Here is a 144,179-nt window from a genome sequence, read left to right as displayed (position 1 = left end):
AGACCATGTAAGTATCAAATGATCAGACTGTAGGTTAAGACATGCACAAAGTTGGTTTTGCATTGCTTGTAAGAGGGTGCTTAAAAACAAAATTACTGTAATTCAGAGTCTTGGTATCTTGTGCAAAGTTGTAGGAAGAATTGTAGCAATATAGTGAAAGAAATAATATCTTCATGTTACTTAGTGTATTGTAAATATTGTCACTGTTTTTAAAGCTGTTTGGCTAAACTTTGGTAGCTGATCATGATTCCATAGTAGAACGACAGAATAATACTGAAATTGAACCCTCTCTTCTGTTAGCATAGGCAAATAATTCAGTAATAAAAGAGGTTGTGCTTGTCCATGCTGCTTGAGAGAGGAGTAGACAAGAGCTGTAAATGTGCTGTGTGTGTATTTATTGTTCTTGTACTAAGGTGTGCATATTGTTGTGGTAGTGGGAAAATCTTTTTGTTTTCAAAAGAAATTTTGCTCTGCCACCTGTATGTATAGGAAAAGAGATACATTTGTACTTGGCTATTAGAAGGAAAATAGACTAGAAACTTCTTTGTTTAAAAACCGCTACATGATTTAGTGTGGAACTTAAAAGTTTATGTTGACAAGCATATTTTGTTGAGTTTTTTGTTTAGTTTTTTTAAAGGAAGCTCTTGTGAACTTATTTAGCATGAGTCAGTTCTTTTACCTCTTCATTAGCTGCATTCTTATTCACTAGAACAGCCAAAATGTATATTTCTAATACCAGATTTAAGAAATTATTTTTTGCATTTTTATGTTCAATTTTTGTAATTTTATTTTTTGAACCACAAGAGAAGAAAGGAATTCTTCAAAGGGCAAACATATGTCAAAATGTCAGTGAGTCCTTAGCTAAGTATTTAATCTGGTTGTAATATTGCCTATGTGGGAAACATCAAATCAGATCAAATAAGAAACTATTACATTTTAATCGGTTTAATTTTAGTAAAATGCTCTACTTTTGTACAGCTTCACTGTTGATAACTTGTAAAATGCCAGACCAAGTCTGCAAGGTTTTCTGAAATGAATTTCTGGAGAACTTCTTTCCTTTGTTTGTTTATGAATGGTTAAAGTGGCAGTCCTGCAGTTTTTCTTTACCCTGAAAGTTCTTGTGAATTTCAGAAACATAATTGTGTTTACTGTGAGAGTAAATTTAAAAACTGGAGTTAACTGAGCTTTTTATTTTGTTTCCATATTCTGGATATGGCATGCATATGAATTTTTCTACTTTCTTTTACTTCACAAATCTCATGTTTCTTTCGTTTATCACTAGTTTTGTCAGTGGGTTGGTTCATTTTTTCACGTGTCCATATTGATAACTAGCAGCTGCTTTTCAGGTAAAGTCCTCTGCCTGGTTTTAATATCAACAACTGATCTGTGGCTTAGTGACTGTGTAGTGTTATCACTCTTCTTTCTTGTAATCAACCCATATGACTTAGTGCTTTTTGGACATAAACTTCATAACCACTGATGCATGATGTCTTTAGTGATGGCTCTGTCCCTTTTTCTTTCTCTGCAGAATTACAGGACCATGTAGAGCAACACTTAAGTAAAATTAAGGAAGTTTTGATCAGAGGTTTCAAATCTTTTTCAGTTGATTCAAAGGCCCAGACAATAGAAGAAGAAGCCTTGACCTGTGAACTATTGAGCTGGGCCAGCCAAAATAGTAATGTGTTGGGCTAATTCCCACACAATACTGGGCTGGATGTTCCATTAGTTTCACTACTGCCTTTCTTATGGAGAAAATAGAATGAAAAATAGATAAAACATTAAAGTACCTTTCTTCTGTTGAAAGTGAAGGCATTCCCTTGGTTAGTCCTTTTTTGGACATTTTTTAAATTCCGCAGTTAGATCAGCTGGTCTTTTGTTCATTTATTTGTTAGGAGAGGGGAAATGATAACATGGTTATGTACATCTGCACTTCCAGTGTTGTTGCAAAAATCACTTGGTGTCTAGTGTGCATACGGGTGGTTAGAGATGTGAGGCAAGTTCCTGGTTTCAGAGAACTGTTACAAATTTGCTGATTATGTTCTGCATGAAACTAAGTATAAATGTGGTTTTTATGTTGCTTTCACTCAAACAATTTGTGTTTCTGATAGTTAAATTTAAGGGTGCAAGTCGAAAGGGTGTGGAGCTGAGTACAATCCAATAGTCATGAGTTTTACTGAAGTATGTCTTATTACAGAATTTTCTGCCAAAGGATGATTTTCCCAGGAGAAGTATCTGTAACTAATGGATAGGAATGATGAAAATTTGTTTATAATTATTTAAAGGGGATTTCTCATTGTATTTGATGCTAATGTAAGCTCAGTAGAATTGGTGATCTTTTCGTGCATTTTATGAAACATTTAGAAAACTATAGTGAATTCTTCCTCCTATCTTGGATTGTTTTGCTATTAGAAGTAACAAGGCACGTTTTACTGCTGATTCCCTGAGGGTTGAGAAGTGTCTTGCTGTTAAGATTTCTGAAGACAAAATGGAGAAATTGCTGTTGTTGAAAGTAATTTTTTTTTTCTGTGTTGATGATGCAAGTATTGAGGTATACTTGTAAAATGTGTTGAGTTTATAGGTGCTTGTCTGTCTGGAAATTTGTTGTTACTTCATCATTTATTCATTCCATTTTTTAAAAGAACATTTTATTTTCACTCCATAAGGATCTATAACTGAAGACAAAACCTTTAATATCTTAAAGGTTTTTTCTTAAATACAGTGAAGTATTGTGAGAGAGTTGTCAGAAAAGATACTGTTTTCATCAGTCAGCTAAACTTCTAGATGAAAATGTCTTAACTTAGCCTATACTTAACTTAACCTATACTTATGGGAGCTGTAAATATAAGTTGTACGTGTGCACTCAGAGGTAGTTTTTGTTAGGAAGATGTCTTGGTTTGAAACAGGCATCTGCTAAGGAAGGCAGGAGCCTCCCTTGGAATGAAAAATGTAAACCCCCTCCCTCTGATTATAATTTTTAAATTAAGGGGCTCTTAGGCAAGGATATGAGACTAGGAATAGCAGTTCTTTACTAATATGTGTAATAAAACAAGCAAACCAACAACAACTGCAGCATTAGCACAGCCAGAGCAGAACCCGGGCCCGGCTCCTCTGGGCCGCGGGCCCTTTCCCCTGGTGCAGTTCCGGGCACGGCCAGCAGGGGCGCTGCTGGCTCCCGGCGGGGCGGTGATTCCCCCGCGGCTGCAGGGGGCGCTTCGGGGCGGGATCGGGGAGCAGCGGGGATGGCGGCTGGGCCCGACGGGAAGGGATGGGAGAGAGGCTTTGGGTCTGAAACCCCTGGGGCAGCCGATCCCAGTGCCCAGAGGGGAAGGGATGGGAGAGAGGCTTTGGGTGTGAAACCCCTGGGCCAGCTGATCGCAGTGCCCCTGCAGGACTCTTGGAAGCAGCAAGCTGGAACAGCAGGCAGGGGTGCAGGGCTGCAGTGCAATGAAAGCTCGGAGCAGTGCTGAAGCAGCAGCAGGGATGGGCGGCAGCCCCAGCAGGGCAGGAGGGGCAAGCTGAGGATCCCGGGCACCCGAGCAGAGGGTGAGATAGGTGATAATAAGGTTCAGTGGCTGCTGTCACCCCACGGCGGAAACAGCAGATCTGGGCTGGGCTCCGGCAGCAGCAGCAGCAACAAATTATCCCAAGCAACAGCTCTGACCATCCTCCTCTGAAGCCAAGAGAGAGAGAGAGCTACAGGTGCCCCAGCCCCCTCTTTTATCAGCCCAGCCCAATTCTTGGGGTGTCTCTGCCTGAGAGAAACTCCCAGGTAAGAGAAGTGCAACCAGATGCCCTCCTCCCCTGAGCTTAGCTACTTCTGCTTTTCTTAAGTACCCAGTTGTTAGTGTTAGTGTTTCCTAGCAACTTAAGGGAAACACTTCTCGACCTAAAAAGGAACAAGAGGCAAGAAACCTAACCTCCAACAGAAGATGAATTTCTTGAGCTGTAGAAGGTGCTTATAGTGATTACTTGCCTCTCTAATTTGTCAAGATATCTCTCAGTCATCGAGAGAATCAACATCTCCTCCTAATTTAGTGTCGCTGTCAAACTTTAGTATCCATTTGAGTCATGCATCTAAGTCTTAAATGAAGATGTTGAAGAGAACTGAGCTGAGGATAGAACCTTGAATTCTATTTAGTTAGTTTAGAGGGGATTTGGTTAGGGTTTTTTTGCCATAGCAGGTTTTTTATGGTATAAGGTTATATGAATTTTCAAAATCACAGAATTTAAAGATTGTCTTGTTCCTACCCCGCTGGCATGGGCAGAGACACCTTCCACTAAACCAGGATGCTCAAAGCATCATACAGCCTGGCCTTGAACACTTTCAGAGATAGAGCATTCACAACTTTTCTGAACAGCTTGTTCCAGTGCCTCACCACCTGCACAGTAAAGAATTTCTTCCTGATACCTAATCTAAACCTGTTCTCTCTTACTTTGAAGCCACTCCCTCATGTCCTGTTGCTACATGCCTTGATAAAAAGTCTTTCTCCTGCCTTCTTGTAGGTCCTCTTTGTGTACTGAAAGGCTGCTGTAACATTGCCCTAGAGCCTTCTCTTTTCCAGACAGGACAGCCCCAACGCTGTCAGCCTGACTTTGCCGGCTTAGTGAGCCTTCTCTGGACTTACTCCAACAGGTCATGTCGGATTTGTCTCTGCTTGATCTCATCTTGATCTCTGTCAGAGATCTAGATGCAGTATTCGAGGTGTGTCTAGTGTGGACTAGTCACTCCACTAATGAGAGTGGACTAGAGAGGCAATGCCATCTTCCCGGGTATGCTGGTTACGCTACTTTTGATGCAGCCCAGGATGTGATTGATTTTTCTGGACTGCAAGCACATTACTGAGTCATGTTGATCTGCTTCTCATCCACCAATGCCCCCAAGTTTTTCTCTCTGTGGCTGTTCTTTAGGTGGTTGTCTGCCCAATGTGTGTATTTGTGCTAGCAATTGCCTCAGCTCAAGTACAGTGCCTTGCACTTTGCCCTCTTGAGCTTCATGTGTTTCCCACAGACCCACCTCTTAAGCCTGTCCAGGTCCCTCTGGATGGAAGCACTTCTCTCCAGCATGTAGACTGCACCACACAGCTTGTGTTGTCTTTAGCAAATTTAATGAGGGTGCACTTGATCCCACTGGCTGTGTTGCCGACAAAACAATTCAGGTCGCAGTACTGACGCCTGAGGATACCTTTTGTCACTGCTTTCCACTTGGATATTGAGCTGTTGACCACTACTCTTTTGGCTACAACCCTCCAGCCATTTTCTTACTTGTCGTCTAGTCTGCCTAATCATGTCTCTTGAGTTTAGAGACAAGGGTGTTGTGTATCTAATACTTTGCAGAAGTCCAGGTAGATTACATTAGTCACTCTTCTTCATCCACCAACACTGTAGAAGACCACCAGATGTGTCAATCATGATTTGCCCCTTGGTTATTGTCACTGTTGAAATGAAAATGATCTTCTACTGTTATCCAGAAAAGCCAATATAATGTTTTTCTTAAGTCATCAATGAAGATGTTGAAGAGAACTGGACATTATGAGGTGATAAATTCATTATGGTGTGCTAAATTCATCTTGTTTTGAGGCCCAGGATTATTTTCATGTATTAGTTCACTGGACTACGTGCACATTAGTAGAACTAAGTGTTAAGGCTTCTTTTCTGGTTAAACAGAGCTGGCAGCCAAGCCCTTGCAGCTACTTGCTCACTCCTAGACTGGCAGGATCAGGAGAGAATTGGAAAGGTAAAAGCCAGAAACTGATGGGTTGAGAGAAAGGCAGTTCTGTAGGGAAAGCAAAAACTATGCAAACAAGCAAAGCAAAACGAGGAATTAATTACTATTTCTTATGGGCAGGTAGGTATTCAGCCTTCTCCAGGATAGCAGGGCCCCATCACACATAATTGTTGCTTAGAAAGACAAATTACATTAGTTCAAATGTCTCCTAACCCTTTCTTCTTCCCCTGAACTTTACACCTTGAGCATGATGTCAGAGGGAACAGAATATCCTTTTGGTCAGTTGGGATCACCTGTCCTGTCTCTGTCCCGTCTCTGTCCCATCCCAACCTCCCGTGTACCCCTAGTGTCCTCAACAGCATGGCAGTACAAAAAGCATAAAAGGCCCTGTACTGCTTATTTTGTTCTGACAGTTGTGACTAGTAGTATAAGATCAAGTGTGTAATCTGTTGAGTTGTTTTTTTTTTGTTTGGTTGTGGTTTTTTTTAACTTTTTGCTATAATGAAAAATACTGTTTTCATATAAAGTACAGAAGCAGTAGAACAGCTTAAGTAATACTTCAAATAATATTTTAAAAATATTTTCTCTTTTTAGACTTTAGGAAATTGCAGTGTACAGGTCTATGTATGCAACAGTAGGTTGCTGTTGACTGGCTAAAACTTTTGAATGCATAACTGAAAATTGTGCATGTCATGGCTTGTCAGATACCAGTTTTCTGACAAGCCTGATTTAGTACTTCACTATGATTAGTGTTTGTGAGCTAGGAGGTACAAATATTTTTGAAAGCATATAGTCACAGGCTACCCAGGGGAGTGTGGAGGTAGCACTGTAAGAACTGCTACTGGAGGTAGCACTTAGTGCTGTGGTCTAGTTGACAAACAGGATGGTGTTCTGTCAAAGGACAGTTAATTTTGGAGGTCTTTTCTGACTTTAATAATTCTGTGGGATTTTTTTGTTATTAGCTGGTGAGCAGAATATTTGCTATAGCCCTTTTATTAATTTGAATGACCTAATGAATCATAAGTCAGACGACCTTGGGTGGAAGGCAGAAAGGGATCATTAGTTCTAAGACTGTAGTGAAACATCAGTCTAGTAATAAAAGGGTGAAAAGAGCAGTGTGTAGCTGATCAGAACATGGTGTAAATTGAAGGATTAAAATGGCTTCCTTTTATTTTTTTTGAGCTACTAAGATGAGTGCATTTGGGGAGTGCCTCTAAGGGCATTTTAAGAATTTTGTGCTATTGCTTATTTGCTGTTCCTTTTGACTGCTTGTGGTTGTCATTACTCTGTCTTACTCTGGATGTATGCTTCAAAATCTTTAAAGACAATTTATAATGAAACTTCAATCAAAATTTCTTAAGTTTATGATGATATAGTTAGGAAAAGCAGTGATTTCTTTTTTCTTTAGAAAGAAATTGTATTGTTCTTGATTAAATAAGTGAAACCTTGTATCAAAGGTGTGAAATTGATGAGAATAAAGAGTATATCTTAGTTAAGGACATAGGGGTTTTTTGAGTGGCGAAAAATTACTGAACTGCTACTGGATTACTTCAACTTCAATGAAATAAGCATTGAACAATTCTTGTTTATGCAAAGACCCACTGCATCTTCATAATTCAATGCAGAACTTCGTCATTCCCATGGTTTCTGTCCAGCATAGTGTGGGCTGGATAGGATTGCAACTGTGATTTGTAGCGTTACTTGTTGCACTGTTGAAGACAAGCACTGAGACTGTTTTGGTTTGTGTTCTACTATCTGCTCCATGCGTTTTGTAATGGTTCTGATGTTGACTGAAATACAGTTTTTCAGAGGTGATGGCTATAAGTTTTATTTGTGACAAGTAGCCCTCAGTGAGAAACCAGAAACCACAGAAAAGTGTGTACTGTTAGTTTTGATTGGTTGGTTGGTTGGTTGGTTTTGCAGCCAAAGACAGAAAAAATTGCTGCAGTGATCCCAAGATTGTTGGTATGAGGAGCTACGTAAAAAAGTTGAGCAACTGATTGAAGCGGCCATGATCAAATGACTGAAGGATTCTTTCTGTGAAGCAATAGTGCAATAATTTAAATGCAAGAAAGACCACAGGCTGAAGTCAGGGAGAGGAATAAAGCAGAAGGTGTAAGGCAGTGCTTCAGAAGTAAGGTATTTTAAAAGAAGTGAGAGATCTCTTGGCTTACTTTAGTTCAGTATTTCAGAGTGGCAGGTAGCTTTAGAACTAGAGAGTGACAAGTGGTTTTGAGAGGTAAAGAGACCCTGCCAGTCTGGAAGGGTAACCAGTGTATGGTAAATGTGGGTAGCCAAGCAAGCCTAGGTGCTGCTGGTGGCACAAACTTGTTAATCTGATGCCCTTGATAGAAGTATTTGAATATGCATATGTGATATCACTAGCCATTGCTGTTGTGTGCCTGTTAAGGCTCACCTCATCTCTTAAGTGGTCATTGTGCATACACTTAAAATGTTATGAAATATGTGAAGAGCAGAGCTCTAATGAACATGGAAATAATTGTGCTTTTATAAAGAAAAGCAATGCAATTAGAATGAAGCAAGTGTAAGGGTTGCTCAACTTTGCCTTTATTGCTTGTTGAACTCTTATTAAATAGGAGTGCATCATTGCAAGTTTAAACTACCCTACTAAGAAACATGTTAATACTGTTTTACATGATTTGGAGAAACAGAAAAATTTCCTTGAATTCTATAGAACAAGTGTTTAAAAATCTAAATGTAATTTAGAAGCCTTCTTTAACTTATCAAGCAGGGTCTGTAGGCAAAAGCTTGAGCTTTGCTGTTTATAAGAATCCAAAATCTCTGAATTGTATTTTCCTTCAATGTAATATTTAGATCAGGTTCAGGTATTCTAGATTGTTTCAAGATGCACTTAATTGTACACTGCTGCTTTGTTTTGTGTTTAGGTTTTCTATTCTTTGAGCAATTTTTTAAAAATTGTTCTGAAATAAGAAATCTAAAATCAAAACATTGCTATCTTGGAGTTTCAACAGCTTGGGCAACAGCAGTTCCTGTTTCAGATCGGATGTTTGATCGTGGGTTGTGTTTTATTTACAGTCTTCTCAGCACAGAGTGTGCTGAAATAAGATCAGGGGAAAACTGTCTCATAGTTTTAACATACATGTTGTGAAGCAAGGTTCTTTGTGTTGCTCGATCAAAAACACACTATTGGGTTTCTAATCCCATTTAAAAGCCTTTATTTTCTTAGATGACTCCGAAGCCACAATTTAAGGTAATTTTTAATGTACAAAGTGATCCTGTGCAACCCAAATGTAAGAACTAAAAGAGCACAGTTGCCTGTGCAGGCCTCAGAAGGAACTTGCCATAAGATAAGCTGGCACTGCAGCCACTTCAGATAGCAGAAAAGGGAGGATGTTGCTACTGGAAGATGCTAATTCTAGACCTGGAGAAGGCAAAATCTGGTTAGTACATCCTGGTTAATGCATCCAGATAAAGATTTCTGCTGTAGCAAAGTGTGTGAAAGGAATCAACTGCTCATACAGTTATCATTGGTCAAACACAGATCTCTCCAAGTTAAGGGGATGTGTTGCCATTCATACGTGCAATTTGGACTATATTGGTGGTACCCCTGGAAGAATTACTTAGGGATACCCACTACCAAGAAGTCCAGGATGAAGAAGGACCCATGGGACGCCACTGGATCCCTCTCCAGAGCAGCACTCTATCCCTTGGAGAAATAATATAGGCCCAATGGACTGATATGTTTGCATGAGAATCTTTTGTATGGGAGCTTTTTTTGTATTTTGCATGAGAACTTTTTATATTGAAGGTACATACCTGCAGTAACTGGATCAGGTATGTGTTCAGGGACCTTAACTTGCAAGTCCAAAAAAGTGTCAAAAAGGGCCTTAAATATGTTGTTGTTAAAGGAACAGGGAGAACGTAAAATGTATCTTAATAAAACTGAAAGTTGTATCACTGTTCACAGTGCAGTGGCATTGACTGAAGAAGCTCAAAGCAGAATTAAAGACATTGCTGCCAGTCACTCCAAGCCCAAGACAGTCTTCTAAGAGTTAGTCTCAATTCCTGGATGATGTCAGTACTTTGATGCCTGGGACTCAGAGGGTAGGGGATGTGGCTAATGAGACTTGGGTTGATGATTGCCATTGGATTTCCATTTTTAATGACTGGGATAGCTATTGTGCACTGTATGATTGCTCGTGTTATCTTCTCTTTTTTCTCCTGTTGCTGCTTCATATACATCACCCTTATGGCCAACCCATGAGTTGAGGAACAAAGTCCCTGGATGACAGTATTTGAGCCACGGGGTGGTGTAAAGGCTTAAAGAGCACAGTTTCCTGTCTCAAACTGTCAAGGCCACAGAAGGTACTTGGCTGCAAGATAAGGAATCACAGTGGAAATTTGAGGATGGGGACAGAAGGAAAGAAATTGCGACAGGAAGGGGCTAATTCTAGACTCGGCAGAGGCAAAATCTGGTTAATGCATCAGGACAAAAATTCCTGCAATAGCAAAGTGGGCACATGCAAACTAATGATCCTTTAATTCTTCATCCTTATTCTATGATCTTAATTTCACACTTATCCTAATTTTGGCTAGGGCAGAGTTAATTTCATCACAGTTGCCAGGAGAGAGATGGAGCCTAGAGCTGTGTGGGCAGGACCAGGTTATTTTATACCACCCACATCATCACTAGAGGACATGGCTTTAAATAGGAGAAAAAGGGAAAGTAATGCAGAACAGCCATTATTTTGTTCTGTTTTTCCAGGAGGGCAAAGCAGCCAACGGAGTAATGTGTGGACAGTCCAACTGGAGGATTTGTACATTGTTGTTTTTGTCTCAGGCTTGGGGAAGGAGCATAGGTGCAGACAGAACCACAGAATGAACTGGGTTGGAAAAGATCTTTTGAGATCAAGTCCGTCCTATGACTTAACACTTCCTCATCAATTAAACCATGGCACTGAGTGCCACATTCAGTCTTTTATTATGTCCAGGGATGGTGACTCCACCACCTCTCTGGGCAGATGATTTCAGTGTCCAATCACTCTTTCAGTAAAGAATTTATTTCTAATGTCTAACCTATACTTCCCTTCAGCAGCTTGAGAATCTGTACTCTTGGCAGTTACTGCCTGGGAGAATAGACCGACCCCAACTCGCTACAGCCACCTTTCATAAAGTTATAGAGAGTGACAAGGTCACCGCTGAGTCTCCTTTTCTCCAGGCTAAACAACCCCAGTTCCCTCAGCTATTCTTCATAGGACTTGTGTTCCAAGCCCTTTACCAGCCTTGTTGCCCTCCTCTGGATGCGTTCCAATGTCTCAGCGTCCTTCCTAAACGGGGGGCCCAAGACGATTTGTCTGCCATTGTTTTTCATTGTCTCAGGGAAGATGATGGTGGCTGTGGTAATGTCTGCAGTATCTTCTTTTGTCCCAGTGGACACAGTAATACTGAGTCAGTAGACTTCTATAGGCATTTTTTTACATGTGATCACCCTCTTTTGTACACTATTGTTATTAGTATTAGTTCCGAGTCGTATTAGTTCCTGCTACTGTTTGTGTTCCTTCGCTCATTGATGTTTATCTAGTGAATTGTTGTCTCGATCCATAATCTCCACCTTTTTGTCCCTTTATCACTGGAGCACTTGAGGGGAAGGAAGGAGTAGTTTGGAACTTAATTTCCAGCTGGGTTTGAGGTACAAGAGCCCTGAAAAAGAAATCTTTTTATGAGAGAAGTTTCTGTGCACTGAGTTCACAGTTCTGTGAACTTCTAGAGCAGAGTTTCCTTATAATAATTGCATACTAAAGTTTCCTACACAGTGATTAGTTCAAGTACGCAGACAGATAATGGCAAGTTGACAACAGAGTTTTTTGCAGGTTATGTTGAGAATCTTACCTGTGTGGAAGAAAGAAGAAACTCATAATTCCAGGTCTCTAATGTTCTCTTCAACCTCCGGTTTTGACTGCTAGTATTCTTTGGGCAATTTGTAGTAAGGGTTTGGTTTCTTTTCCTGTTATAAAACAAACAAAGAGAAAAAAGGCCCCAAAAACAACACACCCTAGGCTAGTACAGCCTGGGCCTTTGTATCCCTGAAACTAAAAAGTAGTTTTTTTGTGATCATACAGACTTACGGTTTTGAATTCTGTTCAACTACATTGAAAGTGTTGCCTTCCAAAACAAAAGGATTCACAAAGGAGACAAGCCAAATGTTCTTTTTAAGATGTACCTAAAAGGCAGGTGAAAGCAGTAGTATTCTTGAGGCCAGAATTCCACATTCATGTTGGATAGAGAATTTCTGCTATATCCTGTGGGGTGGCATAAAATATCAAGCCAGTCAGATGAGAATCAAGATAACTCAATCTTAATTTGTAGTTGCCCAGAAAGTCTGAAATAATCCTTTGTATGCAGTAGGATTTAGACACACTTTCTAAAGTGACCCACTGCTGTATTGTAGAAGAGTAGACATTGGATTCTAGATACCTAAACTTTCAGGAAAGTAATTCTTGCTGTCTGGAAAGATCTTGACTCCTAAAGCTGAATTTCAATAATCAATTTCGGAGATGTAGCGTTAGTGAGGTCTGTTGACTCTTATCTTGGACTGGAAAACATTTGGGAAGTCTCATATTTCACAGACACTTTTTCACCTATGTATTTTACTCATTTTAAACTACAATACATATATATGTATTATAGTTTAAATTATGTCAAGAATTTCTTGACAGACACCCTATCCTTCTTTACATAGTGCTTAGAATTCTGCAATTGATTTTTCTCCCAGGTATTCAGGGCTTTTCAAGAAACATCCACTCCTGCCATCAAATGTGATTTAATGTATTCTTCCTGTAATTTTAAGCAGTTGTCCTGCATGGTAGGGTCTAATGTGATTACTCTGTTTTGAATATTTGTTTGGTATTTCTCAGTAGACAGTGCAAGGTCCTATTTTCTTGGATTTTTTTATGCTATTGACAGATGAGTGCTCTAATGCAGAGAAGACACTTCTTTTTAGTACCTTGAATCTCCCACAATTATGGGGGATATTGCAAATATGTATGCATACCAACATACGTAAGCATAAGAGTAATGTAGACACTAAAAATTATTTATAAATTGGAGAAAGCAATATCTTTTTATCATTTAGCCTATAACACTTTTTTCCTTAAATCAGAACTAGCTGAACTAACATGGAGACTGAGAATTCAGTGCCCTCTTGACCTCTTCACTGTTTTTATTGCAGTTTAGAAGTGTAGTGAGGGAAAATCAGTCTTGCAAGGTGATACTCTGATCCTATAAAGGTATTAAGTCCCTGAAATTAGAAAAGATAAGTATTAGTTTAAAGTACTGTTTTATAGTACCAGCTCTAATGAAGTTTTTACTGTTGCCTTTACAAAGTAGCTCAAATATACACTGTCAGAGTTTATTTCAAATTATGCCCGTTCTAAATCTTAAATGCTGAATTGGATTAAGTGAGACAGGCTGCTTTAATGATATAATATAAAAGAAACATAATGGAAGTAAAGCAGAAACTATGCTGGGTTCTCTAACAGCTATATTATGTTGATTCATAAAGTAAAAAACAGGCCTGGATAGGAGACAATGGAAATGACACTTTCAGGATTTCTCTCTGTCTGATCCTTCCATTCATCTTTATTTTTCATGTGTATAAGAACTTTTGAATGCAGTATTCACAGGTTGCCATCTACGTGTGATTTTGTAAGACTATACTAATATTTCAAGTTAGTGAAATTATACTAAAACAAAATAAATTCACCTTTTACCTTGATCACAGTTTCTAACTTTAAGAGAGCTGTGGTAAGGACATGTGCTAAAAGACAATAGGTTTAATGAAGCTTACTCAAACTATTGCCTGAGATACCAGCCTTCTGAAAGAATAGTGTCCATTTTAAAGCAGCCATCTAATTCTGGACCTTTGGGATAATTCTTCAGTGTAATTACTGTCAATAGTTATTGCTCTACTATAGTGTTACCAAATATTTTTTGGAATTCCTAAGGTATGTCAACTTTCCTGGTTTCAGTCTTGTCTTCATAACTGTGGTAGTTTGACACCAGCTGGAAATCATGTCCCAAATAAGCCACACGTCTCTTCTCCCTGCCCTTCTAGTAAAGAGAGGAGGGACAAAGGCAGGCACTATGGGTTGAGATAACAATTATTGAAAGCAAGCAGGGATAGAATAAGAAACACAGAGTAATATCAGTGATGTTGATAACAGAAGTACAGAAGGGCTTTACACACAAAAACAGGTGGCCACCTGGGTAAAGACAAGATGATGGCTGTTCCTGTACTCAGTACCATGTGGTTTCCCCTGACAGAGACAAGGTGACAGGTGCACCTGGGAGTTGGTTTTCTCCATCCCCAAGCCCAAGACAACAGGAAACAATGGCAGACAAGCCCCTGAAATCATGACCATCCATGTCACACTGCAGCACTGCATCATTCCTGATGGCTGCTTCTTGAACCAGTGGCACTACTTTTGACATCTCCATTCAGCTCCTCTGGACTCTGCTGTACTTGGCACTCAGAGCCACAGTCTCCCAAGAGCATGTTTTTGCCATTCGTTTCATTTCAGCTTTCACTAGAGTCAGCTGTTAGGATCCTCTATCACTCAAGAAATAGAAATTGATTCTACCCTATGCATCTTGATGTCATCAGGGTACATGGTATGTTGGTGCCAACTAAAGTCTTATATTCTTATGGGTCTAATGTGCCAGGCCATCAGATCCACATTCCAGTAGACCAGATTGTAAGAGCCGTAGCTAGGGAAGGATCTTCATGGTGAGATAACACTCACACATCAATATGATACAAGTCTAATCCGTTTATTAGTTGTACAGTGCTTCTTTTATACTTAAACATTGTCACAACACACAAGGCCAGAAAACATATCATTGGTTAGTGAGCATTGTCCATATATTTCTTGTTATTTATTGATTGGTTTCACACATTTTTACGGCATTTTGTCCACCCCTTGGCTCAAGCAATCTAGCACCCCAAGTAAGTCATATCTCTTCTACCTATTTGCTACTTTACTATATTTTCCCTACACATCTACCTTCTTACTTGCTACTTTAATATGTCTTCTCAGCCACCTATTGTTGCTACTCTGATTCTTTCCCATCCCTCATTGTTATTACTTTTTATTTCCTTTATGAATAGCTCAATGTTGGTATTGTCTCTGAAAAGTACAGAATTATGCAGTTGTCTTAAAGTCAGAGTCTCTCACATTCATGTAACACAGCCAGAGCCCCAACACCTGATTATTCCTTTGCACCTCCTGGTTAGAGGCAGGGCATCCCTCGGTATGGTCATGGTACTTGTTACTTCTTGTGAATATAACCTGGAGGTCCCTTGAGGAGGATCAAAAATATAAAATCAGCCTTTTTTAATCTCTCTGAGGAGACTTGCCCAGGGAAAACTGGGCAAGTTTTTTTGATTTATTATCAAAAAGTTTCATGTGGTGGTTATCCTTCATCTCAGCACCAGTGCTACTAGAGCAGAGGTGGATTTTCCATCCTACTTTCTCACATATTCTTGGTGGAATGTAGAAAGTAGAATGACAGATTACCTTGTATTGTGTACCCTTGCTCTCCAGCTCGGGAGCACCTGCTGCCTAATAGCAGAAACTCTGATCTGTGCTGGCAGGGCATGGGACATTTTCTCCTCAAACTTTTGGTACTCTTTTTTAAATTGTCATTGGTCATTTTTAATTTCCCTGTTAAATTGTTGCAAGTCCTTGGACAGTAATTGCACTGATGAGATGCAGTCCTATATTGGGATGTAGTTTCTTCTTCTTCTTCTTCTTTGGAGTTGGATAGCCAAATTGTTCACTTTTTTCCTCTGTCCTTCTATGACTTTTCTGACAGTAAGTTGGCACTGGAATGCTCTATAGGAACTTCACCACGTGTTTTGCATACATTGGATATAATCTATATTTATGGGGGACTGCTCATTATTTGAATCCTTACATATTACCTCCAGCACAGCTAATTCTCTCAAATACTGGATGTCTTGCCTCCATGGTGATCCACTTGTGTTGGTAATTCGTGCAAAGATACCTCTCCATCAGACTTGACAGGACTTACTTCCACAGGCTGAGAGTTTCTGGTCTTTTCTAAATCCCTTGGTCAATGCCTGCATTCCTAGACAGGGATCCTGATTGCTTGGTTTCATTGTCATCTAGTGTTGCTGTGATATCCCAGCATCAAGCTTCCTGGGAAATAGGGCTCACCAGGCCAGTAGTATCTCAGAGCTCACCCATGGTTAGGGATCAGGTGATTATGTCTGGCCCTGTCTCTTCCTCTGGTTTTGTGGGTTTCTCCTTCATCCCTCACCATGTGAATTGATTTGTTTTTGAATTTTTTTTTCTGAACAGGGATAGCTGCTACTGGCATGGGTTGTTCCTCTGGTTCAGCTGCAGTTTGAGTGGCCTTGCTGCCTGTTGCTCTGCTTTCCTCTGCTCCACCTGAGGGTGCTGTATAGTAACAAGCATGTCTGCTGAGTGGTAGCCATAGCTCAGCATGTAGTAGGACTATGTGTCTCTCTGAAGCTATCCAAAACCACAGCATTTTTATTTCAAATATTTTGTCACTTTATCCAGGTCCTATATTTTTCAGGGCTGAACTTCCAAACCACTGGAGCAGCATACTCCTTTAAAAGCTGACTCATTTTCTTTGCCCATCCCATGCTGCTCATGTCCAGCTCCAGGGCAGTTTTCTGAAAAACTTCCCTAGATGTCTCTATCCTGACTCAAAACATTTTGTAGACTTTAGATTTCGCTTATTCTAGACTGCACTGAAGATATTTGGCAGGCATTGCAATTAAAATATGCTTTCTTTAACATCCTAATGGAATTCAAGATTCTCAAAAACTGTTTGTAGCAGGCCCAGAGGAAAAAAGGGTGAAGGCCTGAGAAAAATCATCATCCCCTATCCCACCATCCCTCTAGGCTGGCACAATTGTTAATGAATCCTCAGAGGCAGCAGCCAGGGCCAGGACAGGTGAACAACACTGGACGTACATCCTAAATGACCTACATTGCTGTTCATGTTATCACGTCATAAACTTATACCACACAGTACAGCAACAAAGCAATCCTGATCCTTCTCCCTGCTCTGAAGAAACAGCATAATAGGGAGCATGTATGGGAATATATACAGGGTTAAATACCACACCTCCATGAATTGATATGGCAGCTGTAACTGGGGAGTTCTGTACCTAATACATGGATTCTTCAATCAAAGTTATCTCTTTTGTGGCTCTACAATGAGCACCAATGAATGTAATGGTTTCACAGATTAAACTCCAAATAAGCCTGTCCCTTTCTTCCTGACAAAGGCAGAGGCTGTGGGTTGAGGCGACAATTTAGTGAAAGTGAGCAGCAGTGAAATAGGAAATGCGCAGTAACAGCAGCAATATTAATAGCAAAAGTATACAAAAAGAAAAGGTGCCTTATGCACAAAAACAGGTGTTCACCACCTCCTTCTAGTTCTCTGTGGCACCTGGGACAAACACAAGATGGCAGGCACTCCCCATAGTTGACTCTCCCTGTCCTGTGGGCCTTAGACAATGGAAAGCAATGACAGACCACTGAAAGCAAGATCATTCACATCGTGCCATGCCACTGCTTTGTTGCCCGTGGCTGTTTCCCACCCCAGCACTTCTGCTTTTGCCCTTTTCACCCTGCTAGGGCTTGGTTCCCAGCAGCTCTATGACTTTTAACTGCTCTGCCAGGCTCAGCTGTATTCGCCACCCAGAGCCGCACTTTCCTGAGAGAAGGAATGGATGAGTGTCACTGCCTGAGGGGTCTCCTGAGTCTGAGATCCCCTCAAGAGGACATAAAGGTGGTTTGAAATTCAGATTTTCCCCGATGGCTGCCAAAGAGACTGGAGGAGGCTGTTCTCTGAGGTTTTCAAGGTTGTTTATTGTCCCTTACCTGAGAGAGTCTTTCTCTGGCTGACAGCAGTCTGTCCAGCAAGGAATCCAAGGCAGAATGCCCCAGCCCTGGGCAGGGCTTATCTTATATACTTTAAATTACGTACCTAATATTTACAATTACTTTCCAATACACAACAGTTTTATTAAACTGTCCAGTTCTGTCCCAGTCCAATCCAAGGATGCCAACTTGGCATTCAACATGGAAGAAAGCAAAAAGGAGGAAAAGACATACCACGCCCAAAATCCTCCATGTTAGTCACAGACTCCCTAATATAAACATTCCTAGAAATTCACTTTTTCTATCTTCTAACAGTCTAATTTATATTCTACTTATTTTTGTGGCTTGTATTTCTTCCCATACTGTTGGCAGATTTCTCCAGGGACTTAAGTCTGGCCCCCAAGACCCCTGGGTACCATGCCAGGTCCTCTGAGTCCCCTGCCAGGGGTGTCTAGAAGTATTCAGGGAAGCCAGGGGAACACCCTGGGCTCCCACAGATGAGAGCAGCAGGAGAGGGCAGCGCTCACTCAGCTGATTCCAGCAACCTCTCTGAGAAAGAGGTAAACAGAGTAGTGTCAGTTCTGTACTCACCTTCTCTTTCCCCCAGGGCTGTGCTGTGCAGTGCTGATGTAGGTGTTATAGAATAGCAATATAAGCCATGCCCATGCAGTTCTGAGATCCAGCCCCTCCCTAGAACAGCAAGAACTTAGTACAACTGTTTTTCATTATGGCAAATAACTTGCCTGTTTGTTTATGCTAAAATGTTTTAGTAATTGCTATCTCTTGAATTTTAAAGACACCTTGTCGACAAAAGGCAGTGTGCACAAATTTCAGATTCTTCTAGTCTTCTGCTGAATAATGTGAAGTTTTATCACTATGGCATTGCAATGTGGAGTTAACTTTGAATGTTGTGAGTTTATATCTGTCATGACAGTGTTGGAAGGGGCCTTTAAAGAACATCTAGTCTAACTGCCTCACTGTTGGCAGGGACTTCTTTCCCCAGACAAGGTCAAAACCTCATGCAGCCAGTACCTGTGCGGTGGGATGTGTGTGTTTGTATATATGCACACAAGCTGCACACTGGTGCTGCTTGTTTCTGTATGATTGTAGACAGCACCTCTCTGGGTAGAGATAAAACTGCAAAAGCCATCATAGTAGAGAGGTAGTTGCACTTGATTTGGGGTCTTTCAGTCCATACACATGTTTCTGAAAAGCATTATTTCTGTTGTTGTCAACTGCAAATCACTTTTATCTTCAGGTTCATGTACTATAACTGTACTTTCTTCTCAGACATCAGATTTTATTACCTACAAAAAATCCTAGTGTAGAATAAAATAAGTTCCTAATAACTAATGTGGTGGTTAAGGCAGTAGGATATTTTAAAAATTTGGAATTTGAGTTGCTGAATTCTTGTACCACAAGAAAGTGTTTGGGATTTTTTTTTATTAGGGAACAAAAAGAAAAAGCCCAATAAATGAAAGCAACAAACTAAAATTGGCATGTGTTATTTCCCCCATTATTTAGGAGATATCTTAACACTGAGATTGCCTTTGGGAAGGTAGGTACAGAAGACTTGCATATAATGATCCTTTCTGCTCATATAAGGATTAGGGAGTCTGAATTACAGGCTAAAGTGCTGAATATAACATGCTTAATCCATTTTATTAATGCTGGAATAAACTATGCTACTATTTCATCTGCAACATGTACCAGTAGCTCTGAGCTGAATTTTGGAAATCACAACTACTTACCAGAATTTAATTGATGCATTTCAGTTTAGAATGACTTCATAACTCCTTCCCAAGAATATATTCTTGTAGTTCTGATCCTCCTCTGAGCAGCTAGCAGTGGAAATTCTCAGCGAGTTGCATAAAGTAGTGCATTAGATAGTGAAGTAAAAATGTTGAAGCCCACTAGGTGGTGCCAGAAGGCCTGATCACTGGTGGCTCTGAGAGCCAGAACTGACCTGATGAGGTGTGAACCTGCCACTTTTGTCAGAAACTGTATCATCTGAATACAAGCTATGCATGCTATTACCCTTCCTTTCCTTCAAAACTTCTCTACCCCTAAAGCAGTTCTGCAGTAAAGAGTTCCTTCTTTGTTCATGATGGTAAAATTTTAATATGCTGATTAGGAGTGAGGCACTTAAAATTGTGGGCTCGGTGTTAGCATTAGTTATCGCTGGGTTTGTGCTGCTAACATCCCTCTTCACTGGATAATAGACCCATGAAGCTTTCACAAAATGTTATAACCAGCTTTATGCCATGTGTTGCAGTGAAATGCATGCAATTTTATGGAAATACAGAATGAATGTTAACTGAAATGTAAGCTATATATATATATATATATATATATATATATAAAATATAATATATATAATAATAATATATATATTATTATAATATAAAATAATAATATAATATAATATAATATAAATCATTATATATTATTATATATTATTATTTTATATTATATATTATATAATATAATAATATATAAAATATATATAAATATATATTTATATATATAAATATATATATATAAATATAATAATATATATATAAAATATATGTATTTTAAGTGGTCACACCTAAACACAGTAAGTCTTACTTACTTGATTAATACAGCAGACGCTGTAAATTTTTAAGAATAGGTACTAACACTACACTAACCAAGGGAGTTCTACCAAAGTGAAGGTAGTCTCAACCTCCCATAACCAAGGTGCAGGGTATTACAGAAGGGAAGATAATCTGTCAGACCCACTTGAAGAAACCTCTAATGTACATGCCCAGGAAGGAAATAATAACCAAGGCTAGAGGGGCCCTGCCTCTAGCCAGGGAGAGGCATGGGATGACAGAGAGTATTGTAAGGTAAGGATCTGATGGCCTGGCACATCAGAGCCACAGAAATACAGAGTGCTAGTTGATACTGGTTCACAATGCACCCTAATACCATAAGAATATGTGGGAGAAGATACTGTCTCCATTGTTGTGGTAGTGGGGGGAATCACAGGAATTCACTTTGCTGGAAGCTGAGATTAGCCTGACAGGGAAGGGGTGGCAGAAACATCCAATTGTAACTGGCCCAGGGGCACCGTGCATTCTAGGCATAGACTTCCTCAGGAACGGCTACTACAAAGACCCAAAGGGGTTCAGGTGGGCTTTTGGAATAGCTGCTGTAGAGACAGAGAGCATTAAGCAGTTGAACACCTTGCCTGGACTGTCAGAAAACCCCTCTGCAGTAGGACTCCTGAAAGTGACTGAACAACAGGTGCCAATTGCCACCATGACCGTGCACCGCCAGCAGTACCGGACAAATTGAGATGCTGTGATCCCCATCCACAAGATGATCCCTGAGCTGGATAGCCAAGGGGTGGTCAGCAAAATCCACTCACCTTTTAACAGCCCCATCTGGCCTGTGCAGAAATCTGATGGAGAATGGAGACTGACTGTGGACTATCAGGCATTGAATGAAGTGACTCCACCGCTGAGCGCTGCCGTGCCGGACGTGCTGGAACTCCAGTACGAGCTGGAGTCCAAAGCAGCAAGGTGGTATGCCACCATTGACATTGCAAATGCATTCTTTTCCATTTCTTTGGCAGCAGAGTGCAGGCCTCAGTTTGCTTTCACCTGGAGGGGCGTGCAGTACACCTGGAACTGACTGCCCCAGGGGTGGAAACACAGCCCCACCATCTGCCACGGACTGATCCAGGCTGCACTGGAGAAGGGTGAGGCTCCAGAACATTTGCAGTACATCAATGACATCATTGTGTGGGGGAACACAGCAATGGAGGTATTTGAGAAAGGAGAGAAGATCATCCAGATTTTGCTGGGAGCCGGTTTCGCCATTAAAAAGAGCAAAGTCAAAGGACCTGCCCGAGAGATCCAGTTCCTGGGAGTGAAGTGGCAGGATGGACGGCGCCAGATCCCCACTGAAGTCATCAATAAGATCACTGCAATGTCCCCACCAACAAGCAAGAAGGAGACACAAGCTTTTCTAGGTGCTATCGGCTTTTGGAGAATGCACGTCCCTGAGTACAGCCAGATTGTGAGCCCTCTCTACCAGGTCACTCGCAAGAAGAACGATTTCCATTGGGGCCCCGAACAACAGCAAGCCTTTGCCCAGATCAAACAGGAAATCGCTCATGCAGTGGCCCTTGGCCCAGTCAGGACAGGACCAGAGGTAAAGAATGTGCTCTACTCTGCAGCTGGGAACCATGGTCTGTCCTGGAGCCTGTGGCAGAAGGTGCCTGGTGAGACCCGAGGCCGACCCCTGGGATTCTGGAGCAGAAGCTACAAAGGGTCTGAAGCCAACTACACTCCCACAGAGAAGGAAATCTTGGCTGCCTATGAGGGAGTTCAAGCTGCCTCAGAGGTGATTGGCACCGAAGCACAACTTCTCCTGGCACCCCGACTGCCAGTGCTGGGGTGGATGTTCAAAGGAAAGGTTCCCTCTACTCACCACGCCACTGACGCCACATGGAGCAAGTGGATTGCCCTCATCACCCAGCGCGCCCATATTGGCAACCTGAATCACCCTGGGATTTTGGAGATAATCACGAACTGGCCAGAAGGTGAAGATTTTGGTCTCGCTGATGAGGAGGAGCAGAAGCAAGTGACCCGGGCTGAAGAAGCTCCACTGTACAACCAGCTGCCAGCAGATGAAACACGCTACGCCCTTTTCACCGACGGTTCCTGCCGCATTGTGGGGATGAACCGGAAGTGGAAAGCTGCCGTATAGAGCCCCACATGACAGGTTGCACAAGCTACCGAAGGAGAAGGTGGATCAAGTCAACTTACTGAACTCAAAGCTGTTCAGCTGGCCTTGGACATTGCTGAGAGAGAGAAATGGCCAAAGCTCTACCTTTACACTGATTCGTGGATGGTAGCCAATGCTCTGTGGGGTTGGCTGGAAAAAGGCTGGCTGGCAACGTAGAGGAAAACCAATCTGGGCTGCTGATGAGTGGAAAGACATTGCCACTCGGGTAGAGAGGCTACCAGTGAAAGTCCGTCATGTGGATGCCCATGTTCCCAAGAGTCGGGCTAATGAAGAACATAGGCACAACAAGCAGGTAGATCAGGCTGCACAGATAGAGGTCTCAGAGATAGACTTAGATTGGGAACACAAGGGAGAACTGTTCCTGGCTCGATGGGCCCACGATGCCTCAGGCCATCAGGGCAGAGACGCCACCTATAAGCGGGCACGAGACCGAGGGGTGGATCTAACCATGGACAGCATCTCTCAGGTTATTCATGACTGTAACACGTGTGCTGCCATCAAACAGGCCAAGCGGGTGAAGCCCCTCTGGTATGGGGGACGATGGTCCAAATATAAGTACGGAGAGGCCTGGCAGATTGACTATATCACACTGCCTCAGACCCGCCAAGGCAAGCGCCACGTGCTGACCATGGTGGAAGCCACCACTTGGTGGGGGAACCTTCAAGAATTGGGAAACAAATTTAGGAAAAGTCACCTGGATGGTCAACACCCGAGGGTCCATTGATCGAGCTGGTCCTGCCCAATCTGAAACCTTGCACACAGTGGATGGAGATAAAGTCCCTGTAGTACATATGAAAGGTATTTTAGGGTAGACTGTTTGGATTAGTCCACTTCAGGCAAGGATAAACCCGTGGGATTGTCTTTGCTCAAGGACCTGGTTACACTTGGTGGGTAATGCAGAAAGATGGGGAAACCCATTGAGTGCCGCAGGGAAACCTAATCTTAAGTGAGAACTGTGTGAAAGGTTTTCATTATGCAGATGGTAATAGAATAAGGGGTGGATAATGTGTTGGGTTGATGTGGCCAGAAGTGTGTATTCTATGCCCATCTGTAACAACTGGGTGGGGTAGTGATTCCGTATGTCTGTGGCACACACCATCTGCTAATGGGCCATCTTTGGGACAGGGTGAGGCAATCATCTTTATCTTTTCCACAACCCATCCACTCCAGGAAGATATCATCTGTTGCTGGGCCTTGAGTCCCACTGGATGACTGATGAAATTACATCATCCCATTGGGAGATGCTCCAGCCAGGGAGAGGAGCCAAGCCTTTCCTGCCTAGATAAAAACAGATTTTGGACCGTGAGTTAACCATTTTTCCACTGGATTCCAGAGGAAAGCTGGACCTTTCCACATCATCTCTGGATCTTCAGAGGAAGGCTGAACCCTTCTACAGGACCACTGAATCAACTGAACCACATCTGCCACTGTAGGAAGATGCAGCCACCATTTAATGGGACTGCCACCAACACCCTGACTGACAGGGTGTCAGGCTGTATTCTGACACTGTCAGGGTTGGGATTGTTCTTTGTAATACTGTATTTCTATTTTAATTTTCCTAGTAAAGAATTGTTATTCCTAATTCCCCTATCTTTGCCTGAGAGCCCCTTAATTTCAAAATTATACAAATTTTGAGGGAGGGGGTTTACATTCTCCCTTTCAAAGATAAGTTCCCACCTTTGTTGGCAGACACCTGTCCTTCAAACCAGGACAAAGTGTATCAGTTTTCAAGAAATCAGTTTTTATGCCTCCTTGTTAGTATCTTCAGAACTGTCACTATGCAACTGAAATGTAAATTGAATTTGGAATGCTAGTGTTAGGAAAACACAAGTTTCATCTTCAGTAAACCTTTGAACTGGTAACACATTTCTAGAAAATCAGTTTAAATAGCTGGATCTGATTTTAACTTCAGTAGCCTTGTGTCCATATAAAGAGTACAGTGAAGCACTTTATTAAGTGCTAGCAAATGAAACATACTTTAAAAGGATTAGGAATACGTTTCCTGTCTCTGAAGCTTGGTTTCAAATTTGGGACATAGTAATTACTGGGATATTGTGTTTTCAAAAATGGTAGAAAATCATATTTTTTGTGGTTTTTTATTTATTTTTCTACACATGACTACATAAGCAGTGAAATCAAAATATCAAGTACTTTATATTTTTACTATTAATTGAAATTTTGTGAGGAGGAAATGTATAATACAGGTATTACAAAATAGCTGCCTTGAATGACAGTTCAACAGCTTACTGTGAAGGGGTTTACTTTCTAAAACTACTTTCTAAAAATTTACTTTCTAAATCTGAAGAATTTTCACATTTTGTGAATTTTTGGAGGTGGTGATGGTGACTTGGTTTATGTTTCAGAGGGATTGTTTTTTATTTTTGTGGGTTTTTTAGATCAGAAAATATAATACAAGATTACAGTTATTTCTCAGCTAATAGCTTTTCTGGTGATTGATCTCTTGTATGTTTGAGACTGAGCATGGCAGTATGTTACAGCAGTGCTACGAATTTAGAGTTGGTTTTTCATAATCTCTGAAGCTTCTATATTAATATATTTTAATACATCTGAGTTCAGTAGAAAAAATAATAGTTAAGAAAGCTAATTGCTTCTTATTAGAATATTGTTAAATATTCTTGCCATGGTGTCATAGTTCGGTATACACTGGTAGATTTCAGGATGAGATGAAATATGGAAAAACTAGTAAGTTTATGTAAATAATTTTTTAATTTCACAAGTTCTTATGAATTCCTGACTGTGAATGTCTTAAGTTAGCTCTTTCTAAAAAAACCTGCAAATTTCTCCCTACTGATTTTTCCTAGGTCTATTGCTCTTTGTTGTTGTATTGTTCCAAGAAGGTAATAGATACAATCCATGAAGGAATTGTCAAGTGTTAAATGTAAATGCATTTTTCTGTATAATGGTTTTACCATACCCCAAGGTATGTCACCTTTATGTTCCCTGATTTAGTAAGGCACAAGCTTAAGCTACACTTTTTGCCTCGTTGGATCACTAATTAGGGGCATTCTTTTTGTTTTATCCCCGTGTGAAAGTTGACAATAGTTTCCAAAACTGAAGTACAAGAGGGAAAACAGTACTGACTCACAGATTAGACAGGCCCTGTCTCTCACAGATTAGCCGTCGCCTTTCTTAAGGAAATTACCTGATCTCACCTTATTTGTGGACAGCACTGAAGTAGTGAATTCTACCTACCCATAAATGCTTCTGGCCCAAAATGTTACTCTGAAATAAGTTAACCTGTAATGCTTTGGGTTTTTTCACATGATCAAAAATTTCTGTAATTAAATCCTGAAAAGGGTATTAAAAAGCTGCCCTCACCTCCTTTATCTAGAGGAATGTGATGACTAAATACTCTAGGAATTTGATGATCTTAGGTGGAAAGAATTGCCAGAAACTTAAACAGATCTATGAATCATCAGATCTATGAACTCTCAACCTGCTCAACAAATTGCCAGCATGAACAGTTGCTGCAGTGAAATCAGTGTTTTTAAAACCTTTTGTGTTGCATTTTTTTCAACATACTTTTTTTAACTTCTGTGAAGTAAAGTTATTCTGCTATGTGACTAGAAGCATGTTATTTCTAACCAATGGAAAGAGTTGCTTGATGCTTTAACCTGGTAAAGGTAGTACAGTGTCTTCTAAGTTAGTAGTCATACTTCCCTGTATTAAGCTTAGTGGTTTTTAAGATCTTTTCTTTCTCTTTGTAGTTGACACAGTGACATAGTACTTCACTGTGACTAGGAGATAAAGTAGCAGCACTTGTATTTGTTTGGCCGTATATGTCTTGTGTTGCTGAATGTTTTTAGAATGACAGAATGTGAAGGAATACCCTATTGCTTATGAAAACAAGCATTAAAATGAGACTTGGTTAGAACAGAAACTTTTGTTTCAAAATCAACCTACTTACACTTTACGTGTTTTGTTTTTCAGAGTACTGTAATTGAAAGTGCATCTTCTACATTTGAGGAAGGACAAGTTCTTCATTGAATGGTGGATTAATAAGTGGTTGTCTTATCCGAAGACTGAAAAGAAGATATCCTGGAAGTTGGAAAGAACTGGATTTTCACCCTAGTCCAGCAGCTTTGCTGCTCACTTAAACACAGATGAATGAAGACCCCATTTGGAAAATCACCAGGTCAGCGGTCCAGAGCTGATGCAGGTAAGGTGTTATTTCTGGATGGTTTTCTTTGCTTTTAATGGATAAAAACTGTTCTTACTTTATTGACTCTTAGAATATGTTAATGATTTTCTGCAGATGCTAATGATTTTAGGTATCATCATTCGTGCTTTAAAGAAAATTTACTTTTATTCTAGAACATCATGGCTTGAAAAGAGAAACATAAATTTAGCAGTACAGATCTGACCTTCCTATTTTGTATTGTGTTGAAAGGTATTAAAACAACATAATTTTTATCACCAACCATTGTGAATTGTAGCTTCTATTAAATTCTCAAGAAACCAGCTGAACAAGTGTAATTGGGAAAGCTCAGTTAACTTTTAAATACCTAAGTGATAGATTTGGGTGCTTCCAAATACACGTTTGATTCATTGAAAACTCAAAGTGATACTGGAGGATTTCTGAGTAACCCTTTGGAAACTTTCAAATTTGTATTTTACCTGAGACTATGTCAAAATTTGCTGTCATTTACTTGGAACATGTACTGATTCCAATAATAATGCAGTTGCCTTTCAAGTGATAGCTACAGGTTTCAAAGGAGAGATCCAGTGCAAAGTCATAAATAGTTGGTTCAGTACCAAATAGAGACAGTGATGAGCAGAACTCCTCAGGTGTCAGTATTAGGAGGAGCATTGTTTAACATCTTACTCAGTGGTAGGGATGGTGGGATTGGGTGCACTCCCAGCAGGTTTGCTGATGACACCAAGCTGCGTGTTGCAGTCAGCATGCTGGAGGGAAGGGATGCTACCCAGAGGAACCTGAACAGGCTTGAGAGGTGGACCTTTGCATGCCTTGTGACATTCAACAAAGCCAAGGGCCAGGCACTGCATCTGCACTGGGGCAATTCCAAGAACAAATACATGCTGGACAGAGAATGGGCTGAGGGCAGCCTTAACAAGGACTCAGGGATGTTGGCAAATGAGAAGCTCAGCATGACCCATCAGGGTTATACTCACATCCCCAGCGGCCTCGCACATCTTGGGCTGCATGAAAAGCAGCATGAGGCCGGTTGAGGGAGGTGTTACTGCCTCCCTAGTCCACTCCAGTGAGACACCACCTGGAGCACTGTATCCAGCCCTGGGGCCTCTAACATAAGAATGGTATGGACCAGTTGCAGTGAGTCCAGAGGAGGACCATGAAGATAATCTGAGACCTGGAACACCACTCTCACGAGGACAGATTTCAGCAACTGTGGTTGTTCAGCTGGAGAGAGAAGGCTTCAAGGTGACCTAATTATGGCCTGCCTTAAGTACCTGAAGGAGACTTAAAAGAAAGTTGAATAGGAGTTAGCTCATGTAATAACAGGCCAAGGGAAAATGGCTTCAAACTGAGAGAGAGTAGGTCCAGAGGATGGCCATGAGTGACCACAGGGCTGGAGCTCATCTCATGAGTAAAGGCTAAGGGATGCCATTGTTCAGCCTGGAGAAGAGAAGGCTCCAGGGAGTGCAACCTCTTTGTTTTCTTGTAAGTGGGACTTACAAGAAAGACAGGAAAATGCTTTTTGCCAGTCTTCAGTGATGGCACCGGGGGTAATTGTTTTAAACAGAGAGTACAGTTAGGTTTGAGTATATAGAAGAAATGTTTTGCAATGAGTATGGTGAGAAACAGGAACAGGTAGCCCAAATGTGAGTGACTCCTCATTGGAAATGAGGAGTCACAGGGATATTAAGCAACTTGATCTAGTGAAAAGTCACTTCCCCCATCATAGGGCTGAACCACGTAACCTTAAGAGGGTCTGTGAAAGAATAAAAAAGTACTTAAAGAAGTAACTTTCAAGTCACATTTGCTGAGCTTTACAGTATTATGGATACAAATATCTTATTTACTACCTTCCATTTTTAAAGGTGGTTGCCACTTGCCTAGAAACTTTACAAACAGCACATAGTGTTCCAGAATAGCTACATCTTAAGTAGAAACTAGGATCTTAAGTCTTGTCTATAAAATTGCTGTCATCTGGAATTGAATAATGAAGCAGTAATACAGCCTTAATCAGGAGGAAACATTAATAAAAAAGACACAGTGAAAGAGTGGAAATAGTTATGCATTTTATATTCGATACGTTAATGATGTAAATTAATAAAATTGCTGGATTCTGGAGGCTTTTGAATCATGTACAGGTTGCAAAAAAAAGTCTGGAGGTAGAGATAAACCAGTGATAGTGTCATGTAGGCAAAATTTAATGCATTAACAAAACCTTTTCTGATTTTGTCCTGTTGTAGTTACACTACAGGTTGGTAGCATCTTTGGCAAAGCCAGTTTTCAGCTGTCCTATCTGTCTGCTTAGGAAGGAAATGCTTTTATATGTTGTAAAGTAGGTGTAAAGGAAGGGGTACATGTGATTTATAATATCTAGGCTTTTGAAATATCTCTCTCTGGGAAATGTACTTTGTACATAGTTCCTTTTTGGGAAACAAAGGGTCGGATTGAAGACAGAGAAAAGAAGGAAAAAGAAGGAAATTTTTACACAACAGTAGAGTACATGGCTATAGAGTCTAGGAGTTTGTCGAAGTATAGAGTTGCTTTCCATGATTTCTGTGAATCATACAGGTGCTCTTGGCAGTGTGCCTGCCTGTGTCTCTAGTGTATTACTGTCCCAAATACAGGAGAAATACAGCCTTTTAAGAAAAATAATATGCACTATAATTGTAGTATAAGATGTGATTACCCTGTATTGATAAAATTGACCCTTTTGAATCTAATGATCACCTGTTTAATTCTGTGTAAGTGAACGGCGTGGTCCTCTGGAGTCCTTTTTAGTGGTGTTCTCCCAGAGATACAGAATCCTACTAGACTGCGTGATGCACAGGAGCAATTATAAAGCCTTTACTGGATGGTTTAAAAACATTAAATTGTACTCTCTTAGTAAAAAAAGACTTTTAGCACATATATGAGCATATGACGATTGAGTCATATATGAGCATTCGTAGTTTTTTCACCTGTAAAAGCAAGTGTAAATTGCTTTAGTATTGTCTTTATGAACTAAGAAAAGAGATCATGGATGTGAATTGCTTAGAATTGCAGTGAAATCTTTTCTGCAGAATTAGAGTTTGGTTTATGTCTGTACTTCTGACCTGCTTCAGTTAAAAGACCTCCCTCCTCTTTTAAGTTGGAGTTGATCAATACTATCTCAACTAGGTGTGAATCAGCACCATTAAGTGTTTCTTAGGTCCCTGAAAGTGATTCTGAAATAGTCTCCAGATACAGAGTGGAATTACTGCTGTTCTCACAGATAATTCTGGAGCACAAGTTAAAAACATCTAAGTTTTGCTGCTTGTTGTATGCAGTATTCAGGGAAGTAAAATATGGTTGCTGCTTTCTGAAGAGCCTGTCTGATTTTCATGGATTGCATGGAGGGTACCAATTCATGTCACAAGCAAAACATTGCCAGTAGTTTTCTCCCATCCGTCTTCATATTCTCCTATAGCCCCAGCTGAAATGACATATATATTGCCCTTGAAGCCAACATCTTGAATTATTCTTTTTTTTTAAGTCTTGTAGTCTTGTCATACCCTTTATCTTTGTCTGGAGTAAAGCAGAAATATTCAGAAACATGATTTCTAGTTTTGCTGTCGAATTTTAAGGGTTTCCTGTAAGGAGCAGAATTAATGATCCTCAGAAAACATAAGGAAAAATACCATATAACTATTAAGTACCTAATTCTGTTGCTCTTGTCTAGAAACTGGAGGTTGTGGTCACTTTCCATTACAAAAAATTATGCTTCTGTGCTCTTGATCATAATAAAATAGTTTGATATGAAAGGGACCTTTTAAAGGTCATCTTGTCCAATGCCTGCAATTAGCGAGGACATCTTCAGCTAGATCAGGTTACTTCGTGCCCCATACAGCCTGGACTTGGACACTTCCAGGGATGGGGCAGCCACCACCTCTGGGAAACCTGTGCTAGTATTTCACCACACTCAGTGTAGAAAAACTTCTTTCTTATATCAAATCATCTCCATTTTAAAATCATTATCCTGTGTCCTATCACAACAGATCTTGCTAAAAAGTCAGTCGCCATCTTTCTTATAGGCCCTCTTCACATACTGGAAGGCTGCAATAAGGTCTCCTCAGAGCCTTCTCTTTTCAGGCCTAACAATCCAAACTCTTCCTCATGCAGGAGTTGCTCCAGCCCTCCACTCATCTCCGTGGAATTCCTGTGACCTCATTCCAGCAAGTCTGTTCAGTGCTGGTACCCCAGGACTGGGTGCAGGGTTCCAGTTGGGGTCTCACAGAGCAAAGCAGAGCAGAGGGGCAGAATCCCCTCCCTCCCCTGCTGCCCACGCTGCTCTGGATGCAGCCCAGGACACGTTTCACTTTCCAGGCTGTGAGTGCACATGGCTGGGTTATGTCCAGCTTCTCAATTCTTAAGGACTGAGAAAAAGTCAGGAGGCAGATATTTCTGATTTTGAACTTCTTACCAGAATACGACAAATAAACATAAGGATTCTGTGATGTTCTGTCCCCATGTCCAGAGCTGCTGTAGAGGACAGAAACTTGTTGCAGAGTTACAGTTGTGCAGCCAAGCAATTGAATAGTGTAACCTGATTCATCCTTAAAAGGAGTTTGCATCTCCTTGAGACCTATCTGAATTCAGACAGTGCAAAATAGGAGGGCAAACTGTGGCAAATCAGGATCTGGTTGGTACAAGGGTGTGTTTAATGTAGGATCTTCAAATTCTTGCTATTGATATTTTTATTAAGCATCTAAATGCCGTTATTTCATGTACTAAGCTTGGAGCACTCTTAAAATACTGGCTGACCTAAGATGATGAGTAGCACTCAGTTGTCTGTGTTGTCTTTGGTATAGAGCTCATTACATCAGTGCACAGGTTGAATCTTATCAAAAAACTTAAAGATCCCAAAGTGAGACGTTAGAAAACAGCAAAATCCCATTCCCAGAGATCAGCATAACTTCTTTACTTATTGCAAATGCTGTAGTAAATCTTACTTCTGTGTCAGTCTAGTGTTTTTATTCTTGACTTTGGAAGATGAATGCTTCATACCTCCCTTCTTACTCACAGGTTCCAGAGTCCTTGAGTGGTGAACAGGAAGCAAATTCTTGTGCTGCATCATTCTGTTGTTGTATTGTGTTTTTCTTTGAATTACTTAAGCCGAAATCTTACTTTTCTCTCATTATCTACAAATGCAAAATGTAAAGTACATATGTTCATCTTCTGGTAATGAAGTTTCTCGTTTTTGTAAGAACATTTCTTGGATTTTAATAAATTACTTTTTTTTTTTTTTTTTTTTAAATAAGCATTCAAGCTTTCTTAGTTAAAATTCTAGGCATGTTTGTACATAAACGCGAGGCATTAGAGTTACATATGGTTCAATCCTGCACTGTGACCAGATTGTTTTAGACATGGCAAACAAGAAGCAAAAAATCCAAAACAGACCAAAACAATCTACTGTGAAGAAATTCTAACTCCATACCATTCAAAAGCAGTAAAGTGAGGGAGAAAGGGAGAATCAGGATCAAGTTAGATACCTTCTGGCCAGGTTGTCACCATCAGCCATTACTTTAATAGGGGCTATTTCAATCAGCCCTAGTAAATTATCCCCATGAAGGTGGCCATTGGCTGTGATATGAGGCTACAGTTATAATTTTAATTACTAATTTAGATTTTTCTACCTGTGCACATCACCTTTTATATACCATGTTCCTTTGAAAGTGTTTTTCTGTCATTTTGTTCTTGCATATTTCCTCTGCTGAGGTCTTCATGGCTGCTCATAAGCAGCTTTCTAAAAACCAGCAGAAGCCTGATTTTCCCTTTTCCTCAATTCATCTTATTAAAAGCTTTCTATTTTTCATATTCATCCTAAATTATCACTGGGTTGAGTGCAGAATTTTTCTCTCTGTAAAAATTTGTTTATTTTTAGTTTTTTATGTGCTTTATTAGGCACAGGTAATGTTGGTCTGGCTAACTCAGGTTGATGTGTATTGACATCTCCTTTTAGTAAGTCAAGGATGAAAGCTTAGAACAGCCTGTTAATTCCCTACTGCTGCTGATTGACCATTGCAACTGTTATCCCTATTGTGTTTAGTTCAACTTCCATTTTAGTAGTTGCTGTCAGTCACTCCTTGTGTTCTTCACTGAGCTTCTGTGTTGGTTTTGCATGGCAAAGTATCAGGAAGGTGCAAGGGTGACTCCTGTGAGAAGCAGGTAGAAGCTTCTCTTTCTGCTGTCCAAGAGAACCCGTGCCAGCTGGCTCCGAGATGGACCTGCCGCTGGCCAAAGCTGAGCCCATCAGTGCTAGTGGTAGTGTCACTCTGGGTTATTGTGTGTAAGAATGGGGGAAGATTCTGCACTGCAGCAGTTGCAGGAGAGGAATGAAACTATGTGAGCATAGCAGCCCTGCAGACATCAAGGTCAGTGCAGAGAGGGAGGAGGTGCTCCAGGCACGGGATCTGAGGGTCCCATGCAGCCCATGGTGAAGATCACGGTGAAGCAGCTGTGCCCCTGCAGCACACAGAGGACCCTACACTGGGACAGGTGGATGTGACTGAAGCAGTCTGTGATCCTGCAGGAAGTCTGCACTTCATCAGGTTTTCTGGCAGGACTTGGGGCCCCATGCGATAGGAGCCCATGCTGGAGCAGGTCTGCTGGCAGGACTTGTGACCCAGTGGTAGGGCCCACTGCAGAGCAGTCTGTTCCAGAAGGATGGCACAGTGTGTAAGAGATACAGAGTTGAGTTGCTTGTGAAGAGCTGTAGCCCCTGAGACAGATTAATGTTGGAGAAGTTGGGAGGACTGTCTCTTGTAGGAGGGACCCCACACTGCAGTGGGGAGTGAGAGGAGTTCTTCCCCTGTGGAAGAACTGAGGAGAAAGAAAGAAGGAGCAGAAACAATATGTGATGAACTGATTGCTCATTCATTCATTTCCTGTCCCCTTGTGCTACCTGGGAGAGAGAAGGTAGAAAAAAATTGGGAGTGGTTAGGCCCAGGAAGAAGGGAGAGCTAGGAGGAAGGTATTTTTAAGATTTGGTTTTATTTCTCATTGTCTTACTCTGACTTGCTTGGTAATAAATTAATACTCCCTGAATCGAGCCTGGCTTGCCTGTGATGGTAATTGGTGAAAGATGCCTCTCTGTCCCTCTCTTCACCCGGGAGCCTTTGGTTATATTTTCCCTCCCACGTCCAGCTGAGAGAAGAGATAGAGCAGCTTTAGTGGGTGCCTGGCACTAAGCCAAGGTCAGCCCACCCAGCTTCATGTGCACATAGCCAATGTCTCCCTCTCTAGAGCCTTTTCCCATTTTAGCAGGTCACTGATCAATCATGGCATGAAATGTTCGGATTGTTTATATTTTGGCATTCAATATTAAGGCTTTTATATAAGTTTTTAAATAATTTTTTCAGTAATTTCAACATCTTTTATATTGTAGGTCATGCAGGAGTGTCTGCCAGCATGATGAAGAAAAGAACATCCCACAAGTAAGTTGTTAATATATTTAATAAAGAATAGCTCTCAGTAATGGGAAGTACTGTTCTAGAAATATATCTGTATTGTTCCACTCTGTTCTTGAAAACTGTGGAATAATACTCAGTGTGTATATGTGTATAGAGTCAGGCTTCTAATTCTTTCAGGAGGGTAGTATGAGCGAAAACCCCACAGATAAAGTTTCAAATATTGTTTTGACTGTTAATATTATATTTTTCTTGAATACAATTTTGAATTTCTTTCTGGAATCTGTAGGGAAGGATATTCAAGCCTGAACATAGCCATGTCTCTTGTAGGATGTCTGTTCTCTGACACAGAGTTCATGCAGTCACCAGGTCAAAAAAACCCTGCAAATCATGCTTATTAAGAACTCAGCTGGGAAGGAATCTGAGATATATCTAATCATATATGCACTATAACTGTAGTGTTGGAAAAGAATTTTCATTTTTTAAAAATAAAGAATGTACTCAGGAAGCTACTATTAGTATGTGAAGGAAGGATACCTGCTGTTGCTATGCTTTCATGGCATGTATTTTTCCATTTTCAACATTTTAAATAGTAGCAGGTGAACACTGGTGAGTGAGTAGCTGTGTGAAAGCAGAGGTAACTTTCTGAAAACAATTGGTCTTAGTGTCTTGCAGCAAGATACCATATCGGGTGAGAGAAATATAAGGTGGGTAACTGGGAATCTTAAATTGTTACTAGCTGTTTGTAAGTGTAAAGTCATGTAGTGTGTATCAACCACAAGCAAATTTGTTTGGCCAGGTGTATTTTCCAGAATTAATCTAGTTGATCACTGTTAACAGTGTTAACTATTTCCCAGAGACAGCACTTGATGTTAAACTACTCTGATACCTTCCACCAGCTCATCATTATCCATTCTTGTCTATCTTCATAGAAGGCAAAGAGAAACATTTATTTGTCTAGGGGCAGGTAGAGTTGGTTAAAATTTAATTTCTCTTGTTCTCTTTCAACCGCTCAGAGAAAGGAGTGTATGATGGGAAGACTATCAGAGGTGGGTTGCCTTTTGTACTTGAGGGTGGCTAGATTTGTCTTTATTGTTGTGTTAATATACACTTTTAAAAATAACTAAATAGGCTGTAAATTTGTTAGCATAAAGGCTTTGTGGGACATAAGAAGTTTTGATCCTTAAGTGACATGATTCTGAGGTATTTAACTTAAGCATCCAGCTTAGTTTTATGTTAATTTAGCTTAGTTCAGTTATTTATTATTTAGTTAAGGTTTTTTTTGTACCAAGCCAAGATGATTTCTTGTGTGCTGCTTACTGACTTGTCTGAGATGGAGGTAGAGTAGTAGAATGTTGTTTGTATTTATAGTTTACCATAAATGAGTAGATATGAATACAATGTAATACTGTATGCTGATACTACCCTGAGCCAATATGATATACCATGAGTTAGTAATGTATTCCTTTTGTCACTCATTTAGCTATTTGTTTAGTTAACTCCACATTTAAGAAAAAAGAAAAAGAAGTCTACTGGCCCACAAAGGCCATTGAGATTTTAAAGATTTGCTTCAGAAGGTTTGTGGCAGAGGAAGAAACAAGGCATGACTCAGTAATTGAGGTTGTGATAGAATGAGAAGTATGGATAAGCCTTCTGAACTCTTTGAATGGTAGTGAACTGTTGAGCCTTTTGGAGATGGTTCCCATGGTTATTGAACAGTTCTTCCAAGTGCTCTGTCAGTGGGTAGTGGTGATCTCTGCCAATATGAAGCTGACCTCACTGGGATCAGATCAGTCAGTAAACTTACAGATGTCATTCTTTCCACCTTAGTGTATAAGGGTAGCACAAGATCTAGCACATGTATGAAACAGTCCTTTCTTCATCGGCTCTCCAGATTTCTTGTAGTTGGCAGTTCAGTCTTCCAAGTGTAGGTTATAATTGCAATTTAACTACAAGTGAACTTAGACACTTTGAAATTTTGGTACCACTTTAAGGTAACATACTCTTGGCTTCTGCAGCATCTAGAGCTGAAATTCACAACTGAATTATTTTTTTTTTACTTTTGAAGGAGTCCAGAATGCACTTTAAAACTTCTGTCTTAATTAATGTGCCTCATAGTTTCAATGTTGTGAAAAGTAGTTAATAACGATTTTCTGATCACCATTCTATTATTAATCATAGATACTAATAAGATCACAGTTGCATTAAGTTTTGTATACTATTTTCAATAACTTTTCTGTTTTGTACCATGAAAGATTTGAAAGCATTTGACTACTGCTGCTGTACTGCTTCTATGTTTTATGGTTTTCATTCCAGTTTTTCACAGTTGTGTGTGTTTTGCATATCTGAGATATGTGGTTTTCTTTCCTCCTTCTGTTTTGTTTTTTCCCCCTTGTGTGTTTTTCTGAGATGACATAATCAGGATAAAAAACAATCACCAACCAAACCTAAATGGGTAATTTTATAGGATACTGGGCATTGCTATTCCTGTTTTTCTGTATGCTAATTTGTGTTTTAAGCACAAATCTCTGGCAATGGCTGATTTTTCTGCTATCAGTCCTTTGCAGTTCTGCAATACCTGCAAAACCTGTTGTTTCTCAGGTAGCATTTGCCAAATTGAAGTTTGTGCAAGGACCATATAAACACAGGTTTAACTTCTGGGCAGATTTCCTTCTGGCTGTGTAGTCTTTAGAACATTTCCAAAGTATCTGGCTCTGATAATGAAACTTCTTCACATCAGGTTTTACTTAACAGCTTACAGCCTCCAAGATAAAGAAGAGGATCAGAAACTTTTGGGAATTGAAGGGCTGCTTATAATGAGGATGTGTCTGATGTGTCAAGAACTATTTCCAGGACTTGCTACTTTCTGTTTTTCCTGGCTTCATGTCTTACATGTCTAATTGTTTTCAAATATTCAAGAGCAAATGTCTGTGGAACTTTTAAAGATCATTTTAATGAAAAAGAAGGAAAAATTTGACTTTCTGCGTAGAGCATCACAGGAGGTTATTTGTGTAACTTGATTCATTACAAAAATGCCACACTGTTGCAGAAAGCAGCAATGGTTACCTGGTTGTCTTACGTGGAAGTACATTCACAACTTACTAATTAATAGTTGGAAACTTTTGCTTGCTTTCTTACCATGTTCAGATTCAACTAAGTTTTCCCTGGTAATATATTAGTTTAAATATCTAATTTCTTAGAGTATGAACCACTTCAAATGAGAAGTGAGCAGCTGTTCAGTAATGCCTTCAGACAAAAATTTTAACTGCAAGTATACCTAGGGGGTACTTGACTTGTAATTAAATTCCTATTGCTCTTTGCTCATTTTAAACGTAATTACCTGATGAACTCAGTAATGTTGTCTTCTTCCATCTTTTTTCAGAATGAGTAAAGCTTTTTGCCTTATTGCTCCAAATTAAATATTAAAGTGGATTATGCTTTGTAGGCAGAAAGTAAAGTTGACTTTACTTAAGGTTGAATATCAATAGCATTATAATATTTTTCAAAAATGAAATGATGAGCAACATAAACTGCTTAAATTAGACAAAGCAGTGTCAGTTGAAACTTCTTTTTTTTCTGGTTGTTTTTATTCTCTTCAGAATGAGGCAGTGTTCCATTAGCACTAATTAAATTAATCTAATACAAAACAAACTCAGTGTTATTGTGCTGAGAACCAAATTTCTAGCCTTGTTTTGTAATAGTAAGCTATTACTGACACTACAATTAGAAACACATATATATATACTTGAGCAGAACTAGAATTTGAAAATGTATTCTAGTTTTTGCATAAAATTAGAACCTGCTTTGTGGGAGAGTCTCTACTCACAGGAATTCCAACCTGTTCCAGTTACCTGTGCTATCAAAGATAGGAATGCAAAATTGCAGTCTGATCTTTGAAAACCTGAAATGATACCAAAAGTGAAATTTGAAAACACCCTTGCCAAGATCTTCATGGTGAATTAAAGTCTGGAGGTGGGACAAATAATGAAGTTAATTATGTATCTTGTTTTAAATAGTTAGGATTACAGTTATGATACAGCATTAAATATTCCAATATCATGTTGTGCGTGTATTGTTCTGAAATATTGCTTCCAAGATTCCAGTGGTATGATTATTATCTGTATTTTTTTGGATCATATAGGGACTTCTATGAAAGCATTCATCATGCCTGGAGACTTTTTGTTTGATCGCTATCTCTAATCTAAGGAAGAATATTGCCTTCTGCAACTGATTGTCTATTAGATGTTACTTTTAAGCTAGTTGCGTGCATATATTACTGCCACTGAAATGGTGTATGCTACAAGTAGTAGCCAAAAATTATTTTACAACTAGTTGACATCCAAGAGAATTTTGTATATTTTCATAATGCCCCTTAGTTTTAAACCCAAATAGAAGAAACTGTTAATTTATGTTTTTAATAGTTGGATAAAACAAAATTTGTATAACACTTTCAGTCATTTGGAGTTGTCAAATACCTTACATTAACGTTCATGAGAATAGCAACTGTTACTTACCAGAGGGAATTTCCATGCCAATTCCATGAAAATATAAGAAGGACAAAAAATTTACCTCATCTGTTTTCCACATAAAGGAGCATCCCTTCTATGGCCATTTACATTACATGGAATATTCCATACTAAATATGGAAGTGTTGTTGTTGTTGTCATCTGTCTTTAAAAATACTTGGAGTAAAAGTTACCTGTAAATGAAGGAGCCTAAATTTTCTTTAGGTGTAAACAGGTCTGGTTTAGGGAAAACAAACATTTTGAAAGAATTTCAGTCAGCCACATAATGTTAGTACTGACTCCTTCGTCCTGGGAAGGAGTTGTTTACTGTTCTGCAGAGAGCAGCAATATAGTAAAGTTGTAATATTGCCAGCTAACCTTATGCTTTGAGATTTGATCAGGTGAGTTTCACTTGACATTTAGTGTAGCAAGGAATAGAACAGGTATTTTGGCTTAAGTAAACTAGATTTAGAATTTACTGCTAGAAAACTGGCCTTAAATAGCACATTAGAAATGTCTCACTACTTTTAAGTACGTTTTTCTTTTATTCCAGTAAAGTGTGGTAAGCTTACGTCCTAATTTGAATAAGGTGTACTAAGCTATAAAATCTATTGTCGTGTAAAAGCGTACAGCTATTTTCTGAAGTAGAATTTTGAGCATGTATGTACTTGTTTAATATTAATGTTTGTATCTGTGTACAGAAAACATAGAAACAATGTGGGACCAAGCAAACCTATTTCTCAGCCACGAAGAAATATTGTAGGCTGCAGGATACAGCACGGATGGAAAGAAGGGAGTGGACCTGTAACACAATGGAAAGGCACAGTTCTTGATCAAGTTCCTGTAAATCCCTCACTCTATCTCATAAAGTATGATGGATTTGATTGTGTTTATGGACTGGAACTTCACAAAGATGAAAGAGTTTCAGCACTTGAAGTTCTTCCAGACAGAGTTGGTAAGTTTGGAGTTTTTCTCCTAAATAAAGGTACATATTTGTGGACATTTATCACTAAATGTTTTCCACTAATCCCTCCAGACTTCCCCAAAGATAACCTGTGACCACTTAAATGTTATTGGTCAATTTCATTTTTGTCTCATGGCAGGTAATCTAAATGCTTTAATTTTTTTTCTATTCTACAAGTTATCATGATGCTAGTGAGTACAGTTGCTGTCTTCTGTCTTTAAAGTAGTATACAGTGCATTCTGTGGTTTTTTTGATTAACATTGATATTTCTGTTAAAATTTCAACTCTAAGCTATCTAGACTATGTTCTCTATTTTGTGTGTCTAACACTTTTTGTTCTACTTACCGCCATGTACTTAAAATAATGGCAGGAAGACATTTTCTAAGTGAATTAACCTGATTAGTAATAATGCTTTTTGTTTTTCAGAATTAGCACTGGATTGTTAAACTGAGGTTTTTTCAATCCACTATGTTTGATATCTGCTGAAGTAAACACTAGTTTATAAATAGAAAAAGCTGCTGCTTCTTCTAGCTGCAAAGGAATTGGTAGCAGTCTGTAGGGGGGGCGTTAGGAGGAGCCTAATCCCAAAGCTGAATTAATAGCATCATAGAACTGTTCTAAGATAGGCCTTTTCTTTCTATTTCTCTCTTTCCAGTGTCTAGTTACAAGTCTGGAGTCTTTGCTGCTCGATTGATCTCTTGTTAGCTTGTATTATGATTGTTTAATCACAGGGAGTACAAGAATTCATTGTTGTTTTAGCTACATTCTGAAGTTCTTAGTTCTACAGCACTAAACACTGTGGAATTAGCACTATTTGCTTTGTATGAATTTACTAACTGTCAATCAGATTTCTAAATTAATCAGCATAAAGATTATTTTTTACAAAGATACATATCCATGCTTTTGAATGAATTTCTGAAATACTGTCATTTCAGCTTCGTCTCGAATAAGTGATGCCCACCTGGCAGACACAATGATTGGTAAAGCTGTGGAACATATGTTTGAGACAGAGGATGGCTCAAAAGATGAATGGAGGGGGATGGTTTTGGCTCGAGCTCCTATTATGAACACATGGTTTTATATTACCTATGAGAAAGATCCTGTCTTGTACATGTACCAGCTCTTAGATGATTATAAAGAAGGTGACCTTCGCATTATGCCTGATTCAAGTAAGTAGGCCAGTTACTGTTTTCTTTTGGTGGCTTTTTGTATTAAAGTTTAGCTACGTTTCATTTATGGACAGGAGAGCTGACAAACAAGCATATTTGTTATTCCATTTGATTTTTTTTAAGTATCACAACTAACATATGTGATAGTACAACAAAGAACATTTGTTAACTGCTGAAATATTTAACTTTTCTTAGCAGTGACATATGCATGGTAATATTTTCTCATAATTATTCTTAATTCTGCTGAAAATATGGGTATACTACTTCACATAAAGTGAAGATTATATGTTTTGATTTTTTTAGTGGAAATTAACAAACTGGAAGTCTTTCAGTGCTGTTTCCTTATAGAAGTATTGTGTCTTGTGGGGTTGGCTCTTGAATTGTGTCTGAAGTGGGAGTTCTTGTGGGAGTGAATCTTTTGGGTCTAACTAATATAGTAAGAACAATTTCACTGAGCTGTGTCTTCACTATGAAAAACGTCTTGAGTAGTTGCTTGTGGGAAATAAGTACTTATTTTTCTAAAATTCTTTTTCTCTCACATTTTATAGCATACTAGTAAGAAAAATATTTCCTCTTAGTATTTTTCCTCTCATTTTGAATGGGAATTCTTCAGGATTTCTATTAATTTAGAAGGATTTTTACAGAATCAGTATTGTTTTATGGATTTAGATAGTCAATACAAAGAAAGCGATTATAAAGAATACTTCATGTTTACTTCCCCTGTATAACAAAACTGTTTTTGACAGAAGCTATCTGAGATTTAAAGGAAATTAGTTGTAACTAATGCATATGCAAAGCACTACGTAGTCAACCACTACAGTTAATCAATTAGTTATTTGTTGAGTTTATCTTCTTTCAGATGCATCACTGGTAATTATCTACTGGCAGCATAAAAAAGTGGTACTTATTTCCATAACCTCTGTGTTAATGATCTATGTTTAGATTACCCTCACCTATGCCCCTAGCTAAAAACAAAATCTATGATGCTTTTAAAGAATGAAGGGCGGATATTAATTGAAAAAATAGTCACCTTCCTCTTCTTAAAGAAAAAAAGCAAGGTCTTTCAGACTTGAATGTTAAAATAGCTTGTTGTTTGTATCAAGCACCAACATGGACTAGGAATGTATTTTAAGTCTGCTTTGCTTTCTTCCACCTTGAGAGTAGGAAAAGCTTATATGCTTTCTTTCCATTTAAATTCTAATTGTTTTTAGTGCTCTTTACTCTCTGCTCACCAAAAGATTATTGCTTACTGATTTTCTAAACACTTATAAATATTTGCTTCCTTCCCTGAATGTGGATGCTTTCCAGATATTTTGAATCATGTCCTTGAGCCAACAGTTGGATATTAGTATTTTGGAGTAGTATTTTTTAAATCAGATTTTACAATATCTGAAAATGCTTCTGTAAACTTGGTGGAACTTGCCATAATGTTATAAATAAAATTTCTAGGATACTGTCCATTTTCAAATATAGGTTCTGCATATGTGGGGAGACCAAATAATATAAAGTTGTTTTAACCTTTTTTCTTTTTGTAAGGGAAAAATGTATTGCTGGAGCTGATACTAAAACTTTGTCCACACTTTTAAGTGAAAATTTAGGACTTGAACTTGTATGTTTGCCAAGAAAGAGTCTTTGTATAAAACTAAGAGGATAATAACTATGTGGACAATGCATTTGTAGAGGAACTGAAACAAAAAAAGAAGCTTCTGTTTGCAGAAGAATGTTTAAGTGTAAATTCTCTTCATTCATTTATTCATGAAGTGTAATCTATTAATTCCCTGTTGTTTTGGGGTTTTTTTCCCTTCTTTGAGAGTTCTTTCACAGCTCTCAAAACTGAAAATAAAATGGGATTCTTAATGCAAACTTGTAACAAAGTTGTTAATTTAAAAGCTTATGATTTCCAGAATGAGAATATTACATTACATATTACAACTGCTTTAGAAAGTTTTTCAGTGGCATACAAAATACAAGTTTATCTGAACTAGGAATAAAAGAAGAGAAGCTGAGAAAGAAGATGTGATTTCCCATTCTTCATACAGTACTTTTTACCCTTTATCATGTTTATTCTGTGATTGGCTTGTAGACAATCACTTGGCATGTTACAAATCATACCTTTCATTATCAAGATTATCACAGGGATTGTCTGGTTAGGTTTTGCCAAAGAGGAAAATAATACAATCAGAATTCACCAAAATTGTTCAAGTAGCCCCTTTTAATAAGGAGTTTACACCTACTACTATTTCAGTAATAGTACTACCACTGCAGTAGTACTACCCATTGATGAGTGCTACTGTTTTCATTGCAGTCAAATACATGCATTGAACCTTTGAATAAATGTGTATGGAAAGAGGGAAGTTAAGTTAGGCTGCCTTTCTGCAAAGGAGGTCCAATGCCTTTTTCTGCTTATTGTTTAAATTCAGTTATCTACAGCCATTTCTGACAAGTTGTGCATGCACCTTCCTGTCAAAAATTTACTTCTCTTACCAAAATGCTGGTTTTTTCTTAGTAAAATTGAAGATAGTATTGCTTGAAATTTTCTCTGCAAGTATCTCCTAAAAGCATGGCAATTGTTAGGTGCTTGTCTGAATGAAATTGATTAATTGTTTACAACTCTAAATTGTTTTGTATGAGTTTTACAAAAGACTCTGCAGTTGTCTTCCATAGTGCAAAATTTTATTTATGTGTACTAAAGCAAATTGGGTTTATGTTACAGATGATTCACCTCCTGCAGAACGGGAACCAGGTGAAGTTGTGGACAGCCTGGTAGGCAAACAAGTGGAATATGCCAAAGAAGATGGCTCGAAAAGGACTGGCATGGTCATTCATCAAGTTGAAGCCAAACCATCTGTCTATTTCATCAAGTTTGATGATGATTTCCATATTTATGTCTACGATTTGGTGAAGACATCCTAGACATCATCATGAACTTTTGCCAAATTTGTGGAACTATTAAATGTAAAATTTGTAGACACAAAGACTTGACTGCTTTCCAGTTTAACGAAAGCTTAAATGTCCCTGCGAACCCACAATCTCTGCCAGCAAAACTGTTTTGTTCTGAGTAATACAAACATGACACATTTTGTGTAAGAGAACTCCTTTTCTTGAAGGAAGTCAGTATGTTTGGGCAGGAGGGAGTTAAAAGCAAAGAACAGCTGCAAATTCAAGCTGTGTAAAGTTGATCTAGTATTGTAATCATTAATCTAAATTTTTTCATAGATTTTGACTTTTTCTTCAATCTTGCACTCACTTGTTCAACTGCCACATGCAAGTGTAGTTTGATATTTTGATACACCTTCTTTTGTAACATTAAATTTAATTTCTTGGATACTGGCAGTCCTTGTTTTCAGGGTTGGGACAGAAGTGACTTTTCTGAAAGGTTCATGCAGTTTGTGCAGTATCAAGGAGTGCCTAACCTAAGTAACATCAATCTGCTGTGTTTCTACACTTTATTTCAAATTTAGCTTTTTAAGAACTTGCAGTGCGTGGAAATGCTTGTCTATTTTTTACTAGTCACAGGGCAGTAGGATAACAAGTGTTTGGATTACGCACCTTTCAGTGAAAAGGCTTTAAACTATAAAATTACATTTAATCTGTATAACAACTTCATTAAAATATGCAGGTTAATGGCCCATATCTACAAGTTGTAGGAACGTAAAATACATGCAACGAGGCTGCCTTCAATCCTAAATGTTGTACTTCTTTCTTTGTTTGTTATACACACTTCTCAGCAAAACCCAAGTGCTTGGTGCCACAACTTTAACAGTATATATGCTACTTCAGAAGACTTTAGGCTACACATTGGCATCAGTAGTCTCTCATTTAATATCAAATCTAGCAACCTGAATGTTTTTGTGTGGACTTAGAAGCCTAACAGTAGTTAATATTTTACATGGTAAATACAATCTCATGCCAGGGAAGTGGGAGGGGGTGTCCCTTTACAGTGAAAATGTAACTTTAGAGAAGGAGAAGCATTTGTTGCCTTCTGCTCAGTCTGTTGCATTCCTTTGTGTTGGTTTGCTTTTAATCATTTTGGTTCAAGAAAGCATCTTCCCAGTTTATTATTTTCTGGCTTTTCCACATAAGGAGTGTCTGGACAAATCTACAGTTTAAACCTGTTGTTGCCTTTTGTGGTGTACATTGTACTTGCTTTGAGGTATGCTGTTAACATTAATTTCATTCTATGAACACTAGAGTTCTGCATGCCAGTTGTGTACTATCTAATGGAAGCTATAGGCAGTCTCAGTGGTTCAGTCATCTGCATTAGATTGTGGATGTAAATAGCAGCCCACAACTGCAAAATCTTTTCATGGTTATAATCTTGCAAGATAGTTGTACATGAAAATTAGGGTTTCTTAAGTGTGGCAGCTTTTAAAAGCAATGGAATTGGAACAACAATGCAGCGCACCAACAAGGTTGTCATGTTACAGTAAGGCAGAGCTCTGCAAGTTTCAAAGAACTGCTTCACAGAAGTACAGAATGTGAAGACAGTTAATACTGTTGATGGAAGGAACAAGTACTCTGATATCCAACTGTGTGCCATTAGTGGAAGAATGCAGGAGAGGTGCTGTTAATTAGAGGACAGAGGTGCAGATGACCTCTGTTGTGGGTGTTCTTGATATAGAGGACTCAGTGGTTTAAGCCCCTTTCTGTCGATTTTTTTGCCTGATTTCATATTTTAGCCTTAAGGCTTGTGCCTCATTATGCTGTTGAATGGTAATAAATACTCTCCGTATAAATATGATACCTTAATTCTTTGTCCATTGCTACTATATTGCATTATGTCTAGTATTTCATCATGGGCAACCAAAGGCAGGCTATTGTATTTCAGTGAATAGCTTCTCGATGCAGTTCTTATGCAGTAAGTACCTGAGTCGTAAATGTTTCTTGTGTTTGAACAAAGTGAGCAGATTTGCAACACAAGTATTTTCATCCTGCAGATCTGTTGTGTTTTCTATTGACTCTTAAGAGTCCTGCATGTAAATCTCAAAGCTGAGCCTGGCTCCATGAGCCCAAGTCAATATTTGTGGCACAGGAATGAGTGAGTGTATTAATTACACACGAGACACACAAATAACCTAGTACACTGAACTTGGGGCTATATATCTGGGGAATAAGAGGTTCGTTTTGAAATATCTGAGGTTTAGGTCTACTGGAACACTTTCAGCATTAGGCTTGCATTTGTGGGGTTTCTGTAAGCCAGTTGAATACACTATGTATTCTGACAATTAGAGTACAATCTACAAACTGTAAATTTCACGGTTGTTTTTTGATGTCCCCGTTGTCTGTTGCGTGGGTATTTTCTTTTATTTTATTTTTATTACTATTTTTTTTAATTTTTTTTTTTTTGATAGCTTAAACCACAGTTTTGAGGCTTGAGACTAATTCCACTCCCTGCCCATCTGCTTTGGGCTTTGTTTTAGGCTCATGTTTCAGATCTGCATGCAGTGCTTGCGTTACCCTGGTAACTAAATGTTGGTTCCTTGTTATAGGGGTTCAACATTACTTTCCAAAATCACATAGGGCTTGTGATGGCACAAGCCATGGATCTTTGTATAAAAGTTACTCACCTTTCACATTTACCTGCTGTAGTGTTGTTGTATATTGTGTGTGTGCGTGTGTGATGTCAGGCTGCCATGTAAAACTTAAAAGGGAAAAAAAAAAAACCCCAACTTAAATGCAGACCATCCTTTTTTGCATGCTTAGAGGGTTAGAACATTCAATGTAACAAACTAAAGTTGCATGTTAAAATGTTTAGGTTTTTGTTTTGTTCTGTTTTTATTTTGTGTTCAGTTTTTTGTGAATTTGCTTATTGTGCTGTTTTAATGGTTGTTAGTAGGATTAAATGCACCGGTGAGACGAGCATAGTGCCAACGGAAGGTAATTTTCCAGTTGTATGTGTCATACAGCATTTGAAGGGACCATGTATTCTGTTAAAGAAAAAATAAAATTTCAGTTGAATAGCAGAACACTACATTCTTCTTCTTTCTTTTGAGTGCCAAACCCTAAGCTATGTTGGAGTAGAGATGGGGAAAACTCTTTTTATTGGAATAGGTAGAAGCGTTCTTTAAATAAATTGTTTAAATGTAGGGGTTTTATCTTCAAAGATAATTTACTAGTTGCGTCAGGGAAAAGAATTAGGGTAAAAACAGTTTCTGGTTCCTTGAAAATGCTGTGCTTTTTGTATTTTACATCATTAGTGCAATTTGGATGGTTCTTGGTATGTGTATAGTTCAGAGGTCTTCGTGTTCACATTTTTAAATTAGGTAATTAATTCATCGTTAGAGCTTGGTTTCTTTATTTTTATTTTATTTTGAACAATGTAGACAGTTCCCTGTTCTCTGCATTTAGAAGTATAAACACTTTAAATTGTTACTTAATTCTGTAAGTAATTTTTATAATTATGATGTAACTCTATCCTTAAAACATTTAAAATAAACCCTTTATGTGCAACTTATGCCTGTAAACTTTGTTCTCACAAGCTAAACATAGTGATGTGATTTCAGATTATGAAGAAGCAGTTTCTTCATTTTTCTGACTGAAAGGATTTATTGTTTTAATGTTGAGCCATGTATGCTGTTACAATACTTGCCCTATGAAATATGTTTGCTTGCAAAACCAAATTTTTATTTTTTCCAAAAAACTTGTAAGTGCTGGTGAAATGGAACTTGCCTAAGGAAAAGCATACTGTTAAATTGTATTTAACTAAACACACCCACCGCCCCGCCTAGAGCTGTGCAGGTCTGTGAAGCAGTCTATTCCAGAGCACACAAAATATCTCGGCAGTGGGGAGCTGCAGAAGCATTTGGCAGTGTTTTGGGGATACATTCATTTGTCTTGAATTAAAAAAAAAAAAAAAAATTAATGAAGTGTATTTTATTGGTGATAAAAAATAAAGATGCTTGGAGGCAATGAGCAGAGGAAATAATATCACCATGTTGTGGAATTTTTTAAAGTCTTGTAAGCTGTTGTGAAGACTTAATGTGGTTAAATTACTAAAGTAGTCTTTCCATATTGAATAGATTTTCTTTCTTACTACCTCTTTGCTGATAATAAAGGGTGCATGACACTTAAAGGATGTGATATAGTGGTGGACTTTGTAGTATTAGGTTAACAGTCAAACTCAATCATCTGAAGGATCTCTTCCAACCTAAATGATTGTGTGATTCTAAAACATGTTTTTGGTGCTAAACTCATTTAGTTGTATACTGAAGAACATGGAGTATGCTAGCATGCATACCCAAGCATCCTCCATTAGTTCAGCATCCAGTTTATTGTATCCTGTTGCCCCTGACACTGGTCCCCATGAAGATTTATGTTGTGTAAATCTGTGATTAGGGAGAGTCTAAGACTTTGCTGGAGCAGGAGTATCACCTACAAAAAGCAGGTGTTTATTTCTGTGATCAACCTGTTTAATTGTAGTTAAAAACAGTGTAGTCAAGAACTAACATGTCGAGACTAATTCCTGAACCTTTTCTGCTTTACCACCAATAAATCAACCTCAGGTTGGTGGCATTTTCCTCTGTAAACAAGAGAAGCCTTATAAAAGCAAAGAATTTTTGTTGTCTATCACTGCAGTAATGAATTTGCCCCTGAGACCTGACTACTTGCAAGCTCACTTACAAGCAGCTTAAATGTCTGTGTTTGTAGACAGTAATGTCCCTCAAACTTGAAGGGTGGCAGGGGTCCTATTCACAGCTATTGCTTTAATGCTGCTGAATTGTATTTTCACATCTGTCAGGCTCCTCCTTGCCCATATGAACAAGTTATATTTTTAGGGGAAAAAAAAAAATGTTGCTCTTTGCTCAGTGAGTTATTTATTTTGACATTTTTTTTAATATTCATGTTGTAAGCAGTGGAGCCATTGATGACTTCATTGTTTTCTGGAAAAGATAAAGTTCAGTAAGGATATTTTGGAGGAGGTTGGGCTGCAGGAATTTAAGATTGTAGCGTTCTAAAAGGAGAAGTAAGAATAGGTCAAGGAATTATTCATCCTCAAACACTGGATAATAAAAGATTTTCACTATTTTACGCACTTTAAAGCCTTTTTTTTTTTTTTCCCAATCTTAACTCCTTTATCTTTTAGTAAGTTCCTGCCTTAACATAAGTATCACTTAACCTCTTTGCCAGTATCTGTATCTTATCATTTTAATTAATTTCAGGATTTGTGACCTGTAGAATTTATCAAGCTGCTAAGCATTTTTTTCAAGCTCTGCTCTCAACGCTGCCTTGTGAGTTTTCTGATTTCCAAACAGGGCGCAGAGCTGCCTATGTGCAATGTACACCTGTGTGTATACAAAGTGGCTGAGGTCTCAGCAGTGTGAGATGGTATCAACACTTACCTGTTTTACAGATGTGCTTTACAGATGTGCATTTCAGATCTCTGCACGTTTTTCTTCTTAAATCAGTTATGATTTGTTAAACTTCACTTATATACAACTTGTATGAATGGGTTTGCAACTTCACTTTTTCAAAACCTCTATATTTTGACACTGTTTCAACTCACCCCCCATGCAGTTAATCCTTAGATTTGTTTGTATTCAATGGAGTCTTGACTTTTACAGGCCCTTTTTGAATATCCTGATGCCATTGTTCCTCAGGCCTATAGACTGATCTGTTCAAAGCTGACTTTAGTGATGAACATGGATATCTTCACATTTACTTTGATTTGCATAATCTTGTTACTTCCTAAGGATGTTCCACCCAGATCTGACAGATGAGAGGCATTTTTATTTTAATTTTAAAAAATCAACACAACCTTATACTACTTTAAACACTCATTCATTTTGATCAAAGTGCATCTCTGTAAACACCACTGGGGACACAATGGTCCTTTTTTTTTCTCTTTCTTTTATTGCTCAGTGTCAGAGCAGCATTCACCTGAGTTTTGGGCTGATGTATTTTACTCCTGTGGCACTAACTAGGTGCACATGGTACATTCAGCGTTGAAATGGACTGGGGGATGACTGATTAAATTATCTTCATTAAAAACTTTACCACTGCATAAAAGCTTCATTAATTTATTTGGTTTTGCAACACTGTTCACTAACTCCTAGCTATTTTTAGCTTACAGAGGCAGATGTCTAACTTAAACCTTCATTAATTTAATAAATTACAAAATATTAACCTTTTAAACTGTAAGAAAAAAATAAAACAGCAGTAACAACAGAAGAACTAGAGAAGATAAAGCAATTCAAAGGTTATGTTTAAAGTGTTGGCAGAGTGGCAACAGCAATTTTTACAAGCAACTTTTTGATGTGATGCCACAGATTTCATTATGGAAATTTGAACCTCTGTCTTGCTGGGAATCCTCAATATTCTCCAGCATTTTTCATTTCATTCAGGTTTATGCCTTGAAAGGAAGTCATTCTGCCTGACACGAAATTCTCTTTTATTATTAGTGCAGCTCGGTGTCTACTCAGTTGCTGGTAGACAAAAAATTAAAAAAAAGGGAGTTGCAGTGCAGTTTTCTGAAAAAGTGAGGCAGAAAAGATAAATACTCTGATTCAAAACTTCTGATGGTAGGGAGGAAAAAGCGAAGGAACATAAGGACCCTTTATCTACTGGTTGAGAACTGAAAATACGATTTCATTCCAAAAAAACTAAAAGGAAGATTAAATAGGAGGATTATCATAATACACAAGAAATGCAATGTATTAAGTTTTACTAAGGAGAAAAGTAAATGAAGATTAATTACAGTAGGTAGTGCTTTCTATTGCTGCAAATCCAAACATTTGGCCTTTAATTTGATATTACAAGACTAGTAATTTGATATTACAAGACTACAAGATTCTTAGCATTTTGGCTTCCAAAGATTTAGTTTACACGTGATAATTTTCATATTTAAAATATAATCAAATTATGCAGGTAAATGGCCCAAAGTAACACCAAATGTTCTCCAAATTCTGATTTTTTAGTTCAACAAGTACCACTCTAGCAGATTACAAAGCTACAGCTACCAAAAATTACTACTAATTGTTACTATCGAATCATACTCCTCCAGATAATACAAAAGCATGAAATGGAGATCTGAAATGCTTCAAATTTTTAAAGAATACACTTTTGTGTGGAAGGAAAAAATATCTGAAGAGTACTAAAACCTTAATGTGGAAACCCTGTGATCCACTGCATACTTTATTTTGAGATGCTCCTCTGTGGAGTACAAACATTTTTTTGCATTCAATGTAGGTTCAAGATTGCAAAGATAAGTGATGCTGACACTGTATCTTTTTCAGTCAATTAATAAAAAAATAAAGTATGCATTGTGCCACCAGAGGCAGAAATTTGAATTCTTTAGACATCTCCTTTTCTATAAACTACCAGATTATATCACTAAAAACATTTGAAACAAGAAATGCATTTTCAATGTTTGTTTTGGTTTTTTTTTACTGGGATTAGTCAGTACTCTTGAATGGCAGAGTAAAGGTGCAGAGTAAGCACCAGAGAAATCGTGCTATGGAGTAAAAGTGACCTGGCCAAGTGACTGACATCCTGAACTGGCTTTGGGATGGCACTGAGGTGGGAGGCTCCTGGAAGGTATGGCAGCAACTGAACCTGCTTTTTACTGGTTTTTGGGCTAGAGCTGTAAGGTATAAATAAATAATTAATTCCAAAGCAGTAATCCATTACTGGCTGGACCAAATTAAGGTTGGTCCTGATCCATACTCTAGTGCTCTCTTTGCAATGGGATTAACATAAGGAAGGCTCCATCCTGATGCTCTGGTATGGAAAGAGTCTTGTCTGACCCCAAGTCTGTTACTTCTGTTCAAAATCCAGGGACATCTCACAGGAAGAATCTTATCTCACATCACTTGGAGATGCAGAATGAAATGTGATTTTACTGTGAACATGAAAGACTTACACTTTGAGGCTTTAATACTTTACTCTGTTTATGGAGACAAACAGATTTAGCCTTCCAGTGGCAGGTGACAGGTGACATTGAGATCCTTGCATTCTGGACTTGACTTTCTGCACCTTCACCATATCTTGGTCACAGTGGTCTGCTCCTGTCTTTTAGCCCCAGAAGTATCATGGCTAGAGCAGCCATTTTTTCAGAGTAAGCAGCCTTACAATTTGAGTATGAAGGTGATTGTGTTCTTCTGAACACAATTCTTCTAAATTGTTTCAACCAGAGAAAAAGTTTTGGCATGAAGTTACTGGAATGCAAGAATTTAAAATTGGGATACTGGGTGTACATGTCAAATGTTGGCACTAGAGAGGCTGTAGGGGTGGCCTCTGTGAGAAAGCATTTGGTGCTGCCCTTGTGTAGGACACAGCCAGCCTGAACAGTCCTACTACAGGACACAACTGATCACATTAGCTAAGCTAATAGTTTTGCCTCTGGAAAGCATGTTAGAGAAAGGGTACAAAATGCTGCAAGACAGCTGTGAGAGAAAAGTGAGATTATGTGAGAGCAACAGCCCTGCAGACACCAAGGTCAGGGCAAAAGAGGGGCAAGAAGGTGCTCCAGTCGTTGGAGCAGAGGGTCTTCTGGAGCCCTGTTACAACCTGGTTTAAACCCAGAAGAGCAAAGAAAATTAAGTTTCTGTGTATAAAATTAAAATAACTTTGAAGGTTGGAAATATACCCAAAGAATGTTATCAAAACCAAATGAGGCTAGATGTTGATGAAAAAAAAAAAAAAAAAAAAGATAAAGCAGAGGGGGGAAGGGAAGGGAAGGGAAGGGAAGGGAAGGGAAGGGAAGGGAAGGGAAGGGAAGGGAAGGGAAGGGAAGGGAAGGGAAGGGAAGGGAAGGGAAGGGAAGGGAGGGGAAGGGAAGGGAAGGGAAGGGAAGGGAAGGGAAGGGAAGGGAAGGGAAGGGAAGGGAAGGGAAGGGAAGGGAAGGGAAGGGGATGGAGAGAGTGAGGGATTAGGTGGAAGCATATTATCCTTCCAGGTGAGATGTCTTGTTGTTCCCTTCCACCAGGACTTCTTGGTGGTGAGGGCCCCCTGCTGCTGCCGTACCATGTGGAAGTTACAGAATGCAGGGATGAATACAGGTTTTGGGCAGGGGGAATGCTCAGGTGTCTCCCTTGCGGGCCCCAGCTGGACACTGTCCCTTGCAGCGCTGCGGGTCTGTTCCATCACGCTGCTGTGCTCTGTGCAGGGTCTGGGAGCCTTGGGGCCTTTGGCAGCCCATGGCATCCCTGTGTCCCTGGGGTGGGAGCAGCTTCTCCAGGACAAAGGGGCCCCAGGGCTGAGCTCCATTCACAGAGCAGGACGGGCAGCCATGGCCTCTCAGCAGGGTCTGTTCCCCTCACACAGGGCTGAGCTCCATTCACAGAGCAGGATGGGCGGCCATGGCCTCTCAGCTGTGCCTGTTTCCCCCAGAGCCTCTCCCTCCCTTTGGTGTGGGTGCTGGGTGAGCCTGGCAGCTCAGAGCCCCAGGGGCTGCGCTCTCCACTCCCGAGGAGTTCAACTCCTGCTCTGGGCATTTATTCTTCTCCCCCTGCCCTGCAGTTCTGACTTCATCTTATCTACATCAGCAAGCAGGGTAGGGCCATTCAGGGTGTGGTGGTCTTCTCTGCAGTTTTTGTAATATAGTTCTGCTGTAACAGTCAAAAGTTCTTTATGAAGATGTTTAAATCATAAACTATAATATTTCAGTTACTGACAAGCCTGTGGAGCAGTCCATGGTGAGACAGCTGTGTCCCCACAGCCCGAGGAGCGGCAAGATCCCACTGTAGTCACTGGAGGACCTCCTGCTTCTGCAGATGGAGATGCCCTGAAGGAACTGTGGTCTGTGGAAAGTATGTCGACAAACAGATTCCAGGCAGTACCCATGGCACTGCGGAAAGAAGCCCACAATGGAGCAATTTTTCTGGCAGAAACTGCAGCCCAGTAGGGACCCAATACTGATGCAATCTGTTCCTGAAGGACTGCAGCCCGTGGAACAAACCCACACTGGAGCAAAGGGGAAAAGCGAGAAAGCATGAGGAGAAATGAGGAGCAATGGCCATCAACTAAACCTCAAGAAGTTCCAGTTCAACATGAGGAAGAACTTTATGTTGAGGATGGCAGAGCACTGGCACAGGCTGGCCAGGAACATCATGGAGTCTCTCTCCCTGGAGACAGTCTGAACCCACATGGATGCATTCCTGTCTCACCTGCTCTAGTTGACTGGCCTTGGCAGAGCCTCTAGACTGGATAATCTCCAGAGGTCCAGTTCTAACAGTTTAGTGATTACATGAAAGAGCAGCAGAGCTGGAGAGTTATGAACAGATCATAACCCCTATTTTCCATTTTCCTGCACCAGTTGGGCAGGGAGACAAGGTAGAAAACTCAGGAACGAAGTTGAGCCTCGGAAAAAGAGGGGTGAGAGGAAGCTATTATTTGTCTTTCTTTGTTACCATCCTACTCCTATATTTAATTTGGAAAAAATTAATTTTCTCTTGGTTAAGTGGTACTTAGTAAACAACATTTGTGTCTTCATCTCAACTGATGAACTTTCTTAACATTTTTCTCCTGCTGTTCTGTTGAGGAGGGGGACTGAGAGAGCAACTGAGTAGGCTTCTGACAGTCATGCAAAGTTAACCCACCACAAAAGCACAAGGATTTATTCTACTCAACAACCTTATGTATGATTTATCTTTTCCTTGCCCAGGATGATTTTCTATGTAACTGAAAATGATAGAATCATAAAATGTCTTGGATTGGAAGAAACTGTAAGTTCATCTAGTTCCAAACTCCCACTTTGGGCAGGGATGCCCATGAAAATTATTTGAAAGTCAATGTCCATGAGGCAGAGAAGCTAGCATGTGAAAGCTGAGTCTTTGGCATATGTCATTCTCTGAAGTGAATTGTCATTTCAGAGCTCTAAAGTCACTGCTTTTTTTTAACTCATGGTGAACCAAAGGAACAGGTCTCACCTTCTTAGGCTACTTTTTGGGGGATTTTGTAGTGGAGTTTTCAACCTATATGCTTTCTCAAATTATTTCTGTGCTTCTAATGATTTTAAAATCAGAGTACATGATACTACAGGCAAGAGAAAGTTATATATTCTGGGTATGTCTGTGCAAAGGGAAGGTCTTTGGGATTTTACAGTTTCTAGATAAAACATGTACAATATAAATGACAGTGAACTCCAGCCTTGAAAGGATATTCCCTTAATTCAAACAGCAAAAAAACCCCAAAAAACCAGAGATTTCTTATGAAAAGCAGCATGCTAGACAGAAAACTCTAAGGAGGCTATCTACAAACCTGTGAGACAAGCAACTGCAGTGAGGTCAATGTGCTCTGCCAAAACTCTTATCAGAGGCTCCTGCCAGCAGCTGCAGCACAGCTGCATTGGCAGCTTGCTTATTGGCAGAAAAGTATTCTAGCTCCAGCACTGTAAACTTACATTGGTTTCCCTAGGACCTAGTCAATTTTTTCGCTAATAAATGATTACCTCAAATACATGGTTTAATGAAATAATTCAGTCAATCTAGCTAGAAGAGAGGCTGCTAACAAGGTGGGCAGGAGTAGAGGCAGGCTCATATTTCCACATATGAAGACTCTCTTCTTTTGCCAGAAGAGGTTGTGCAGATGCCAATCACTTTTGTATGCGGCTCGCAAATTACTTAAAGCAACTGAAACTGCTATTAAAATTCTGGAGTCCCTTCTTGTAGCAGAGTGCTTGTGACAATCTGACCTTTTTCTTCAACCAAAAGCTCTGGCAAAAAAAAGTAGAACTAGATGTTGTTGGCTAACAACTGTAGAGGACTGAGCTAGATTCTTCAGCGAGACTCAAAAGACTTCTCATAAGGCATAAAAATGCAGGATCTAGTGCTGGATGACTCTGACTCTGAAAGGGATGCATCTAGTCAGAGGTCCCTTCAGGCAAAAAAAACCCCAACCCAAAATCTGAAATGTCTGCTTCATTACACTAAACTGCCAAAAGGCTAGAGGAAAGTGAAAAGTCTGAACTCAAATAAACTAGAGTAGAATTTTCCCACAGTATTTTTCCATTTCTGCAGGTGCAAATGTTCCTTGTTGCCATTCAGCTGCTGCTGTATTAGATGACACTGCATTATTTCCCCGGCACACCTGTTTGGAAGTCAGATATGTTACAGCACTGAAATTTAGACTATCTACCACTTGGTAATTTGAGGTACACTACTCATAAACTCACTACTGATAAAGTTAGATGCAAAGGGTCAGGCTTTTTGTACTACACCTTTGTTAATTTCCAAATCTGTAAACTGGAAAGAATGTACCAATAGCTGCTGCACTTCCTATAACAGACTTTTTGCAAAGGAGGAATCTGTTAATAGGTAGCAGTATTTCCTGATTAAAAGAAAAAAAATCCGTGCAAAATCTAGCTGATTTTTAAATATTTCTAAGAGCATTTTTTCACCCTTTCCATATGTATTATTTATTTACACCAATAATGCTTATTGAACTGTGACCCAGAGTTAATGTTGCAAATGTTTACTAAAAAATTGTTATTGTAGAACCACAGAATATCCTGATTTGGAAGGGACCCACAAGCATCATTGAGTCTATTTCCTGGCCCTGCACAGGTCACCCTGTCCTGTGCCTGAGAGCATTGTCCAAATGCTTCTAGAACTCTGTCATGCTGGTGCTGTGACTGCTTCCATGGGGAGGCTGTTCCAGTGCCCAACCACCCTCCAGGTGTGGAACCTTTTTCTGATATCCAACTTAAACTTCCCTTGACACAATTTCAATTCCTGTAATGAGGTCTCCCCTCAGTCTCCTCCAGGCTGAGTAAACCTAGTGACTCCAGCTGCTCCTCATATGGCTTCCCCTCAAGGCCTTTCCTCACCCTTGTTTCCCTCCTTTGGATGCTCTCTAATAGCCTAATATCTTTTTTATATTGTGACACCTAAAACTGCACACACGACCCGAAGTGAAGCCTCACCAGCACAGTGTTCTCTGATAATTATTGCCTCTTAGTGGCAACAATCTGTTGCATCAAAAAAGGAAAAAAAAAAAGGAAAATGAGATACACCTTGCAGTATCTTCTGTACTAAAATGTTTTAGTTACTTGGTAGCTTCTACAGCTCTAATTCAGTCCTGATGATGGTAAATGTCTTTGTGGTAAGAATGCTAAGCTACATCCCAGTATCTCTTCTGGAGGAAATGTAAGATTCCCTAACAGGTAACCCTTGATATCTGCTGCAACAGGCACTAAAGAGTTTAAATAAAATTAACAAAATAGTAATTAAAAAAAAGAAAAGAAAGGCATGCTACTTATTTTGTTAATTTTCCTACTTAAGAAAATATTGTGTTATTTCTTTTGTGTTTGGAGGTTATGTAGGGAAAGCAGCTCCAAGAACAATCATGAAGGGACATTCACTGAATATCTGTATCAGTGCTGACTATGTCATAATCACCCTGAGGACAGCTGAGGAAAAGGTGTTTCAAATGTGTCAGCTCTAAGGGATGCAGTGAATATGCAATAACTACTTTAGTTGGCAGGTTGTGTATAGTAAAATTTATTTTTTTTTTTTGGCTCAAGAATTCTATGTGCACTGGCTTCTTTCCCCAATTCATTGGTTAATGCGTTGTGTTGAGACCAAGAAATTTGCTATTTCTTTTTTTCGCTATACACTGTGGTAAGTAATTTTGCCTGCTTTCTCACCAATAACTCAGAATATATCTCTCTCCTGTAAAGCACATTTTTCTGTATTATGAAAGTGAATTTTAAAACACTCCAGCTATTAAAAATTTTTTTAGCAATGCTTGCTATAATTTTAACCCTTCAATCCACTGATGTATTTCTTTTATTCTGTGTGTTCTGGTCTCCATTGGGGTCTGGTTTTCTGTCTGGTTAGTATTCATACATAATGGGATTCACCAAGGCCAGTTGCTAATATGACCTCTTCAGAGCTTGCACTGCATACAGTATTGCCTAACCAGAGTTTTGTCACTAACATGTTTTCATCATGGTATAATTAAGAAGATGATGTGCTAATGATTAATTGAAAAAAGACCGAACAAGTCCTCACCCAGGTCACACTCTCCTTGGAGTGAATTTAGTCAGCTTTTCCCTCATCCAGGTCACACTGTCCTTGGAGTGAATTTAGATAGCTTTTCCCTTATGGCTTCTCACTGGATGGATATACAGCCTGCCAACACCAACAGTGTTATGACAGGATGCATTTCCTACAGAATACTTAAGAATTATAAGCAGATTGAAACTTGGTGTTTTGCACCTTTTCACTTAAAAATACAGCATCATGCATATAGCACAAGTTTTAAGAGACTCTTTTACTACAAATGTTTGTTGGATCAAGTTCTTTCTACTCAGACCAGTGCTGGCTATGAAGAAGGTACTTGAAGGAGAGAGCACTGGGTATGTTCCTTAAAGATCTAGACAAGGTTTCAGAACCTTCTGACACTTTATCTTGTGTCCAGCTTATACACAATATACATTAACTCTAGCACCATAGGTGTATAATATAAATGTATATACATTATATATATATAAAATTAGCAAAATTATAAATGCAATTTTTTGTGGTAGGAAGTTTTTATTTAAATTTATCCTGGAATTCCTCAAAGTCTTCCACTGATGAGCATTGTGTGCAGATTTTCTGACAGCGTCATGTCAGAGCTAACACACTACCTTGAGACAGGACCACAGGTTCTGTGTAAAGACGCTCCATTATTTTCAGTCCAGGTAGAGATTAGGGGATGGAATAAATCACCACAGTCTTAACACCTTCAACAAGAACAGTCCTAGAAGACACTTCTAACTGAAACAGTCTCTTGGGCATGAATCATAAAGTGAGGCATTTCTTATTGGTCCATTCTCCAGTGTCATGGAGAAATGTCTCTGTAGTCAAAACAAAGGCAGGTGCAAGACAAGATTTTCCATGGTACTCAGCATTCTCAGTGAATCTTTGATTTCTTTAAAGAGTTGATCCCCTTAGGCTTCCTGAGCGAACGTATCAGTTCCTCATTCCTAGTAGCTGTTCCTCAAATAGCTTCAAGAAGTTTAATATCACTGTCATGTGCATCCAGCTCTTCTCTCTGTGGAGATGTGTGTAGTTATGAACTGTTTCTCTCCATGCCTAGAGGTCTCAAAGACATTCTCAGTGTGTTCTTTTCTCATGGCACAGCCTGTTTCTGGCTGACCAGCTTTCTAACCTGTACAGAGGGAACTGTTGGAAGTTTCATGGGTCATTGCTTCCACTCATAATACGTGAGAAAATACACTTTCACCACTCATGGAGGGAGAAAATGGTACAGTATCAAGAATGTACCCCTGGTAGCCTGAACTTGCATGCAAACTTTTTTACCATTTTTTGGTGATTCTGCAGGCTCCAAATGCTGTTTCTCCATCCTGGTTCACAATGGTCTCCCAAAGGCAGACAGTATAGCAAATCAAAGACTCGGGTGAGCCTAATCTCTCACCTGTGCTATTCTAAGAATAGGCGACCTTCATAGATACTTTTGTCTTCTACTTTTGACATCAGGAGGAATTCTGAACTGCTGAACAGCACAAAAAAACACTCAAAAGTTGGAGAAAGTATTGATAGGATATGTGACAGCTGAGAGGACTACATTGTTTTAAATGTCACTTCTGTGTTGGAAGCAGATGTGTATCTGAGTTTGAAAACAACATAGCTCAACTTTCCATGAAAAATGGAGAAATTGAATAAAAGCCACTTTTTAAAGTACTAAGCATTTCTTTTTGGTTTTCCAGTAGAATATTGGAATTGCAGTAACATATTAGTCTAGATACACTTGGATATAAGTAAAAGAGTCTCTAAAGATCAGTGTAAAAGAATCTCTTAGAAAATAATGATGACTGAACTATTTTCTTTTAAATGTGTGAACTTTTGCATAAGAAATAAACGATCTTTTACTTAGCAGTATATCTTCATAAGAAAAGGCAAAAGGAGTAAGAAAAATGGCAGGAATGCATCTCCCAATCCAAAGTAACCCTACAATCAGTTTTGATGAGCCTACTAAAAAAACCTCCAAATTGCTGTGTTATTTCTGAGGTTCACCCTCGGTCTTTCTCTCACATATTTAAATATTTAAAATGATACCTTGTTCTTTTTCACTCAGGACAGAAAGCAGATAAACAATAATTTTTTGTTGAGTCAATGGAAGAAAAGCACATTTCAAAAGACGTCAAAAGGAAATATATGTGGGGGAGAACACTTGTGCTCAGTTTATTCCTGTACAAATTCAAACTGGAATTCTTGAAGTATTGCTGTTCTCACTCTTCATACTATATGGTCAGAAATGATCAGATGTAGAAATTGGACTTCAATTTCTGTAGAAACTTGGTTGCAATTTTTTTTTTTTTTTTTTTAAGTGCTGGACGTCTGATAATAAAAAGTTTATTGCCAAAACAGACCAAGCTTTGTGATGAGACTTTCAGGGGAGAGGCTGAGCTCCGTGGCAAGCTGAGGGTACCCGGCGCATGCGATTACGGTTTAAATGTATGTATTTTAGTTGGACACCTGGAGCTGTTCTTCCAGCCCCGAAAGCCGGCTCGGAGCTCCGAGGAGCAGCGGGAGGCGGCCGCGTCTCCCCGGCCGCGCTGGGCGCTGGGCGGGCCCGGGCGGTGGCGGGCGCTATAAAGGGCGGCGCCGGTGCCATGGGAGGGTGGCGGTGTGGCGCTGGGGGAAAGAAGAAGGGAAGGAGAGGAGGAGGGAGGGAGGGAGAGAGAGAGAGAGAGAAGGAGGGAGGGAGGGTGGGTGGGAGGGTGTGTGCGTGCCGGCGAGCGGCGGTGCGCGGCCCCGCTCCGGGACCGCTCGGGCTCGCAGCCGCCCGCCCGTGGCGGTGCCCGTGGCCGGGCCGGCCGTGCCAGCATGGTGGATGTGTTCAGCGGGCGGCTCCTGGTCAGCAGGGATGGCCGCAGCGTGGACCCCGAGGAGGCCCTGCAGAATAAGGTCGTGGGCTTGTACTTCTCCGCCGGCTGGTGCTCGCCGTGCCGCGACTTCACCCCCGTCCTCTGCGACTTCTACACGGAGCTTCTGGAGGAGACCGAGCCCCCTGCCCCCTTCGAGGTCGTCTTCATCTCCTCGGACCACAGCGCCGAGGAGATGGTGGGCTACATGCGCGCCATGCACGGGGACTGGCTGGCCCTGCCCTTCCACGACCCCTATAAGCAGTGAGTACCGCGGCATCCGTGCCCCAGGGCCGGGAGAGGGCGGGCCGGGGGCGCTCAGCAGTAACCGGGAACCCGGCACAGGGACTCCCCGGAACCTCCGCCGCTGCCCCGTTACCCGCGCCTGCCTTCCCGCTGAACTCCCCGGAGCGCAGCTTGTAGCGGCTCCGGCCAGAGCCGCGGCTGCCGCACACCCAGACAGCTCGCACGCTTGGTTTAGCCCATCCCAGATGTAAAGAACGCGGTTTGCGCACTTCGTCTGGAAAGGAAAAGATTTTTGAACATGAGTTAATGAAGACCCCATGTGTTAGAGAGATGAGTGAGGTAAAAAGAAATGCATGGCAAGTGAGGATCAAGTGATTGCTTTTCAGCGCGGCAGTAGTTGATGCTAAGGTTGGTCTGCATTGTCTAGGTTAGGTCTCTGGGGAAAAGACAAATGAAGAAGCAGAAAAACTTGTAACTGAACTACTTGAAGCAGAGCAGAGCAAACTGTGAAGAATTTCAGACAGAAACAGTATCAGCTGGAGTTTAGCAGCGGCATACTGCCTCTAGTAACTGGGGTGTAAAATTCTGTGCTGTTCAGTTCCAAAGTAACATTCCTGTAGGCAACTTGCTCATGAAAACAGCAAAAAGAAAGGACATGGCTGTGTGTAAGTTAACGGGGTGAAGGATGATACGGTGTTTTGATGACCTAAGTCAAGGGTGGAGACGCATTTGGATGACTTTCAGAAATCTGATTTAGCTCCTATAAGTATAGACTGGGATTATAGGAGCACAAATAAGATGTTCAGGGTTACTGAAATGCCTGTATAACTGTAGACTTGAAATACCTGCAAGTAGTGGCAAAGGAATTTTTTCCTCCCACTCTTTAAATTAGTAGACTGTGGAATATTTTTCCACATGGAACAAAGTTAAGAAGGTAATACAATTTTTTAGTGTAGATTGGGCGGATTAGTTTTTATAATAAAGAACTCTTTTCTGTTGCATCTAGTAACTTCTAGATTTGCTTTAAATTCTAGATCCATCCCAGTGTGCTACCTGGTGTGTAACACCCCAATTTGCCAATCTTGTTTTCTCAGTGCAGTTTGGCAAATTCAAGAGCAAATGACTTAAAGCCAGGAGCAATTTCATTCTTTCTTGGCTCATTCCTGGATGCTAACTGCCAATTGATGTTAGGCCTTTTTGATGACAATTCCTTCTGGCTTAAATATTGTTTTCCATAGTTCTCCACAATCTTCCCAGGCAGTAATTGCATTTGATATCTAGTAATCATAGTAGAATGCATGTGAGTTTCCTGATGGAAATGTAGCACTTGAAGCCCCTGCACCCTGCAAGCTGCCCAGCGTGGCCCATGGGAATGTGTTTACAGCTTCATCCTCTGTGGATTAGGTGTCTATTTCTGACTGCTCTTGCTCAAGTCACGCGGAGTGGAGGCAAAGGATAGTTTAATTGGCTTTCCTGGGGCGCCCTGCAATGTCCTTCACAGGCCTGTAGAGAAGCATGGCTTGTCCTGCCAGATGACTGTGAGATCACAGTGGCTTAGTGAAGAAAAAAAAAAAGTGCTGAGGGATATGAACAAGCAATGTTTTTGAAGTTGTGTTTCTCTCATGTAACAATAAAGGACTCTGTGGAGCTGTTCAAGGAGCTTAGCTTGGACAAACTGGTAGTTTGGTGTCAGGGATACTGGTGAATCATTGTAGACTTACAGAGGATTCACTAAACAAAACTATAATTCTGCCTAGATACTAGTCCTAACTATGAATATAATTTTTAAAAATTGATAAAATAATAATTGTATTATTAATATTTTTAATTAACTAATATTTTTAAAGTTCCATTGCAATTCATTGAATCAATTATTGGTTATTTGTTTTTTGACTGTGTAAAGAAAGCATTTAGTATCTTCAGTGAGGTTAAAATATCCTTGCTGGTTGTTTCAGTGTTTAAGATACATAATTGCAGCATAGTCTGATGTCTCTTCTAGATACAACAGAGCCAATTTTAAGTATGCCACCTAAAATATATTTCAACAGCAGAAGCATGGAGTTTCTTGGTGATGAATTTTGTCTTAAGAAATAGCCAGCATTCCTACTTGTTGTGTGTGAAGCCTAACACTTCAGTGCCAAGCCTACCTTTAGGGACCCAAAATACTGAATTCAAAGCAGGATCGCCAGACTCTTCCATGCTTTCAGTCCTGATTGTTTCCCAGGGGTGGGACTGCATATTTACTACTTCATGTGGTGTGTGGCATGACTAATAGGAAATATTGCTCCTGATATTTTTTACTGTCTGCAGGTTAATATAAATTTTTTTGTTGCCTGAGGCACAGGATTTTGAAAGATCATTTTTTGTGAGGGTACCTGGTGTACAAAGTAGTTCTCTCAGGCTGCCAGGTAAGAAGGTATTTATTGAGTTGGCCAGTACAGCTCAGTAAAAATGAGAATCGTAGAGAATGCCCATAAAAGGAAAACAAAAAGGTTGTGTGTGTCTCTTTTATATTAGGAAGCTTTATATATGAGGGTGAATTGGCACCTGCAGGAATGTTGGGGAGGATGGGATGTTAATAAACAAAGGTAGAATAGTGTTGAGAGCAATTGCTTAGGTCTTAGACTTTTTAGACTCCTATTGCAATATCTCAGCAGACGCTTTAAAACTGAATCCCAAGCATGTGATGTGCATGCTTATGACTAAGATTTAACAATGCTGAAATTTCACAGCCAAAAGAAAATACTTACAGCTGTGTATTACAGCACAGGCTGCTAGAAGAAGATGAGCAAGATGCCCATCACTTTAATGTGACAGCACTTCCAAGTGAAATCTATTATAATTAAAGTGTTGTCAGATATCACATTACACCTGTGTATAAAATTTACCCTTTGTGTTCCCAAGATTATATTATAGCTTCCCTGTGTTGTCTACTTCTCAAGAACCCCCTTGCATATAGATCTGAAAGTCTTATATGAACATATTTGCTTGTGTTGTGACAGCCTGGGTAGGCAGTCAGACTCTGGACAGCTGGATGGGGAGAGAATGTGACGGGTCAAACTGAGAATACTTAGGGGTTGAAATAAAGACGGTTTAATAGATAAAGCAAAAATGGAGATACACAGGCAAAGCAAGATACAGAATTCATTCAGTACTTCCCATTCACTGATGGATATTTAACAGTTTCCAGCACAAAGGGGCCTCATCCTGTAATGATTGCATAGGAAGATAAATCTCCTAGCACTGAGTGTTGATCCCTTCCCCCTTCTTTCTTTAGCTTTTACAGCTGATCATAGTGTTAGATGGTGTGGAACATCCTTTGGTCATTTGAGATCAGCTTTCCCAGCTGTGCTTCCCACAGATTCTTATGCACCATCAGCCTACTCATGGTAGGATGAGAAAAGGCCCTGGTGCTGCATAAGCACTGCTCAGCAGTAGCTGAAACGCTGGTGTGTTATCAGTGCTGTTCTGGTGTGCACCATGCGAGCTGCTGTGAAGAAAATTAGCTCTCAGCCAATGTCAGTGTTATCTAGAAATACACAATTTGTGCTCTCAGAAACTTTCACCCAGCCTTCTCATAAGAACCAAAAGATCTAACAATGGCTATGACCTCCAGTTTGCGTCAGTCTTAATATAATGGGTTTTTATTTCTATTTATGGTTTAGTGATACCATGAGTTGCCATTGGAGTTAGTCCCATGTGCCGTATGTGGTTTGTGCAGGTGAGTCATGGGATTTTAGGTCCCTCTTGGAGATAATGATCTTAATAAGTTTGAAGTCATTTTTGTAACCACATGTACCTATGTACACAGTGATTAAGAAGCATTGTCTGTAGAACTATTTCTGAGCCTTCTTCAGATCCACCCATCTTGCAGGCTGCACACAAATGTAAGCAGAATTTGTCCACACTTCAGTCTGGTTTGATTCAAGCAACCTTCTGCCCTAAGGCTGTCTGAGCAGGATGCTGTGTTGGGCTGAATATATGCATTCCCTCAGGAAAGTAAAGTGTACAATTCCAGTCTCCACACCAAATTGCCTTCAGTCTCCTAGTGCTCTGTCTCTGATTGCTACAGTGGTGTTTATCATCCACTGAACCAGTGAAAAGCATCTTTCACCCATCTTGTTTGTCATTCAGGTAGTGTGAAGTGACAATAATTTTACATGGGTTCTATGCACATTTGTTTGGAATGTGTTTTTTTCACCTGTTTTAGCAGATTTCAGAAAGGTCTGTGGGGTTTGTTGGTTGATTGCTCTATGTCACAATTCACTGAGAAAGTAAACCATACCTATTATTGCTGCTTCCGTAGTATTTCCTTCAATATTGCTCAGACAACATAACAGCAGAGAAGTGCTCTTCAGCTGTTGATTTTTCTTCTCTTAAAGAAAAATACAGAAGGGAAGGCATTTTTCAGGAATGCCTGATCTGGGTCAGTATTTCACTTAAGTCTTATTTTTCAGCATTTTTTTTCCTCCCAGGAAATCATTGAAAATGTCATAAATTAGTGTCAAGTACTTTTTAACAATGTCTGCATTTTCTTTTTACCCAAATTCATTTGGCATTTGAACCTCATGCAGCAAATGTTCTTGCCTGTGGTGATGGGGCTCAGGCAGCATATTTCCATTTAAGTGTTTTAATTATATTTTAAGAGAGATGATGTTAGTGTTTCAGGATTTTGCTGTTCTGTTACTGCTCGTTTTGTGTCTATCCTCTGGCTCTTCTAAAGGTGCAGAGGAGGAGTTGCAATTTTTTTCTTTGGCTACACAGATGGATAGCTCTTATTCCAAATATTTTGCTTGCTCACTTTTCTGTATGTAGAAGGCCTATTCCACTGAGGGAGTTTAAGGAATTTCTTCAGTCTCTTCCATTTCCACAAAAAGATTGTGCATCATGTTTTAATGGTGATTGCAGGAACTAACACTATGGGACACTTCAGCATATTTGTAAGGGAATGAGTGTCAAATCTAATCTAAGTGAGATCCTTCTCCTGTACTGTAAAAAGGGCCCTGAATGACATCTGATTTGGAATGATGGGGTGGAAGAGTATGTCAAACTTTGCTTCTGTGGACATCTTTTACATCTCCAAGAGCCTCTGCTCCTGTGGAAACAGGAAGGATGCTGCAGCCCTCTGAACTCTGAGATACATTTCACTGTGTTGGCTTCCAGCTGCAGCCTTGCTCACCTCCTTACACTACCCAGTGCTCTACCTCTGCCCAAACTCTGAGGAAGCCCAGGCACTCATCACTCCTGCTCTCCCCTTGTGTCCTGTCCAGAGTAACCTGCATAAGAGACTGGGAGTTTTATTTACATGCTCCTAATGGTGTGTTTTATTTTTAATTTTTTTCTCTCAGCGATCTGAAGAAGAAATACAACATCACAGCAATTCCTAAGCTGGTGATTGTGAAACAAACTGGAGAAGTCATTACTGACAAGGGAAGAAAACAGATCAGAGACAAAGGGCTATCCTGTTTCCGGAACTGGCTTGAGGGTGCAGATATTTTTCAGAATTTTTCTATCTAAAATGTTGAAAAATACAAGCAAGAAAAGGCATTGTGGAAAACTTGGTAGAGCTCTGAAAAGCCTCTTGCTTTGTTTGGAATGAGAAGGGTAAGGCTTATTTATTTATCTTATAAACAAATTTTGGGTTTGACCTGAAGGCTGGTTATTCTAGTGTCATAAAATGCAAGTATTGTTGTAGTTGTATTGTTCTATCTATGGTATTTAGTATGAACCACAGCATTCCAAATAAGACTGAAGAACTTCAGAAGAATAGGCTGTTTAGACAGTAATAATAAAATCCTGTAATATCTATGCAAACAGTTACTTTGTGAAGTCAACACGGTAAAAATAAATTAAAAGTAAAAAAACCCTATTGATTATATTTTTTCCAGATGATTAGCACATTTTGTTAAGAAATTTAAACTGTTTGCTTTAATAAATTAATTACTCTTTATGAAATATGTCTCATGTATTTCCTTATCTACCTTAACAAGAATAATCAGAAAATGTAATTATTTTTAAATAGAACACATTTGCTTTCTGGTACTGAACAAATATTCTTCTACTTTATTTTAGTTTTATGGAATTTATTTTTATTTATTTATAGTTTTGCTCAGTTTTCCTTACACCTGGATTTTAAAACTTGGCCTTACAAGCAAAGTGTAGGATTGGAACAAGATGATCTTTAAGGTCCTTTCCAACAAAAGCCATTCTATGGTTCTATGATGTTAGCTCCCAAGATAGCATCAGTCAGGTTAAGAAGAAACTGTTTTCTATCTTTTTTTGCCAAAATATATAGACGCAAACATAAAAAATTATACCAGGTCTCTCTGATTAATCCTCATGTTGTATCTAAACACAGCTTGATTTGCTGTCTTTTCATGGTTGGTGTCCCAACCCAGACATCCATGCAATTAATGAGCCAAAAAACCCTCACTTCCCATGCAAGCCAAGTGTTTGGTGATTAGAATTTACAGACTTAACAGAGTTATTGTTGCTTCAATTACAAGTGCTTACGCTTGACATCTGGTTGACTCAATTTGGAGCAAGAGAGCCTGCATCCATCAGTTGTAGTGCTCCAGTTCTGTGTAGTGTCCCAGAAAATCTTTGTGACCCCGAGGGGCCACAGTCTTCTAACTGCACCCAGAATTCTGATATTCTGTCTGTGCCCTGGACTATGTGCATTAGTAGAGGGTCCAAATTTAATGTGTGTGAATAACTGCATCATTTAAAAACAAACCTGTGTCATTGCCTTGTAATGGAGGGAGAAAAATTCTCTGAAGAGTGGGAATGTAAAAAGTCATAAGTTCTTCACAGTAGGTAAGAAGCAAGTATTCCAGAGAAACTGATTTTGAAATGAAAAATAGTAACTCTAGAAAGTGTACAGCCAAGTTGTGAGTTCTGAGCACCTTTTAGCTGTTTTTAAAATTACATCTGGGTATACCACAGACAATTTCTAATTTTTGCCATCTCACCATATAAATAGTATTCACAGCCTTTCCTGATGAATGCTAAGCTCCTTAGTGAATTTTTTGTGCGATATGTAAGCACTGCTTCTGAGACCACCTAATGGCAGATATTTTTCAAATGTAAGACGAGAAAAAAATTAACAAGTTTTAAGAGAGGTTACCTGAATGTGGAATAATTTATATAGCAAAAGTGCCCCCTGCACCCTATTATCAGGTATCAGACATTAATTCAGCCAAGATATCTTGGTTCATTGTTTGTCTGTATGCACATATATGAAAGAACTCAATATTTTATAACAGAGATGGACTTAGGTCTTTTGGATAATTGACACCAGTTGACTAACACAGGTTCAAAGTAAAATTCAACTAGGAATTCATCATGATGAAATAAAGATATATACTGTACAAAAAGATTGGTGTGACTTCAATCAAGGAGTATTGGTTTTGCACATCAGTGTTTGGAATATCAGAAAATTGCTTTCCTTGTCAGTGCTAAAATAATCCATGTATGACCTAGATGAAATGCAGAGTAGTAGAAAATATTTTCTTATTAGCAATTCCTTTTGAAATTACAGAAGCAAGTCTTAGTGGGTCAACTGTAAGGCTTATTATTACTTGGAATGTGTGTTCTTTAGAAATGGAACATTACGGTGTTCTCAGAATGAACAGAATTGTCGCTTTAACTTTCTTAAATTATTGTTCAGTTCACTGATGACTTTCTACCCTCTATATTTAGTCACAGTCACCTTGAATATTAGTGAATGCTAATACTCTTTCAGTGGAGCAGGGAAAAAACCTAATTTTTAAAATACAATAGACATATTGTTATGCAAAGTGATACTGGTTAATGCTGCACCTTCTTAAAGGAGTCAACTGAAACACAAGTAAAGTTGAAAGGTGGAGCATTCTTCCTAATTCCACTGGACAAGATATCATCCATTATTAGTGAGTTATTTATGGATCAATACATGCTAAGATTGCATAAGAACCAATGGTGTTTAATTTGTTGTAGACTTTGTGGACAATTACTGTTAAAAATGGGAGGGATTGTAAGTTGATACTTTGTGAATTGATAAATAGCCTGAATTTTGTAGAGGCTTGCTGCAGGTGAGTGCTGCAGGCTCTCCTATTTTAGGAAGAGGCAAAGCAGACTGGTGACAGATTCAGACATTAAGTAAACATCAGAAAGGCAATGAACATCTCTCTGTTAATCTTTTATTCCTTTTATTCCTTCACCCTGCTCCCAAAAAAAAGTTCATTCTTCCTCCTCCAGAGCTGTCGTTGTCAAACTTTAATAATATTATGATATATTTAAATATATGTGCATAAAAATGGGGGGGTGGGGTGGGTTATGGTGTTTGATCTCTGTTTATTCACCTAAACTCTTCAATTATGAGGTTTTGGGCTGAAGAAAAAACCCAAAAAAACTTACTTGGAAATTCCTTGAAATACTGTAATGATATCTTGATATGCATTTTTAATAATAACCTAATCTTTAATTTTTCTTCTCAGCTGAGGGTACATACAAAATAGCAGTATGATAGTAAAGTATGAGTTAAATATAGACTTCAAACATGTGTTCTGCAGAACACAAATGGTAGTTGGTACATACATGACAAGCTTTTTTGCTTTTCATTTTGTTTCCACCCTGTGCATAGCCTAGCTTTGCCTTTTGTACAGCTGAGTTTTTTAAGACCAGACACCTATAACAGTTTAACTGTTATGTGTTTTCTCTGCAGACAATATTCATAAAAGGGCAACCCTAAATTTCTTTCTGTCAGTTTCTGTGAAGATGGACATATAAATGACCAAAACCAAACACAAACACTTTTAACCCTTCTGCCTCCCCAATGTCATTGAAATTTCTTTAGTAGATGAAGTTCAATAATCAATCTCATATTGATAATCCAATATTAATTAATGCTGTCAGTGTCATGTGAAGAAGTTGCTATGGAAGGTGCTGTTTTCTATCAAAAAATCCCTGCATTTAAGCCTAGTCACACAGTCCCAAAGAAATACTTCAAAGAGAAGTTGAAGCAACTTGGCACGGGGGTGTTCTTGTGTAGACTTTTCTCTGGGCAGGAACTGAGATGGGAGCCCTAACAATTCAAACAGATAAACAAAACCTGTAGACAGGTTGTAAATAGATATGAGACCTGTCATGGAAGTGTTTGTACTAGCTGTTCCAGTAACTCTGCCTTCTTGGATTTGTAGGACATTGACAAATCAATAGTTTCTTAGAAGAATAAACAACCATTTTGCAAAGACAGTAGCCAAACCTCCCCAGCCCTTCTTGCACAAAAACCTTCAGTGCATGCACAATGCATCAAAGGACATATTTTTCAAAGATTACTGTTTTCCCAGGTGTAACATGAGGGCACATTTCCCATGCAAACATAAAACTTCCCAATATTGTTATGCTTGGATCAAAACTATTTTCAAAGGAAGTTATTTTACGTGGGGCTTTGTCCCAGAACAGGTCATTTACTGAGATTCTTGTCTTTGGAGGTAGTTTCAGTTTGGTTTTGGAAGGCACTCAGGTTTCTAGCAGGACTGTCAAAGTCCTAAGTTCTCTTCAACATATGGCTTACCTGCTTAAGCATAGCAGAGAATGTTTTTAGTAATTTCTCATTAATGCAGCCATCTACTGGTTATGCTTATTTCTTACTTGGAAATTAATAAGAATATTGCCAGCCTCAAATGGTACATTGAAACTTATGATCTCTATTTTGTTGTGCAAGTGGCTCTGTCTCTCCACCCCTAGTTTCTCCCAGTATAATATATAATACCCCATTGAATGCCATCTCTGAAGACTGAGATGTTTGAAGGGTGCTTTGAAGCTCCAGATATGCTGATGCAGTGCCAAGGTATAGACATTTTGTGACTCAGTGCAATCTACAAATACTGGAATGCAATTGTGTCTTGTTGGCATCACCAAAGAAAAATTCCATGATCTACATCTAGATACCTGCTCTCTACTACTTCATAAAACTTTTATCACATATAGTCCTATCTGGTGAAGAGAGCAGACAATGAAGGGCAGGCAAGGGGAATGAGTTGACTGAATCCTGGAGTCCCAGTCCTGGCTTTGCTTATCACTGCTGAAAAACACGTACTCTGTCCCCTGAATCCGTGTTAAGTGCTGCATCTGGTTGTGCTTATGAAGAGTGCTGCTTTTACTGACACCTTAATTAATACTTATCACTAGAAGAGTGTTCACATTATCTCCATTTATATTTGAAGTTGACACATTATCACATCCTCCAAGACAAATTGCAACAATTGCACATTTAAGGCCACGCAAGAATTTTGAGTGTATGGAGGATTTTACTGTGCATGGTGCAGAGAGAGAGAGATCAGCTGCAGAGACCAAGGTAGAGGTGTGAAGTGTTTCCCTCATGTGAAAAGAAGAAGGACAGAACTAACTGCTTGAGGATGAAGTAATTCTAATGCCATGAAAGAAGTTTGAAGTTTGCTGGGACTTGGCTGGAAGAAGTGTGGGGTTGTGACAGTAAAATTCTGTTGTATTTGTTTCAGTTATCCTGCATTCAAGATAGCTTTCTTTAAAAATTAGCAATATTGACCAAAACAACCTTTCTCCAAACCCTTCAATTAGATGGTAATACATTACAAAAGTTCAGACCTTTGACTTTCTGCTCAAGTTGAGAGAGTAAGTGCCAACTTTGTCCAAGTCTTCTAGCAATGTCCAGAACTAAACTACTTTCTGGATGGTATGTGGAAGCAGCCTTGGTGTGGTCAAAATTGGATCAAGGACACAGCAGCATCACAAATGAGAGATGGAGAAGCTGGACAGAGATCTGTGAGTTCACATGGATTAATGTGAGTTTCTGGGTTATCAGGAAGAAATGGGTACATCTGCTGAAACACCTTTCCCTGCTATACAGATACTGCTGCCCTGACATATCGATCCCCTGCACAGAGCAGTTTGTGTCTGCTGTAAATGTACATAAACTCTAGTAGTGTTATGTCATGGTACTCTCTCGTGGTACTGAGAGAGAACTGAAGCTCTTTCTCTTTTATGTCCTGTAGCTGTTGAAACAACCTCCGGCCTGACAGCATTTGTGGACTGTGTTTGCAGTATGACAGGTATTTTGTGTAAGAATGCACAGAAGTGCAATAGCCTAGGCCACCTCTTAGTGGTTTATCTTCTGTTGTACTTTAAGCATGAGAATTTCTGACCACCTGAACTCAAGTCTGTGAGCCCATGCAGAATGTTTCTTGCTCACAAATTGAGATGTGGTTCGTAATCTGCTTGCCAGATGTGTTTCAAAAAGTTGTGATGCACTTTGAAGCAAGGCATTCGTTTGAAGTATTTATTTTAAACCTCAACCTAGAACATCCTTGTCTGGTGGTCAGATGTCAAAACACAATATGCAGTATAAAACAGGGGGCTCTAGAAGCTATGTTAGAAACTCTTTGTGTCATCTGTGAGAATTTAAAGAAGAGAACTTGATGCAACCATCAAGTGCAGTCTGGTTATGCCAGTTTATTTTCAGCTGTGCTTGTTGACAAACTGTACTTATTGACAAATTATTTGTTGCTACAATCCAGCCGCACGTCATGAAGGTAATCCAATATTGCAGGACTTCAGAAGCATTCTTCTGTCTTTCAGAAGAGTGGTGTAAATATGCTGGAGAGAGCTCAGGTGATTATTGAAGCAGAACATGGGTGGGTCTCTGTTACTTAAAATAGTAAGGGAGTGGGTGTTTGAGTGTTATACAAGCTAGCAAGAGGCACAGCCATCTGCAGCTGCTCCTGATTAGGAGGGAGAGGGAAAGGGGGTGTGTATTAACCTGGAGTTGCTATTAGCCTGTCCTTCAGGCTGGCTGCTGTAGACTGAGGGCCAAGAGTAGCTCAAGCTACAAGCAGGAGTGCATTATGGAGGGAACAGACATTCCCCCCTGCCTCAGCTGTGCTTTCTGTATGGAACAGAAAAGCCAGATCCTGCAACAGAATCCAAACTTGAATCCTTGTCAGATGGAACAAAGGGAGAGGCTTAGTCCTCTTTTAGGGAAGGTGAAGGAACAAAAGGATTGTAAACTGTATTTATTACACTCTCCATCTTCTACTCTGTGCTGAAGCCATGTTAGGAAACGCTACCTGTTCAGCTGCTGAAATGTTCCTCTCTGAACACTTAAACGTTTTATCTAGAGAAGAGATTGTCAGTTCCTGAGGACTCATGAAAAAGGCTATTTTAATCTCATTAGCTCACTAAACACAGGATCAGTTAATGTAGATCTTAGCCCAGTGGTCACCTGCAGGTTTTCAGCATAAAAACTTTATTATTCCACTTGTTTCTCCAGTTTTTGTCATCATATTTATCTCTCTTCTACTTACCATTTTATACTAAAGTACACTATCTCCTAAAGTTTCATGCATTAGTAAGAGAAAATCTAGCAGACTTTTGTTTTGTAACCACTGTGAGTTACAATGAATGTTAAATGAAAAATTGATTCCCCTTTTAGAAATGAACATGTAAAGCTAGACCAGTGGGTTACAATCTGGAAGTTCAGATGGAAAATTAAGTTAAAAGTTCAAGATCTGTGTAAGTATCTGATTTAAATGGACAGAACTGTGATTTATATCACTTGATACCAGGTGACCTCCCCAGAAGGAGATCATCTTGAAGCAGACAAAAACTAAGTTAACCAACAGTGTACTACTTTTAGACTTAAATTGCTGTTATAGGACCTCAAAAAAAAACATGAAACAATTGATGATTGACCATAAATAATTGAGAACTAGGAAAGCAAAAAGGCATGTTGACCAGACAGGTAAGCATTTTTAGTTCATATCACTTACCAAGGATGGGATAGCAGCTAACAAATACAAGACTTAAAAAAAAAATTTAAAAATTAAAAATTTGTCATATTTCTCCCATGCTGATTTCATGACTCATTTCTGACTTTATGTTATCAGGTTTTTTCAACAAAGTTCCACTCTTAATGGCTTTATTCCTGTCACACACCACATTAAGAATCCCTCTATCTCTGAGCTTTTCTTCAAAAATTATATTCTTTCTTAATAATCTGTTTTACTGAGAGGAGAATTTGGACTCTCACAGCTTGCACCTTATTATGGCTTTCTGTAATTTGAAAAAGGGACAAAAACCATGTTCCTAGATTTTTAACAGCCTTGAAATACAAGGAGTTTTTTTCCCAACAGTTATTGTCCAGGATAAAATATATATGATAAAATATTGTACTGTATAGCATGAGGTTGCATGAAGCTCCACATTTTTTTGATTTACCTAAAAATGGTTAAAAATCTCAAGAATTTCTTGTTGGTCTTTAATTTATGTCTCTGGATGAAAAATATTTAAGCAATATTTCACTGACCTGATGCCCTACAAGGTAGCTTCCCAATCCCAGCATAAATACTTCAGGTTTCTCATCCTTCTAGTTTATCACAGCAGGAAATATGTTTCTGTGTGTAAAACCAAGGCAATGATAAAACAGCTTCTATTTATTTATTTTAAAATTAATTTAACATTTAATATTTTTTATTCATCCCCCCTCTTTTCTTTCTTTTTCAGAGGGTGAGTTAACACATTAGTTACAGGTATGTCTGAAACTGCAGAGACTATTCCAGAAGTTAGTTCATGACCACTGCCTCAGGAAGAGGAAAAATAAGAGGAAAACTTCCAGAGAAAAAGTAAATCAGAATTGTACACATCCCTGCAATGCACAAATGTCCAATTGAGACCAGATGGATTCTTGAAGAGAAATTCTCCCTTATGCTAGAACAAGGTCCATTGCCCATTTACATTAAGTTTAGTTCTAAAAATAATATTTAATTGAGATTTTAATGACTGAAGAAAGATTTTCAGCACAGCACAGGAGTTTATATTTCTCCCTGGCGCTGATCTCACTACAGTCATTTACATTGATCTCCAGAGACACAATTTCCTCAGCTTACACCGTTTCTCTTTGAGAACATTTCTACAATTTACATAAACAATAACCACAGTTTTAGAAGAAAATACATTTTAAAATAGATCCTATAATGTGGTATAGTAACTATTTTTTCCCAGGTAAAATGTGCTATTATCAGCATTTTGATCCACACTCTCAGAAATTATGATTCTTTTAATTTAATATTGTTAGTGTGGAACAGCAATATTCTTGCATTATTTTGCACCAAGTGTAAATCCTGAGCCATGTTGTTATAGACTAAAATAACAGAAAAGGCAAATTGATAGAAGTAGCAATGATAAGAAGCAGAGTGCTTTTTCTCTTAGGACTCATATCTGCAAAAATATATGGAAGGGAATTGTTTTTAGTGTGAAACCAGCAAATAGATTCACAAATAGAAAGTGATAAGCACAAGAAAAATACCAGACTCCAGGTCAGATTTTTCAGATTCATTTCTCAATTAAACAATAGGATTTGCCCACTAGGAAAAATTATATGTTATGAGAAACAATGAAGCAATAGGTGTTTTAATTCAGTCATGTAAAACAAGACTGTTATTTGGTTATTATTTTAAAATTTCCTATTCTTCTTTTCTTAAACTCTGCTGAAATCTTACTCTGGAAGGGTTTATTTGGTGGCAAATCTAATATTGGGCCTCTTTTCTTCTCTGGTCACATCTACCCAGATTTGACCATTTCACCATTGTCAAAACACCAGTCATCCCAACAGACCTGGGAAGCAGATGATATGATCTATGTTAATATTACTGGGAGAGAAAACAAGACATAATGAAAGTGTCTGGAAAAGTTTCCTGTGAATTTTGTAGCAATGCCAGGACCTGAACACAACTTGTGGTGTGATTTGATTCCTAAGCCAGTGGTTACCAAACTACAGCTAGGGATTTGTTGCACAATTGTGGTAAAGAATATACAGATAATTCACAAAACCATACTGCCTTTGCAGTGTTCTCAGTTAGAGAGGCTGGTTGGAAGAGACTGAGGAGTTATGCTGTCTTGGTCTGAAATATTTTGAAAGAGCCACATTTTTCTGTGAGTATGTAAAAATATAGCCAAAAGGCCACTTGCTTTAATTGCTGCATAAGCTTGAACCTTCATACTTCTGTATTTTTCTCTTCAGAGAAGAAAGAATGAAAAATGCCATCATAACAGGTTGTGTTGCTTGCTTACACCAACAAAGGTATGTATGTCCTAAAAAAGAAAAAGGAGAGAAAATATTTTCTCCAAGAAAAAATTTGTAGTTGCAGTATAGGAAAAGAATATTTACTCCTAGAAATATGGTGAAGTTCCATAGCACACATGACACCAGGCAAAATGTAGGACCCAGGAATGTTGCAGGCACCTTCTAAGCCCATTTAAAGACATGGGAATACTGGCTGGTTGCCTTAAAAGTATACTTAAATCCTCTAGTCCTATGGCTACTGCATCCACTTTCCAAGGACATATTCACCTCTCCTGCTCTCAGTGTCTTGCCCAGGCAGATTTTTGGTGAAAGCAGTTAATGCCTGTGGTTTTTAAGCCCTGTGAAAGAAGGAGACAGAGTAGTTGTGTGGGAGGGAGAGCAGTAGTACCTGTGCCAGCAGAACAGGAGAAGCTGAGCAGGCAGAAACTGGCTTCTGGACAGAGAGACCTTTGGCTGGGGTGAGAGGACAAGGGAAGATGCCCAGCTTAGGATGAGGAATTCAGGGAGACATGTAAAAGGAGTGGGATCATCCAGAGTGGGAGAAATAGAATTTTTTTTCTTGCAGCCATATAATTCTGAGTTGGGACACTCTGGGAGGACAAGCTGGAACTAGAGCAGAAGGGGCTGGGGCTGCATTTTACATGAGGGTTCAGGAGGGAGAGGGTCACACTGGAGCAGCTCCACTCTGTTCACTCAGATAACTTTCAATCTAAAGTTTGTGGGCCAGAGACTTGACAAAAAAAAAGTCAGGAGGCTGAGTACCACCTTCATTTCTTTTTTGATACTGGAACCTTGTTCTGTCACCAGGAGACGTATCAGGAGCCTCGAGGTGATTGCTGCACCAGTAACTGAGCACACAGAGGGTATTTTTCTGTCTGTTTGCCATGTTGTGAACAGACCCTGAGGACTCAGAAGACACGCTGAGGGCCACTGGAGAGCTTGTGGGCAGCCCTGTTTTGGCAGCTCTGGTCACTGCACTGTGGGGTGAGTGGCAGCAGGGCGAGGGTGGCAGGGGTCTGGGCTCTGCACTGTGAGTTTGGGCTGGGCTTAGCAGCACACCAAACCCTGGCACTGCCCTGCCTGCTGCAGCACCACGTCTGGCCTACACTGAGCTCTGGCAATTATACAATAGAAATGGACCTGAAACATTTCCTCTTGCTCCTAACTTCAACCCTGCTGGCTTTACCTAGAGATACATTATTGCTATCATTTTTCTCTCTTAAGACACTTTATTGGTGAAATACCCAGCACAGTAAAGTTAGCTTTAAAAAAAAAAAAAAGTGCTTGCCTTCTTCTCTGTTGTTATCCTGAAAGACAAACTATCTGAATAGTTTCTGCGTGCACTGGTCAGTTGGAGTCCTCTTATTGCCCATCTCACATTTACAACAGCCAGTTGAATCTTCAAAGCACTATTTGGTGTATGAATAAGGTATGACTTATTCTGTCATCCTGTGTCCTCCAGCCCAAATAACTTGAAATTGAGACGCTTTTAACAAAGACTTTGAGAAAGATTTTACTTAGTCACGGCAATTACTATCTACATTTATACATACATGTATGCATGTGTATATATATATATCTATGTGTGTGTGTATATACATATATATACATATACATATATGTATATGGAGGATAGAAGAAAAACAAGCCATTCTAAAACCAGAACATATCTAGTTTAATTTATCCCTGAGTAGTTTTGTTGTGGTTCTTAGCAGCTGCTCACCACAGTGCATGACAAGTGCTGGGAATATTTTTCTTGTGTTAAGAAGAGAATGTTTGCTAATGGTTAATATTCTGGCACCCAAGCTTACTTCAATAATCCTGTATATGCTGTTAAGAGTGACCCACCTGGGTGCCTCCTTCATGGAGATATCCTGAGACTGTCCTGCATTTTTGTCATTGCAACCATGTGGACTTCAGAAAGATATCTGGCACCAGTAGTACGTTGCTTTCCTTAAGGCACAATCAAGCTAGGTTATCCTCAGCCTTCCTGTCCTCAACCTGTCCCCTCCCTCTTGCTTTCATCCCGAATTTAACAGTTGAATAGTTCATTTTTTACAAAGTTCCCTGAAGAGATCTGAGCAAAAATCAAAATCAGTCTTTGTAAAATGTAACTCCTCAGGCCAGCCCATTTGTAATGTCCACAACTATCATGGCTGGACAGCAACACACTCTATAACATATTTTTCAATACAGTCCAGAATAATTTAGAAGTCCTGTGAAATTAACCCTAAATCACCTCCATCCCACCACTCTGTACAGTATGAATTATACTTTTAGCAGATAAGAACTGAACTGCTTGGTGGCAGAACAGAGAGGATATTTTTAAAGCTAAAGAGTCTTAGTAGGATTTGACACTCAGTGGCACAGCTTTGTGTCATAGCTCTTACTAAAACACTAAAACACTAAGAAATGATGCTTTTCACTCTTTCTGGTTTTTTTTCAATAAAGAGAATCCTGACATCAAATATCTGACTTTTAAAGGGGTGCTTCTGAGCCATAGCCTCACAGTTGTATCCCTGGCCAACACCCTGAATTTTTCGTGCAGATGTAATCCTGGTCGTGTAGCATGTCACACATTCTCAACTCTGAATGACCTGAGCATATGGAACGAAAATGTCAGGAGCTTTAAGCGCTGCTGCAACGAGACTCGCAGGATTAACAAACCCTGCCGGCATCAGCTTTGCCGCTTTCCTCTTCAGCGGTTTCCCACGAGAGGGCAATGTCATCCCTGTTTTCCATTTCCCTATTTCCAGCCGCAGAGCACTGCAGGCTGTGTCAGCCTGCACGCTGCCCCCTCTGCTGACCGATCCACGCTCAGTTTGCCGCCGTTCTTACACAGATGGATCTATTAAACGTTGCGGTTATTAATCTTCTATAACTAGTCTACCATTTTTGGCAAAGGAAATACTGGTAACTGGGGGACTGTTTGTTGTCAGAGGTACTGGAAGCTCCAAAGTTATTTGTCATTATGTGAACCCTGAACTTGTGTGCTCCTTTGACATATTCTAACTTACTTTCTATATAGATTTATAAGAGGAAAGCAGCTTCTGACATTAATGCTGGCTGGCTGTCTTTAAACAATACAATTATCAAGCAGATGAACAGGAGTTGTGTTTTTGTGTAATTGTTACTGAAGAGGAGCTTTGAGGGGAAAAGGTTGTGAGGAAAAAGAGAATTACTGTTCAGCAAGCAGTTGTTCAGGTTTGGCAAATCATCAGTGCCAAAGTTGTCCTGTAAACCAACCTCAGGTTTCAGTAGTCTGCTATAAGAGCTTTTCATATACACCAGGAGCAAACTATGTGCTTCTTGTCTTGAACCCAAGGTGAGTTGGTCATGCCTTACCCCTTCCCCCTGTACCTGTCTGTTTAAAAGGTGTGCTTTTATAGCTGGTTTTTGTTCTTTTTGCCTTCACAGGCAGGCAGGACAAACCAGCAACACCGTCCATCCCAGTGATACTGGTTGTTTTGCCATCTGGCCTGCCAGCAGTGCAAGCATGATATTGCAACATCCAACTCTTCCACATCGTTCTCTCTTCACCACAGCAGCAGGAAAGATAAATGGTATTCCAGAAGAAACATCTCAGCAGAAATTCATGCCAGTGCTGCATCTCTGCTTCTCACAGGAAGCCTTTAATGTCTTTCTAGATTGAGTCTACATGAATTAACCAAGAGAATGTGTGTTATGTCCAGGGCTAGGTATCAGAGCTTCCTGGGTCAGGGCCTTCTGTTTTGACACAGCCCTTCAAAAGGTAACTGTAGAGACAGGTAAGTTTTCAGAATTGCAACTGGTGAAGCTTACACAAATAATTTCCTTTATCCAAAACATGCATGCTGCAAGTTTTAAACCACTAATATCAAGGAGGGAGAATCCATTCCAGTTTGAGCTGCAGCATTTTCTAATTGAGTTGCACCTTTTTGTAGTAGCCAAAACCACCTGTCTAAAGCAGAGAAACTACTCAAATTGGACTATTTTATTTTTTTCTGAGATACGTTTTCAATTTGGTATTGCAGGGATTGGAAAGTTCAAACTGTTGATGTTCTGAAAATGTTCCCATGGATGCCTTTTCTGCATTCCTCCCACCACTGTGGATTGTGTTCATTCAGTGCACCCTTGGCTGGTGTGATTATTCATGTGCTGCAGTGGTGGTGCTCTCTGGAGCATTCACTTGTTGCTGGAGGTGTGTGATAGAAAAGGAACACTGCTGCCTACTATGAGAAATAAATGCACTGTGGACTCTTTGGCAGCTTTGTGGTTTCCATTGTCTGAACATCCTTCTAGACTCGTCCAGAGCCTCTCCTGCTACCTGAATGGTGTAAAAGGATTAGAAGGGTCATAAACTTCCACACATCTCATGTTACAATTGCCTTTCATCTCCTCTCTTGCTTTATCTAGAGATTATTTGTTAGTTTACTTCTCCTGTATGGTAAAAGAGACTGAACACATTTACAGAGCCATTTTTTTTCTCCTTCCCTCCCCTATCCCCCCTCCTTTGTTTAGTGGGGGTTTTTTTTGTTTGTTTGGGTTTTTTTGGTGATGGTTTCTTCTTTGTTGGGATTTCGACTTTTTTGTTTTGTTTTTTTGTGTTTGTTTTGGTTTGGTTTTTGTTTTTTGTTTTTTGTGTTACACATTGAAAAATGCAAAGGTTATTTTTTGCCACTTAAGTACCGCTCCTCAGCTGCTTGTTAGTTTCATCCTTTGTCTAGCTACAGCCTTAAAAACGTAGCAGTCAGATGCAATTCTGACTGAGCAAGCTAAACAGTCTCCCAGCAGTTACACCTACTGAATGCAGCCAAGTTGAGGCAGGCAGTGACCTGGCAGCTGGGCTGAGCTTGACTGTGCTGCACAAAGCTGTGCAGCAGCAGCAGGGCACCTTTGGCACAAATGCCATCCTGTGTTCGCTGGCCCTCACATCTTGCATCTGGAATGAGCTTGATGGGAAGGAATAAGAAGTACATTTCACAGCTTTCTCTGTCCACATGAAACAAACCATGTCTCTAACACAACTTAACTGACTTACTGTCCCTTGCAGTCCTGAAACTTTAACTGTGAAGAGTGTCTGAGGATTAAAGTGTGTTATTTTTGTTATGTACTCTAGTTTTCAGGGCCCTGGTTCAGAGATTTGGGATGTGTGATATACTTGGAATAGATTTTGCTTTGTACATGGGGGATTCTGTTTTAATAAATCTAAATTGTGTTGCCTGTGTCATAAAAATATAGACCATGACATATGTGATTATGAGAGTCTCTCAGCTAGATTTGGCAAGTCATACTACTGTAAAAATATTTAAACAAGGCAACTCAACAGTCCAAATAGTGACACTATGATTTTGTGGAATGATTTTTAAACCACTGCCATTTTTCTAGACTACATGTGTGTGCTTTGAAAGAGAACCTTCTGAAATTAACTCTGAATGCACGTTAGAAAATAAGGCAGTTGGAATCAACAGACATTTTTTTTAAAATTAGATCCTGTGATTATTAACCTCTAGGTTGCTGGAAAAGAAATTTAGATAAAAGTGTCAGTCACACCTATTTGCATTTTGCTGGTAGAAACTGACATGCTTTCATTTTATCTTTCATGGATTTCAGCAGAGGAATTCAAATGTGCACTTAATTCTTTTCTTTAAGCAGACAACCTGGCAAATAGTTTGAAAATTATGATTTAAAAAGAAGTGTATATATATATATATATATATCAAAAAGATAAATGCATTTGATAGCTCTGCAAAGGTTGTACATTTTTATAGTTCTATGTTTCTGAAGTCTCTGAATTTTATTTTTGTTCCTTTTAATTATATCAGTATTTCTCTGAGGACTTAGAAGACAAAACCCATACACAAAATGAGAGAACATGATAGAAGTTTTGTTTCTTCAGCACATTTGCAGTAAAAAAAACCCTAAAGATCTGTACAGCAGATCATTCAGCCTGCAGTGATAAACTGCTGATTGTTACTCATGCAATGATCCCTACAAATTGTGCCATTATCCTTCAAAAGCAACATACCAAAAGATTAAAGCCCTGTGATGGTTTCATAACTCACAGTTTTCCTATTGTGACAAGGGAGACAAGTCTTTTTCCCACCAAACCCCAGCCCTGCCTGTCTCTGTTTATAATGTCAGCTCCTAAAGCATCACTGATGGCTCCTTCCCATTTTTTTTTGGCCCACTACCTGCTTCCTCTCCTTACAGCAGTTGGTTTGGCTGTGCTGCAGGATATGATTGTGATGCTCTTTGCCATTTATAACTGGCAAATGATTACCTCTGGAGTGATGCAGAGGACATGTAAATGTCTGAGAGCTGGAATTGTGCAAGTTAGCATGTTCCCTTTCTACTGAAGGGTCAGATGAAAAAGGTGGCAGCTGTAATCCTCAAAATGGTAAGCCACAGTGCACCACTGGGCAAGAGTGGGTTGAGCACAAGAGACAGTGCCTACTAGTTCAAATTTGAAAGCAATTTTCAGTGACTTGTTGTATTGACAGTAAAAAAGGAGATGTTTGGTCATCAGAGGAATTCTCCTCTGCCATATGCTGTCACATGTTTCCTTTTGGTGGCTTGGCCCCTGTGAGTTTCTACCATTTGCTGGAGCATTACTAGAACCATGAGTGTGGGCTGCTTCTGTTGTCTACCTGGTGAATGCTTCTTCTGGTGAAGTGCAACAGAGCAATTCCCCTACAGAGAAATCAGAGCCTGACAAATGAAGAGTGGAAGCAGGCATCGGGTTCCTGGGGGAAAAGAAACCCAGCAACATTAACCATGGTAAAGGAGCTCTGTGCTTTAGGGCTTTTTTGATGATGACATCCATGCAGTAGGTTTAGCACCCAGCAGTGGACTCAAGAGCCCCTCATCATACAAAGTGTAGGACAATTGTTTAAAAAAAATCAAAGTTTGAGAGAGGACAATTCTTTGTTGTGTTTTGTGCACCAAGAATCACTTCTCTGCTTAGAGCTTGCGGCTGCAAATGCAATATGATGTGCCATCCAAATTTCAATCCCAGCCTGTGGAATATGGATTAGATGGATTACACCCAACAGTTAAAATCAACAGTTGTTTGTAATTAGTGTGACTAATTAGAGTACCTTAACAAGATAAATGGCCTGCAAGATGAAGCCACATTTTCATGGAGAATGTTATTTTTGTGAACTGTGCTTACAACATCTTAAAAAAGACAGTGTGAATACAAGAAAGCTGTGTCATGACCCATACTTATAGCAATAAAGTGTTGTTTTTCTTTCTTGGGGAATTTTTACAGAAAGCAGTGAGCTCATCATTCTGTATGTTCTGCAGTGTGTGTGGCACTCTCAGGTTAAACAGAAAGGCTGTGGCTGAAGTGGGATGAAAACAGAAAACTGTTTCCATTATGTATTACACACACACACACATACATATATATTTATATATACACACAGAGATAGATATAAATATGATATATATACGTTTGTAAATATCCATATAATAAATATGTATAAAATTCCTTTATGTGTAAAGTCTATCCTATGACTGAAGAGACAGTGAGAGTCATTATTCCTAAGGGAAAGCTGCATGAACCAAGCATGAGGGAAAGATACTCAAAGCCATACGAGTTTATGTTCTTTCCAGTTTCCAAAATTAATTTGCTCTGTGACCTTGAACAAGTCTTACAGCTGCTGTTTACCATGAATTAAACACAGACAATGTTCTTTTTTAATTGCAAAGTGCTTTGAAATGAGAGGATACCAAAATCCATGGAAACCATCCTAGAAATCAAAGGTGACCTGTTGTGCTCAGAAAGGGTACTGTAGATGTAGGGCTTATCATTCCCCATAGTTTAACACAACTAAGGCTACAACAGTGTTGTGAGGAGTTTCCTTCCTTTTGTTTCCCAGATTTTAACCACTTGTATCCTTCTCACTCCCCCAGACCTATTTTGAAGCTTCTGGCATAGATGTGGCATAGATGCAGCATAGTACCACAGTCTAAAATTCAGTCAAGAAAGCTACCAAAAACCACCCCAATTTCAAAATGCACACAATAATATCTGGACCCCACTGCCTTCTCTGTAACTGAAAACTAATGAGGATGAGTCTGGGCAGTAAATGTTGTCTTAGGGATGGACTCTACCTAGTCAGCCATAGCCATGCTCTGTGATCCCAACACTCACAAATATTATTTTCTTGCTGCAAAGCAGAGAGAGGGCTCTGTGCCCTCGCTCTGTGCGCCTGTCTTGCTCCTTGGTTCCTGTGTTAAGGGTATGCTCCTGAGGGGTGCTCGTGGCAGGAGTGACACTGACTCCACCCTCCCCTTCTGCTTCATTGATTCAGATGGTCAGTGCTGGTGTAAGCCCCCTGGACTGCCAGCCACAGCAAGAACACACCTGTCCAGTCAACAATTTATCTGCTCCATGGAGAGGTGACAAGGGATCAGCCCTCTCCTGCAGCTGATTTGAACTTGGACAGCTGCCCGTAAAGATCTGTGTTGTGTTCCAAGTTCTCAGAGGATCTCAGGCTGCCTCAGGGTCTGTCAGATCCTACATACACAGGATGAATAGAGATTAACTCCCCCCTTACTGGGCAAGCAGGTGTAAGTATACTCTGGGTAGCTGTAAAGATGCTTGCACCATCCTCACAGGACCAACCTTTTCACTTCCTTACTTCTAAGCCATTTCATTATTTTCTTTTCTGAATTCCAGCAAAGTGAATACACTGAAAGAGAAATCTGTGGCCCAATAAAGTACAGAGTCTGAAGCAACACACTCCTGGTTTTTCTTTCTACGTGACTAGAGGTTGCAGAGCTTTCTTCCTTTGCTGGGAAGTCTATTGGAGCAGCTGTTTTGCTTCACAGTCAACTTCCCTCTTTCCTTATCCAGGCTACAGTTTTCTACAGCCAGTCCCTCCCTGGTAAGCTCAGTCTGTATTATGGGAGTTAGTGTGGAGCTGCACATACAGACAATCTTCCCCTAGAAAACCTCTGTGAACTGAAAAGCCAACATCTTTAATGGAAAGTATGATTTCAGAACATCTCCATATCTCCACAGGAGACCAACTGCTACTGACATGAAGAAATCAAAGGAATTTTTCTTCCTTGCTCCGGGCTAGGCACCATATGGTACTGTTCTAGGAGAAAATGTGGGTAAAATGTTATTTCTTGCTGTTTTCTAAGGGAGAATGGAAGAATTATTTCAATTGTGATGCTTGATATTGTAGCCATTCTTTTCTTGTAAATGCATTATTAACATATGTTGATAATAGGCATGGTGTGTGTTCTTTTGCATCCCAATGGTAAGATGTGGACTGAACTTTCAAGGAATGTAGTTTGACTAAAGGAAACAGTGGCATATATATTGAACAACTGCCTAAGAGAATGCTCTGGGTTTGTGGCACAATCAGAATCAAGAGATTAGGTGGCAGTCTTTTCATTTGCAGTGTGTTTTACCTAAATAACAATTCAAGCATAAGAATGAGCTATTGCAATGAACACTAGAGTAGTAAATTTTTCCCTCATGTTCTCGGTGTGAAACAGCATATGGCAGCTGCTGTTTGAAAGAGTTTGAAGAACTCATGAATCCTTTGTATCTCCATGATACTGCCTCTACCAAACAGAGTATGATTCAATCATTTTCTTCAAACTGTGATTCTTGAGACAGACAAGTGTCAGAAAGGCAAGTGGTACCGGGCTCAACATGCCTTTGTTAAATAGCCAGATGGTTAAATGGTGCTCTCAAAATGTCACAAGCCTCTAAATCTTTATGGTTCAGCTGTTAGGAAGAGATGTTAAATTGAGATTAACTTGCTGAAAGTCTTAGTCCTTGAAAATTCAGGTAATTCTGAGAAAAATAAAAGTCATGACAAAACCTGTGCAAAGACTAGTCTCTGTAGTGACTTTCAAGAATTGTTGGTAACCCTAAATGAAAGATTTGTGTACTAGCATAATAACCCACTTCATGTTTTACAAGGCTCACAGCTGGCAAATAACTCATGTCCAATATTTCTGTGTTGTTTTTAGCATTGTACAAAATGTTCCATGCTTAGACAAGTCATCTGAAAACAGACATAAATTTAACAAGAAAATCACATTGCAAGTGGTATATTTGGTTTCAGAGTACTTTTGCTTAAAAAAAATTCTGTAAGGCAATAGAGACTCAGGGCTTTGCACAGGTCACACAGTGAATCAATGATTCAGCTGAGATAAAATGATTGACTTTCCCTTCTTTTACCCCATCTATCAGATCCCCCCGCCAGTATAAACAGTCTGCATAACTTGGTAAGGAGGTTAAAATGTCAGGTCGAGTTCATTTTAAATTGCTTGAGCCATTTGTGGAATGTAAACTCTATGATCAAGTTTGCATTTAACCACAAATCTTAAAACAGTTCAGTACTGAGACAAAAACTGATTGCACAGCAAGCAATGGCTGCCTGATAGATGCAGGCCAACAGTGTAGGTGGGTCTTATCTTGTGCTGGAACTTCTAAAGTGATTTACTATCTCCATATAACAGATGTGTTTCATTCTCATTAAAAAGTTAAACCCAAGTGGCTACATCAGGATTAGTTAACACCCAGCCCTGCTAAACAGGACTTGCAGAGTACGTAAAAATAAAACTACTTAATCAGCTTTTAAGAATGATGAAGAAACAGTCATGATGTTTCTGCAATTTAGCATAACAATGAAGCAATAAGATAAAGGGACACAGGGCATGCCCTGCACTGAGTGGAAAGAATAACTGCACCTTATGCAAGAATTACAAATCAGGACAGCTTGACTTCAGAGTAGCTAAGGCAGGGTGGCACTGACTCCGGTGCACATTATCTCCACCAGGCTTAATCTATCTCCAGGTGAGTTTGTGGCAAAAGTGAGAGCTGAATGCCTTAATTTCTGTCCCTATTATTTTCATTGTACTTTCTTTCAGCCAGAAAACATGGAAATCTATTTTGAGACCTAGTCTCTGCCATCAAGCTCCCAGTCTGACAGGCAACAGAGACAGGTAAACAGCTTGAAAAGGAAGTCTGCTTGATTCTGTGAGAACTCATCAGTTAAGAATCAATCCTACATTAATCCTCCAAGCCCCTTCTATCCTCACTAACTAGTTCCCTTCGACAAAGCCCAAAGCAGGAGAACTACAACAAAAGGCAAACCTGGTTTAAAGCAGGCTCTCTGCTCCTACAAACTATGTGGATGCAGAAAACTCAAGCCCTTTGACCACAGGCACAGAAAGCTGCCTAGCCAGTCAAAGGCTGTTAAGCCAGCAAAGGCAGCCAGGGTTTCTTGGCCAAATGCAGTACCTGGAGCAGGATTGCCACTGTGTGCTACCTGGTCACTCCAAGAGATGCCTGCAGTCCTACAGCAGCCACATATCAGAAAAGGACATCCCAAAGACACTTGTGCGCCTCTGCAGGCACACCAGGACCTGCCCACACCTGCAGGGAGCTGAGCAGACAGGAGCCATCTCCTCCTGCTGAATGCCTGGGACCATTCTTCACTCCTCTGCAGGGATCAGAATGGATGATCGTCCCTGCTGCATCCCTGTGTAACATGTGTGACACAATACCTGGGTATTCTTTTTATTCAAAACTCCTGTTGTTTGTTTGTTTGGTTGGTTTTTGTAGAGCATTAGCTGTAAGGATAGAAACCTGCATTCTCCTGCTCAATAAGAGACCTAGAGGCAAAGGTAGCTCTCTGTCTTGGATACTTTTTCGCCTCCCCTGACATCAGAAATTGTAAACAGCTTATTATTTGTTCTTCACAAGAGCTTTAGCAGGGAACTTTAAAACCCTTCTACCTGACTGCTCTTTGTTTCCTCAACTAACTCAGCCTCACCTGAGTCTCCTCTTTATCTTGACCACATTTCATACATGCAGTGAGCAATCCTATAGCTCCACTCCTATCTCAGCTTGGCTGGCATTTGAAATTTGGAAAGGAGAATGGTAAAAACTCCTAGCAGCACTCAAAATGAAAGTGAAAGAAGAGGATCCCATAAAATTTCAATGTAAGCAAAAGGAAGCCAATCTGATATATAAAGCAGAATATCAGTTTGCACTCCCACCCCTCTCCTTTTCCCTCTCAGGGCACCCTGGGAGAGTGGAAGCTATTCTTTTCCTTTTCTGTGCTTTCCCTTCCTCTGCATAGTCAGATTGTTTTCAATTGCACAGCTGGAATGGTAATCCTCTTCCGTCTGTCATTTTTTCTGTTCCCTTTGGGCCTGGTTCAAAACAGCTTAAAATTAAGACAGTCTTTTGTGTTAGACATAGTCAGTGTCAGCAAAATTCAGTCTCCGGCAAGAATTGCAAGAGATGTTGTGACATCAGGAGTAAATCACTCCTTGAAACACTTCTGAGAAACAGACTGTAGATTTATGACTGGTTTACAGTTAAGGCTTTCATTTGGGTATTTCACAGTACTTTTTATTTCTGGAAAATATTTGATAATTTCCAAGCAGCAAGAGTTTTTCTTACTAGTATAATTAAAAATAACCACAGCATTTAAACCTGCAATTAGACCCCAGTGAAACAAAGTAAGTAAACTAACAAGGAATTGGAATTTTCCACCAATGCAAATATCAAGGCACTTTTCTGTCAGACAGCTTGTTTCACATCCACAACCTAGCCCAAACATTGCCAAAAAAGGACAGTGAGGAAGCAGGTTGTTATTAGATGTGAGAGAGCACTTCTACTTCTGTGAGCATTATTCCTTTATTTTTTCTATATTGATGGGAAATAGCAGAAATTTAGGGCAATACACAACAAGTAAGGAAGAAAGACTGAATTTACTAGTATTTCAGGAAAATAATAACCTGCTGAAACTGCAATGAGTCATTTGTATAAGATGTTAAGAGATTGTTATGGCATAAAGAATATGTAAACTTGCCTCAGTGTATTGCTGTAGCGCACACACTACTTGAAATTATTTATTCTGACCTTAATTTAATTAAGAACTAGTCAAGAAGAAACCATGTTAGAGTTATATCAGACCAACAGTGTCTCCACAGAAAGGGAAAAAAGAAGTTGCTATTGCATTTGGATTTTCAAAAGACACCCTAGCTTTTCATAAAGTCCGAAGTAAAACAAAAAGGATAAAATGGATGTCAGTGTACAAAATACACAACCAGATGAGTAACTAAGGCCTAATCAAGGGAAGAAAAGGCAGACGGGGTAATTCTGTGGGTAGAGCAGATCTATCCAGCAGTACCTGGGAGCAGAACCTGGCCCTCAGCCACAAACTAGAAAATGATGCTTGTGAGGATAGGACAAGACTGCGCAGGAAGAAATGTGGCTGGACGTGCTGGGACTTATTGGTGCTAAATTAACCCAGGAGCACTTGTTTAATGTAAATTAACCACGAAGTAACTGCTTTCAGCAGCTATTAGCACAGATCATAGCTTTATTCAGTGGCCAGAAACATCAAGGGACAGGGAATGTGGGATAAAATGGGCTGGTAATTTTCATGCCTGATTCGGAGTTAGTCATGACAGGGTATCTTGGGCAAACCACATCTGTCTGTGTCTCATAGAATAATATGTTCTTACCTTACCCCGGCAAAACACCAAAGGTTTACTCCCAGACAATGCTCTAATACCTGAGAAAAAGTGTCTAGATAGAGTTTAATACTATGAATGGTTTTATACCACATGGAAAGTCCCAAGGCTGGTATGTATGCTTTGCTGTGCCAGAAGACTCTTTTGGCAAGAAAAAAATAGCCCTTGTCTGTCATCAGCCTAAAGTGCTTGCAGGTGCTCTGCACGGGACATGAATGCAAACACAATCAAAACCAGCCCCACTTTCCCTCCCCTTGCTCAAACAAGCTTGCTCTGGTTCCTGCTAGTGTTTCTGACTGCCCCTGCTGTGCATCCCTGGCATTTTTATCCCTTCCCAAATCAGGAGCACTGTCCCTTCCTACGGTCGCTGTGCTCTTTGCCTGCCTCTCTGTCTCCCTACCTTTGCAGTGTGTTTGAACCCTGCTCTTTCAGTGGTGGGAGACCTGTGCTGGTGTGTAACTTCATTTTCTGTCTGAGGGCAAGCACCTAATGGCATGATGACTGCATCCTCATCTGTACAGCTCTCACCCTCAGAGCAATGTGCAAAGGATTGTCTTAAACCTCTATCAGGGCATTTCCTAATGACATGTGTTTCACTTGCTACATTAGGTCTCCTGCCAGTGAAGTGATGAAGATATAAGACGTAGCAGTCTCTATTTCATTTCCTTAAGTGCAAAATTACCTTGTAGCTGAAAACAAGAAACTTCATTTAGCAAGCTGGGCCATTGCAGTGGAAGATTATGCAAATACGTTCTGGAAGGAGTTAGGGGAAGAACAATATAAACAATAATATAGGAGTATGTTCAGTTTTCAATGCTGTCACTGCCTTGGAGTCCATGGTACAGAGTGAGGAAGGAGGAAGTCAGCCAAGGGCAGGTCAGACAGCCCCTGGGAAGGGCCTGGAGGTCTTCTCAGGGAGCTCACCGTGAGCTGTGCATGTTGGTGGTTGAGAGGCGGACAGCACTGCAAAAATATTCCTTGCTTTGCTGTTTGTTTTCATTCCTTCCTGATCAAGATCTTGGAGAAATTTCTACCCTTCCAAGGGAGTTATTAGTTCTACTAGCCCATTTCCTCCTCCACATCCTGCAAAGCCCGAGGTCTCCAGGGATGACTAAGCCAATGTTTTTAAGACACAAAGAAGTGAAATGGGTATAAACTCAGAGTAACCTCAGTCAAAGCATGGGAGAGTACAAGTGTGACCATGAGCTGGATTCTGCTGAGACCAGACATGGCTCCAGGCCAGCTCTGTTCTTTTAAGATGTCATAGACTTTTAGGAAATAGCAAGAACTTGAAAATGAGCATATCCCTGTCAAAGCTGGAAGGTCGGGTTGATCATTTGCCAAGGTGCTTCCTCAATGGCAGCTGGCAGGAAAACTGTAAACTCACTAAGCCCCAGAGCACTGAGGATGTGGGACACACAAGGGGGGAAGTACTGAGAGAAGCACGAGCCAACACACTGTGAATTGATACAGCTTAATGAATGTCAGGTTTATAGAAATGGCATTTTAAACACTGGGTTTTTGTATCACAGTAAAAACACATTTAATGACAGCACAGAGACACTCAGTGTTCTGGACAGTTCCTGACTTGACCTTTAAGAAGATACTAATAGGCCTGATTAATCTTTCAGTCACATGCTTGCAGGTGAGGACACTGAATTTGGGCCATTAGCTATCTATAGATGGAAGCTGCATGCAGTACACTCATAAAATGTAATATTAACCTGGACACTGAATTTTCTTTCTTTTTTATCAACTGCAAATTGTTACGCAAATACTTTGAGTTAAATGCCAACTAGCTTAGTTCACTAAGTAGGATTTTTTTTTCTGTCTCAGATTTCTTCTATGGCATGTGCCTGATCATTGCTGGCTCAAGGAAACACTAAGGAGACCAATGAATGAAATTCTTATAAAAAGCTTTTAACATTGCAAGAGTACTTTTCAAACAATTTTTAAACCCCTTTTCAGAGGGAGAAGAAAGATGTTAATCTTGTCCATCATAGTGCTGAGAAACGCAGGGAAGAAAAACAAGCAGTGGTGTACAAGAATACAAACCAGCTTGAAATAGCACTTTCTCCTGGTATTGCCACTGGCAGTTGCTCACATGTAATATAATCACCCAACTGCTGAACCTACAGTGTTGTCTTGGGAGGTGTGATAAAGGACACTCAGAAGCCTCTTTCACTGCAACTGGAATGACAACTCCGATGGATGGATGGATGGCATAATTTCATATTGGGGTGGAAGGCAGGGCAGGCATATTGTTAAAAGCATAGACACGTCCTCATTTTGTGTCAGGAGGAGATTGCTTTTACCAAATTGTTGCTACCTGGAATCAAACCCAAATATTTAATTGGAGTCTGGATTGAATATCTTGTTACATTTGTTTTCGTGATTATAGTTTTCATTGTTGGTATCATTTTAGATTATGAATTGTATTTTGCCACTGGGTTTCCCAGAGCACACAAGTTTCATTTTTGATGAAATTAGTGATCCAGATTTAGCAGTAATGATCCGTTATCAATATTAATGCAAATTGATAATTTATTTTCATTAGTATTTTGCAAAAGCATACTAACCAAATGAAATACTAAGAGAGGAGGATGAAAGGGGGGGGCGGGGGAAGTGAATATTATAATTTTAGCCCAGTACACTGAAAGATAAGCCAGCAGTAGATAAATATACAACTTTGTGTTTTGACAGGAATGTGTGTCTGTTTCCCATTAACTTTGCTTGAAACAAGCAAGGAGCCAAGGCTTCCCGTGATTTAATTTGAAGAGCAATTTGGATTTCCTGTGGCTCAGCTGGAGGTATTATTGGTATGAGACCAGAAATGCCCTAACTGTCCTAGGAGTTTCATGTTCCACAAAGAATAATACCTACAGAAATTTAAACAGGATGTCAAGAAGTGTTATATGTGGGCTCTCAGTGCTCTCCAGTGTTTCTAATACAAATTCACATGAGTTTCATTCTTTCTTTTTGCCACACAAACTGACCGACTTGGAAAAGAAAATAAGCTAACAAATGCTGTTCAGCATAACCCACAGTGTAATTCTATCCAGCAGAGAAGCTAAAATTCCACATCAGGTTCCCTGAAAAGGACATGGCTGACCCGAATAGCCAAGATTGTTGTTCACAGGGAGGGAACAGAGCCCTGACAGAGCTGCCAAGCTCTGGTCATGCCTGATGTTCAGAAAGGCCTGAACACATTTCCTGTGACTGCAAGGTCCTGTGTTGTTTCTCAGGCTCTGTGCACAGAACTAGAAACACTCCAAAATCTTACTTGATTATTTAAATCATGGCCTTGGTTCCTGTGACCAGCATACAATACTGATGGTATGTTTGCATGAATAATTGAACATTATTACAAAGATAATGACCATCTGTTTGATCCTTTTAATGGATTTATTTACAAACTACACTTCACTGCCTTTTGAGCAAGAGAACGAGTTATTTTGAGCCATTTGGATTGTCAAGAGGTTAATATATGAGCACTTCCATGGATTTCCTCTTCAAGTGAAATCTTAGTCGCCTCTGGAGTCAGCACTGGGTTTTGCCATTTGGTTTAGCTGATATTTTCACTTCTTGGGCTCCCTGATGACTGAGAGAGCTCTGGAGAGCCAAGGGTAGGAACTGTGATCCTGTGCTCAGGTAAACATTCTTGCATACAGACAGATTTTTGTCTGAGATGCTCATCACTTATATTTCCTCCTAACCAGAATAATCCACAAGACAGAGAATTTTAACTCAGCTACATGAAAGGAGTAATGCTGATTATTAATTGCAGCTTAATTACTTCCTTTCACTTTTTCAGTACTGTCTTAGGAACTTGTAAAACTATTTTAAAATTCGGTCACTGTCAGTTTGGAGGAAAAATTTGCTTTGTTTCTTTGACAGTGTAAACCATACTGCTTTTTTTTCTGGTTATGGTTAAACTGTACAGGACTTGTTATGGTTAAACTGTACATTACTGGATATTTAGGAAGCTTCAAATATTTATCTTGTCTAATGATCTAGGAATAGAAATTAATCTGTAAAACTGTTTGCTTGATTGTGTCTGCAATACATAAATCTTCATATTGAATAGAAAACACAAAAAGACAATTTAGGCCATGAAGATACAAATATTAGTATTTTTTAAGGTTCACACATTTTTTTGTGGGTTTTTATTGTTGTTATTGGGGGTTTTAATGTTCACTTTGCATACAGATATTTGGACTTTAGGTGATTTCAGCAGAGCAGTTCACCTCATGTCTCATGTTTTGGAGGCCCTGTTGATCTCAAAAAGCAAGAAAACAAGAACAGCAGGCTATTCTGCTCCTCTATTGAACCTGTTTTATGCTACTCCTGGAAAGTACACATCTTCTGCTGCATTTTTCCTACATCTTCCTGCTACATTCTTTAGTGTATGAGATTTTATTTTTTCACATTGACATTCTCCATTCTTACTGATCTCACAGCTAAGACACCTTATGATTTATTAGTCTATATTTGGAGCTGATATGTGACATTTGTCATATCATTCTCTCAACACTGCAGCAACATTATCTAATAAAAACATGAGGAACAGAACTTCTATGCAGTCTCCATCATTTTTGACTAAAATCAAAACCAAATGCTTACAAATTCTAGTCAGGCAGCTGAAAATTTGACCTATGACGTTCACTAATATGTGATAATTATTCATATAGAGACACTATTCTATTCTGATACATATGGGGGGTAGTGATTTTGAAACAAAATCAATGAAAGCTATGTGAAAAATTGCACAGAGACATTTATTTGCAGTTAATAGCTACTCTATAATGTATGATCTTCTGTTAACAAAATAAAACAGGTTTTGTTTTTTTTTTTTTCCTATCAGCCATTGTATCTTAATTAAAAGGCTCTAGAGATCTCTTACAACCAGCATTAGTGGACTGTCATCCCTGATTGGAGCTCAAAACAGCTCTGTAACTAACATGAACAGAACCTCTCTACTGATATGACCTCCAGGTCTCAGATACAGCCATAGCAAGATGAAACACCACTTCAGTTCTGTATGAGCAACCTTGTCTCACCTTTCCAAATCCAGATCAAGATGTTTGGGTAATTAAATGCTGAAACAGCAGCTAGAAGTGTAGCTTAGCCTGCTTGACTATAGTAATCCCTCAAGAGTCTTCAGGTCTGTAATATTTCTTGCAGTTGGTGGTTTCAACTACCTACAGCTGAAATATGTAGAAGTTCTTAGCAATTTGCTTTGTGTAAATAGCACTTGACCATACAAAACACAGGCTAGTTTGGAAAAAAAAGGAATTTTTTGGCTGGTATTAGCATGTGTTTTCCTGATCTCTTCACAGAGCCCTGGCCATGCCAGGTTCTGAGAACTTTCTTGGTGACACAGAACATCTGTTTTTGTCTGTGGAAGCCTTGGCCTTCTGTGCTCTGTGTGACCCAAGAGCCATATGTATAATGTTTACACAGAATCATTGGTGACACTGCTGATAACACAAGTGAGTGTTGCTTTTTCACATGCATTGGTACATTTATTTTGAGCAGTCAGAGCCACACATCCCTACCCAAGCCATACTTTGGAAGTGTAGTCTATATGTGCCTGTCTTCACTCAAACCTTTTACTTTCCTGGAACATTTCCAAGACTTCCATATGTTAAAACAGTGTTTTCCCTTACTAAATAAATAAAGGAAAATTGATTTAGTTGGTTTTCTCTTACTAAATCAAAGATTGAAATGAAAATGGCAAATACCCAAATATACATCCAATGAGTAATGTGAGAAAATGCTTTCTTACATCCCTGATGTATTTCCATAGCTGTGCCAGAATTCTGAGAAAACTCTGGCAGCTGAGCTCAAGGAATCCAACACTTATACTTTATTTCATTGTATCTTTCATTAAGAAAGGAATGATCTCTGACCCAGAAAATTGAAAAAACAGTCTTGCATGGACTTTGGTGGACTGTGGATCAATCCCGTGGGATTTATCTGTTAAGGCAGTTGTTAGGTTTTGTCCCACCTAATTATAAACCTTTTTGTATAAACATCCACAGAGTCACACCAGTCAGGGGAAAGTACTATCACTGTGACTATCAGTACTACTTTATTGCCTGCTTGAAGATGAGAGGAATCGTATCCAGTGGGTTCTTTTATTTCTCTGTACAGAGGGGAACTCTTGAGACATTTTCATTTAGTTTAGTCAAATGAATACCATCAGAAAATTTAGCTCTCAGTGCTTCCCCTGTGAGTTCCCCATCAGTTCCTAAAATAACTGTCAAAGCTGAAGCATTTATCAAATAATGTGTGCTACAAAACTCAACACTGTTAGCAGGGTGATTATTATAATGCATGCTTGATTTGTAAAAGCAGCTAAGAGTATGTGCTCCTTCACATTTTGTGCTGAGATTGTTTAAGGGGCAATTGTTACGACCATTTTAAAAGCAAAAATTGATTAAATATTTCAATTAGTGCAAGTTGTGCATCTGAAAGAGGTGAAGTTGTTATGGTGTTGTATTCACTTGGAAACAATCAGCATGTTAGGTCTTTTCCTCCTCTATGATCCTTCCCTTTAGAGTCTGGCCTGAAGAACAAGATAAAGCAGCATAACCAAGATACAAAACCACTCTGCCTTATGTAAATCATGTGATATTATTTATGACAAAGTTAAATGATATCAGCACCACAGCTTCATGATTTACAGTCTCTGAAGAGTATAGTGAAGTGTTTACAGAGAAAAGAAGATCAAAATTCACAAGCAGATAATAATTTTAAAAACCTATGTCACCTGTGCACACACAGAGACCATGACAAATATGAGTATTTTCCAACAGAAAAAAAGACGCTAAAAAAATAGACACAGTATTCATCATTATCAATAAATTATTACAACTTTGTCAGAAGTATGGGAGAAATGCAAAGGTACTTGGAGGGACTTTAAAAGGACTTTAAAATCTTTCTTTTTATTCACTCCTGTAGTGGCAGGAGCAATCACTCAGCATCAGGATAGCTGGCTGCATGCTCATCTCAGCCTCAGGAATTTTCATTAATCCTTTTCCTTTCCTAAGAAAATGAGTGCTGTAATTAGCAGATTGTACAGCAACTGAGCCCATGGTTGTAGATGGAACATTTTGCAGCCAAGAGCACGATGCCTAGAACTGAAAAAGAAGCAAGAATCTGTTACACAATGTTATTACACTTAGCTAGAATTGTATACAAATCTGTGAACCATCAGATGTTGAGTATGTTAAATCTGTTAAGGGTTGTAATATGTGTGAGTTATTTCATTCCTTGCTCCCCTTTTCTGAAGGTACATAAAATCTCTTCATTTCTGAAAATACATAAAATCCCTGAAATTAATTAAAACTGAAATTAATTAAAACACCATATTGTTTACAAATATTTATATGCTTTAACAAAATCTAGTCTTCTGTTCCAGGAAGAGAGAAAGCTGAGAGCAAAGATTCTGGGAATCCAAGAGAATTCCAGCAATTCAAATGAATATTCCTAGCACCCAAATGGCAGGTTCAGAGGAGGGACAGAAAAACCCAAAAAGGTTTGTATAATGTATGGTTTTGGCAACACTTCCTAAGATAAAAGAAAACATCCTCAAACACAACTATGACAGTAAAAAATGTAAAGTCACATTGCAGATAGAGTTTGTTTCATTATACCCACATGGTAGATAGAGGAAATATAAAAGAATGTATAGAAACAATTATGTTCTTTTCCACAAAAGAAAAATATGGCAGGTGTTTCAGAAAGATGACAGAGACTGTTAATATGAGCAAGCATAAAACTGTTTTTAATTGCTCTCAGACTACTTCCTAAGCCAATATGGACTCCCTTAAATAAGCTGTACATTTTGAGTGACATTTGTTGCATGGCCATCAGTGGTGTAAAAGTTAGGTGTCAAACTTTTCCTCTATCATGATGGAAAGCTCTTATTCTCCATTGACCACAGAAGAAGCTAAACTGTCAAACAAGTACTGAAGCTTAAGTGAGAAAATCTGTTCTTGTCCTAGTACAGTGTTTTGAATTATGACTGCTGAGTATTTTTATTTTAGTGACAGTTTGTAGAATTTTTCCAAGCAGATGACTGTAGGGATGTTGAGGAAACAGATTTGTTGCTTTAGGGTAAAACCAAAAAGCAGCAGAGGGAATTTTGAAAAGAGAGAAATAAATTCTATATATTCAGAAAATATAATCAGGTCTTTTAAAAGTGATTGAGGCAGCTGTGTTGTCACTGAGCTATAAAACTATCTGAAAGTGGGACCACAGGTGATTTTTCTTCTACTCAATTTTGATATAATTTTAATGAACAATTTATGCCATTTTTCTAACTTGTAGTATGATTCATCCACTTGAAATCAGTATAAATCCTACAGTTTTTATTAGACACTTGTTTTCATTGACAAGCAAAAGAAAAGTTTCTGTCTATGGAAAAAGTTTCCCAACTTTTCCTTTCTCAGTGTCTGATTAACTGTCCTTTGGAGATGATGCTGGTCAATACAGCTCTAATTTATATGAAGTAAGTGTGAGAAATGAAAAAAAAAAAGTAAGAAAAAATATGATAACAGTTCATTGGGCAACACTAGGAGTATTATTTTCTGGCAGACTTTCAAAAAGCTAAGACAACTTTGACTCAGCAAACTAGGAGGGTATGCCATTTTCACAGAAGAAATATCAAATACCTCTGTGTCTGGTTTAGGTTGATATCACTACATTTAAGAAGACACCAATTGGAGCCCTTTACATGCTTGGATCTGCTCAAGAAAGCCAACAGTGCTTCCTGGCACAGGAAATCAAACCCCACTGATTTAAAATTACACCATCAGACACTTGGCCCTATCCAGCTCTTTCAAAGCAGTTATCACACACATTAGCAGTAGGGTGACTAATTTAATATATAATACAGGATTATCTGGTAATCACTTCCTGATCTTCACCTGAAGCAATACAAGAAGAATTTCCATATTTAGAACAGATTTTTATGAAAAGTGCAGAAGTGTCATATATTAAATTAAGTTTACAGAGATAATGTAAAATACATGGAGCCTGTTATTTAGGAGAACCTGGTTAAATTATTTTTGTCTTCAGTTTCTTCCAGGCTGGTTTGTCTCTGCCTACAGATAGAATTCCCCTTTGGAAGTGAGGAAGTGCAAATGGCTGGTGTTTGGCACTCCAGTTGATTCTTTCCACACAAAGACACATGAAAATATGAATTAATATGTGCAACTCCAATATAGATTTTGGGAATAATGGCATCTTTATCTTCCACATATGGTGCATGGTAGCATGGTAAGTTTCCCACCAGACAGTGATGGCTGTTCTCTGGCATACCACACCTCCAACAAACTCTAAGTGACCTTTTCCTACAGTGTCAGTGAGGAGACTTTGTCAAGACACTCATGATTTGTGGTTAAGATCCACTGTAATAGATTGTTCTTGCAGGTTTTAGATATGTTATTTTCCAGTGAAGTTCATCCCAACCAATGACTTCAGAACAGTAAATGAAAATAGTGTACTGTGAAACAGCAAGTGGTGTGAACTGTTCCTTTTCACTGATATAAACCCAGTGAAATAACCCACAGTGATATGTCCACTATAGAATCTATGACTCACAGCAAAACACAAAAAATACCAATGCTCTGCAGTCAGTGAAATTATATTTAAGGTTATTACGCTTATTTAGTGGTGATGATTAAGCACCATGTTAGCATTAATGTGATTTGTTTTGTCTTTTTTTTTTTTTTTAAGTAGAGAATGTTTGTGATAAGTTGCTCTTAAAATTAGGGTGGGGACCAGGTTGTGTTCATCTGCTTTCTGTCTCAGGTATTGTGTGGTGATTAGCCCATTTTGTTTTCCCTCATGACATTTTTAAATCAGATCAATACTTTCTTCTCTACAAAGCTAGTCGTACTTGTCTAAGAATATATTGAACAAGTCCTGGCTGTTTGTTTTAGCTGCACAACAGGTAAAATAATTTAATTGGCATTAATATTGCAGTTCACAGCATCTGACTTGTCAAACATCACACCAGGCAGTGGGAAAAACAAGCTTCATTAATAAGTTCACAGTATTGGTTCACAGATCATTGGGTAAATTTTGGCAGTCTGTGTTAATAAAAAGAGCAGAAAAAATGTTTGGGATATTGCCCTCTGAGTTTAAAACCTGAATCCTACTGGGCTGCTCATGGATGACATTGCATGTATAAATAAAATTACTGAGAAAAACTATACAAAAATGACAAAAGTGTCAAAATGACAAAAGTGTCTACTTTTACCTTGCTTTGACAGTCAAATTGTAGTGAAGGACTTAACATTCCCATAATTTGGAAACAGAAAGCTGGTGTCTTGTTGTGCATCATACTGAGACCTCCCTCTGTCAGCCCAGAAAGCAGGACAAAATGATCCCTCTCTTCTCTAATTCACTGTTCTCAGATATCTGTCACTCTCCCAAACTTTTAATCTTGTCACTCTCTCCCAAGTATTTCATCTTTCTGTAACATGAGAAGCATTTCTGAATAGCATAACTGAAACATTTTCCTATGTATTTTCAGCACAAACATGTGAGGCAGTAGATCAATTAAAGCAGCTCTCTATGGATCCAAGTGTGCATATCTGGGAGTCAGTCTGCACACGTGATGAAAGCTACATCAGCAAATACATATGCATGTATTATTTGGTTATTTGAAAACTGAACTAAAAGACAGCTGTCAAAGGATGTTATATTGCCTCTTTTCTGATGCTAATTATTCCCAGAAGTGCACTTAAACTCAAGGGTTATCTTTATTTTCTTACCTAGCACACTGACCTATACCTTTCTCTATCTGCAGACCCCAATCTTTTTCTGTAACTCAATATGAAAGAGACAAATGCAATTTCACAGATCCATGAAATGTGCTGAGATGGAAAGCACCATTAGCATAATTGAATTCAACCCTTGGCCCTGTGCAGAGCACCCCAAGGATCACACCATGTGCCTGAGAGCACTGTCCAGCACTTCTTGAACTCTGTCAGGCTTGCTGCTGTGACCACTTCCCCAGAGACCCTGTTCCAGTGGACAACCACTCTCTGAGGGAAGAACCTTTGTCTAATATTCAACCTAAACCCCCCTTGACAGAGCTTCAGGCCATTCCTTTGGGTCCTTTCAATGGCCACCAGAAAGAAGAGATCAGTGCCTACCCCTCCTTTTCCCCTCAAGAGGAAGCTGTACCTGCAGTTAGGTCTGCAGTTGTCCTCAGTGTCCTCCAGGCTGAACAGACCAAGTGACTCCAGCTGCTCTTCCAGACCCTTCCTCATCCTTGTTGCCCTCCTTTGGACATTCTGTAAGGGCTTAATGCCTCTTTATTATTATGGCACACAGAACTGCCCCAGCCCTGGAGGTGAGGCTGCCCCAGCTCAGAGCAGAGCAGGACAGTGATGGCTGTGATGCTGTGCCTGATGTTCCTCAGGACATGGATGGCCCTTCACACTGGAAAACTTGGGATGCTTAAAGAGAGAGGGAGAATTTATTAGGCAGTGAGAATAGCTCTTTCAGATTTTCCTGTCTGTTTGTGCATGAGAGATTTTCTTAGGACTGGTACTAGCAAAAGCAAAACTTGTATTATATTTTCTACATATATTAGCCCAGTTTGGTTGGAGCCTGGTGCTAGTAGCACCAAGGTTGTGGGTTCCATCCTTGTATGGGCCATTCACTTCACTGCTGGACTTGATGATTCTTGTGGTTCCCTTCAAACTCAGAATTTTCTGTGATGCTGTGAACCTAGAAAGGCTTAGAAAGATCTAGAAAGTCAAATAGTGTAACTGTCACTATAAAGCCCATCACTAAGGGTAAAATACAAGTAAAGATTAGAACACATAATCAGTATTTCTAACGAGATTGTGTCAAAATATAAGAAGCAATTAAAAGCCTCACTAGCCAAATTATTTCAAATGTTAAGAGAAGTCAGATTGCAGTCGAAAAACATCTGAGTCAAATGTGAGAAATGAGGGAACTAATTTAATAGTATCTTCTTGCTGGTACAAAACCAGACCCATCAATACAACGCAGAATTAAAGGTTTGGAGAATGTACAGGGGTCTGTGTACAGGGGTCTAAATTAAGTGCTTTGAATTAGGCTTCAAAGGCATGCATACCTTCATTGACTCCAAAGACACTTAAGGACCTTCACCTCTGAACCTTTTTGCCTGCTAAAATGAAAGTGAGAATACATATATCCCGCCAACTTCAACATATTCACAAATTCTACTTTCTTAGGCTGTTACTTCTGTAATGAAGAATTTCCTATTTTTTTCCAATATTCTTAAAGAATAAAATATATAAAGATGCAATGGATATTGTTTATTTATTTACAGGAATTAACAAGTGATGATTCAGGTATACTTATTCATTCTGCTATCATTTGTAAAACAGCAATAGTACTGAAGTTTACAATAAGAACTTCAATGCTTATCATTCAACCAGTGGCAGTACACATACAGCCCAGATGAAAGGAGAGCTGCTGTATGCATCTGTTAACTAAGAAATTAGGAAATTTTTTCACCTCAGTCAGATTTCTTCACATCACTGAATAGCTAAACACGGGGGACTGGACCTAACATTGTTTGGTATTTCAGATACTCAGTCCCTAGAAGGAGAGCTCCAACATTTTCATGAACTTACTGGAAAATTCAAGTGATGGAGTAAGTGTGAATGCACTAGAGTTTTTACTCTAGTATGAAAAATGCATACTCTTAACTTACCAAATTAGTAAAACCTTAAGAACTAGAGAACTTCTATTTTCAACTATTCTGAAAAAACATTCAATTTATTTCAACAAGGACTTACAAAAGGTCCATTTCAGTTTAGAGAAGCTGTACTTTTAGGAAAGTTAAACAAAATTGTGTTAGGCAAGCTACATATTGATAGATAGTAGTATATATATATATGTATATATACATACATATATTCAAATGACAGTTTAAAAATGTGCATATTCAACAAGCAACCTAGATACATCCAACAGCAAACCGAAGGAATGAATTTGGACAATGGTTAGAGAAAAAAAGAAATGGGGGCCAGTTGTTCATTTATTTTCTCCTGAACAGAAGACATAAGTGATTGACATTTGTATACAGTCTAAAATCACATTAAAAAACAGTCCTAAAAAGGTGTCAGGACTTCCTGGGTCTGGCCAGTCTGAAAAGAAGATGTACACTGCCTTTATTGTTGTCTCTTGGTACCTTAGGTCCTAGATTAAACAAGTTAAAGAGAAGAGACAAGAAGAACTGTTTCACAATTTTCTTTCTGGATATACAAAGGACAAGTTCCCTATAGCTCAGACATCTGCCACGGAGGAGATTTCTGGGTGAGAAATTGCTCTGTTTACTCAGCCTGAAAATGACCTCTCTCCTGTCTACCTCTAGCCCATTGTTAATCAACTGTCTCAAACAAGTAAACAAATGGGAAGATCACTTTCCCTCTTCATCCAACATACATTTTGTACCCACTTGAAACCTGTTTGAGATGCTCGTGTGATACAACCTACTGGCAACAGAAACATGGCATAGTCTTTCACACTCTGGTTATCTGTCAGTTAATAAACTTAGATTATAGTCTTTGTTGAAGTGAAGAAAAAAATTCAGTGTTTATCACTGTTTGTTAATTCACAAATCCCATTAGGTAATTAAATGACCATTTTTATTTCTAGGTAAGAAGTAGGAAAGCAATCAGAATTACTGTGACTGAGCTGCTTAGAAGCTGTAAATTAACTGCATGAAGACTTTGATATGAAGTTTTATAGCTGTACTGACTAGACAGTTTTGGAGGGTTTACAATCCTTCAGAGTTCTGCAGTCTTAACCAAAGAGTTTTCACTACCAGCTTTCCTCCATTGGTATGAGAAATGCTGGCAGCATGAGCAAGGCAGAGGTGGCAGCTTTGACCAGAGATGATTAAGGCATGCTTGGAGCAGTGACAGCAAAAAGGCTTTCCCTTACTTCAGTAAACAAACTGAGGGGAAGCTGGCATGGTCATCTGGAGCTTCCAGAGGTGTCAGGGGCCACCAATTAAATCAGAGAAAGAGATGACTCTGGAGCTTCCAGAGGTGTCAGGGGCCACCAATTAAATCAGAGAAAGAGATGACTTTCTTTACTAGTACAGCCAATACAGCTCACTCTTACATTACTGAAATCATCCTTCAAAACAGCCTGCTCATACTGAGATCAGCACAGGTAACATGCTCTGGATTTTATTGACACAGGGAGAGTAACCAAGGTTTCCATACAGCATAAACGAGCCAGAAAAATTTGTGTGCGGCCACTATAAATGAAAGAAAGACACATTTTAGTCAGCCTTCCTGTTTTGAAAATGAAATATAGAGTAAAACGAAATGCCCACATGGGGGAGTTATTGCAGAATAGTTAGACCAGCTTCTCTGTTCTAACAAGCACTCCCAGTCTTTGTAAAGATCCATGGAACTGACAGTGATATGAAACAGAACAGTGTTATTCTCTGTAAACAAAGCACTGGGTACCTCTCGTTTGTGTCTTCTTCATGTGGCAGGTTTGTACAGATCACTCTTTTTTTGCACCTAGGTGAATAATAGTGACAAATATACAGTACGGATTAAAAATTCTGAATGTCCAAATACTACCTGAATGTGCCCAGGAAAATTGCCTTACACTTACTGAAAAAGTCATTATTCTTAAAAAAAATTGTGTGCAGCCATGCTTGGATATCAGCTTCTGATTGAGCAAGAATTTTGAAAAAAGCCTAGTGCCATCTATCATTGTTAAAATCTCAGACAGCATAAACTGGAAGTGACATGTAGCTGAAAGGAACTTACAGAGTTTGCTGTGAACACAATAGAGCTGGCTGTGGCTGTTCAAAGGGCTCTCTTCATATCCAAGAGCCAGGAGCACGCATGCACTCCTCTGCCAGGGCACTTTGAATGCCCCAGGCAAAACAGTGATGCAACAGATATTGTATGTCCTCAAATCAAAATCAAAAACAGGGCATCTTTGCTGGATCATTCCAGGCAGGAATAAAGGCACGCAGCAAGAAAATGCACAACAGAAACAGATTTTACTTTTTAAAGCATCACTGTGGCAAGAAAGAGAATTCTTATGACTACAGAGAACTAGAAAGGACTAGGCCATACAACAGTTCTACAACTGGTAGACATCAGTGAGATATGGACAAATCCGTGGAGAACTGCATACTTAGGCATGAGCAATTTATGGAAAGAAGAATTTCAGGCACCCAGGACTTGCATTTTGGGGATTATAAATCAAAATCACTTCAGCATTTATGTGATATTCCACAGATGAATGAGATTTTTTTGGCTCTGCAAAGAGATAAATCTACATTTTATTAGTGATCTGAAAGAGAACAAGCAAATGAAGACCACTGTGAGACTGGAAAGGCATGTGAATAGTTTTCATGTCTTTGAAAATGAAAGTAAAATTTTGTGTGTGTGATATTTGCATTTAATGTTAAAACATACAACAGTTATTTAAAAAAGCAAATGATCACTTGTTCTCCATAATCACCTCTGATAGATAAATCATCAGCTTTCCTGATACTCCTAGTAATGACTGTATACTGGATACACCCTTGGTGTTCCTGAATGGTTGAAGCTAATATAAACTTGTGTTGCTGCTAGTAGCAAGATTTGTATTTTCATTCATGTGCTCAAATGTTTGAGATCTTTGCACTCTAAAAAGCTCAGGAAGGGATGGGCTGTACTGATCTAATAAAAAGTCAGCTGATTGTTCACATTTGTCTTAGCTCTTGAATAAAAGTCAGGAATGTGTCTTCAGCAAGAAAAGAGGGGGAAAATATTAGATGCTTTGACAGAATTTATTCATTGTATAAAAAGAGATTATTCAGGTAATGAAAGTTTTAGTTGAAGATGATAAACCTTGTTTTGAAGTTTTTGGCCACAGACACTTCCAAATCACATTTTTAACAAGCACAAGAAAAACTCATACCAGGACAAGGCCTAAGTGTAGAAAACATTTCACTCATGCATTCGATATTTAGTGATGGTATAACATTATCCAGCTAGCTTCTGCCTAGGGAAATGAATCCAGGTACATGTTTCTGATCCCATTGCTATGAACAGATTTGTCATTCATTCTGGATAGATCAGAGCATATCTCAGAGTGCTCACTGTCTCAGTGGGGTGTTGTGTCATAAGAATCACTGAAGACCCGCAGGTTACATAACTTTGATATGTGCCTGCTCTCTGGCTGATCTTCTAAACCTTCTTCTTTCTAATCTTGTGGCATCCTAGATGACAACCCAGTTAGACAGATAGACTAAATCCTGTGTCCATTGGTGCATAAACTAAAGTCTCAGGGAAGATGGGTCCAGCCCAGTTCTATCACAGAAGTCATCAAAACAGAGATAAGGTCAGTAACAGCACATCTGGACAAGTGTTTAAAGAAGGCCTGGTCCAGAGATAGTTAAAGTCCATGAACAGACTCATATGGCTTTTGCAGGACTTCAGCAGAACTACTATTTTGCTCATATTTTTTCTTCTTAACACAGATGTGATAGAGGTTTCCTATTTTTAACTATTGGTTAAAAGTAAAATAACTCTTCTTAAACTCTTTGCTACCTTCAGCCTAACTTAAAAAAATCTGCATTAGTTGTCTGTGAAAATTGCTATTGTTGTAGCTAAGGAATATATGTAAAATTTAGTTCATTTGGTTGCTAACGAAGTGTTAGAATATCACTCCTACTCATATTCTAGCCTAGCTCATATTTATTTTAGTATAAAATAGCAAAGGAAGTAATGCATTTAAACCAGTTTTATTTGTCCAACAATGCTGTTTTGCTTTGTGAGCACAGGTTGCCCCATCCCAGAGAGTGTTCAAGGGCAGGTTGGATGGTGCCCTGAGCAACCTTGTCTAATTAAATGTGTCTGTGTCCATGACAGGGGGTTTGGAACTACAGGACCTTTAAAGTCACTTCCAGCCCAGGCCATCCCATGATTCGGTTTTATGATTCTGTGAAGTCATCTTATCTTTCTAATTTGCCTACAAAATAATCCAGAATGAGTTGTGACCAAGTTTAAATTTTTTGAAACTTTAATTTCTTCAGATAATAAGGTGAATCTCATATAAAATACAGGAGACAAAAGCAATTAGTGTGTTGAGGACATATGGGGTAGTGGAATGTAAAGAGGCAATGTGTCTGGGGGGATTTTTGCAGATTTAATGTTCTTAACATGATTAAATAGACTCCTCCAGTTTCCAGGGTGAGTGTAAACAGACCAAAGTAAGGAGAAGCTTCACCTTTAAACAACCCTCCTCATGTATCAGCATTTGGGTTAATGACTGGTGTCACTCATGGGCTGTCACAGTTGCATTTTCTTTCTTATCAGAAAGTGCCTGTAAACCCAGTTTGCTTTCATGTGCACAGATTAGCCCACAGAAATTGCTGATGACTCTCCTCTTCATTTTTTGTGAATATGAAGTAGTGAGCAGCTACAAGCAGTTTCTTTCCCAGCACGCCTGTCCAGGCTGAGAGACTTTCTCCTCCTCCTCCTCCTCCTCCTCCTCTTGGAGCCCCTTCTTTGTTTAGGCAATTTCTTTGTGTGGTTAATCTTCAACATGCTTCATCTACTTCCCATTCTTCTGCCTGCAGCCTAAGGCAATTACCTCAACCCAGCTGGGATAAAGAAAGCAGAGGCTTTTCGTTAACCAATGAAACAGCTTAGCAATGATCACATTTCTTCTCAAATAAATGATTGTTTATATAATATTAACCCTCCAGCCAAAAAGTTAAGTCTGGATAGTGCAAAGAAAGATCCCACGAAAAAAGCAAATGCCTTGTATTCTGTTTAGTAAACAAAAGAATATCCAAATATTTATACATCTCTTATATTATCTCTTATGTTGCTTTTAATCTTACAAAAAAAGGGCCTTTTAAATGGATGGTAAGCCTCATTTCAGTGAAATGATCACATAAAATTATTTAATGAAGAAATAAACACAGTTCTTCCATGACCACTGGTAACAAATATATCAAGAGAACTTATATCAAGAGGTGGTATATAATCTTTCTCTCAGGCAAGCAGATCTCAGTCTAAAAGGGGCTGGAATAAACAAACAAACGAAAAAGGTTAATTTTCTTTATCTTTAAATACTTGCTAAGACTGTCCAATGATGTCAGAAGGCAACATTCAGTACACCTCTAGTTTGTCAGTAACTGAATAATTAATCTGTAATTTGTGGCAGGGAGAGGAAAGCTTGAAAATGAGCTGTTGAATTGTACAGCAAATTGTTAAAATAAATAGTAATCAGGTAATCTTAATTCTTTCTGATATTCTTTGCAATTAATACCTTCATATTAGTGCTTGATACCTTTTAAAAGGTTTTTCTTTTCTTAATCCATTCACATTGAAAAATAAATGGATGCAGAGACAGACCTTAAGGTACAATCTTCTCACAGTGTTTAAATTAGCTTTAAATGGTCCTTGCTTGAAGCTGGAAGAGAGAGGACTTGGGCCGCGAACTTTTGAAATATGACTCTTTAAGGGAAACTGAACTTCAGAATCATAAGTTAGATTGATTTTCAGCATTCCAAGTCCTGTCATGTGGAACCAATTTAATGGCCTCAGAAGGGGGCCAAAGGCAGAGTACCAGTGGAGGTGACTGCTGTCTCTGGTAGTTAGGTTTAATAAGGGAAAAATCTCATCGTTAAAGTTGCATGTTCTGTGTGATTTTTGCCTACTGGCAGAAGTCCAGTGTAATAAAAGCTATGAAATGGCCTGCTTATGGTTAAATGCCTGAGTGCATATTTCTAGAAGACATGTTTTGTTACATTACATTTTAATCTCCACAATCTTCTCGTTGGAATCCTCCCCCATCCCCTTTCATATTTAATCCTGAGGACCCTTTCTAAGGATTTCTAAAAGGGGAAGTAGGGGAGGGATCACAGCTGGAAGAAAACCTACTGCTGCACATGGGAGAAAAATGCATGAAAGATGGAGAAAGAGAGTGTTCACTGTTGAGCAGTTTCCATGATTTGCCAGGATAGGGTAGTCACAGCATGATTTGTCTTTTGAGGTACCCAGGGTATTGAATTTTCATTCAGCTGAGGAGACACTCCTTTAAAAAAGACAGCCTTGTAATTCAGAAATGCCTGGTCAGCTCTACATGCAGTAGCCCCAGATTACATGAACTTCTGACTAGATGATTATGAAATCACATTTTTTGTCTTTGCTGAATTAGAGGTTTCAGCTGCAGAAAAATGAACCAAGCTCATCCTCTTAAAATATAGTTTCAAAAGGGAGCAGATTGTCAGTACCAGCTCAATGGCTAGAGAATTTTGTTTGGTGGGTTCCTGTCTTTGCTGCTTTTAGGAAATTCAAATCCATGCTGCCCACAGCTTTGCCAAAATTGTCACTCAAACTCTTTAGTGTTGTATCACTGCAGCAGCTGCATGTGACAAAATTATTGATAGGATTAAATCAGGAATGTACCTGAGTGGTCTGAGAGATCAAACAAATGCACTCCAGGAAAGAGTGTTTTCATGTCCAGAGCTGTCTTTGGGTTCAGGAAAGCAAAGGTAGCCTAATGTGTACAAATCCTATATTTAGGAAGCATGTTAAAGTGGCTGAGTAACCAGTACCTTTGTAAATTTTTTTCTATTCTAAGAAAGTAGAAGATCTGATTATGGTCAGACAGGAGCACAGAGATGTGGCAACTATGTGCTGAGTGGAACTCTCAGATTTATGGGGAAGACCTGCCTTTGACAGAACCTTAGGAGGCAACAGTGCTACAAAATCCAACTTAGAGAGCAGATTTGAAGATAGACAAACTCAATCTAGAAGTAAAGCTCACCTTTTTTTTTTGCTAGTGTTACTAAAGAGTTTTTTTCATCTTTGCAATCATGGTTAGTATGCATCTGTAAAAAATAATGAAAGTCTTTGTTCTGTTCAAGTCATCTTTTCTTGCCTTTAAATCCCTAACTTTAGGGCTAGAGGACTGAATGCTGAAAACTTAAAGCATTGTGATTGCTGAGGTTCTGCTTAGTGCTAATGGAATGCGCAGGTTTAGACATAACAGCAAGTAAATCTTGCCCTAAAAGCCACCTTTTCCTCTCTTTTGATTAACTTGAGCATCTGGAACATTATACTAACTATAGTACCGTGTTACTTATCATAGTTATTTGCTCTACAGGAGCAAGTAATTCCTGTTATTAAAGTCTCAGGAAAACTCAGCAGGAAATGGGATAATGGCATTCATGTCATTAAAAAACCTAGTGAAGAGGAATGAAGATGAAAATAATAAAATCCCAGCACAAAAGTTTTTCAAAAACTGGAGAAATTATCACTTTTCGTTAAAAATCCCTTCATCAAAATAGAATTGCTTTGCTAACTGTACAAACCCATTTTTCTTTATATTCTGGTGCAGGATGACAGATTCATGTTTTAAAGATGTTAGAAGAAGCCAATTTTGCTTGAGCTTGAATGGGTGCTTACACACTTTTTAGATGATTGCTGAAAACTCACTAGGTTATAACAAACCTGTTTAGGCTTCGAGATTACAAGTTTGCAATTTATTTGTTGGTTGCTTTTCCAATGAGAAAAGCGGGGAGAGCTTTTAACATCTGGCACCTTTTTAAACAAACCTACGAAGATGAGATCTTTTTATCTTTAACACCAGGTGGAACTGCATGACTTAGAAGATTAAACAAAATGCTTATAGTAGGCAAACCTCTTATCCCCTAAGCATTAGACATAAGCATGTGGCTAATGCTGGTCTCAGAAGGATATGGATAGGGAGTCCTCTGAGGGTACAGAAAGTAACCACATGTCGAAAAACAGCAGAGAAGGGCTTGCTGCTCTGTGTTTGTCTTAATGTTGGGCAACCTTGAACTGGGTTTCCCCCTCATCCAGGGGAAAATAAATGTGCAACCAAACCAAAAGCTTTGTACAATGTTATAGTAAGTATAACTTAGTGTGATTTCAGAGCCCTGATACTCTCTGCAAATCAGGGTCGTGGTGACACATAGTTGAACCCTTGGTTCTGAGGCCGTGCATTATGGTGGGGAAATTAACAATGGAAAATGAAATGCTCGGGGATTTTAAAGCCTTTCATATTAAATGGGCAAGTCCCATTTCCTTCAAGCTGTAAACACTCTTTGAGCAGAGAGATATGTTCCAGCACACAGTTTTCAAAGCAAAACCCTGACCTGACTGAAGTCTGTGGGAGGCCTGCCATGAAGGTCATTGCAGATGAGGCTGGGAGTTCTCATTAAATAAGAATGGCTTGAGTCCTGCTGTCCCCTCAAAACTTTCTTCCTTGTTCTGGAAAAACCCACTTAACACTGATGGCTTATTCAGTTTGTAAATCTGTAAACAGGCAACAGATATTTGCTGCTGATATTAAAAACAGGATGTCCTCTCTGCTTATGTGTGTGCATGTCTGTGTGCTTGTGTGATCTGAGAAACAGACTGTCACTGGATCAGGACTCCCACAGACATGACATGCTGGGGATGATCCAAAGGAACTCCTCTTCTCCAGCTGCTGGCACATGCTGATCTACTTCTGAACAGCAACTGCTTAGAAACACAATTGAAAGATAAACACGTCAACAACATATCAAACCTGAGCATGTCTAGAGTAGTAGTTCTCAGGCTGTGGTCTGCAAAACTGTGGGGGACTGGAGCCTGCTTTCAAAGGGTCAGTGAAATGTGACAAAAGAAAGCAAATCTGTGAATGCTTTAGAACAATCAGTGTTGGAGAAATTGGTCTGTCTTCCCACTGTGAATGCTGTGGGCATTCATATGTTGGAAGGATATTGAAAACTACTGAACTAGAAGACAAAGAGTTAAGAAAGCAAAGATTAATAATGTAAATGAAAAATATCCAAGCATAACTTTTACTCCTCAAACTGTGTGTTAACCTAGGATAGAGAGCATAAAAAATTTGAGTTTCTTTTCATTTGACAGGGCAGCCAAATTTTTTCAAAGCTATGTCCATGTGTCAGTGCAGAAGTTGTCCTTTTCTAGATTGGTAGGGTTATTATTATGCAGTTTTCTGTGTCCCTCTAAAGAAAACAGCCCAGCAAATGTTTTGTCTCATTTCACATATTTTCACAACTGTAATTATATACATGGTGGTACTGCAAGTAGTTATGTTTGGTTCCTTCTTTCTACATGAATATACACAGATCTTCCAGAAAGAGTGCCCTGGTTTTATGCAAGAGTGTAATTTCCTTGTAGGGAATGGAGATTGTTTCTCTTGTTTAACCTACCTGCTTCCTTGCCATCCTTCTAACAGAGCAGACTGTAGCAATTACTGAGCCTTGAAGAAAATCTCTCAAATACAGGCCAAACACTCCAATTTATCTGATGCCTTGGTCCTCTTTTCAACATATATTTTGGTGATACTGACCTCTTTTATTTTTTGATGGTTTCTCTTAAAATAAATATGCAGGATATTTGCAATGTGTTGTCAGGAATTTATAGGCTTTCTAGCTGCCTTTTGAATAAACTGCTTCTTGTGTAGTTTATGGTATTCTTCCCTCCTTCTCCTAGGTGCACACAGAGAGAAGAATCTTGCATGCAACACAAGCTGTTTTCAGCTCCATTTCTTACTCAGCGATCCTTGTCTCCTTTCACAGGCAGAGTCACACGGTCAGAGCCTGTTTTCTAAACAGGTGCCATGAAACCTGGGGAAGGATCACATCTGTTTTGACTGCAGAACTGCATTTTCTGAGAGGCAATTGCAGAGGCAATTTTTTTGTGTTCACTGGAATGCAAATACAGATCACAGGTGTAGAAAATGTATTTTCAGAGAGGCTGGATACCACTGGCACCAGTGTCACTCCTACAGACAAGGGAACATGAGCACTGCTTGAAGCTCGGTGAAAAGCCATCGACCCAGAGGAACACCACATTTAAAAACGTTTGGATGGAGATGACAAGAAACATGTTTCCAGATCTATTAAAACAGATCCAGGACTACTCTGTATATGAGCACCTTTGGGTCTTATTCCTAGACCTTTTGAGAGGGGTGATACATGTATTAAATAATTGTACCATATATTTGAGGAGCATTATATATAGTGATAACAAACTCTGATATGTAAGCAGTAATTGGGCATTATTCAATGTTCAGATTTTGTTTTAAATGGCCTGTTGGTTGTTCAGGCAGATCAAGACTGCAGAGTTAAATAATTTGTCCTCATATCCAAGACAGGTGGGAGTGAGAAGCATCCAGAGTGGCTTCATATCTTATTTTATTCCATTCTGCCCTCTTTCCAGGCAAGCAGCTCTGCCTCTAACCTAACAATCCCTCTCATTTGGAATCAGGACCTGCTATTTTTCACATAAAGAAAAACTTGGATATATGTAATTATCCCTTTAAAATTCAGTGAATTACTCATATATTCTCATTTTTGTGAGGCATGATATTTGACAGAATTCATGATCTGTAGAGGAGCGAAATGATGAAGTAAGTAATAATGAATAAAGGATTTACTTCTTTATTTTTGCTGTTCCTTCTTTGAGTAGGTTTACTTACCTCTTTGTATTTGAGTGGTATAAGTGGAGTTTTAGAGAGTTTTCATCCAAGGCTGAAATACCATCAGCTAAATCCTTGACTGTCAGCAAAGGACTTTGCTTTCATAACAGGAAGGTGAGAGACTATCAAATAGATGGCTGAAAACTTGAACAATCTTTCTTCCCAACTAGCCCTATTATTAGCTGTAGAACCACTAAGATATAATATATATGGAGCTCAGCCAGCACTGAAAGAAAAGTATTTATATGCAGAGCAAAATCCCTCCTCAGAGTAAATTCTTATCAAGAGCAATGTGCTTTTTGAACTCTAAAGTAACTGAGAAAGGCAAATTACATCTTCATCTGTTCTTGTTCTCATCAATCACCCTTCATTTCCTTGGGAAGACTTTAAGAATTAGTTGGGATCCAGTTTGTTCTCACACCTTTTCAATGGTCCATTAGATGCATAATTTAGTTATTGAAAGGATTTTTTTTTCTTTAGTTATACAGGGATTTTTCCTAAATATCAGCACCTTGGATGCAGAGCTCTGATATAGGCTTAATAATCAATAATTCTTCACAAGGTGAAAATGAGGTCACATCTTGGGATTACTCACTTGAGTGAGGATAGTTGGGCACTTTTCTTTATATTGAAGATAGCATGAATAAAATGTCTTAGGTGTAGGTATTCAGCTGTAGATGACCAGAGCTAGAACTTTTGGGAAGAGGGTGACTTTTCTGTGAGCTGCTTTGGAAGAACAGCTGGTTACACATGAGCTCTGCACACTGAAAGCAAGGAGAGAATGCCTGGAAAAAGACATTCATACCAGTGCTCCATTTTAAAAATTGATTTTAAATAGTGCACCGAATAAATGGCACTGACAAATTCCTTTTCCAGAAAATAGCAACAGCACCAACACCACCTTAAGTATTTTTTTAAATGTCAGTCTTCCTCTCCTGAATTCCCATTTTTAAGGTGAATGTTGACAAGTTCTGCTAAGTTTTGGTCCCAACATATTGGTGAAGCTTTAAACCACGAGCTTCAAAGCAGAGGATGGTTTAGTTTGTGTGCAGGACTGCAGCAGGGTGCCCAGATGCACTTATTTGTGCTAATATGTGCACACTTGACAAAGCCTGAGGGCAAAAGAACTCCAAACATTCATTAAGGCACTGCTAAATGGAAATCAAACCCAGACTCTCTAGTACACGTTTTTAATAAGTATTTTCAACAGATGTTGGGAGGTAAAAAGTGCTTCTCTTGTGTAGGAACTGCTGGAAAAGCCATTTAACCTAGGAAAAAAGGCAATACCTGAAATCCACTTTTACTGAAAGAATTTTTAGAAATAAATGTAAAAATATATGATCTTTAAACTGAAGACTTGTGAGGTAGAGAGGAGTTTTCTAATTAAATCGGGACAAGATGACTAAAAGAGAAAAATTAAAGTTGTCTTTCAATCTTATGTTTAATTGTATCTGGTTTAGATTGTGGCTTCTTAAAGTTTTATGCTCTCATGCTTTAAGGGGAGAGAAATTTGCCTGAATTATGCCTTTGTATTCACTATTTCTCTAGTGAGCTTACTAATGCCCTTTTTTTTGTGACACCTGGGATGGAATTAGAATTACAGTGAACACTGTAAGGAGAGAAATAGCTACAGGAGTAGCTATCAATACTTTTCACACTCAACAGTGAGTCTAATTGTTTCAGAAAGTGACATGGCCATTTGCAGCCCTGAAAGGAGGTGATTTCTGCAGAATTTCCCTGGAGAAATTAGAGGAATCAGCTCTTTATAATTTTGTGCATGCTGTGCCCCTGTGGGTGGGTGCAGTGAGGAAGCACTCGTGGCACACACTGCATGTCTATCTTTCACTCAGCTTGCCTCTGCCTGCCTCATGGCTGTGTACTCTGCTGCCTTAGCAAAAAGTAATCCTGGTTTTTTAATGTGTGAGTTTAGAATAGGATTTTATAAACAGCAATATAAACTCCATAAAGAAAGAGCTGCAAACTCGTTGTCTGCCATACAAAGTGACGGGAGTAGTAGATGAGCCAACATGGTTTCAGCTTCAATAAATCAGTTGAAGAAACAAGTCTAGGAAAAAGCTGAAAAAGGTGCAGAAAATATTGCTGAAGTCTTCTTGTTCATCACACCAAACTTGTGTTGGAAATCATCAGTTTCAAACACTTAAGTTTTGTGGTAAAGATCTGTCCAGAAATGGACACAATTTCCCCCTTTGGTTATTTTCCTTGGTGTGAAGGAAAAAAAAAAAAAAAAAAAAAAAAAAAAGAGAGAGAGAGGTTTAAATGTCTGGGCTTCACAATCCAGGGAAAAATGAAAACTCCAGGAAAAACACAGTTTAAGGTTGACAGGGGTGGAAAAACAAACAAAAAGAATCCCTGTGGGAATGAGTGAGGCAATAGGCAAACTTTGTAGGGTGCAGAAGAAAGGCAGATTTCAAATTAAAATGCTTACCAGGTGATTGAGATATTTTGCCTGAAAGTTTCAATAAACATGTCCACTGAAGAGTATCAGCTGTGTCTACAGTGGCTGGTGTGAAACAAAGAAACATCTGTGATGTATATGTTTTGGACACTTTGGAAAGCTTGGAGCCAAGACTGAGAGTGAAGAATGCTATATATAAATATAGATATATGAAATGCATTTCTCAAATGTAAGCAGAGCTAGTGTTCTGGTTCTTTGATAATATCCCCTGCAGTGAAATTGCCACTAGGAGTGAGTTTGCAGTGCCTTCCCTCTGCATACACAAAAATATAACGTGGCTCTGTGCAAAATCAGCCTAGTAAAAAGAGAATTCCCAAGCCAGCCACAAGCACACTTAGAGCAGAAAGTACACACTCACATTTGGCCTCTGCTTAGAATAAAAACTACAAAAGCTCTGTCTTCACAAAACTTGAGACTAATAATCATGATTATTTTCCCTAGAAAATAAACACAAATTGGTTGCATGTAGTTAAGATCTCTTTGCTTTGTTTGAAAGAATAACAAGATGGATGGACACTCACATGGATAAAGTTTCACACTGTCTGTAATACTCCACATTTTGTACATCTTGTTTTGTGCCTTCCCATTCATTCAATTCTATATCCACTGAAAATAGTCAGTGACTTGAAAACAGTCAGAAATAATTAGATTAGAGGAAATAAAAAAATACAGTTTTATTTTCTAGTAAGTATTTAGCCTGGATGATATTAAATCTGGCTTTGTCAGTCAACACACATCAAAATATTTTTTAACCAAGTTATATTGGACAAGTTATAACCAAGTTATGTTTGGTTCATGAACCAAAAAAAAGGCCTGCAATGAGACAAAGGGATATTTTCTTGGCAAACTTTGTATCAAGGTTGTATTAATGGCATAGCAGAGAAGGACTTCAGGAAAATGAAAACATCAAGGGGAAATAGGAAGATTTAGGGAACTGTAGGATGGCTAGTTAATGAGCCCCCATTTGTGCTTGCACACAGCAAAGCCAGTCTTGTGCTGCAAAGGTGAAAAGGAGAGCAGAGAGCATGTTGTTAAAAGCAGTGTTGAGCAGAGAAGAGTATGACTCCCTAAACAGTAAACCTCAGATGGTGCTACCCCCTTTTATTCAGGGGTGTCAGGGCAAAAGGTTAATAGCAGAGGAAAATGTGAGTGCAGAGGACTTGGAGAATACTCAGTCAATCTAAATAATTTCCACAGGCCTATCTCACCATGGAAAACCCAAAACTGCTAAGATTTCTGCCCTCAGAAACCATTAGCCAAATCCGGTTGGCATCTTCTGACCCAGGGTGGCTTGCCAACAGTGACATGTTCAGGAATGGTGGAAATAAATGGCAGTGTAGCAAGGGATAGTGTCTAAGTGAGGCATTTAATCTGTAAAACACTGAAAAGAGGGGAAATAATCCAAATCTTAATCTGTGCAATGATTCATGTGAATGACATCTGCTCTGTCTGGCTTTGAGGCCAAAATAATTAATCTATGGAGAAGAGGTTTCGCTGCACAGCTTGACAAAAATCTTAGAGTAATAATGTCAACATGAAACAAAATGGTTATTATAGGATAACCTTTTACCTGGAAGGCTGTGGTCTGATCAGTGCCTGCTTGGTTACAGGCTAGCTTCTTACCTAAAAAAGGAAGAAATCTGTGTTTCCCATAGGAATCACTTTACTGTGGAAGCTCCTCCTCTATTTTCACAAATGTCTTTGCTACATGCTTGCAGATGTCTTTGAAAATGCATTTTCTCCCTGAGAACCAGAGGGATCAGGAGCATAAGGAAAGAGCATATGGTAAAATCTTAGCCCCAGGGGGTATGCAGATTGGACTTTGCTCTGCATTTTTCATGATATATGACTCTTCCCATGGAAATAAGTTGGACTTACGAGAAAGGTTTTGTATAACAATTTCAGAACAGAGAATGTTCTGAAAAGCAACTGCTTTTTCAGGAAATTAATATTGCCTTCCCCAGTACATATCTGTGAAGTCCTTGACTACAGTATTGAAAAAGGTCTTATTTTTTGGAAACACTGGAGAAAGATCAGAGAATTAGAAAAAATGTATGAGGAAGCAGAAGTAGTTGGAAGAAGGTTTATCTATGGAGAAACTCCCTCTGCCTGGTAGTAAAGAGAAAATACATCTGTCACAAATTTTCTACTGTAAAGGCTGATTAAAAAAAATTGGTCTCATCAAATAACATTCACAAGGTTTTTTTGAACAATAAATCTTTGATTTTTGGCACAATTTGAACAGGCACTGTGCCTCCAGACCTGAGCATAGCTGTCAGCCTTCTGAGCCTCAAAATTCCAAAGGGAGAAAGAGGCTCCTGCACACTGGAGTCCACAAGAGACTCAGGCATTTGGAGGAGGAGGTCAGTATCTTCAGAGTCATAACTACTCAAATCAAAGGCTTCAGGCATGGAGGAGGACAGCACCTTTCCATGTATAGCTGCTAAATCCAAAGGTGGTTGCAGTGAGCCCATACAAATTGATATTCCTTAAGGTTTGTTTCCAGGCAAAGTTCAGATGGATTTTTCCTTGAGATAGATAGATAGTGTGGATATTTTTTATCATTTTATTATGATGGTTTGCATTTTCTGACAGGGAGACTATTACTGCAAAACATCTTGACATTTCTCATTCAAGCTATTCCATATTAACTCAGTCCAGTATCCATGTTAGCCAGATCACAGCAGAGATTCTCTCCAATTTACTTGGCTCTTAAATGCTCAAGACTGTAACACTGACCAACAGAGGGAAAATAAAATTTATGTTTTACTTAAAAATGTGTAACAGAAAGCAATACATTATATGCATACTGATGAAACACAAACCAGTGATCACAGCATGGGTGTATGGGTGTATCTATAAGTTAGATCCTGTATATGCAAAAACAACTTTCTTCCTTTAGGCCCCATTTAAACCTGGAGGGACTGGATTTTACTTTTGCAGAGCAGAGAGAATACAAACATCAAACTTACCAGATAGGCTGATAGTTTGCATTAGTAAAGCAGTGCCAGTAGGTAATTAAAGAATCTTCTTTTGGGCAGTGTACACACATCCGTTGGACTGGGGATAAGATGTTTAGTTTGCATTTAGAAGTTAAGCCTCAGCTTTAACTTTACATGGCTTTTAAAGTGCCATATGTTACCAACTTATGAAGAGGTTAACATTTCACTGCAGAATAGCAGGCATTCTTCCACAAGGCACTTCACTATAATTTATGGGTATTTAATGTACTTCCAGAGAACAAAATCATGTGTACAAGTTCTCTGAGAATGCTCCAGTCATCTCAAGAGCCCCAAAGTAGTTAAAATCATAGATTTATAGTAAAATAGTTTAATATTGTTACTAAACAAAATTGAGAGTTCATGGAAAGGACAAATACAAAACACATGCTTACAAAAATAGCACTGGTTGAGAGTAACAGCATTAAAAACATGTCCATAAGATCTTCAATGTAAGCTGCATCTGAAGGCTAATGAGATTTCAAACTATAGTATGTCAAATTTATGAGGTGTAGAAGGACATGTCCCTTACTCTCATGTAAAATATTGGGCAACAAAGAAGTTTAAAACATTCCTGAGCTGATCTGAGATTTAAAATTACGCCCTGACTGGTCTGGACTTTATAGAGAGTACATGGGTTTTTTTCCTGCCTTCCAAATCTATCATTCTTAATATTTTCACAGTCCTGGTATCTGGAGCATCTAATACCAATGTATCTTCAGCAGCATGAGCTAAAGTGACTTGATATTTGCAACACAAATCTCATGTGAGCTTTCAGATTTGTCTACAGACACAGAATTACAAAGCACTATGAAAGGAGGGGCTCAAAAATTCTGCAACCGTGACACAGTCCTTATGCCCTAAAAGAGGAAAAACACACTATTTTATACATGTCAAAACAGGTTTTTTTCCTACTTTTGTCTGTGTTATGCTGGCTGTACATTGTTACATGAAGAGTTATCCTTTTATTTTACTAAAGAATATGTCATTTTAATGTGTGAGCACCAGAACACTCACCCTGAAAATTTGTTTATCCTTTGAGGCACAAAAAATCCATAAATCCATGACGTTAAAGTTACTGTAAAACTAGTGATTAAGTCTGGGACTTTTTGAGCTGTGTTTAGTTCTCTTTTTTGTAACAAATTTAATTTCAGATCTTGACCCAGCCAGCTCCTTTCTTGTCTGTAAAGAGTGGAAAAAATTTTTTCCCTGAAAGTTTTTATTTTTTTCTGATGAAGCTAGGTATACTAAAGATTGTACAGAAATGAAGAAATAGATTTAAAAATATTTTTAAAAGAAATTACAACACTTCTTTTTTTCCCTGTTCTCTGTATTCGGTAACCATATACATAAGACTTCCTTAAAGCAATAACTCACAGAAATTGTGTGAATGTCTATCATAAGGTGTGCAAGTTAGTCCAGGCAGCTCTAGAGCCTCACAGGAACAGATACTGAAAGAGCAAATAATATGAAATCCTGTTCTGAGGAACTATATATTACAGTTGCTAAGCAGACTAAATGTAATAAACCTGAGAAATTAAAATTTAAATATAACTTCTGGTTTTTTTTTTTTTGGGTTTTTTTCTATTAAATTATGAACAGGTGTATTTGAAACAGTTTTCATTATGCCTTTAGGCACTTTTCAAGGGCTGGAAGGAATCTGCCTTTAAAATTGTTTAATCTAATTTAGGGCTTGGGAGACCAAGATGGCTTAATCTTAACCACATGATAAAAACCATAGAGTATCACTACATATAAAAATCATTATCTGAATTTTATGGGCTTGTAATTTTTGCTTTGGAATAATTCTGGTAACCTTACATTATGTGTTTACCTTATACTGGTGGCATGTACTCTCAAATTCAGTTGTCCCATAGCTTTTGTCTAAGATTGGAGTACAAATTCTGAAAGTGGAAAATATATAGCATTTCACTTGAACTGCTCTACTGCTCTTTTATTTTCTCCTCAAGGGAAGATCATGCATGCCACATTGTTTTTTAAAATCTCAAATGTCTTTTTTGCAACACAAGAAGGCTCCCTCCCATGAAGGCATTCCTGACAGGGACATTCTTCTCCTAGTTTAATTCCTAGTTTTTAATTTCATCCCTGTTTAACATACTAAGTCTGTGGGTTCCCTCTGTGTTGCTGAGCAATCAAAGACAGTGTAACTTTCATTGATTCCTGCACCTTGAAATCTGTGGTAGGATCTGGAAGCATTAGGATGTATATGCAAACAAGAACTGTGCAGCAATCAGTAGCACTGACAAACACTGATCCTGTCTTTCCTGGAAATGGAAATGGTGTGTTCCCAATGCAATGGCTTCAGGTCTTGATCTTTTCTTTACCAAATGAAGGCTTGTGCTCAGAAACTAGCAAGGGGTAAGTCAACTCATCAGTAAAAGAATTGCAAAGGCATAAGCAAAGAAAACAAGGCCATGTGCTGTAACCAGGAGTCATGCCAATATTTCAGGTCCATTTGCCTCTATATCTTCTGACTCTTAAAAAGTAAAAGGAATTGGCATGTGTCTGTAAAGTCCAACTGCTGACTGATGATCTATTGTCTCCCTCACTGTCATTCCTGAACACCAGTACAGCTTATAGAAAATGCCTTAATTTTTCCTAAACTTATCTTTTTCCTGGAAGCTTCTCCCATTGTGTGTTCTGGGAAACATCTAATGAATTAACAGAAAGCATAGTTGACTTGATCAGTTCTGAAGCTGGGCACTTGTCAATTTTAGTTTGGGGTGTTATCATAACAAAATCCAGTCACTATCTGCTAGGAATGTCTGTGCTGCACACTCTATTAAATCTAGCTCTTTGTCCAAGGTACAATAACTTACTGCTTAAGAATGATAACAGCAAAATGTCAAAACAAAGTCTAGAGCCTTTTTAGGCCTATATCCAGCATGTTTGACACCAGACTTTGGCAGCATGGAGGCAGGGATAGTTGGAAATGAAGCAGTGACAGTGGAGAAAGGGATGCAGCCAGAGCTTTATGAATGGTGACATTTGTTTGTGGAATCTTGAGACTTGTTCCACGCTGATACCAACACAGCTTTGAATTGTGTAAAGAGAAAGAGAAGCTGCTGAAAATATGCAAAGATTCACAGATGATGGTTCAGGTCCATTCCAGGGTAGGGAAAGAGGGGTGGATGTGTGATGGGGTATATCTAGAAGTGTATGCATCTGCATACACGTATGCGTTTGTAAGTGTGTGTGTATATATACATATATATGTGTGTGTGTGTATATATATATATACACACACACACACACACAGATGTCTGTGTCTGTGTGTGTGAGAGAGTAAGAGACACAGAGGCAAATGTGTACTTTGGATGTGAGCTGCATCCCTCAGATACATGCTGAAACAGAACTGTGCTTTGTTATAGTGTTAAAGCTGCAAACAACAGCTGGAGACCTTCTGAAAAGAGAAGGGAAAATTTTCTGGACATGAAGACATTGGTTAAATGTGGCACAGCATTGGTTAAATCTGGCACAGTGATGGTGGGACTCCTGGACATGCCATTCTGGTGGTGGCCCTGGAGACACTGCCTCTTATCAGCTGTGGCCTGTGGCAGCAGGACTGCCTCCCTAGCTCCACAGCTTTCTGTCCCCACCAGCCAAAGGAGCTTGGAAAAATATTGCAAGATTTATTTCCAAGGGATCCTTGAAGCACACTGTAAAAACTTTGAATAATCGAGTCCTCAATCTTTGAGAGATTTTTTTTTTTTGTTTTCTGGTAAAAAGGCGACTCTGCTATGGTAAATCTTGATGTTGCTGATGAGGTTGTCTTCTTCAATAACATAAAACTTTCCTTTGTGTTTAGATGAAAATGTCCCTGTCATTTTAGGGCAGGCCTTTGCATTTGATACACTAAGAAGAGATCAGAGTAGTTTGGGACATGGGAGAGGAGACAAGAGATCTCTATGTTTAACCTACACGCAAAATCTGATTGAAACACAGGACCTGAAGTAAAATAATTTCAGCCAAAACCATACAGCACTATGTTTTGTATTAAATAGGTCTATCTAGAATGATGGTGGAATCAGTGAAAACAGAACCCATTTCAGAAAAATGGCTGCTGCTGCAGTATGCATGTCATTTGACTAGTCTTTAGCTAGGATCTCCAGGGTGTTTAAGATTTATTTGGTTTTTTTATGTCCAAAATATAATTTTTTATTTTGGTTAGATACAGCATAGGTAATAGCTGAATCAAATTACCAAAAAACATAGTAAATTATACTCAATAGAAAACAAAACAACAAAACAATGTTACTCATGCAAAGACTCAGTAAGAAGACTTAACTTCCACAATGTGACAAACAAAGGACTGAAAACCCATTATGGGTGTGAGGTCAGCAAACAGCCCTGCCACCACTCCTCCTCTTAGTGACAGGATTTCAATCATTACAGAAGCTTTCTCAGCATTTAATGAACAGAATAAATGAGCTTTAGATGGGCTGGTGCTTGAAGGAGCCTCTGAGAGCACAATAGTGGCTAACAGTCGCTGCTGAACTGCTGAAGAACCCGGGAGTGACACATTTTTCTTAATGGGGTACCAAGTGGGGAAACAGGCATCCCAGGAGCTGCTTGCAGGGCTGCTCCAACTGTATTTATGTGCCTTTTGCAAAAGATGCCACCAGATCACCAGCCAAAAAGGTGAGTGCCACAAGAACCAGGATCTAAGCTGGAGAGAGGCTGATCTGTTTCTTTTGTCTTTCACATTTAGCCGTGTGAGGTCTTTTCCCATACAATAGCTTCTCTCGCTTTGCAGAGGCCTGCAATGCTTTTCCCAATTTGCAGATGGCAAAGATTCAAAAAATGTCTGAGTTCAATTGCATTTTTTTAAAAGTGTCATATTATTCTTTCTCTAGTTTCCATTTCCTTCACCAGAAAAATGAACAGTATTTTTTGCAGTATTGAATTTCCTGCTCAGAGGGGAAATGATGTGCAGATGATATTTTGCAGACATGGCCTCACAAAGGCTGCATCCACAAAGCCTCCCAGGCATGCTGCAAGGGGTGCTAAGGCTGTATGTTAGATGGAGTGGGAATGGTCAGTACTTCTCATAAGCTATGCCAGAAAAAAAAGTCACCTGTACTGATCTTCAGCTCAAGTGCAGGTTATGAAATGGCGTAGGACATAAAACAAATCTCTTCTAAAAATATAGGAAAAGGTTCATTATTTTTTTTCTCTTCAGCATGTAGCATAGAATGCCTAGAACAGGGCAAAGAATCAAGTGAAAAAAATTAAAAATTGAAACAAGTCATTGTTTAAAAACTACAACAGACACAGTTTCTCGGGGGCTTAAGCTGGTCACAGGCTTCTGTAGCCAGGCAAAAAAGAAATAAGTGAACCACCTACTCATAGGACAGCCCAGGCTGGAAGGGGTCTCTAAAGATTGCCTGGTCCAACATTTCCCAATACAGCCTGGATGAGATTACCCATCAGTGTGTCCAGCCACATCCTGGAAACCTCCAGTGATGGGGGCCCCAACACCTCTGGGCAAGATTGTATCAGTGAATGAATATTCTCACCATTAAAACTTTTTTTGCTATGAAATATCAAAAAGGGATCCCATACTCAGGAAGTAAATACAATCAGTACTTTTCTGTTGCATTTCCAAACATAGCCCCTTCACAGTATGTTATAAATCCACAAGAGTGGAGAGAAATCGATTTTAACTCCACAGCAAAGGTAAGGCCTTGCTTTTGCAGCTGTTTTTCAGCACGCACAAATACCCAATTGCAAATGCAAAATAACAGGGGGATATATAAGAAATAAAAGTAAAAATCTTGTACAACTGAGGTATATGCAACATGGCTTCTGTTCTGGCCAGAATTCTGCACCAGTGAACCAAATTTTCTTCCTTTTTTCCCACTAGTTAAATACACCCCAAAACCACGAAGAAGCAGATGAATTAAAGTGGCTTCTGTTTCTCCTCCTCCTGTCTTCTCCTCATCACACTTTCCCATATAACATCAGTAAAATTTACCAACAAAAATTGCTAACTGCAACTAAATCAGCCAAGATGTATCTCTTGTTCCATCTCATGAGCTGTCACCAACACGTGCCTTTCTTTTGCATAGCTGAGCTGATGTTGTTTCTGACAAGGATATAAGCTGGAAAAAGGATGTAGGTTTATTTTCAAGCTCTAATATAACTTGAAGCTGAAAACCTTGATCTTTGGTCTGCAAATGGGGCTAATCTGTCATGGAAACATTCAGATGTATAAATTTCACTTCGGAGTATTATTTCCATTAATTTGTTTGACTGTGCTTTTAAGTGTTTCTGAGTATTTCCTCTTTCTGTGTCACAAGTGCTGCACATAGCTTCCTGCTTTGCTGCGGTTTAGGTGAGACATGCAAGAGAGGATTTTGGAGCAGACTTTACTGAGCTTACTGCGACCATCCCCACAGGATTCAGCTCTCCCTCTGGCTCCAGCTGCATGCTCCCACCAATGGTTCCCCTCTCCAGTGAGATGCACCCCACGGACCCCAGCGATGGACCCCACTGTGCCTAAATGCACTTTATTTGTTACCTGTGTGAAGCAGAAAGTGCTTTCTGCAAACTCCATGAGTGTCTGGAAGGTGGAAAGAAGCAAACATCCTGTGTGACTTTTTCTGTAGCACAGTGCCAGAGGCAAAGCCTTCAAGTTTCCACAGAAGCAGTGCTAGAAGAGCTGGGTGAAGACTGGCATGCTGCACCTTCTACACCCTGAGGGAAACAGAGAACTTGGGAGGAGAACAGACAGCCAGGCTTCAAAACATGTTAAAGTCAAAGCCTGTGCAAGTGAGAGAGCCCCTAAAGGAACTGCTACAGGTTGGGAAAATATGAGCCCAGACTCACCAAATTAGGTATTCTCTTGCTCAGCTGCTTACAGTTATACCCGATACATTATATGTTTATGACTTTATTTGAATGCTGAGAGTTTCTCTCTTAATGATGTTAAGACTGCTGGTGGTCATTTTTAAGGAACAAAATGTTTCCAAAATGTCTTAAATATATATTGTCTATAACATTGCTGCATTATAAACTGTCCATTACTTCAAGTTAGAGTTCTGGCTAAAATCAACAATATTTAGTTTAAAAACATGCACAAGGGAGCATGCTTACTTGCCAGTCTGAGAACTACTGCAAGAATAACAGCTGAGGACCACAGGAATTTTTTTAATTTACAGTGATGGAAGGGTTTGGGATTATAAAATATCTTTATGAGTCCACTCATTTTCCTCAGAAGATATTTCAGTAGTCTGACAGAATAGAGCAGAAACAACTTTAATCACCATGGGTTTTAAAGCTTACTTTCCCTAGAAAAAGATGAAACATGGCATACTGGTGCACTTAAGAGGACGTTTTCTCTTGAAATGAGAGAAGTTTGCCAGAACAAGGAGGCAGAGACTTGCTTGGGAAACTGTAATCTTACAGAACCTAAGTAAAATGGACAATGGATGCAGATGACATTGGTTGTAAAGCACTGTCTTGTTAATGAGGAGCTGCTCTGGGGAGTAGAGCAAATCTTCCCATGTCTGTCCTTCTGTATTTAAATCTGGAGATTGAAATCTGGGGACATCACATGCAATGTGGTGAATGGACTTCAGCAAAGATGAAATGGCAGCAGCCTCAAGCATACAGCAGCAGCAGAAGACCTCAGGATCCCCAGGAGCACTGGGGGGTATTTACCATAAGAGCTACCCAGCTCCCCCAGATTTCGTCCCCAGAAAAGATTAATTTCCAATTCTGCTGTCAGATCTCCATCTGGAGCCAGGCACTAAGGCTCACCTCTGAAAACCAGTGAAAGTCCAGGATCTTTTCCTGTCCCTTGGAGTCTTTTGGTCAGCTTGTAACCACAAATTTATTTTCTGGCTCCAGTGAGAGTCCGACTGAAAAATCATCCTCTTTTGGTTAATACCTGACAACTGTTTGACCATTGAGTTTGATTAATGTGGCCATAATCCACATACTAAATTCAGTTCAAGGACTAGGGAAAATATGTGTTAGATAAGGACAAGCTGTTCCCTGGATCAAGGAGAGGAGCATTGCTTTTGGATGCAGTATCTGTTATGATACAGGCTGAAAGGCCCTTTCACATTTATCCTCAAACTGCCTTTTGGTTTTTTCGTCTGTGAATAACCTTTTCTTGCTACCTTGTTGTAACATCAATAGTTTGATGCTATGAGAGCATCAAAATCTCTGGCAGGAGATAAGGTCAGCTATTACTCTTGATAGAGTGGTGTCACTGATCTATCTGATGGATAGTTAAGCCCATTGTGATGATTTAAAAAGAAAATTACTCCCTAACTACATAAAGACCTGAGTCTGAAAGCATGAGGTTTTGAGTTTTTTTTAAAGTTGTTGCTACTTTTAAAATTGCACAATCTGTATTGTCATAATATATTGTATAGGCATTCTGCAATCAAAAATGGATTTGCACAAAACCAAATTCTTTACACCTTTTAAGGCAGGATAAAAGCTAATTTTGTATGCCTTTGCATTTGATTTTTAAATAAGAAAATCGTATCTTCAGCCAACCTGTCAACTTTTGAGTCTTTTGATCTGTTGACAAAAACTACAAAGTGACTTTTTATTCAGATAATGTTTCCCTCTATTTCTCAGCAGTTTACCCAGGTACTGAAAAGTTGCAAGTTACTCCAGACCAGCAAACCTCACAGTGTTCAATTCAGCAAATTAGACTGGAAGACAAGAATAAAATTCTGCCTTCCTATGTTTAAGGTACCTCTTTATTTAATTCTCAGAAAGCTTGAACTATCTATGACATCGCTGGAAAATGTGTCCCAGCTCTTCAATAATGATGAATTGGGAATGGGTCATCTAATTTTCCTGTTTCAGTTCCTAAAGAACATCAACATTTCTATGCAAGTACCTAGTGTTACTGATTTCCACTCTGTGACCATACAAAAAAATTTAGAGAGCTAAATTCACAAGACTAGAGGAAGAGTAGAATATCCATACTTAAAGATGTTTTCTAAGAGTATGAGATGCAAGATGACTGGATGGTTAAATTACTAGGTGGTATTTGCCCAGAGAAGTGCTGGATGCCACCTCCCTGGGAGTTTCAGACTGGATGGGGCTCTGGACAGCCTGGTCTAGTGGGAGGTGTCTCTACAAGTAGCCAGGGTTTTGGAACTAGATGAACTTTCAGGTCCCTTCCAATCCAGGTCTTTCTGTGATTCTATGATGCTGTGATTCTATGATATGAATAAGAAGAAAATATAGAAAACCCCCTATACAAAATATTGATCTAGCAAGTTTTTCTTTAATTATCTTTAATTTTCTTTAATTATCTATTACATTAAATTCCAAAATAACTCAGTAGAAAGTGACACCTATCTTGAATCTGTAGTTTATATTTATGGCAATTAAAATCTTTGCTTGATGATATTCAATTTTTCCCTTAAGAAATATTACATTTCATCTCTGAGGGGATCTGCCTGTCTCCCCTTACACATATAGGCTGTCTTCTAGTTAAAGACACTTATTTAAAAGATAACCACATTTCAGTCATAGAGGTAGTGGTGAGGAAAACTGGTCTCTGATTGTTAACAACTGTGTGAATACTAAATGAAACACAGCTGATGTGCCATTTCTGTATTAACTTGTATCTATAATAATATTTTATAGAAATTTACTGAAAGTTATGCTAATGGGTGTTAATTTACTGCAAAGTGACTAGTTGTTCTAGTTACCCCACACCAGTCAACACTTGCAAACTGATTTCTGGGAAGCACAGTTGGAAACTATCCATACTCTGTTCCACATTAACTTACATGATAGAAGGGAAGTCTGGTCACATTTAGCAATCCCCAAAGACCTCTGACAAACTCACTTGTGCTTTCATTTCTGTGTTGGTGGCTCTACATGTTACTCAGCCTTCCTTCTGCAATGAATTTATCAGTGGTCAGTGGCAGCTCTGTGGATCAAACCACTGTTGGTTCTTCTGCCCAACAGCTTCTCTCAGGCAAGCTGTTTAACAGAAAATAGTGGGGAGTGTAAGATCAGCTTGTTCAAAGTCAATTCTACTTCCACAAGTGTAGGAACATCAGGTGGACACACTGCAAAGCTAAGCAAATCTCACATACAATGACAACACTGGCCCTGCTTTCCAATATCAGCTTCTCTGCAGACAGTTGCTGTGGTAAGACCAGAGAGGAAAAATTTGATTGCAGAGAAATTGTCTGTGCTGAAAAAGACTGAGACCACATATATTTGTGGTGCAGGACTTAGACTGATGGTTGTAAGAACAGGCTTCTTCTTGAAGGTGTTCTCCTTGCATTAAAAAAGATATGTTTTTCCTTCATATCTCTCTTGCTTTCAGTAGAGCTGGGGTTTTGATTAATTGCTGCTAACTGGTTTTTAGATATCCATTTCCTTCAGTTTTAAGGAATTTAGCTGTCCAAATGAAGGCCTAGACCTCAAGATAACTGATGTCACCCTGAGTAGCAGCAGCCACCCTATTTCTTGAAGAGCAGCTGTTATCTGTTCACCCAGAAGAATAGATTGTGTAACAGGGATCCAATGAAACAGCTGGCAGCTGAAGATACATATCAAAGGACACACAGATTTTTCACTAACTTTTGAACTTCCCTTCAAACTTGGAATTTAAAATTACAAACAAGAACATTACTCTTAAGTTGTCACGATGCTAAAGTGCTCTGTAGTTTCAGGTGTTCTAGGTTGGGTTATCACTTCCATCAGAAGAGTTTCTGTTTCTTTAAAAACTGTGGTTAGATTTTCATAACATGCTGTGACTGTCTAATTTCAACCCTTTTGTCTTGCTAAGCTCTTTGTTTCAGTATCACCCTTTACAGTGAAGCACATGGATTCAATTTGTTTTGTGAGTGTTAAACTCTTTTTCATGATTTTTCAGTTTGTTCAATTATGTTTATAAAGTAATTACCCTGCCCACGTTGATATTACAAGAAAACATGATGAGAACTTCTTTCTATATCTTCATTAAGCCCATCATTATTTCCTGTACTTGTATCTCTTTTCTCCTTCCCTTGGGTTCCTCAAAAGCTGTTGTGTTTTGTCTCAACCGACTTCATGAGAAACTGTGAGATTCTCATGATGCTATTTGAAAATGTATATTGTAGAAGCTCATTTGAGTGATTTATGCAATTAAGAAAATGTACAAGCTATGGCTCCAGGTCATGCTTCTAATGAAATCCAAATGCAGGTAATGAAGTTGTATTTGAAAATAAAACTTTTGCATAGCTCGGCTGCCATCAACATAAACTGAAGCAGTTCCAAACTTGCTTGGGAAAAGCAATGTTAAAATTAAAGGCAGAGGAAATGTCAGAGGGGTGCAGCTCCACAGAACTGTAACAGTTGTGTCTGATCTGTCTCACCTGTCTCCATGAGGTGTTGTGTCACAAGCTTTGATCACAGCCTGGCTGTTCCAGGACTGCCAGAGCAAAGCAATACAGCAGAAAGCGAAGCATGAGTGTGTGTGTGTGTGTGTGTGTGTGTGTGTGTGTGTGTGTGTGTGTGTTTGTGTGTTTAAAAATCCCAGTTTGAGAACACTTGTCAGAAAGGTTCTACTCAAACACAAACCCACAGATTATTTTCCCACAAAACAAGATAAAAGCATTCTGAGGAGCAACCAGTCAGTTTACTCAGGAGTTTATAAAGGCTGGGGGTTTTTTTTCAGACTGAGACAGAGTATTGAAATATGAATGAAAACTAAACCTCATTGAATTGTTTATTCATTCAGGACTCAACTCTGCTCTCTACACACCTGGTTTAGACCTAGAGAATTGTCTGGGGGGCTTTTTTATGCAATTTGTCCAATGAACCGAATCATGGTTCAGATCAAATATTCCTGAACTGAACCTGAAAATTTTACTGTTGTTCTCAAAGTTCCGCTGTCCAAAAAGAAATATTAGCAATAGCATGCCCAAACTTGTAATACTGTCAATTTAAAAAGAAGATAAAAGCTTGAGAAAAAATTTTGGTCCTAAGAACCTTACACATAGATGAATGTGAAAGAGCAACAAAATTAACAGCAGCCTAACAGCACGTCCAAATGCAGTAAGATAATAGAGAAAATTGTGGAGTAAAAGGAGTAAAAGAGAAAAAAGAAGGAAATATTGCTGTTGACAAGTTTTCAGGGAGAATCTCCATTATAAAATGCTGCTGTCTGTTGAGGGTGCTGAGTTAACCATGCACTGATGACAGCAAAGGTGGCTGCAACAGGCTTAGTGTTTAAGAGTATTTTAAGAAAACCAGCATCTTTCAATATTGTGCTCCATTATAGATTTTCAGGCCATCAGGAACCATTGGGTTCCTATTCTTTTTATCACAAACTGTGATATTTAATAAATTTTTAAATTCAGTTTGCTTTCAATTAAATCTTGTATTTAGAATTAACTTTTTACTGTGAATTTTCAGAAATTAAGAATTCATAACATTGCATAGTGTTTTGTTCTCATTATTTATCAGCTTCCTTGTCAAAAAGGTCTGTCTCTTACTTAAAATTTTTATATGCATGACTATTGGGCAATTTGCTCTGATACATTTCTAGCTGGTGAAAGATGCATTTTGAAGCAACCATTTTGTCAGTTCCGAAAACAGATCTTAGGTTGGTTGCTTTGGTTTTTCGGTTGTAGTTTTTTTTGAATGAGAGCATTATGCATTAAAAAAAAAAAAAAAAAAAAAATTAGACTCACATCTCACCAATGCCTAAAACTATTTGAGCTAAATTTCTATTGCTAACTCTTTAGAATACTCTAAAGACTTGTAAGCTACCACCCAGGAAAAGATTCATGACATGGCATAACACCTAAGTGCTAGGAGGAGTGAAGAGTCCTTAACAGAGAATCACCCCTAAGCAAGATCAGCAGAATGTGTCTCTCGATATGTAAAGATGCTGAATGATTGATGATTGTAATCCCCTGAGGGAATTTAACACAAGCAGAGAAAAGACTGCAGACCTAACAGGATGGTGCTCAATCCAGCACAAAACACTTATTGTTTCACACAGGGTTTGTGCATGGAGAGATTAGGTTCAAGGTTAGTTTAGCCACCACTATTTACAAGCTAAGAAGTTGCTCTGCTTCACTCCCACTCTGACCTTTTTAATTGACAGCAGACAGCTATCATTTGCAGAACTATTATTCGTCACATAATCAAATTATTGTCTCTATCCCCTACCTTGTCTTCTGTTAAAATCTGTTTATCCCATTGACAGTGTCCATATGCCCTTTCTGCTTTCCTGTAATCTGTATGTCAGGAAAGCACAAAATTTTTGAAAGGCAAGACTTGGCAGAGGAAGGAGCTCTTCATAAGTTGCTTTGCTTTCTGTTGACCTAAGTATAGCCATGGCCTTTGCCTTACATGGCTGGTCTGCTGTCCCTTGGTGCATCAGGAGCAGAGAGGCTGCAGGCTGCAGGCAGGAACTCTAGAAAGGCAAAAAATATCTCAGAAGGAATCAGGTCAGTGTCCCTGATACTTCCCTTCACACCCCAGAGTCCAAGCACAGTCTCATCTCCATCTCAGTTGCATAACACTGACTTCACAATCTGCCTCTGCCCCAATAGATCTCATAATGACACCAAGTCAGCAGAGTCAAGCCATTAAATTTCTCAGGGTTGACTGAGAAGCACAGTCATTTCACTGCATGCCATTTGGAAGACAGCAGCTTGTTTCCTTTTTAGACATCCCCAGCTGAAGAATCATTTCCTGTTTAAAATACCCGATTTATTACTGACTTGCTCATTTCTTGAGGGCTGTGGTAGTGATGGGATTGTAGAGCAGATGACAACTGATAAGTGACTCATCCGTTTCTCTGGGAATAGATGGCTAACAATTTCAGAAGATTTAATGGCCGGAATGCCCCCATTTTTCCCAGTTTCTATTTTTCTGACACTTTGCAGAAATTGAGTTCCTAGAAATTTGCAACTTTCGGAAATCAATCCAGTTGGCACTCTTTGATTTTGATGGTGCATCACTTTACAGTCAGTGATTCAGTTGTAATTAACCCTCACAATTGCTTGATTGCTTGTGCTGTAGCTGCCAGGTGGTGCTGCACAGAGACTCTTCATGTCACACTCCTGTCACTTCCAGATTTCAACGTATCAGTTCCCTTACTGCTCTCTACAACTATCCAAGACGTTGTTGCAGGGAGGTGGAAGCTGATCTCTTCTCCCAGGTAGCAAGAGATAGGACAACAAAAAATGACATCAAGGAAGTGGCAACAGATATGGAAAATACTGAGGTACTAAATTCTTTGCCTCAATATTCACTGGCAATCCGGCTTCCTCTGTCTCTTGAGTCCTGTATCCTTGGGATGAGAGCAGGAGCAGTGAAGTCCCTCCCATGTAGGTGAAGAGCAGGTTCGGGACCACTGGATGAGACTGAATAGCCCAAAGCCTATGAGACTTGATGAGATACATCCCAGAGTCCTGAGGGAACTTATTGATGCTGCCACCAAGACAATTCCATCACATTTGAAAATCCAAGGCAAAGTCACTTGTGGCTGGAAAAAAGAAAACACCCCTCCCATTTTTAGAAAGAGGAGGAAGGAAGATCTGAGGAACCACAGATCAGTAAGCCTCACCTCTTCATCTGGCAAGATCATGGAGCAGGTGCTCCTAGAAGCTGTGATACGGCACATAAAAGACAAGGAGGTGACTCAAAGCAGCCAGCATGGCAGCATGGCCTCACTAAGTGCAAATTATGGTTAACCAGCCTGGTGTCCTTCTAGGATGGAGTGATGACAACAGCAACAGGAGAAGACAAACAGACATCATCTGTCTAGATTTCTGCAGGACTTTTGATATAGTCCCATGTGACTTGGTGGATGGACAATTCAGTGAATAAGGAATTGGCTGGATGGACACAGCCAAAGAGTTGTGGTAAATGGTTCTTTGTCCACAAATCTCAGAGCTCTGTCTTGGGGCTGGTGCTCTCCAATATATTTTTCAGTGGCACAGACAGTGGGATTGAATGTAGCCTCAGCTAGTTTGAAGGTGACATGAAGCTGAGAGATGAAGTTAACTCAACAGAAAGAAAGGGTACCATCCAGAGGGACCAGTACAGGCTTGAGAAGTGGGCCCACTTTTAGTTTAACAAGTCCAAGTCAAGGACTGCACCTCAGTCTTGGACAGGAGCACAGACTGGAAGAACTCATTGAGGACATTCCTGCTGGGTAGAACTTGGGATCCTTGTCACTGCAAAGCTGCACATGAGTCAACAGTGTGAGCTCTCAGCCAGCAGGCCAGCTGTGTCCTGGGGTACACCCAAAGCAGCAGGGCCAACAGAGCAAATGAGGTGATTCTGACCCCCTACTCTGACCCCCTGACCTTGTGAGACCCCACCCGGAGTGCTGCATCCAACCCTGGGTGGGGCCCTTAGCACAACAAAAACATTGACCTGCTACAATGAGTCCAGAAGGGGGCATGAAGATGATCAGAAGGGTGGAACACCTCTCTTAGGAAGACAGGCTGGGACAGCTAGAGTTGTTCAGCCTTGAAAAGAGAGGGTATCAGGTCACATTGTGACCTTCCAGTACCTTAAGGAGACTTATTAAAAGAAAGGAGAGGGAAGTTTTCTGTGGGTAGATAGCAAGAGGACAAAGGGCAAATGTTTAAAGTTGAAGGAGAGGAAACTTAGGTTAGAAAAACTGAAGAAATTTTTTGCTCAGAGGGTGATGAAGCACTGGAACAGATTGCCAGATATGCTTGTGAATGCCCCACAGTGTAAGTGTTCAAAGATAGGTTGGATAGGCCCTGAGCAACATGATCTAGAGAATGATACTTCTCTCCATGGCAGGGATGTTGGAACTATATGATCTCCTATCACAATCACTCTATGGTTCGATAATTCTAAGTTTCACTGAGGACATTTATATTGGCTATTAGGAAAATTCTTCACCAACAGGATTTTCAAGCACTGGAAAAGGGTGCCTGGTAACGTGGTTGGTCACCTTGCTGGGGATATTTAAAAGATGTTTAGATGTGGCTTTTAGGGAGATAGTTTTGTAGTGGACATGTCTGTGCTTAGTGGCTGGCTCGATAATCTTTAAGATCTTTTTCAACCTAAACAATTCTATGATTCTGCAAATTTTCTCCAAGAAAAAATTCTGCCTGTCTGCACTTTTCAGCTCTCTGCCAGCCTTCAGCATGACTGGAAGATTTGTCTCAAGGCAAATGGCATTTCATGATTCTTACATGGCTGGCGTGCTCAGCTGGTCTGATTGAATTGAGATTTCCTTAGACTTCAGTGTGGGACTCATCCTGGCCCTGCTGTAACAATTAACCTGCTTCTGCTAAGTGCTGAATACTTCAGTACCTTTGAGTTTGTGGAAAGAGCTGAGGGCAATCAATATCTTGTTGGGCCGTGCTTCTTCTGAGCATTGAAATTTATGGACTTGAATTCATCAGCCTTAATAAAAAGGGAGGAAGAGAGGAGAAAAGTCCAAGAATTCCACCAGTGATTTTTTGCATAATTAGGATAAAAGTTTAAATGTGACAAACATGTAGCCTGTAAGCTTTCAGAGAGATTTGCAGCTTATTTTCATCCCTATTCTTTGAAATGATAGTTTAGGGAAGCACACACTTGATATACAGCCCAAATGGTTGATGTTTAAAAGCAAACCTAACAAATCCCCCCAAACTGACAACATCCCAGCATTTTTGAGCTGCAAATTCATTTAAAATGGAACTTTCATATTGCTATTATCTTCTAAGAATTTCTAAGTTCCTTAGACACCAGGGAACCTAAAAAATGAACAAAAATGCAAATAATGAGAACCAGTCTCTCCTTCTGCCTTTTCCATTTGGATTTGTTATTGCAGTACCATATTTCTCTCTGCATTTATTCAGAGAAAGTAATTTTTTTTTTCTTCAGCCACTGAAAACTGGATTAGCATATAAGTAAAATAATTTTAATATTACTGAATTAAAAAAAAAAGTGAAGAAAATTATTTATTTGGGAAAGTAATACGAGTTGTACAAACTGTAAGAACAGCCTATGTCAGTCAGCCAATGTATTGCTTTTTTCTTTCATTTTCTCCCTCATATTTTACTTCCATCTTGTTTGCTCTTATATGGAACTCCATTTCATGCAATTGTTACCAAAATCATGAACAGTTTGGGGATGTGGGAGTTTAGTTTCTCAGCAACCTACTGCAATACAGAAATAAGCCTGTGCTCATCAGAGAAATATTAGTGGGCAATTGCCTTGTGGGCTGTTAGTCTGTAAAATAAGCAAACCATTAATCAGCCTTTGCATTGCTCCAGTGTTGAATCAGCTGAAAGGTTCAAACAAACTGACAGTCTGGCATGGAAATATTTAAAAATTATTTACTAGGCTTGAGGCTGTTAGCAACTGCTGGTGCAAAGTGCCAGCTGTTGGACAAGGGTCTGGACAGCTTTCTGTAGACAAATGTCTCTAATAATAAGTGTGTATATATAAGAAAAGGTGACAGATTCAGCCAGGCTAGACAGTGATCTTAAAGAGTATGTCCCAAAGTCTCCTGGCTGCAGTGAGAACATCTGCAGTGTTATTTTCTCATATTTCTTCTTTTACAGAAAATTGAGCCTGCACGAGGGCCAGCCTGTCATTTACACTCATTTGCTCACACTCAGAGGGCAAAAAGATTAGATGACTGCAGGGAAATGTCATATCAAAGCAGGACCTAGGAGATATGGAGAAAGGAAAGAAAAAGGAAAATGGAATTTAGGGGAAATTCCAATGAGTAAAAAGGGCAGCTAAATGTTTCTCCAGAGTCCAGAAGGTAAACAGAGTATGCACAATCCTGCTCACAGGGTAAGAGGGGATCCAGCAGCCCCTTCTGCACCCTGCAGGCTCAAGAACCACCCCAGAGACTGCTCTTGGCTTAGAAACCCTCAGGCTGATGCTCATCAAGATGCATGTCTTCACATAGAAAATCCACAGTGAGTGCAAGGACTTCTGTCCCTGTGTGGTAGCTCAACTTTCCTGGGTAGAAAAGAACTGTTAGAATGAATTAGCCAAAAAATTATGGACTTATTAGCACCTCTTTCTGTGATTGAATCTACAGAACATCAATAATCAATAAAGAGCAAGCTTTACATGACCATCTGGAAAAACAAAATGTTTCTCATTCCTAGTAGGTCCTGAGGGACTCCTGCAGAATTGAGTTGTGTACTTTAAAAGCTGGAGTGTAAAGCAAAGTAGGTAAGTTTTTTGCTGAGTATTACCATCTCCAAGATAAAAATCAGAACTTACATGTACACAAATAAATAAAATTAAGAACTCCTGTGTCAGAACTTCCTGGCTGGACAGCCAGAGTCACATGAATAAAAATGCAGTTTTATTTTAGTTTAGCTGTGATTATTAAGTGAACTGCTATATAATAGTAAACCTAACTTTTTTACATTTTACATGTGTACACACAGATGAAAGCAACAGGAAATTCTTTCCCCCACAACATTTTGTGGTGTATTAAGATCTTGGACATAAGGATTGAGTAATATGTCTCTAGGGGTTTTTCAAAGTCTGAGATTTTCCTCTTTTTTCTATTTTTAAGGTGTACTGTTCTCTTTTTTTTTTTTTTTTTTTTTACAATTGAGATGGTACTTTTAGTTACTTGTAAATGGTCCAGAATTAGGCTTCATAGATGGACATGCAAAGTTCTCATCTTGAATGAAACTTCTCAGTGAGAATTTTGCTCAATCTGATGTTGCATTTGGGAGAGAATGTTTTTACTCAGTGATCTCTGGATATCAGTTATTTTGCTCTTCAGAGCTGCCATGCAGGTTTTAGTCTCAAAGTCTGGTGTCAGAAGTCAGTGAAGTATGTCACTGGCTTGAGTGCTAGGAAGAAGTCAAGGGTGATGTTTGCTGCTTGCCAGTGGTAATTATACCTTGTGAAAACTTGCAGTGTAGTAAAAGTCATTAAAAAATTATATTAGTACTTTATTGGATAGGCAGGAGTTAATTGGGGCTTTTCACAATTCATAGTACATAAAAAATATTAGAGATGCTTTGAAAGGTGTATGCACTGTAGTGCATTGTCAGCTATTTCTTCTTCATTTCTTGGACCAAATTTTCTATCAGTTTATATGGTCATGGTAACTTTTCACTGTAAGTGAAGATGCCTTCGTTTCAGCAAGACTCTGAAGTCTGACATGCTCACCAGCAGTGTTTCCTGATGCAGAAGTATCTAAGAAACCCACAAGGAAAAAAAGTTACTGGTGTGTTAAAAACCAAAACAATTCTGAAATTTAGGAACATATCATTTATTAGGTTGTTTTATGCATTTTTGGCCCATGCATTTGCTTAAAAATCACTGTGTACATTCCAGCTCCTGGCCAGGGTGGCCACAGTCAGCTGTTTATCAGCCAGCCTCAGATGTGAACCTGTGGCTGGTTGTCTGTCACCTCACAGAGGGTCAGAGAGCAGCCACACAACAACTGGATGCACTGATCTGAGAATCCTTGGCTTTTCATGGACACAGTTCAGACATAGAAATGGTATCTTCCAAACTGCAGCAATGGCATTAGTGCTGTCTGCAAACTCATGCTTTGAGTTTGTATAGCTTGAGTTTATATAGTTCAGTATAAGTGTGTCCCAAGAAACAGTTACTTGCATTGCTTTTTATGATTATTCCTATTTACTGCTCATTTATATCCCCTTCAGCTGCTGAAGATGTGTCTGTAAAGCTAACCATTTTGAAGTACAGTTGACAGAGAGGTATAAAGTTGCTGGGCATGCTGATCTCAGCTCCAAATTCCTGTGTTTTCAGATTGCATATAAAGAGCCACATGGAAATAGTCATTACTATAGAGCAGAGCAACTGAAGACATTCAGTTCCTAAGGACCCACAGACTTATGGCCTCCCATGGGTCAACCCTGTGCTTTATTTAATTTTGTTATTTAGAAATTCAGATGCTAAGCAGATGTACTCATAAAAAAACAAAACAAAGCAAACACACACAACAAAACCCAGCAATTTCCTATGAGAGCTGAGAAACTCACACAACAAACATGATCTTCCCGAAGAATAACTAAAAGACTATTTTTGTACTATGTCCTATACTTCTCTCCCCATGACCCATGCTATGACCTCTGCCATGGAAACAGAGGCAGGCTGCTCTCAGATTCCATGAGAACAATGGGAAGGAGGTGAATGTACTAAGGCAAACCCACCCTCACTGAGAATTTTTGAGGAGAAGCTTGCATTGATCTTTAACTTAGTGCATCCAGTGCCACTGTGGGAACAAAATGCTTGTCCCTAGACTTGTGCATCCCTGGCAAGTTTGTGAGACAGATCATCTGTCTAACCACTCCTCAGCTCCATGTGCTCATCTGTCTCTGCACTCCTCACCAGCTCCTGTGGGAAGGACACAGGGAAAGGATCTGCAGCTCGTCTACCACTGCACTCATGATTGCCCCTGAGGAGGAGAAAATAGCCAGGTGCTTTTGTAGTGAGCCTCTGCCCCACAATTGCTTGCCCTCAGACACCCCTGAGGGAAGATTTGATCACATCATGGCAATCTCTGTTTGCCCACCATGAAAAGTCCTCACTCTAGCAAGCACTGCTGAAGATGCACTGTTTGCTTTGGGATTTCAGTAGTTTGGTATCCAGTTCTTTGTCAAAGACACAGATCTCCCATTTTCACTTTGAGTACTTCACTCTGCAAGTACATACATTTATCCACACAGGATAGGAGGTATGAATGCAAGTACCAGAACTGTGCAGAAGAAAACAATATGTAAAAAAAAAAAGTTGGTGATAAGATGTCATGGCTTCACTGAGGGAAAGTCATGTCTGGCAAATTTGGTGGTCTTCTACAACAGGATTACAGCACTGGTTGAGACAAGACAAACTGACATCATCTGCTGGAATTGTGCAAATCATTTGGCCCAGTCCCACACAACATCTTGGTCTTTAAACTGGAAAGCCATGGGTTTGGTGACACTGGGTGGATAAGAAGATGTCTGTATGAAGGCATTCAAAGAGCTGAGCTCAGCAGCTCGATGTCAGAGAGGAGACCATTGACCAATGATGTTTCTTGGGGGTCAGTCCTGGGACCAGTGCCCTTTAACATCTTGGTGATGGGGACAAACTTCTGCAATGAAGGCAGGCTGAGAGAACTGGGGTTGCTCAGTTTGGAAAAGAGAAGGCTCCATGAAGTCCTGACAATATCATTCCAGTACCTAAAGGAGGCCTACAGGAATGCTGGAGAGGAATGTTTTAAGCAGGCATGGAGTGACAGAAGAAGGTGTAGTGGCCTCAAAATGAAAGACAGTAGGTTAAACTAGAAATAGGAAGTGTTTCTTTACTGTGCAACTGGTGAGGAACTGGAGCAGTTTTCCTGGAGCATTTGTGGATGCCTCATCCCTGGAACTGTTTAAGGACAGGTTGGATGGGGTTTTGAGCAATCTGGTCTAGTGGGAGGTGTCCCCAGCCATGGTGGGAGGTGTGGGTTACCTTTCTTCCAATTTTAACCAGTCTCTGATATGATTCTATGATGAAAAGTACTGCATACTGATGAATAAATATCCTATGCCATCTAGAAATCCAGTCCTTGTCACTTTATTAGACTCCATAATTATAACTGTAAGTGTCCCAATCAAGCCACTACTGTTGAAATGTCATAGCCCTAAGCATAGTGAGGCGAATATAAGAAAAATATTGCTGGCATCAATTTCACATGGTAATATCATACCATAAAATTGGTCTAAAAGTAAAAATCAGTTTTTAGAAGTGTAGATGTGTACATTAGTAACTTGCCAAACATCTGGTTACCTATTTTTTAAATAAAAAATCCTAGTTAAAATCCTACATAATTTCAAAAGTTTTTGTGTCAGTATGAGGAATAACTGTATGGAATCATTTCAATCAAATTGCAGTCAATCGCATTCAGATTCAGTGTGATACACTAGGAGAAATTGTGTTCATGCATTCCATCACCCCCAAACATTTTTTCTGATCCAAAACATATTTTGGATGCAACTTCTTGACCCAAAGCAGCTGAAATTGTTTTTCCCTGAATCACAGAAGTATAGATAACTAAGGTGTCACTGATTGCTCTGACTTGCATGATGATAGATGTGTTATCTGAAGAAGCCAACATCTATCCTCAACAGTACATGCCAGAGTGGTGTGTCAGGGTGACTGAAGCAGACAGAGACATGTCCTTCTCTAAACCCAGCCACCTTCAGATAACCTTTCTTTGACAGACATTTTGCATTTTGTGCTGCTGCTACTGCTGAAAATCAGTTTAGCCCCCAAATAGATATTGTTTAAATCTCTAAATCCTTTGTATAGTAAGATCATCTTCTGGCACTGCTTTACCCAAAAAAGTACTCTCTGAAGAGGCACAGCATCAGTACTTTCAAGAGAGAGTAAGAGAAGACCAAGACATACCCAGAGCTTTAAAAATGTCTCTTTTAAATAGAAATCAAGTTTCAAAAGAAAAAACACTCATTGCATTTTTTGGAAGATTATGCAGTATGGTTATATTTCGAAACTAAATAGATTACATTTCCATCGTGATAAAATACATTTAGAAAATAACTGTGTCAAGTACCACATAGCTCTGATCTCAGAGGGTTTCCCAGCAGGAGCTCTCAGCCACATTGAATTAATGCCAAATTGCTGCATTACTCTTCTGCCTCCATCTGATAGAGAGAGATCAGGCTTTTTGTCCTAGACCTCAACTTCCTGCAGCCACCCTCTACCCCTCCCATCCCTTTCTCCTGTCAACACTTTCAGAAACAGTCCAGCAAATTCCTGTGATGTTTCTGGACCAGAAACCAAAAAGCACAGGTTGCAGAGTAGACTATTGATGACATTTAAGAGGAAAGTCTTAAAAAATATAAGGAAAAAAAAAACTGGAGAAGCAGCAAAATGCCTCTTTTTCCAATAAAATTATGAACACTTTTTTTGTTTGGAAAATCTTGGAGACTGGCTGTTTGGTGCAACTGAGTTCTACAGCAAGTTTGGATCATCTTGTTCTCCAAATATACTCCAAGAGTCAAATCCACAGGAGGTAGTTATAAAACACTCATTTGTTTCAACTACAACCAACTGTTTTACAGAACAAAATAGAATTTGTAAGAACAGCTTAAACTTCTTAAATGTGAAACGGGAGTTCCTGCCCCACTGAGTGTGCACGGACCTTCTCTTCTGGGCAGAGAGATGAGCCAGGAACTTTGTCTCTCAAGAAGTGCTGGGGAAAAAAAAATCTGCCTGTTTCTTGACTCTTGCATCCAGAATTCTAGACAGTAATATTTCTGAAGGTACATACGACAGGAAACGTTTTAGAGTTCTCCTGGGGAGTCACACTGTAATAACCCAGAATGAAAACCTTAGTCATTTCAGAGCCTTATGTGTGCAGATGCAACGCCATTAAAAAAAAAAACCAAAAACCAAAAAAAACAAAACAAAGAAACCTCAAGAAGGCCCAAGAACTAAGTTTTGTGGGGTTTAATTTTTTCTATCTGAAGGTGGCTAAAGTAGAGAGTGACATGTATGTTTGAGAAAGTGGATCTTGGATTTCTGTCCTACCTGAATTTGAATGCCTATGCTTCTTTTGCTCTTCTTTTTCTTCCCTCTTCATAGCCTCAATTTATCCCCTCTCAATTTTCTTGTAATCAGAAGGTGAAAGATAAGACTACAGGCTGACATTTAAGACCATAGGTCATGGCACTTTAAACCAAACATTCCTAAACTTCTACCACTGTCATTGCCAAAAGTCTTGAATTGTGAAGTATTGCTGCAATTAGTAAAATAGTTTTAATGGATGCTACCAGCCTAATTGGTTGCTACAATATTTGCCAGAACTTGTGGAAAGTCTGAAATACTGGTCTGGAAGATTTTCTTTTGTTCCTTGTCATGCCTCCCTATTGCCCTACAGGAAGATGAGGGGAAGTAATGCTGCTTTTCCTCATAGAGAATTTTGGAAAATGTTGTTTCTAAGTTAGTCTGTCTTGGTGAGACATCAATACCTATGTCCTTTTATGTGTGGGGCTGTTGTGTCTGATGAGATAAATATTGTGTTTGATGGCAGGTTGCCTTACTTCAGTCCAGCTTCATTCCCTGCTGATCAAATAAACGCAGCTCATCTCTACCTTGCCTTCTCCAAGTCCTGTGTCAGAGGCACACACTAATGTGCCTGATCTAAGATGCCCTTCCTTCCTATGAGAGACAAGACCTAGGAGATAGGCAGAAGAGTCAGCTCAGGGGAGGATGGTCAGAGAGAGGTTTTTGTGTGAATGCAAGACAGGTGCTTAAACACATGTGTTAATAGATATTTGGTAGACAGTAGATGGTGCTCCAGTATTAACTGCCACCGTTACTGCATTTTTTTAGAGGCAGCTTTTTTGGAGCACTGCCTTTTATTATCTCTCAGTCCAGGCCTTACACAAGTCTATGAAAAAATAAAAGGAGCAGTGAAGCCACCTCTTCAGAGGCTACAGGCTGGGAGAGGATGGAAGTTTAGTTTTGGCTTGGAGACATAGCCATAGCTATGAGTTGAGCACAGAGTCAAGATCACTGAAGACCTTTTTCTCTGGTCATTGATTTTGCACATGGGAGACACAATTGATGCTTTGTACTCCTTTCCCCTGCAGTAGATTCTTGGGTCACCTTAGTCCTGGAGCTCAGGGACATCTCTGTGTGTTGTGAGAGTAATGGGTGCTTCTGTAATCTACTTTATTGTGATGAATTAGGGAGTTAGCAGATTCATTTTTTCCTAGCTGTGCTCTGTGTACTAATAGCAGTGTGGTGACATGCCAGTGAGGGTGCTTCATTATGATGCAATTAGTGCACATACTAGCCCTTCAGACCAGCAGCCAGCTGTGACTCATTAGGATCTTGGCTGAAGGCTGCATTTCACTTATGTTCAACCCTTCATATCTGATCAGCTCATCCTCATGAAAATAAACCCCAGTGGCACGTCCAGATAGGACATATGGGTTTTCTGGACCAGCCAGTAACAGCAGTGAAATGTCCTGGTATGGGTGCACAGTCTCTGATATTTTGACTTGACTTATCCCCAAAAAGGATTTCCACTGATGCTTCTCCGAGGGTCAGTGGGCTGACCCTCCCATAGTTATTTTCTTGTGAAGATGAGAGCACTGACCCTTCTAATGTTTTTTCTGTGCCAATGCCTGTTCTAGTGGAGTTGGAAAAAGCCTATGCCCTGCTCTTTGCTCTCTTCTGGCAAGTGTGACCTCCATGTAGGCAGCTATGGAGAGACAAAGTGCAGTTTACAACGATCCCCTGCAGCCACTGAGACCCCAGAGAAGGCTAAGGCCAGGGCAAACCCTCTCTCTGGCTTTCTTATGTGCATCTTATTCCTGAGAGGCTGTATGGGAACTGGAGGCTGTGTGATCTCAAGCCCTGCCCTAAATTCTCTGATGATCAGCCACAGACACAATCACTGGCTGAGCTGGGGCAGTGGCTTTCCCAGGCAAGGGTGTGCAAAAAAGTTCATCATTCCAAAACCACTCGGATTGCTGGGTGCCAGGTGTTTTCAGTGAGATCTGCAGGCAAGGGAATTTCCTGCACAATTGTGGCTCTGTAACTGCACTCTGAGGGTTTAAAGAGTATTTGATTTTTTGCTGGAATTTCTCCAGCTGAATTCAGTAATTGAGATATTCCTCTGGCTGAAGTGGGGAACACTATAGAGTATCATTAGGTTAATTCTTGAGTTGGAAATCTATGAAATTGAGCTGTTTAGGCAAGCAGCCTGTGTAAACAAATATCAGCATGTGCAGCAGATAAAGTCAGGCAATTGAATTACTACCTTCAGGGAAATGGAAGAAATATATAGGAAACTACTCCTATCCCTTTAATAGACTTTTAAAAATTATTCCCTCAAGCTGCATATGGACAACTT

General features: G+C 39.3%; 2 protein-coding genes across 6 annotated transcripts in view; both read left to right on the top strand.

The window, feature by feature from the left end:
- SPIN1 (spindlin 1) overlaps positions 1-47,121 on the top strand; it is a 59,630-nt gene extending 12,509 nt beyond the window's left edge. For all 4 annotated transcript variants that reach the window (XM_079331013.1, XM_079331015.1, XM_079331016.1 and 1 more), the window contains exons 2-6: positions 26,380-26,608; positions 34,008-34,056; positions 39,236-39,489; positions 40,434-40,667; positions 43,381-47,121. In XM_079331013.1, the coding sequence (XP_079187139.1) occupies positions 26,557-26,608; positions 34,008-34,056; positions 39,236-39,489; positions 40,434-40,667; positions 43,381-43,580 (789 nt within the window). In that variant the 5' untranslated portion in view covers positions 26,380-26,556 and the 3' untranslated portion in view covers positions 43,581-47,121. The remainder of the gene's footprint in view (positions 1-26,379; positions 26,609-34,007; positions 34,057-39,235; positions 39,490-40,433; positions 40,668-43,380) is intronic.
- Positions 47,122-60,336: 13,215 nt separating this feature from the next.
- NXNL2 (nucleoredoxin like 2) lies at positions 60,337-141,131 on the top strand. Of its 2 annotated transcripts, XR_013777226.1 has the most exons (3): positions 60,337-60,741; positions 66,072-66,578; positions 141,113-141,131. XR_013777226.1 is itself a non-coding variant. In XM_079331018.1 (2 exons), exons 1-2 carry the CDS (start codon positions 60,440-60,442, stop codon positions 66,238-66,240), a joined length of 471 nt encoding a protein of 156 aa, XP_079187144.1. In that variant the 5' UTR covers positions 60,337-60,439; the 3' UTR covers positions 66,241-66,616. The 2 variants fall into 2 exon arrangements, 1 of the variants encoding a protein (XP_079187144.1); XM_079331018.1 differs by lacking the exon at positions 141,113-141,131 and having other exon boundaries at positions 66,072-66,616.
- The last annotated feature ends 3,048 nt before the right edge of the window (positions 141,132-144,179 follow it).

The sequence above is a fragment of the Erithacus rubecula genome (genome assembly GCF_903797595.1).
Source record: "Erithacus rubecula genome assembly, contig: SUPER_Z_unloc_2, whole genome shotgun sequence".
NCBI classification, from domain to species: domain Eukaryota; kingdom Metazoa; phylum Chordata; class Aves; order Passeriformes; family Muscicapidae; genus Erithacus; species Erithacus rubecula.
Note: the sequence above shows the minus strand (reverse complement) of the source record. Positions and strands in the feature narration are given on the sequence as shown.

Excerpts from the sequence above, each read along its gene's own strand:
- NXNL2 (XM_079331018.1), top strand. The coding sequence starts at position 60,440 with ATGGTGGATGTGTTCAGCGGGCGGCTCCTGGTCAGCAGGGATGGCCGC. Across the intron at positions 60,742-66,071 it reads TTCCACGACCCCTATAAGCA|CGATCTGAAGAAGAAATACA; the intron begins GTGAGTACCGCG and ends TTTTTCTCTCAG.